At 44.5% G+C, this 121,548-nt stretch overlaps 8 protein-coding genes and 1 long non-coding RNA gene across 26 annotated transcripts in view; 2 read left to right on the forward strand and 7 right to left on the reverse strand.

Moving 5' to 3' along the window:
- Positions 1-7,233, forward strand: part of LOC125718354 (protein shisa-8) — a 26,316-nt gene extending 19,083 nt beyond the window's left edge. The window contains exons 4-5 of the mRNA XM_048992158.1: positions 2,501-2,984; positions 4,338-7,233. Of these exons, the coding sequence (XP_048848115.1) occupies positions 2,501-2,925 (425 nt within the window). The 3' untranslated portion in view covers positions 2,926-2,984; positions 4,338-7,233. The remainder of the gene's footprint in view (positions 1-2,500; positions 2,985-4,337) is intronic.
- Positions 7,234-9,604: 2,371 nt separating this feature from the next.
- LOC125718069 (myocardin-related transcription factor A-like) lies at positions 9,605-27,793 on the reverse strand. 6 transcript variants are annotated; one of them, XM_048991574.1, is made up of 21 exons: positions 27,407-27,782; positions 26,165-26,219; positions 24,383-24,592; positions 23,854-24,053; positions 21,014-21,172; positions 19,077-19,142; positions 16,849-16,904; positions 16,696-16,771; positions 15,965-16,126; positions 15,434-15,597; positions 15,241-15,354; positions 14,880-15,133; positions 13,823-13,985; positions 13,310-13,741; positions 12,312-13,097; positions 12,004-12,210; positions 11,771-11,884; positions 11,361-11,525; positions 11,190-11,285; positions 10,935-10,992; positions 9,605-10,803 (listed from the first exon to the last, which is right to left on the reverse strand). In XM_048991574.1, the coding sequence occupies exons 4-21, from the start codon at positions 24,014-24,016 to the stop codon at positions 10,268-10,270; spliced, it is 3,771 nt and encodes a 1,256-aa protein (XP_048847531.1). In that variant the 5' UTR covers positions 24,017-24,053; positions 24,383-24,592; positions 26,165-26,219; positions 27,407-27,782; the 3' UTR covers positions 9,605-10,267. The 6 variants fall into 6 exon arrangements, with proteins under 6 accessions (XP_048847531.1, XP_048847528.1, XP_048847530.1 ...); XM_048991571.1 differs by lacking the exons at positions 24,383-24,592; positions 26,165-26,219 and having other exon boundaries at positions 27,407-27,564; positions 27,674-27,793; XM_048991573.1 differs by lacking the exon at positions 24,383-24,592.
- A 2,484-nt stretch (positions 27,794-30,277) lies between these two features.
- slc25a17 (solute carrier family 25 member 17) lies at positions 30,278-37,128 on the reverse strand. Its single transcript, XM_048991491.1, has 9 exons — positions 36,707-37,128; positions 36,230-36,290; positions 35,705-35,771; positions 35,410-35,561; positions 35,211-35,327; positions 32,874-33,022; positions 32,682-32,777; positions 32,329-32,414; positions 30,278-32,252 (listed from the first exon to the last, which is right to left on the reverse strand). Exons 1-9 carry the CDS (start codon positions 36,782-36,784, stop codon positions 32,102-32,104), a joined length of 957 nt encoding a protein of 318 aa, XP_048847448.1. The 5' UTR covers positions 36,785-37,128; the 3' UTR covers positions 30,278-32,101.
- A 3,099-nt stretch (positions 37,129-40,227) lies between these two features.
- On the reverse strand, positions 40,228-43,662 carry LOC125718024 (uncharacterized). Its single transcript, XM_048991490.1, has 2 exons — positions 43,541-43,662; positions 40,228-43,346 (listed from the first exon to the last, which is right to left on the reverse strand). The coding sequence occupies exon 2, from the start codon at positions 43,209-43,211 to the stop codon at positions 42,126-42,128; it is 1,086 nt and encodes a 361-aa protein (XP_048847447.1). The 5' UTR covers positions 43,212-43,346; positions 43,541-43,662; the 3' UTR covers positions 40,228-42,125.
- A 6,260-nt stretch (positions 43,663-49,922) lies between these two features.
- On the reverse strand, positions 49,923-53,477 carry LOC125718422 (uncharacterized). Its single transcript, XM_048992275.1, has 4 exons — positions 53,028-53,477; positions 51,901-51,972; positions 51,329-51,633; positions 49,923-50,956 (listed from the first exon to the last, which is right to left on the reverse strand). Exons 1-4 carry the CDS (start codon positions 53,194-53,196, stop codon positions 50,396-50,398), a joined length of 1,107 nt encoding a protein of 368 aa, XP_048848232.1. The 5' UTR covers positions 53,197-53,477; the 3' UTR covers positions 49,923-50,395.
- A 1,338-nt stretch (positions 53,478-54,815) lies between these two features.
- Positions 54,816-111,412, reverse strand: LOC125717362 (nuclear body protein SP140-like protein). 13 transcript variants are annotated; one of them, XM_048990202.1, is made up of 17 exons: positions 111,338-111,412; positions 97,261-97,517; positions 96,945-97,116; positions 94,720-94,923; positions 94,321-94,440; positions 93,996-94,129; positions 93,728-93,781; positions 93,383-93,436; positions 92,200-92,239; positions 76,638-76,808; positions 72,978-73,120; positions 57,544-57,612; positions 56,570-56,697; positions 56,151-56,268; positions 55,925-55,999; positions 55,678-55,821; positions 54,816-55,541 (listed from the first exon to the last, which is right to left on the reverse strand). In XM_048990202.1, exons 2-17 carry the CDS (start codon positions 97,402-97,404, stop codon positions 55,458-55,460), a joined length of 1,854 nt encoding a protein of 617 aa, XP_048846159.1. In that variant the 5' UTR covers positions 97,405-97,517; positions 111,338-111,412; the 3' UTR covers positions 54,816-55,457. The 13 variants fall into 13 exon arrangements, with proteins under 13 accessions (XP_048846159.1, XP_048846166.1, XP_048846161.1 ...); XM_048990209.1 differs by lacking the exons at positions 72,978-73,120; positions 76,638-76,808; positions 92,200-92,239; ... (6 more) ...; positions 97,261-97,517; positions 111,338-111,412 and adding exons at positions 58,980-59,119; positions 62,747-62,917; positions 63,366-63,405; ... (4 more) ...; positions 66,307-66,481; positions 80,549-80,981; XM_048990204.1 differs by lacking the exons at positions 72,978-73,120; positions 76,638-76,808; positions 92,200-92,239; ... (6 more) ...; positions 97,261-97,517; positions 111,338-111,412 and adding exons at positions 58,980-59,119; positions 62,747-62,917; positions 63,366-63,405; ... (4 more) ...; positions 80,220-80,394; positions 80,549-80,980.
- Positions 54,827-100,159, forward strand: LOC125717365 (uncharacterized). The gene is made up of 2 exons (XR_007384506.1): positions 54,827-54,942; positions 99,891-100,159. It is a non-coding gene; the product is annotated as an uncharacterized LOC125717365 (long non-coding RNA).
- On the reverse strand, positions 81,452-111,339 carry LOC125717364 (nuclear body protein SP140-like protein). Its single transcript, XM_048990216.1, has 17 exons — positions 111,083-111,339; positions 110,767-110,938; positions 109,094-109,297; positions 108,700-108,819; positions 108,375-108,508; positions 108,107-108,160; positions 107,802-107,855; positions 106,899-106,938; positions 105,382-105,552; positions 103,360-103,499; positions 102,209-102,277; positions 101,451-101,578; positions 101,026-101,143; positions 100,797-100,871; positions 100,550-100,693; positions 99,673-100,413; positions 81,452-82,886 (listed from the first exon to the last, which is right to left on the reverse strand). The coding sequence occupies exons 1-16, from the start codon at positions 111,224-111,226 to the stop codon at positions 100,333-100,335; spliced, it is 1,848 nt and encodes a 615-aa protein (XP_048846173.1). The 5' UTR covers positions 111,227-111,339; the 3' UTR covers positions 81,452-82,886; positions 99,673-100,332.
- Positions 111,413-114,403: 2,991 nt separating the features above from the next.
- Positions 114,404-120,830, reverse strand: fam20cl (family with sequence similarity 20 member C, like). Its single transcript, XM_048991308.1, has 11 exons — positions 120,109-120,830; positions 119,029-119,406; positions 118,599-118,774; positions 116,753-116,831; positions 116,461-116,553; positions 116,275-116,390; positions 115,720-115,900; positions 115,398-115,507; positions 115,139-115,220; positions 114,976-115,035; positions 114,404-114,867 (listed from the first exon to the last, which is right to left on the reverse strand). Exons 1-11 carry the CDS (start codon positions 120,210-120,212, stop codon positions 114,561-114,563), a joined length of 1,686 nt encoding a protein of 561 aa, XP_048847265.1. The 5' UTR covers positions 120,213-120,830; the 3' UTR covers positions 114,404-114,560.
- Positions 120,831-121,548: the final 718 nt, after the last annotated feature.

Genomic DNA, 121,548 nt, shown 5'->3' on the forward strand with positions numbered 1-121,548 from the left:
CCCCTATGGGCCAGCCGCCACAGGATAGTAGACAGAAATATATTGGTTATTGCTCAAATGTTCCGATGCGGAAATATGGAGATGTAAGCAAAAAAACACATTCATTAATGTACTTACTGTAAGATATAAAACTAATCCCATCAGCTCAATTTTTACTTCACAATTTGTCTTATGCCTGCACTTACAAGTTAGTGCCAGTGCTTGTGGTCAACCATTCAGCAAGTGATAAGCCCCACCAAGTAGTTCCTGGTCAATGAAAAAAGTACCTACTCCAGAGTAGGGATTTAAAGAAGGTTCAGGAACTACCTCAGAGAAACTATAATTTGGCTGACTTCACAATAGGTACGCTGGTGCATGTGTGTGTGTGTGTGTGTGTGTGTGTGTGGGGGGGGTGCATAATCTAAGATAAAATCCTGCAGGAGGCCCTGTACTCTATGTGTTCGCACATTGTATACTGGCAGAGAGGTGTCTGTGAACTTTTAATATCTCCCTGGTGCCTAGTCTGCTAATGACTAATACACAGTCCCCGCCCATCCGTCTCCCCACCCCAATGCAGATTATCAGGACTGCGACAAAAGAGCTTGGGAAGGCAAAAAACAGTGACCACTAAAATTCCCGAGATGAAAAACTAAAGAGGAAAAAAAAACGGAGAAATAAACAAGGTTGTTAGTGTCCAAGGGCTCTGGGCTGACAGCACTGACCTCACTCACAGCTCGCCCACTAATCTGACTCGACAAGCCGCTTTGGTCTATTTTTAAAACTCACACGTATTCTGCAGTTATCATCGCACTTAATGTTCACTGAGGAGGATACATTCCCCCATCTTAAACAGGCTCATCCATGTAACACTGTCACAATCGGTGTCGGCCTGTTCATATGTTTGACCTACCTTTCCTGACAAGGTGTCAAAGGCGGCTCACCGACAGGATATTTCCAGCTGGTCTGTTCTCTTGGCATTTGTTCCAAATGTCTTTAACACGTTCTCAATGTCTTCATTTTCCAAGTACAAGTTCTATATGTATGTATATAAACATGTTTGTGTGTGAAACCAAGACATAGAAACATCTAAGGCATAAAGGTAGAGAAACAACAGCTTAGCACAGAGTAAGACTAAGACTTTGTGCTGAGGAGTAAAAATGTACAAAAAGGAGACATTTTCTGCATTGGTTATTGTTTCTGACAATAACTTCAGCTAAACACATAGAAAACATTCAGGATTGGTCATTTATATTTAAAGTTGGAGAGAATAATGAACCTTCAAAACCCCAAAAAAACACAACGTGGGGTCTTCACAGCCTTTAGAGGGATAAATGGTTAAAAGAAGGATTGATGGATGGATGTAATGTAGGACGTGGTGCCATTCAGTAACTTGCACTGAGGAATTAATCCTGACCTTAACATGTTCTCTATGTTTATCGCAAGGATGTGATTTATATACAGCTCTGGGGAAAAAAATGAAGAGACCACTTTATATATTTCTTTTTAATCTGCATTTTTAAATCCTGGTTTAATCCTGGTTCTGCTAGCAGAAGGCTGCACTGTGCGGCAGGCTGCTCCCAGCCTCCAAGTTTCTAAGACCACAATATACAGGAACAAGGCATACAGGTGAAGAAAGAACAGCTTAACACAGAGTAAGACAGATTTTGTGCTGAGCAGTAAAATGTGTGCAAAAAGGAGGCTTTTGGCATTTTGAACTATTCATTTCTGGGACACATTTTGACAATACAAATATAACTTAAAATTAAAACAAATGGCAACCAAAAATAGTAAGAAACAGCAACACTTGTTTCTGACAATAACAGGAGACAGCGGCAATAACCAAAAACCAGCCAGGCAGAGGGAAGAAGCAACTTTCTAATGCCAGAGATGGTCGGCAGCTTATCCGGCAGTGCTTCATAAATTGACCTCATTGACCTTCAAAAAGAATGGGAAACATTAAGTGGTGTGAAGTGCACTGCTAGGATCAACAGGCTCCTAGAAGCAGGACTGAAGTCCCAAATAACAGAGTAGAAGTCCTAATGAGATGCATTAGGAGGAGTCAGGGCGGGGCCAGGGAGGGGCCAAGGAGGGTAGGGAGGAGTCAGGGAGGAACCGGGGAGGAGTCAGGGAGGGGCCAAGGAGGGGCAGGGAGGAGTCAGGGAGGGGCCAGGGAGGAGTCATGGAGGAGCCAGGGAGGAGTCAGGGAGGGGCCAGGGAGGAGTCAGGGAGGGGCCAGGGAGGAGTCATGGAGGAGCCAGGGAGGAGTCAGGGAGGGGCCAGGGAGGAGTCAGGGAGGGGGCCAGGCTGGAGTTTAAAAAGATGTAAATTTCACACACACACCCATAAATTGAGAATTGAGTCAGACTGACAATTTTGCTGTTGTCTCTTAATTTGTTCCTGAGCTGTATCTCATGACTGGCAATTGTACATGTGTGTGTATCTATGATGGACCGACGCATCCAAGGAGTCCCCCTAATCTGCAGATGGGTGCATGTAACATTTCCTTCCTGTTTCACTTCAGATTCTGCCAGGGATTACTATAAAGGTTACCCCATGGTGGACTATGTCCACCACCAGCCCAAGCCCTCAACATTCCACCCCAAGGAGAAGAGCTACCTGCCGTCGCCTGACATCCATTCCCCACTGCCCATCACCTTTGCGGCCTCTGAGATGCCAATGTCGAAGATATCGAAGACCAATCAGCAGCCCCTCACTTCCAGCTCCGCTTTCAAGGCGTGGGACCCAAGTAGAAGCTACGAGCAGCAGCCGGTGTCGCACCAGGAGCAGCCCTATGACTGCCAGCATGTCTACTCTGGAAAGAGCCCATTCAACACCGAGACTCTGCCCGAGCTCTTCACTCAGCCCCTGGGGTATGGACAACAGATACACCTCTCCCAGAAGCTTAAGGGGGTGCCCACCAACAGCAAGACGGAGGTCACGGTCTGAGCGTTGGACCATGGAGAGTGGGAGAGCGCTTCCACAAAACTGGATGCATGTTAAATGTGGTGAGCAATCAGAGTCATGACTGCCTGCTTGTGATTTTTTCCCCCTCTCTCCCTTCTCTGTCGACCCCCCCCCCACCCCCCTCCCCAAATCCCCGGACTATGCCACCCCTCTACCCAGCACGGTTCGTGCTCCTCCTGTAGACCACATGCGATCTGCATGTCCTATCGGTATGCTTAGGGGGGCATATATAGTCTCGCTCTCTGAAGAAGGTCCACTGGGATACAACATGGCTGCAGGAACAAAGCACCCAGCAGCTCCATACAAGGACAGAAGAGAGGCCCTGTTCCGGGAACCGGAAGAGAAAGGAAACATAAGTCTTTGCCAAGGTGTCTGTCCAGGAGGAACAGAATCAGAGAGAATAGGAGTGCCATCTGCTGCCTGGGCCCCAAGCAAAGCCCAGACTGCAGCAGGTTACCCACACGACTCAAACAGCAAGGATCACATCACACGCTGGTGCTGATGAGGTCAGAGCCCCGTTTGCCCCAGGGGCCCTCTGGCATGGATGCCACAGCCGCTGAAGCAGTGGGGTACTGGGTGTCGGGAAGGTGTGAACTGACTGAACATGGATCATGTAGAGAGTTCTCTGGGACAGCCTGATTCGCTGACGATATTCGGAAGCAATTCTGATTTAGCCACCGCTTAAAGGTCGTCGTACGCTTTCAGCTGCGGCTGAAAGTTATACGGTGAACCGCTAACGTGTGAAAAGTGGAGATCCGTAATGGAGACTCATGACGGCTTTTCTAGAATGACCTAAAAACCAGGAAGGATTCATATCTAGTGCATGCTGATCACATTCATAAATCACAACATTAGCATAGACACTGAACTCTTTGTCAATATCAATGTTTAATACAGACACATTATTACTATGTATATGCAGGATATAGGTTACTGATGAGGCAAGAGATAAGAAGGTGAGGTTATCAGGTACAAATGATGGGCTTAAGTCCTGACAGCATTTACCTAAATCACTTATACCTTTACAGCTTTATTGCTTTATGTCGCTTAGGTCCCACCCACCGCGGACAGTTTGAATAATAGCAGGAGTTCCTTGAGTCGACCCTGAGCGATCACCCAAGCTGTTCACAGGCGTACTGCATGTTTAGTACCGACCTACAGTCTGGTAGCAAGGTGGGAGCGTATTCAGGAATATCTACACCTTAGGGTTGGCAGCTGCCAGGGGGAGAACCATTCCGGTCAGGGTTGGGGGGGGGGGCTATATAGCCTTCAAAACATAGTCACTAGTGGTGCATTACGTCAAGTTCTGACAAATATTCGTAGCTATGTAGAAAAAACATTATAATGCTCTGTTTTTGGAATTGCTGTAATAGATAATGCCATGTTTGCTCTAGGTGTTTGACAGTCTACATCTGTAGTAATGACAATCAGCGATCATGACTCATGCTTCCATGAGGAAGGACACTTAAGAGGACACCTCAGCGTCTACCTCATCGCTGCCTCATGCAGGCCCTGCAGATCTCCGATGCTGGTATCGACTTGGAGTAGGAGTCTCCGGTAGGGGGTGCATACTGGTTTATTATACGCATGTACGGAAAGCACAGCCCCGCCTGTCTCAGTTTGAAAGGAAAACAAACTAGTGTGGTCACGTCTTCCCATCTTCCCAGGCGCAAGGTTCTACAGACCATCCCAGCTGAAAAGCACCACTTAAGAAAGTTCTGCATCTTTGGCGTATGGGTCACTGGGGGAATTAAGCTATATGCAATTTTCTTTAAAGAGCAATAATGCCTACTCTACCAAGGACACCCTGACAGAGTTCATGCCTGGCGCTTAAACTGACTGCACAGCTCGAAAAAGGCAGACATCATGAGACATAGACCTTCTCAGTGTCTCGGCCTTGGATGGGTCCATTATGTTGTGTTTCCAGCAGGAAGGGATGGCTTCTAGTATCCATGGCTGACTTCTCTAACGCAGGGGGCCGGGACCCTCAGTATCAGCTTATAGACTGACCAGGACTTCATCCAACTGCATAACCATAGAAAATATAAATGAAACTCCCTCTTTCCTTTGGCTGTGAGCCAAATAAAAATTAATTTCAGCTACAAAACCATCAGTGCATAAGATAAGGGATATACAGTTCACATTTGGTCACTAAGCACCAAGTTCTGCGCTTCGGCATTATGATGGGGGGGGTCCCAGTTCCACTCAGAAGAACAATAACCAGACTTTGGGAAGGCTTACTGTCAAGGGGACGGATATGTTATATAACAAGATGGAGAAGTGAGGGGCTTCCATTGTGGAGCCAGCTATCTGGGGCAGGGCTGGTTGGTCAAAGGATGGAAGTATGTCCACTATGGAACACTTCTAGGACAAATGGCATTTCTATGAACCCCTGAATGACAGAATATCCCCCAGGCAGCTGAAGCCTGCACCGGGGGTCAGAAACAGCAGAGCTGAGCATGCAATTTTGGTACCAATAAATGTGGGCATCTGTGACCGGCCTAGGAGCAGGGGGACTGAGAGATGCTGACTCAGCTGCATGTGAATGTCCCAGAGCTGATGTCACAACAAAATACCAACTGTGGAAGGAAAATAATGTAATGAAGACGATTAGAAAGGAAATATATATATATGGAAATGCAAAATGAAAATGTATTCTTGTAAAGAATTAACTGCGGTCAAGTGTTTGAGCGGCACATTTAAGACAAAATCGATTACCAACAAATGATGTGGCTAATCCGATGTTCAGATGACATTCACCGTATTTGGTATCTATAAGGGCTTTTGAGAATTGAACTGCTGGTTTTCCTCGCGAAGAAGAACCGCGAATGTTGCGCCGACTTCGTTCAAACTGCAATTTAAATAAATCAAGAAACTGCCTTCCAAACGAAACACAAGTTTATATGCTGACAAATCGAGAAATGAAAAGAGAAAAGAGCAGATGGTGCCTCAAAAACGTGGTAAAACACAGCATGATTTTATCTGAACGCAAATGCCGAAGTCTGCTTTCAAAGGCCAGAACCGAAAACAAGGCAAACGAGCCTGGATAAGGAAAGCAATGCAGGAGAAACACGTGCGTGTGATGTTTAAATGTCAGTTTGGACAGTGGAATGACACCAGCTTTTGGGAAAGGAAGATGGAATTAATGTTAAACGGCAATAATCGTTTCTTGAGTACTAACCATTTAATTTATTTACATCCATGCTTACGACTGCTGTTCTTAATTCTTAGTTCAGGGAAAAATGAGCAAAAAAGCTTAAATATGTATTTGTATGATACACTGTATAAATAAACATTTTAAACACGCACGCACGCATTCTGAAGTGAAACCTAAGCATTAAACTAAGCCAGCAGCTGAAGCGGACCTTTTACCTGGGTCTAAAGCCCCGCCTTGCCTAAACCCCCCCGGCAGTACCGAGCTTCTTCCCCCCGGGTCTGATCTGCGGTCTTCCTGTATCCTCGATCAGTGTAAAAATGAGCCATACGATTTTTTGAGATGTCTGGATTTGGGACAATGTGCACTATTTTTGACGGGACTGACTGTTAAAAACATAGACGGTTATCTAGTCAGATGTATTCAGTTTTTTGTTAAATTGCATCGAAGCGGCTTCTTAGTCTGATATTGTCTCTCTGTTACACGCACACGCACGCCGCGTTTGTATTCATATATTTGTTGGGACCGTCCATTCATTTCTATGAATCCCAGCAATGACAACCTTGACCCCTACCCAGCCGTAATTAACCAAAGTAACCAAACAAAAGACTTCTGACTTTTTTTCCGCAAGTGACAGATTTGTAAAAAATCCCCTTTGAGGACCGAAAATGGTCCCACGATGTCAAAAGGTTTTTTTTAAATCACATTTTGGGGACACTTGGTCCCCACAATTAAACATATACATATACAATAACCCACACACGTGTGCGGGTATATTAACCAGATTAGTTCCCTGAGCTAATCTGGATTTGAATGATGTACTTTAGAGCAGCCTCTGTACCCGGTGCACCGGTCTCTCAGAATCAAAAGGTGACAACGTCCTTCACTGTCCACCTGACACTGAGACCTGGCTGCAGTTGGCCAGGAACCGGGACCCACCGAGCTCTGTTTCAAACGACTGCAGCTCTTATGTTTGGGCAAAAAAAACCGATTTGTTCTATAAGGTGACAGTGCTGAAAACGACCTGATTTTACGTGGCAAGAACACTAATTATTTTTAACGTAAAGACTCGAGGTTGGAACTATTACACAGCTATTAATTGTCCCTTTTTGTGAAAAACGTTACTAACTGTTTTTTGTATAACTTGAAAAAATAAATATAGCATATCACAATATATATATATATATTTTTTAACTGCATAAGCAATTCTGCATGTGTGTCCTGCGTGTGCACGCACATTAAAAGGGAATTTGGTGGATGTTTTCAGTTATGGATTTCCGAGATGCAGTGATCCTGGAGCCTATCCCAGGAAGCGCAGCACGCGAGGCTGAAGACACCCTAGGCAAGATCCAAACGAAAACAAAATGGTGGAAATATAGATGTGTGGAAAGGGAATGGTAAGGGTAGGAAACTGAGATAAACATTACAACCGCTTCTGATGTGAGTACGGATAATCGAGTAATAATGTGATTGATCGTAAAGCGCCGAACACTGAAGGTGGGTACCACGGACAGGCAAGGGGATTTGGGAAGAACGACAGTCTGGCTCTGCCACCAGTGGGCGCATGGGCTGCGGAAGGAGCAGAGACATTCGTCAAACGCCCCCCACTCGGCCCCCCTGCCCTCCACTGCGTGCTTTCAGTGACAGCTCTATCAATCTCTCTTTTCTGCAGTCTGCTCACAGCACCTGTCAGTACACAGGCTGGATGGTTGTGGGCTTCGTGAACAGGTCGAGGGGACAGGGATGGGCAGGAAGACTCCATGCGAGCACACACCAGGTCTGGAGCACACAGGTCTGCAGCCATGCCAGTTCAGAAATTCACAGTCACCACGAGGAATGTTCCGTTTTTAAATGCTTTAGTCGTTAAATCAATTTAAAAAAGCTTCCCGTGGATCTTTTCGTCACTGTCCCATTCCATATAATGTGTCAGCCAGTATCAAAGCGTAAATTAAACTGATAAATGCGGTAAACAACTGGAAATTGATCTTATGGAAATCTATTCACGTAAATTTGCGGTTTCTGGGGTGCTGTCGTAGTTCTTTTGGTCCTGTAGTAAACAGTGGCTGTACGGCGTTTTATGGAAACACACTGCCCCCTGGTGGCTTTGAATAGCAATGCGTGTATAGCCATAATTTCAGCCCCGTTACGAGGATCATGCCATACCTTCCAGTGAGAATATATGATATACAATATGAATCTAAGCCTGAGAGAAAAAAAAACATTTCAAAGGTACAGCTGTAGTGCAAATTCATTGGAGGGTCCAAAAGGTCGGTTCTGGAGAGGGGGCAGTGCCTCCATGACAACATGTGTGGCAATTTGTGTAAGTAATACTTAGAGTACATTAAGGTCAGACACATAACAGAACAACTGGCTCCAGCATGGCCCCCCCACTTGAAATGGTCTACAAACTCCACTGCCCCCCCCACACACACAAACTTCGTCAGAAGTCCAGGTCGTTTAAGAGGATGGGAAAGGAGGAAGAAGACGAGAGTGAATGAACGGGATGGACCTTAAGTCCTTCTGGATTTGAAAATGAACTGCAGAGAGAACACCTGCACTTTAGCTTACTGGAGTGGGGGTGGGGCAGCATAACATCCAAATTAGTTTGGTCAGTTTAGCTTTCAATAAGGGCTGAAAAACACTTTGCGCATTGCTAATTGAGTGTAGGATCATTAAGCACTTTAACGAGTTTAACGGTTAATTATATCAGAATCGATCAGCTGGTCTGGAGTAAGCCTCTTTGATTCATTAGTAGGACTTAAGCTTTTAAACGGGCCCAATGACCTGAACAATTAGTCCAGTGTTTCTCAACCCAGTCCTCAGGTAAGGTAACCCAAAAACACTGGATTAATCGAAGCCTGCAAGTGCTGGACTGGATTATGTCGGGAAGAGGGTGATCCACTCGCTTTACACTTACAAGTATAATTTCAAAGGCACCTGCTTGTTAATATCCACTATTACTTCTATATGACATGTAAATATTTTCAATTGTGTGCACAAAACTGCATGCATTTTTGCAGAGTAATCATAACAGTATTACTGTGCTACTTGCATACACTTTAGATAATGCCAGTCATATTAGTATACTAATTAAAGGTTGTACCGACCTCTCCAGGAACCGGAAAACAATTGCACACAATTGCCATTCTTGACTCCTATCTGGGCTCCTGAATATTGGAGCCTGGGCTCAAGTTGATCTCACACAAGACGGACACATTACTTCACTAACATTAGCATTAAGTCACAAGTGCTTCAGTGTGCCCTGGTCCACAGAGGCAGACAGACAGCTGCAGATGGTCCGGCAGGGGAGGCCGCTCCTTATTTCCCTTATTTTACCCGGCCCCGTGTATCATAAAGCACCCCTACAACAGCATAAGCCAGCTGGATGTGCAGTGACTGTCACCCAGCCGACGTGGCAGCTTTGAGAATGGCTCATACACCCTGTTTGATCTGACTGTGAGATCTGAGGACGCTGCTTGGGATGGCGGTTATGACACAGAAAAGCACTCCAGGTGAAACATAAAGACTTTAATAATTTTTCTTTAAAAAAAACATCCAAATGACTAAAGTCCTCGGTGCAGGTCTGTCTTCAGGTGGAGGGCTGCTGGGCCCAGGTACCAAGCAGCTGCATGATGACAATGGCCCACCAGCCCCTCCCACTCTTGGGGGCAGAGCTGCCCTGGCAGAGACCCTGAAGGTGTGTGTCTGACTGTTCCTTTGCATCCAGCAGCCTCCAGACACAACCCCACTGATCAACACTAGGGGGCGGAGCAGAGGCTGGCAACCTATTGCAGATGTGCTAAGGAGCCAAATTACCCACGTGAGGTATATCCGTCACACAGGTGTCACATATGAAAGATGCATCTGTAGATACACTCAGTCACGGCTGCTCGCCACCGATGTAACGCGGCTAAGCGATGAGACATTTAAAAAAAAAGTGTTAGAGGCAGGGTACTGATACAGTACAGTAAAAGGAGTAAAGTAGGGCAAACAAAATAAAGCTCAAATTTTCAGTGTTTTACTCTAAGAGAGACACTAAGGGTGGTAACAGCCCCTCTCCCCCCCCACAAGCATCTAAACCAGCTGGAACCTGATATTTCTAGATTCAGCTGAATGTGAGTTCTTGTGCGCAGGACAAAGATGGGGGGGGGGGGGGGGGCGGTTACACAGCTACAAGCAAGTGTCCCAGTTAAGCTGCAGGTCAGTACTGTCGAAGAAGTCTGCTGAAAACACACTGGGGGGTGAATGAGATCCTAGGGGGGGCACACCCGAAAGCCCGCTGGCCCCCACTCCCATGGTGATGTCCAGCCAATCCATGCCATCCAGGCCCGGCTCTCCAAAGTGGGGGGTGAAGGAGAGCTCACATGTGTCCATAGGAGAAGGAGGGTGGTCCAAGATGCTGGAAGTGCTCAGCATTTGGCTATGGAGGTCGTCAATCAAAGTCACCGGGCCTCCTGGTTCCACCCCCAGCAATGGCTTTCCAGTGGTGCTCTCCAGGAAGTCCTCCAGACGGCCACTTCCTGTGCCAGCCACTTCCTGTTCTGCAGAAACAGGTGCCTGAGGTTCCCCTTCCAAAGGGTGCTGAGAGACTGGGGGCTCAAGGGGCACAGGTGCTGAGAAATGTAGAGGGGAGTGGCTAGGTGAAGGGGGCAAGGTCCTGGAGTCAAGGCAGGAGAGCCCCGGGTCTTTGAAGCTGGCAGGGATTTCTGGGAAAACGAGATGAAATAAAATAAGATCATGGGTGGAGTCAGGCAGAGGTGAAGGCAGAGGAGTAAAGAATGTACTCAGGGGGAAACCAAACAGGCAACAGGCAGACTAAAAACAGGAAGACTGGTACCTCCACTCTCAATTAGGATGTCAAAAAAGTTAGCCATCTGTTCACTGGAGTTGTTCTCCTTCAGGAGGGAAAAGATAATCAGTATGCAGGTATCCCAAGGCAGAGTCTGCACCTAAACAGGCAAACAGCTTTGCAACCAGGGAGCGGTTAGCATCACGGTCATCCAAATTGCTCGAGGGGGGGGGTTACACGTAATCTGCATGTATGAAGGCAGCTGGCTGACACCCATGCAGGTAGAGAAGCTGTGTCACATACCTTGTCGTGCAGTGGGGGCGTGGGACTCTGCTTCTTAAAAGCCGGGGAGAGGGGTCCGAATAAGGCGTGCCCGTCGAGACCGGAAGACATACCCACCTGGTCCAGAGAGAGACATGAGGTGAAGGAGACAGCAAGCAAGAAGGCACAGGTATCCGAGCTGGTCTCACTTACCATGTGGGAGGGAGGTGAGGGGGCGGGCTCATCAGAGGGGGCGGGATCATCAGAGGGGGCGGGCTCATTACCGAGAAAGAAAGGCTGCAGGTTGGGCGGAGCAGAGAGGGAGCTGTTTGACTCTTGTCGTTGGTTGGTGGACACCTGGAGCTCCACCTTTAGTCCCTAGTCGGAGGACAGACTCTGTCACATTTAACTTCCTCATTAACCAGACAGATACGAAATAAGCTGCCCTTTTTTGTGATGATCTTGCACTTGGTGCCAATCAGTTTGTATGAGATATTAACTGAGATCATCCATTGTAACAAAAAAAATTAACACTCTCTACTAGGCCTGGAATTCCAAGGAACATAGTCTTCACTGACAAGGAATGATATCTGGGAATTATAACAGGTACAAGCACATTGTACCTTTTTCACCAGCTGATGGTTGAGGCCTGGCTGGAACTGTGACTTGGACTGGGCGTTACTGTCAGTCGCGGGAGGCGATTGGCTGGAGGGTTTGGTGGGTGTGGACTGCACTCTCTACAGGACACAGACAACAGAGCAAAGCTGCATGTTTAGAGAATTACCGAGTCCTTGTCCCAACTGGTGCTCAAGGTCACACCTTGGCCTTCATGGCAGGTCAGTTCCCCTGAGGCTACCTGTAGACTGACATTTCCAGGGCCTTTGCTCTGTGACAGCGCCCCCTCCTGGCCGTCTTTACCGCGACTGCCAAGTGCAACCAGGAAGTGGTTGCTGTTGCTATTGTTGAGCAGCGTCGGGGGAGGGCGGGACTTGAGGATGCCCAATGAGATGGAGGGGGCAGGCATAGAGACGGCAGGTTGCTGGCTCCCAAATACAGGGAGCACCTGGCAAATGGATAACAGCTCATTGTTCTGCCCAGTTAACGTACCCATCCATAGTTATTAGAGCCCCTCCCCCCAGTCCCCTCTCCCCCAACTGTCCGTACCTGCTGCACCTCTACCTCCAGAGGTCTCCTCTTCTTCTTCTTCTTCTTCTTGTGCGCCGCACTCGCTGGTCTATCCTGCACCAGCCGCCCCTGAGGTGCCTGCTGCCACTGCTGCCTTTGGTGCTCTAATTCGACTGGCTGCCGCATCTGCGTCGTCTGACGCTGCTGGATCTCCATTGGCTGCTGCGCCTGCGCCGCCTGACGCCGCGGGATTTCCACTGGCCGATGTGTTTGTGGCGCCTGACGCTGCTGCAGTCCCACTGACCGCTGCGCCTGCGGCTCCATCGGCTGCAGCATCTGCGGTACCTTACTCTGCTGGGTTTCCATTGGCTGCTGTGTCAGTGGCAGGACGACCGGCTGGTCGAACGATCCCAGCTGCAGGTCTGCCTGTGGCAGCATGTCATCCAAGTCATCCTCTACCTCCTCCTTAATGGTCACCTGGATGGTGTCATCCTCGCTAAGGTCGGGGACGTACGAGTCGTAGGCACAGCATGTGGTCTCCCCCACACCTTCATCGGGCTCCTGTTTGACTCGCACCTCCTGCAGCTCCGCCCCCACCTGCTTGCCCTGCTCCAGCTGCGAGCGCAGCGTCTCCACGAGCCGTTGCTTCTGCTGCAGCATGCGTGTCAGCTCCTCGATCTGCTTGTCCTTCTCCTGCAGCATCTGGTCCTTGTCCAGGGTGTGAGGACAGCGGGAGAAGCGGCACATTGCTGGGGCCTCGTCCTTGATCACGGTGGGCGGCAGCGGTGAGGAGTGGAGGTTCAACTGCGTCAGGGGGGAGCTGACCTGTTTTAAAGGAGGCAAACCACAGGACAGGAGGAGAGAGAATGTCACCCAAGCTACACGGAGGCTGTAAGCCGGAGGCTCCCGAGAGCTTTGCCCCACAGGCCACAGAGAAGAACTGCAATCCAATATATCCAGTCACTTATTCGGTTTAAAATGTAAATAAATATCGAGTCCTTGTCGAGGTTAAACACTGCCGAGCAGGTGAGACATACCGTATCCCCAAATGTATCTCCATTACTGCTGGTTTCATCTGGACTCATCCCAGCCAGTGAACGGTCAGAGGGGGCGGGAGACTCGGGTGGTGACGAGCTTGTGCTGCCGAACTTCATGATGGGGGGTGGGGGCACCGGTGCGGCTCCGCCTCCTGCGATGGCCGCCACAAACGGGAAAGCAGCCGCCACCACCACTCCTCCTCCTCCCGATTGGTGCAAGACAGTGGCCCCTCCCAGAATGGGGGAGGGCCCGACGGGCTGGGATAGCTGTTGCGGTAGGCTGCATTTTGGTGCACCAACCCCAGTAGTGCCCCCTGAAGGGGCGGGGCCTCCATTCTGCTCCTGGAAGCTCCGCAGTCTCTCAAGGAGGTCGTTCTTCGTACCCGATACTGGCAGGCCCCGGATCTTCAGCTCCTGCTTCAGCTCAGCAACCTGAAAAGATTTGTCCCTCTTTACTGCATGGAAGCCATCATGGTCCAGCAGCCTCTCTTGCTTTCCGCCAGCCTGACTCACCTTGAAGTCATCCAAATTAGGGGGCAATGGTCCCAGCTTAGGCAACACCACGGTGGGGTGGGCCTGACGGAGAGGCCCACTAGATGTCGTCAGTGCAGGGGTGGGTCCACCCCGAGAGGGAGAAGGGCCAGAAGTGGAGGCTGACTGCTGTTCTGCTGGAGGTCTAAAGAGACAGTATATAAGCAAATGTGATGAAGCCTGCAGGGAGAGTGAGCTTTGGAGGGGAAGATGGGTTAGGGTTAGGGAGGGGGTAAGGTGGCATGGTGTGGTACGGGTAGGGAGGAGGTGCTCACTTGGGAGGGGCAAGCAGGACGGTGTGGTGAGGGTAAGGAGGAGGCGCTAACTTGGGGGGGCAGGCAGGATGGTGTGGTAGGGCTAGGGAAGAGGTGCTCACTTGGGAGGGGCAGGCAGGATGGTGTGGTAGGGCTAGGGAGGAAGTGCTCACTTGGGAGGGGCAGGCAGGATGGTGTGGTAGGGCTAGGGAGGAGGTGCTCACTTGGGAGGGGCAGGCAGGATGGTGTGGTAGGGCTAGGGAGGAGGTGCTCACTTGGGAGGGGCAGGCAGGATGGTGTGGTAGGGCTAGGGAGGAGGTGCTCACTTGGGAGGGGCAGGCAGGATGGTGTGGTAGGGCTAGGGAGGAGGTGCTCACTTGGGAGGGGCAGGCAGGATGGTGTGGTAGGGCTAGGGAGGAGGTGCTCACTTGGGAGGGGCAGGCAGGATGGTGTGGTAGGGCTAGGGAGGAGGTGCTCACTTGGGAGGGGCAGGCAGGATGGTGTGGTAGGGCTAGGGAGGAGGTGCTCACTTGGGAGGGGCAGGCAGGATGGTGTGGTAGGGCTAGGGAGGAGGTGCTCACTTTGGAGGGGCAGGCAGGATGGTGTGGTAGGGCTAGGGAGGAGGTGCTCACTTGGGAGGGGCAGGCAGGATGGTGTGGTAGGGCTAGGGAGGAGGTGCTCACTTTGGAGGGGCAGGCAGGATGGTGTGGTAGGGCTAGGGAGGAGGTGCTCACTTGGGAGGGGCAGGCAGGATGGTGTGGTAGGGCTAGGGAGGAGGTGCTCACTTGGGAGGGGCAGGCAGGATGGTGTGGTAGTTGTAGTGCTGCTGCTGCTGGCTGATGATCTGAAGCTGCAAGAAGAGCTGTTGCTGCTGCAGAATCTTGGCATAGGAGGAGTCCAGCTGGGGGGGTGGCTCGCGTTCCACCTTCTGGTCGGGGGGGATGTACTGGTGGTATTTCAGCTTCTTCACTTTGGGCTTGCTGTCCTTGGGTTTCTTAGAGCGCTGAGCGGCCCGGTCAGATCCGGTTTTCCCCTGGGCCTGGGGAGGCACAGTGGTCTTTAACACAAAACCATTGTAGAGCACTAAGAGACCCACACTGGGACATGAGTCGTGGCCCTTGTAGGGGCAGAAGGTGGACAGTTCACCTTGACTGGCAGGGGTGAAGGCCGGGAGGCTGGGGGAGTTGCAGTTCCATTTGTCAGCTTCTGCTGCAATGGGGGCACCGGTGGGGCAGGAGGAGGCTGGGCAGGGAGTGGGGCCTAAGGGTGACATACATAAATATATATTAGGAGATGGTGGTATACAGATGGCCTCAGAGTCCACAGAAAGGTCAGGCACCTGCGTGGGGGAGGGGTCACCAACCCCGAGGCTCAGCGTGTCCGGGGGTGAGGGCTGGGAACCAGAGCCCAGAGGCGAGTCCTGGCTGCCCAGCTGGCTTGGCGAGAAGCCGTCACTGCTGTCGTCGTCAAATGATGAGCTCTCCGTCGCCCCCTTCGGGAAGTCTGAGAAAGCACAAGTGTCCTATTATGCATTATGCTTCTTTAAAGTCCTTCGTCTGGGCAAGTTGATGTTGTGCTACACTGGGGATTTTTGAACAGCTTGTCAACCGCAGTGCCGTGTTTGCTGAACTAAAGGCATTTCCAGTAACAATTCTGGAAATTCTCAAGGTGCCAGGATCGCCCGCCCTAGGTGCAGAGCATGATGGGAGGCACAATACAGAAATGTCGTTTCAAACGAGAGTTTGCTGTACTTTTCTGTAGCTGACTGACAGCTTGAGAGTGTCCTGCATGTTCAGTCACTCTTGATAACCAGGCTGCATGTGGCAGCTGGCCAGGAGCACGTGTCACCAGCGTGTGTGGCGCCCCCTACCGAGCAGGGCCTGCTTGACACTGCTGTGCACGGGCAGGATATTCTTGTGGATTAGCTCCATGGGCCCAGGCCTCTGTGCGATCTTGTCGTTGAGGTCGTCCGCGAGCCGCGCCCTCTTTAGCTGCAGCTGACGGGCCTGCAGGGAGGGCTCAGCCGACGACTCTGCGGGCAAGACACACGGTGGCCAACGTCTTAGCAACCGTGATGCAACTGGGGGAGGCACTAAGTGTGGAGTGGGAGGGGCGTCAAGGACGCGGTCCAATCCCAGGCCAGTCCGTCTGCTGTACCTTGAAGGAGACAAACTGATCTGCTGCATTTACTGTTGGGTGTTATTATTATTATTATTATTATTATTAAAATTCTATTTATTTACTTATTTTTTTAATCAACTGATGAATTTATTTCTTCCCTGGGGGTGACTGGGGAAGAAGGGATTGATGTACAATGCAGTTTGTATTGACTGAACTGCATTTGGTGTGTGTGTGTGTGCACATGTGTGTGTGCACGTGTGTGTGTGTGTGTGTGTGTGTGTGTGCATATTTTTCTGTACTTGATGGAAAAAAGAAAATGTCAATAACGAAAGTGTTCAAAAAAAAGAAGGTGAATTTCTCCAGTAAAATCACCCGTCTACAGCGGTGTTGTCATACTATTGTACTACAGGAGGTTTTTTGTTTAAGCATGACCTGATTCAATGGTCCAAAAGGAAGTCCCTGGCTGCAGAGAACACTCACCTTTCAAGATGTGCATCCTCACCAGCTCTGATCGCTCAGGTCTACTCCGGATCTTCCTCTTCAGGTAGTCTTCAGTCTGGGGGGGGGGCAGGGGAGGGGCGGTCAGCAAGGGACTGATTGGCAGCTGGGCATGAGTAGAAGAGGGACACTCACCCGTGCTCTCTCCAGGCTCCTCCTCTGCTCGTGAAAGGCAGCCGGACTCTTTAGGGCTGGGGGGGGAGATTCAGTAATGCTCTCACTGGTTGTTAGAAGAAAGAAGGAAAGAAAGGCGAGAGCAGCCAGGCAGCCATGCTGGCAGCGAGCTCGTTTCCTTCAGAGCAGCCGCTGTCTCGTGCAAAGGAAACCGCAGGGGGCACAGAGCCACAGAGGTGGAGCGCAGATCCAAAGGTCTATGAAGGGTGCTCTTTACTGCCTCTCACATGGGCCACACGGAACTGCATCACCTTCACTGTTTCAGTCATGGCCAAGAAACGACCTCATAATGGGGTGACAAGTGCCACTTGAAATACACCTGCCTCTCCAGTGAATGACACTGGTCATTCACACCTGCCTCTCACTTGGGTTTTACCACCAGAGCTGGAGAGACAGGAAAATGCACTAGCTACGATTAAGCTGCCATCCAGGGGATATGTCAGGGCCACAGTGCGGTGTACTGAGGCACAAAGGATGTGACACGCGTGACAGATGAGAATCACAGGAAATGAAGTCCGCGTGCACCTGGATCAGGCCACCCAGAGTGCAGGATGAAGGGTCTGAGAGGATGCTGGACCACCTCCAAGGCCTGTGAGTGGGACCATAAAGGAGCCCTGCAGCATGACCTGCTGACCCCGATGGAGAGAGGAATAGAGCAAGAAAGAGGAAACTGCCCAGGTAGCTCTGACACTTCCTGGTGTGCAGAACCTCCCCTTACCAGGTAAAGCAATTGGCACACAGCAAGCAGACGGTGAACACACAGCGAGAACACGGTGAACACACAGCGAGAACACGGTGAACACACAGCGAGCACACGGTGAACACACAGCAAAAACATGAGAAGCACACAGCAAAAACACAGTGAGTACACAACGAGCACACAGTGAACACACAAGCACGCGGCGAGCACACAGCAAACACACAGTGAGCACACAGTGAACACACAAGCACGCGGCGAGCACACAGCAAACACACAGTGAGCACACAGTGAACACACAACAAGCACGCGGCGAGCACACAGCAAACACACAGTGAGCACACAGTGAACACACAGTGAACACACAACAAGCACGCGGCGAGCATTCAGCAAACACAGCATGAGCATACAACGAACGCGGCAAACAAACAGAGAACAGTGAACAGACAGTGAACAGACAGCAAGCACATGATGAACATAGCAAACACACAGTGAATACACAGCGAGCACACAAGGAACACCCAATGAGCATATGGTGAGCATACAGCGAGTACACAGCAAGCAGACAGTGAGCACATAGCGAGCCCATAACAAGCGCACAGCAAACACACAGCAAGCACACAGTGAACACTCAGGAAGCACACGGCAAGCCCGCATCCAGCAGCGACCAGCCTGCTGGTCCACTGCCCAAACGCACCTCCCTAAATGCACTCACACCCGCAAAAATACGCACTCACCCAGGCAAGAGACACACAAAATCGCCACGCCCCCCTAGTGGCTGCATCCTGCTGCATGAAGTACAGGCAGCTGGCTGAGACGTGCAGGGCACGATAATCATCAGCACTGATAACTCACCCACGCGGCCAAGCTCACCATGCAGCTGCTGTAAGCTCACAGGGTGCTTCAGCTCTGCCACAAGTTGAATGTGCAGAGAGCCCTGTCCCAGGCCAAGAGGAGAGCACGCACCCCCACTGTGAGCACCTTTCAGCTGCTTCGAGCACGTACAAACAAGGTGCAGTACAAACTGCCATGACTCAAAGTCCTGTCGACTACTGTCATCTGAAATCCCGCGGTACACCCCCATCCCCCCAGAAACTGCGGGCTGTTCAGCTCACAAACATACACCTGCCATCCGCCCTCCCTTCCTCTCCAAGAGTCGGCCTGCTTTGACGATACAAAAAGCAGCCAGGAGCCAGGAGGAAATGCCCGACACCCGCTGGACCAGCGACCGCCTCACACGGCTGTCTGGGGGCTTTACCGGCCACATCAGAACACCCAAGCCTCACCACACATACCCTCCAGTCAAGAAATAACTCAAACATGATACTAAAAGCATCACAAACAAAGAATCAAACAAACAGACGCCATCGCCAGATGCAGAAGTCGTGGGGAGCATAAGAACGGTCAAGCCAGGCAGGAACAAGACGGGCCGGCTATACCCGACGGGACGGGACCCCGAGGTCGAGGAAGGCGGCGAGGGGGCGGGACTTACGTGGCATAATCCCTTGGCTGACCAGCTCTTCACGAGTCCGTCGCTGCTGAAGCTTCAGCTGAAGGACTGCAGGAGAAAAAAGGGGAGGTGAGCAGGCATGGAGGCCAAACGGGCGGCTGGGGCTACAGCGATGCGGAAGGGCGTACGGCCGTCATGGCTGATCAGCGCGCTGGCGCTCGTCACTCTCACACGCGCGCTCGCTATGTGCAGGAGTTTATCAGGCAGCAAGGGAAACATGGGGGGGGGGGTTACACACTTCCTGTTTCTTCATTTACTTGAAACAGCACTGAGTTGGTGGTTTGTACTTGGCCTCTACCACAAACACAGGCACGCACACACATTCATACACAGAGACACGTACAGGGACACAGAACCACGATGCAGGGCCTCAAAAAAAACCCTAATTTATGTCAGGGGAGCCACACTGCCCCCTCCAGCAGTGAGGAAGTGGAACTCATTACAGGAAGTCAGGAAGTTCAACATTCAAACCGAGTTTCAAACTGCATTTCGGGGGGGGGGGGGGGGGACCAGGGTGTCGATCAATAACTCAAGCGCAAGGATCTCGGTTCCTCATGTGACTTCCTGTTCCAGGGGCTGTTATCCTCCTTTTTAAACCTTCGTCGAGGCATCGGATTCTGCGGGATTATACTCACTGCCAGTGATCAGGAGGTCACTAGTTCAAACCTTATAAATGGCAGAGCGATCCCACTGTCGGGTCCTTTAGCGAGACCTTCAACCCCAGCTGCTCTAGGGAAGCTAGCTGACCCTGCACTCCGAACCTCACTTGTATTTTGCCTTGGACCAAATCATTTGAATAAATGTAATATAAGACCGACCTTATATGCCCCCTGTCTGAAGTAGCCCTTCTCCCAACCACTAGGGGTTGCTTAGCACTGGAATTAGTGACCTGCCTGGGTGAACATTAACAGTATAGCCAGTACTTGGAAAGGAGGCCGGATCAGTTTGCTCATACCAAAGCCACCAGCTGATAACTGTAATTCAGCAGATCCACAACATGGTCCCATGGTCACTTGGAAAAAAGTGAGTCGCAAGAAACTACAAAACTGATTTTCATTGGTCATTACATGTATTACTTTCAGAGATAACTCATGTAACTGGAGGCCCACAGAAACATCCCCAGCTTAAGCATGGCGCCGGGGTTAGGGGCACATGGACGTGCTGGGGGAGAGGTGGGGGCCGGGCACTGTGTTCAGCAAAAGAACCCACCTCTAACCCTTAGAGTGGGTGCAAAGTTTTAGCTGCCCAGATAAACACAGAGAAACACACACAGACACACACACATACATACATACACACACACACACAGACACACACACATACATGCATACACAGACACACACACACACACAGACACACATACATACACACACAGACACACACAGACACACACAGACATACACACACACACACTCTCAACATGCTGGGAAGAACCCAGCCCTCAGTCCAAAGGTCACAGCTGCACAGTGAAATTATACAAAAGCGCACAGGCTCTGAGCATGCTCAGTGCCCCCCCACACCCACCTCCCAGGCCTCTTTTCTATTTCCATCCACACTGTAACAGTGCCTAACCCCAACCCCCCCCCCCCCAGAGCAGTACAGTAAATCAGGCAGATCGACTAGAAGAAGTGTGAACCAAGAAACCCTTGGGGACCTAGAGGGAGGGACCCAGACCCAGCAAGCCTCAGCAACCCCCACTGAGAGCTTCAAAACCTCCAGAGCCCATCTTGACACCAGAACAACACCCCCCCCCCCTCAACTCTTGCAAGGTCTGCAGGCTGGGTGTGACCATGTGACCTTTAATGCATCTGAGAGCAGCGCACAGATGAGTACAGCAGCCGCGATTTGCAAAAATACATCATGGGTGTCCACCTACCCCCCCTCCCCCCTCCCCCCAAACCCTCAATCGCCTCTCCCACCTTCCCTGAGACTCTGACAGGCATGTCTCTCATAATCCAATCGGATGGCCCGCTTCTCAGGGCCGTCTCTGATTGGCCGTGGCACTCCCAATGGGGCGGGGTCAATGCGAAGCAGGGGGTTGGTGTCCAGCATGGTGTCTTGACAGAATAAAAATAATCCTACAGTAAGTAGGAGAAAAAGTCACAAAAAAAAAGCTTAATTCAGTCCAATATGGAGGAAAAGGATGACAAGCCGGGATATTTAAAGAGAGCAGCTCTGTGTCAGAGGGCTGATGAGAATGCAAGCAACTGCACTGTTCCTCTGGGACACGGCACACACACACCCCGGGGAAAACACAGAAATAGACAAGCAGATCAAAGGCAGCCCTGCATGCACCAATATTCAATGTCAGGAAAATATATTCCAGGGTTCAAAAAAAAAACAATGCAACTTGCATACGAATCCTAATATCGTCCGGATACATGGAGTCACCACAAGCAGAGTGGAGCAGTCCTGGAGGGGGGAGGGGCTGATCCGCAGTAAGCTGGCCAGCACGGGCTGGGGGCCGGGCTCGAGGGAGAGGTGCTCAGGGCAGCTAGACGATGTGACGGCTTCTCCAGCCAGCCGCGATTACAGTCAGTCATTCGGTTACGCGCCGCTCTCATCCCACCTACCCCCAGCCCCTCCTCTCAGCTGCCACCTCCCGCAAACACACCCCCAGGGCCAATCGGCCCTAAATGATACAGCAGGCAAACATCTGATCATCCGCGGTGGTGACCTCACCGCCCTCAGACACATGGCCGGGGGGCGGGGGGGGGAGCAGGGGACGCAGTTGTCAAGCTCTGGGCCATAAACTGGGAGTCACTGTATCAGGAGTCACTGTATCAGGAGTCACTGTTTGTACCAGAGGTGCAGTGGGGCTGTGAACTCAACGCTCAGCCTATACCCAACAGGCCCAACAGAAACAAACATAATCTTCATAACCAGACTCGGTGATAAGCAGTGATACATACACACCGAGTACAGGCCAGCAGCTGTACTCGAGCACACGGTTTGCGGTACCCATCCTTAAAACCGGTAAACAAGTCCCAAATTAGCCGCTCGGATCGCCTTTCTTCTCAGAGGCCCTTCCAGAATGCGAGCTCCCACAGACGGGCGCTCTCCCTCGGACTGAAATAGCAAAGGCAGCTGCCCGGAGGGACTATATCCAGATTGCTTCACCTGTGCGGACACAGCTAGGGTTACATGCTAGTATTGCGACCTCAGGCGCCCGCAGAGGTGCGCAGACGCCCTCCCCCCCCACAGCTGCATTCTCATGCTGATCACCATTTACGCCCGAGCAGCCTCACGCATTTCGGCGCAATTCATCGGCGTTCAGACGGAGTTCATTAATGTGTAGTAACCCGCATGCTGTCGAGGGTCAGCCTCGTGTCCTGTGGTTGTCAGGCGGCCAGATAGGCACACACAGTTCTGGGGTGAGAATTGCTGCCTCACACCCCCAGAGATGTGGGTTTGAGTATAACTGTGTGTAGAGTATGCATGATCCTCTTGTGCTCAACTGGATTTGCTCCTATAGCCTGTACTCAACCCACAATGAAGATGCTGCCTCATATCCAGTGCTGGCTGGGAGAAGCATCTGGGGTACCATGAGCTCACACTGCATGGAATACGAATGTATGGTTTTTCTCTTCACCAGAATGACACGGCAGAAATAAGCAACCACCCACCCCCAGCTCTGCCTCCCTCTCTGCAAGACTCGCAGTAACAACAAAGGCATTTAATGCTTTATTTATGTTCTTACTGCTTTGGGAGGTGGGGTAAATGGAAATACACCCAGAGGCACAGAGTCACAATGATGACTGAATGGACTTTGGGGTCCGCGGCTAAGCTGGAGCTTCAGGGTTTCTTCTTTGCAACTCTGACTCCCCCCAACCCCCCAACCCAAACCAGTCCCACCCAACACATATGAATCAATATGAATCAGTATGAATCAAACTGGAGGAGGAATCCTTGACTGGGGCCGGGGGGAGTGGGAAGTGCTCAATATCCCAGAATGCACCTGTGCAGTAACCATCCAATGACTTCTGCGGCAGTTAATATAGCACATGGATGTGGCAGGATTGAGTTGATAAGGCAAGGAAGAGAGGGAGATTCCATCTGTGGAGTGCGCCCCCTGGTGCCAGGCAGGGTCATAACAGCACCCTGAAAACCACCAGAGAAAGATTTTGTATAATTTTGTATAATTTCACTGTGCAGCTGTGACCTTTGGACTGAGGGCTGGGTTCTTCCCAGCATGTTGAGAGTGTGTGTGTGTGTATGTCTGTGTGTGTCTGTGTGTGTGTGTGTGTGTGTGTGTGTGTGTGTGTGTGTCTTAACCAGTGCGGGTATCCTGCCCAGAGGAAACGCAGGAACACAATTCCCACTGGAAAATGGGAAAATACTGGAAAAACACCACTGGAGCTCAGGCAATAGGCAGAAGAAACCCATTAATCCCACTCTCTCCATCTGACTTGGCAGGGGACTGACATGCAAAGCATGCTGGGACAGCTGATCATCCAGGAGTACGTAGAAATGACCCCAACTTGTGTGGAGCTGTTTTCTCCCAGAGTGCTGGCTGGTGTTCTCTCTCTGCGCAGAGTGGATACCCCCCCCACCCCACCATGCCACTTGTCCAGATCCCATCTGCCTCTGCCATCTGCCTGTCACTCTCGCCCCCTGCAGATGGGATCCTGCTATAACCTGCTATCAGAAGACCTAGTGTAGAAAATAGCCTGTGAGATGTACAAAGCAAAGGGGGCAATGCAAGGCTTAAAAAACATTTCCAGTTCCAAACAGAGCAGATACCCCTGCACCCACTCACCGTTCTTCCTCTCCTGCAGTGGAAGCAGACTCAGGCCTGCCTGAAGTGACAGTTCCTGCATCTCATTGGTCACTGCCTCGCTCCGTGGGCTGGGGGCGGAGCCAGCAACTGCACATGACACCCCCTCACTGGGGCTGGCCCCTACGCCCAGCGGGGGGTCCATTGTCGACAGGGCGGGAGGCCGGGGGGTTCTGCCAGTCCTGAGGGGCACAAACAATGTGTTCAAAACAATGGTATAGGGTGTGAAAGCAGAAAGTCAAACGCTTAGTGCTTTTCCCAGCGGCGTGTGTGGAAAAGCACATGTGCCGGCATCAGTCTGAAAAATGAGCTCGGAGTTTAAAAACACTGGAGGCCGAGGGGGTCCCCATAGACACACCAGCGGACCAGGTGCCCTGTTCATACTGATCTCACACAGTTTAATAGACGGGATGAGAGAGAGAGAGCCATTGTGTCAGTGTATGAATCTAATACAGATTCAAGACCCAGAGAGAACGTAAAGAAGCCAGAGTAGGTATCCTGTGCATGATACCTGGGCCTGGGGAGCCTGTGATGCTGCACTGTCACCTTGCAGGGGTGGGCGTAGGACACTCACTCCTCACTGGCAAATCAAGTGTGATTCTCTAAAAAGAAAATCTCTGAAGGAAACCTTCAGAGAACCGCAGCACCCCCTATGAGTCTCTCTGCTCCACAGAGGCCAATCTCACCCAGCAGGGTCGACAGCCAGGCTGCAGGGCGCTTCCTGGTAGGGAGAGTGATAGTAGTCTGAGACGGAGCATGAGATGAAGCAGAGCAGGAAATGAGCTGTGCCCCCCCGTCAGCCACACCCACCCCCACGCAGCCACACCCACCCCCACACAGCCACACCCACCACCACACCCCCTGGGAAGCTGGCGGGAAACGGGAGAGCCAGGCTACAAAATGTTGGGCACTTTAACACATCTCTCTCAGTACTTGCATCCAATTTCCTGTTCTTGGGGAAAACAAAATACCAGAAAACCTAAAGGCGACGTACGACAGTTTTACGGAACAGAACCTGAAACAATTTATGGAAGAAGCTTTATTACCACAAGTACTTCCACAGAAAAATCAGCAAACTATATACAAAGGACATCAAATATCGGTCATGAATTCTTCTATAGACTAGGGCTGCATGATATCACATTGTGATTATATGGCGCATGAGCAAGAATAATCAGGGCTTCAGATGACGGGTGTAAACATTTGTCTGGACGACGGCTTTTCAGTACCATATGGACATTTATTTACAAGCACAATTCGATAAGCAGATTAGCAGCGTGCCTAAAATATTAATGAGAAATGTATTGTGATTCCCAAAACTTTAGTAATCTGTATTAAATAATGTTTAATGAATGTGTTTGTCTTTAAACTGCAAAAAGTTCAGCCACACCATCAATGTCTTTTTACTTTGTTTATCCGGATTATTTCCTCCTTCGAAAAATGTTATGACTGTTGAGTCTTTCTTCACTTCAGTGCGCATCGTTTCCAAGATGTACTAAAACAGTAGTAAGTGATGTGCACCGCTAACCAAACTTAATAAACACAAGGATACGCCGAATTCACACCGATTACTAACTTCTGGTTGTCGCGATACGACTTTCATTAATATTTTAGGCGTGCTACTAACCTACTTACAATATCGTGGGGCGCAAGTAAACGCCCGTGTAGCACTGAAAAGCTGCCGTCCAGACAAATGTTTATGCTCGTCATCCAGAGCCCTAGTGATTCTTGCACGTGCGCCGTGTAATTGCGATTATACTGCAATGTGATATCGTGCAGCCCTGCTACAGACCATACAAATTACGTTTAATTTGTGGCCTGGTTCCCACGATCCCTATGGTAACGGTCACTATGGTAAACTAAGACTGTCCTGGACACCGAACACCAAACTACAAACACCCTAAAGGATAAGAGGCACCCAACAAAAAGCAGGACGTGACCATTTAAGATGACTGCAGAACGCTGTAAACTATAAGCATGAAGGATTTAAAAACACCTCAGACCTCCAGGGTAAGGGGTTCAAATCCTATGCTCTGTCTGGATGGAGCTGTTATGTTCTCCCTGTATAATTTCCTCAGACAGCCCATAGTCATATGGTGTATGGGTGCATCTGAGATGCCCCTACTGTCTGAAAGGATATAAAGCAGCAGAACACTGGTTTACAAAGCCATGGCAGGCGTGCAGTGTTAGGTCACCAGCCAGTGATCACACGCACAAAGCATCTCACAAAAAGTTTGATAAAACCACAAGAGGGGATGGGTGCCAGTTAGACCCAGAAGCAGCCAGAGCGTACCTGATTTATTTCCTCTTTGAGCAAGGGCCAGGAATTTCCATTTCAGCAGAACAACCTTAAGGGAAAAGCCAGACAAATCAAATGTGTCAATCAAGCAAAAAAATACCATTTTGAAAAATGCCAATTCAGAAGGCTGGGTGGATGCAGGTCTGCTGCTTCTAGCAGCTACTGAAATGTCTAGAGTATCAGGTGAGAAATACGGTTATTTCCTTCCATGTAGTTAATTTTTTGCAATTCTCTGCCAGGGTTTGATCATACAGAATGTTGGCCCTCAACTGCCCAAAGCAGCTCTGGTTAGGTGTCTTACATCATAGGGGTCAGTTACCAAGGATAGTCTTTAAAAGCCCAGTGCATCATCTTAACCGCAAAAAGGATGACAGAATCAGCGTGGTTCCCTGCATAACATCTGATCTACTTTAAGGGCTGTATTCACGCTGACGTGACCCATTTCAGCTGCGCACTCATTTATACATCCGCTCTTATCGCCACGGAAAACCTGCGTGTCTCTCTGATATGCCTTGATCTCGATTTTCCGTCTGAACAAAACCATTTTCCTGACGGCAGGAGTTACGACTGCTGCTAATAACGAAATGTTTTTCGGGTTTGTGAACAAAATCTGTAATGCCAGAAGCATATGGCAGTACAGTCTCACTAATAATATAGAACATTTAATCCTAAGGGAAAATCCCCCGTGATACACTACAACGGCTTTCAACCCTGAGATATTAGATTGCCAATCTGATCAATTTTTACATCTCGTTAAAAAGGAAAAAAAAAAACGTTGATTCTATCTATTTTCCGAGACAACAAACACCAGAAAGACAAGCGCTTTTCGGGTGATGGGCATCCGTTTTTCCAGGGAAAATTGTTATGTTATGGTTATGTTAGGCGTATCGTTTACAGAAGTTTAGCTCATAACAAAAAGCGAATCGGTGCAGTAGCTCTGATCTTAGCCCCTTCCAGTAAGTACAGAAAGATGACTGCTATATGCGACATGTGATGAAGAAGATGTGACTGAACTTGTATCGATGAGATTTGGGTGGGAACACAACAGAGAAAGTACAAATCTACAACGCAGCAGGGACCTGGCTGGCGCCCGACGCCGAGCACCATTTAACCCGATATCTGGCGATCATCTCATGAATGCATTTCTCATGTATACTCGAAGCACATGCTTTTGGTCTGGTGCCGTCCTGCACCATCAGCTTCCCACAGTCATCGCCGCGTACCTGATCCACTCACCTTAACGTCAGCACGTCGCCGCTGTTCGCTCGCTCCATTGCATCGTACCGCAGAAACGACCACAAATCACGACCGGCCTTCTGCAGCTACACCTCCAACACAGCTGACAGGCAGCAACAATTGGCTTATCCGGCTGCACTGCGAACTCAACGCTCACCCTGTCGGCACATATACTTAAGGTAATGACATTAAATCTTATGATGTGTATCCGTTGTAGCATACACCTCGCAAAAATATATTTACTCCAATCAGATATATGCTGCTTACATGCATTGATGAATATTATGTTTTATATAAACCATAAACCCCTTTATTAGTATATGAAGTCGTTTCCGATTTACAATAAACTTCTACCGGAAATCTATCCCACTTCCTATCTGCCCCGCCCTCCGCCTCCCAGCACCGCCAATCGAAAGAGGGATTTGAATGACTGATCGCCAACGTGTCAAATCGGAATCGAGAAACAGTGTGCCGCGATCGATTTTTGGATGAGAACGCCGTCCTCGGTGTGACGTTGCGCCAATGAGTTAAACGCTAAGTGCACAGCAGCCGTGATTCCCGTCCAATCGGGGCGCGAGCAGCTCTGTTCCGCTGCACAAGCAAAACTTTGTTGCGACAACTTTTGAGCCACACGCGAAAGCTTGTATTCTCTGTAATACGTAAGCACTACCCAAATATTGTGACTGGCTACATCATCACTTTGGAAACACTCAGTGTATTCAAATAGTTATTTGGTATTTCATGTTTTTTTATAGCACTAGAAAATGTGAATAAAGTGCTACAGTCACAGTTAGCATGAACTGTACGTTTTTTTTTTAATTTAGTGATTAATGACACACCACAACGTGTTCTCTGCATTTAACACATATGTGACAAAATAAGGGGCAGCTTATTCAGCATCCAGAGAGCAGTACCTTGCTCAGGCTACTTCAGTGGTGCCTTGTTGGTGCAGGGATTCAAACCTGCAGTCTTTCGATTACAAAACCATTAAGCCACCACAGCCCACTAAGTGGAAAAGCCCAAGGAACCTCTTGGACCCAGGATCTCCTGTTTATGAAACAGGCACTTTAACCAACTAAGCCACAGCACCACCTTCAAGTTAGCGACACTGAAAATATTACAAACATTTCACTGTTGTAGGGAAATTAAATAAAAGTCAAATCCAATTATTCCTAATCAGTCCAAAAATATTATTATTATTATTATTATTATTATTGACACTGAGTTGAGTAATCCCTTCCCCAAAACACTGCTGAACAAAACACCCGGCTTATGTTCTTTGAATGGATTTGAGTTGGTCCACTTGGTCCCCAGTGGCCTAGGGGGTAAATCTCAAATGGAGGCCTAGTCTGTATATCCCATCCTGTCATAAATGTGCCCCACTACTTGTACATTGTGTTCCACTGCATTACATCAAGGCCCAACTACCAAGTTAGGCAGTGGTTAGGTGTCTGGTCCTGGGGATTTCCTCCCGACCGTCATGCAAAGCGTAATTCAGGCCCACATCCAGGATAGAATTTTAGTGGATTTCCAGAGGTTGAGACAAAATAGGGGGAGGCTAACTAGAGACGAATCCATCAAATCAAATCCACCAAAAAATCATTAGTTAAAGCATTCTTTTCTTAGTCTTTGGGTATGTTTACGGCACAATACCAGTGTTTTGGCAAAACCAGATAACAAAATGTTATAATTTTAGATTTTACACCATGCGTTTTTGTTAGATATACTTGTGCGATTGTGGTTTGATTTTGGCAGTTGGTATTTGCTGATTGTAATTGATTGCTTTTCTGTCAATTTAATGTTTAATTTTACAAATTTAAATTTAAATCTTAAACGAATGATAGCATTTCACTGTAATGCAGATCCAAATATCTGGATATCTGACCACACGCTCCCCTTCACCCCAAAACAATGTTCCACCCAGAAACCAATATATAAGAAACAAATTCAGACACACATTACAATATTATACTAAATACAAACAGTACTGGTTCTGATATAATAAAATCAAGTTCTGATATAATAAAATTAATTTTATGACAAAAATATAGGTTATTAAAACATCAACATTACAAATCTGATACAATATTTATATCGTTGTATGCAGTAGGGCACAAACTACTGCCAGGCATGAATCCCCTCCAGTCAGAGTTGGCCAGACACCAGATATCGTTATCAGGATCGGTATCGATGATACCAGTCTAGGCATTGGATAAAACCAGATCAAAAAACGTCCATCTCTCTGCCCATGCAACACCAGCATATTGCTCCTCATGTTACGCAAGCCATGTAACTTTCTTCTTTGGTATACTGAACTCTCACGGAACTGTACACTGCTGACTCGGTTCCAGCTTCTTCAGTAAGAGTCGAGTTACTGGAAATAGCAGTTACAGAAAGCTCAGTTAATCACTCCTAGTTTATGATCCTTTGTCGACCCACGGAGGCTACCCTCCTTTAACTTCTGAACCCTAAGTTTAACTCAAAAATCTAAATTTTTGAGTACCAATTAATATTGAAAAATGTATTAAGTTTTGGCATATATCCTGCTATTTCAGATATTTGAATTTGACCTACTCTTTCAATTGCTAGTGCACATTTAAATCACTGTATTAAAATGACTGATCAGACAAATTCCAGTGGGAATAAGGCTCCCCCTAGTGGTTGTTATGGCTTTCGCAAAAAAATGTACATTTTTAAGCTGGAATACTTGTTGACATTTCACCAGACCTCCACAGGTATTCAAAATTGACCATATGTTTGATTTATCCTGCAGTGGTTGGTTGATTCCTGCCTCGGCCAATTGCAATGTGAATATTTTGGGGCTGGCAGACCAAGGCGTCAAAGCGGTGGTGAAGAAGAGGGGGCGAGACGTTTCCACACAAAGTTTGCTCTTTGTATCAGTACTTAAAAGGACATAAGCAATCACATGTCCTGCACCATCATGGCACACAAATACAGGTAAAAAAATACATAATGTGACTTACAAGGTCCACGGCCAGCGAACATGCCAGGATATGCAAATCCCACCAACGCTACATTGCCCACATCCCCCCACCCCCACCCCCACCAAAGTGTTCTTAGGTTAAGAAAACAACCTCACCTTGATCCCCTGCAAACATATCTCTTTCATTGTGGCCAAGCAGAGAAGTTAATGACACATTCACACGTCATTGTGACTGCCCCCGACCCCCACCCTGTGAATATGCAGCCATCAGCAGCCTTTCAGACTGTTAGCCAGACAGAACACACTAAGGAATGTGTCTGTTTTATTCAAGCACAGTACAGAACCATATGTTTTTTTATTTTTCATTTTCCACTCTGTCCACCTTTATTCTCCACAATCAACCTTATTACTTTGTTTAGGCCTGTAAGTAGTCTGTTACACACATCTTGGGTCACTCTCCTCTACCAAAATAACTCTATTGCTTGCTGCTTTGTACCTGGCTTGGCCTCCTTGCAGATGAAGTCTTTCATCATGTGCCAAACAAGCTCGATCGGCTTCAAATCATATACCACAGTCCCTCATTGCTTGACAATAAATTTTATTACTTTGTTTAGGCCTGTAATTATTGTATTGCACATATCTTGGGTCCGCCTCATCTCCAAAAGGTGAAGTAAAATACAAAATTCTAATTTCATCAATAAACTGACTAAAAACACATTTTGCTAGTTTTAGGCCATCTTTGCCTCACAAAAGAAAGTTAAAAAAATTTCACAAGCCATTTATTGCAGTGTAGTCACTTTATTAATGAAATTGGAATTTTGTCTAAATATAGTAAAATTACACTTGCTTAGATTTTTATTTTTTGCAGTGGAGTTACAATACCTGATTTCAGGTAAGTCACTTCAGCTTTCGTAATCACTGCTCCCCCTGGTGGATGGATAAATCTTTGCAAGTACTTTACGCACAGAGAGGTAAGGGGCGGATCATGCCGGCCCCCTTGTTCATTACATCATCGTGGAGGATTTCATTATAGTCAAGGTCCCACCCAGGACCCAGCAGGGACCTGTCACGGACCAGCCAAGGCCCCATCATGGAAACAGGGGAAAATTCAAGTGGCTATATCTGTACTATACTAAACTGCGGAATACTATTCAAATGAAGTTAACCACTTCATTTAGCCACCATAGTTGAATTCCCAGTTTAAACCAGTAACTCTGTACTGTTTGTTTTCAAGTAGATTTAAGTAGGATAGCTGAGTTTGTCTACATTGCTGACCCGTGTATGTCTACAAGCACCTGCAGAGCTACTCATCAGAAAAACATTACAGGCGCAGCTGCCCAAACCCTGTATATGAAGTCAAGACAAAATAAAAGACATTTTAAAAACTTATCTAATTATCTACACTCACCACCCTTTACACAGCACCAGTGCTGGGGGGTGGGGTGGTGGTGGTGGTGGAGAAAAAGACAGCATTCCCCAGTAATCAGTAGCAAATACTTAGTACTCGAGTGACCAGCCCCACATTGGCAGAATATACTATATTACACATAACAGGTTTTTATTCCCTCCATAACTGGAGCTCCACATACCGAAGCAACAATCTAGTGAAAACAAGCGTTGAACGCGATGGAGGAGCTGGTACACGAAGGCAAACGGGCTGAGACCCCCAGGTGAGTGGGGTCCGGATGCTGGTCCCATGGAGCGTTGGTGTTTCCGGGGGGGGGGGGGGGGGGGGGGGAGGGGCTTTGAAGTCAGCGTCTGGCTGTGGCTCTTTTCACCCCCATGATGTGGAATGTGCCAGCGGCGATTTTCTCGTACAGGAGAAACATGAGGGCAGCTGTGAGGATGGTCTGTAAGAGCTTGGCTTCCAGGCCCTTGAACAATCCCATGATGCCGTGCTTCCTGAGGGGACAAATGGAGGAGGTTGGAGTGTGTCTGAGTGTCATGGGCCTCTGGCCTTCTCAGTGCACATGCTTACCTGATCCTGCTGGTCAGCAGGTACACAACGCTCTTGAGGCTGCCCAGCAGCCAGGACCTGTCCCGTTGCTGCCTGCGCTGACTGAACTGAACAGGGAACATGTCAGGAGGAGAGTGTCGCCATAGGAACACACTGGATAGTCACACACAGCCCCAGAACCCCCACACTGCAGAGCCACACGGCCGAGATGCGTCTCTTTGCAAACGCCATTTCATAGGAGCAGGGAACCCTTAATGTCAAAACACATTCCTCACAAAACCTACATTGAACCTCATATTAGCAATAATAGGGAAACTGTAGCACAACAACTGAAAAACAAACTATTTTGGTACATCTGTATGTGACGCACTCACCCTCAGGACAGACTGCACCGTCTGCAAGGGGTAGGTGGCAGTGGTGGCAATTGCCTTGGCTACAGCCCCAATCAGGAACACCTCCAAGGAGGACAACTGCAACATGCACACAGAAAGTCACGTGCAGTGCGACTGGCATGTGGACGCGTGTGCACACCATGGCACACACAAACTGGCAGGGTGTGGCTGTACCTCTCTGAAGACCCCCCTCCGCAGCCGTCTCTTCAGACCCTCATAAATCATGAACTGGACCGCTGGGTTCAGCACCAGCAGTAGGGATGGGAAGGTACCATTCCAGAGGGCTGAGACCCCCTCGTGCTGCATGATCTGTACAAAAGCGTCTTAGGGGGACAAAGCAGGGCAGTATTCAACCAGAACCAGTGCAATGTCTGCAATGTCCTTCAAAGCTCTAACATATTATCAGGCACTTTCATACTGCCAGAACTTTTTTTCTGGAACAAGGGACTTTTGTTGTATTCACACCACGGAAACTCGGCCTGATTGTAGTTCCTCTGTGGCAGTTCCAGAACCCTTTTTAGTGCCTACTTCAAACTAGGTACTTTTCGTTTGAACACCAACTACTGAGGAGGCGCTTACAAAGACAGCTTACTGCTCGCTAGACCACAGGCACCGGCGCTAACTTGGAAGGTACGCGGAAGTGTAGAAAAACAGATGTAGAGGAGCAAAAATTGAGCAGATGGAATTATTTTTTGTACCCCGATTACATTTAATACATCAATTAATACATTTTTCGCTTGATTCTTCATACTTCTGGATCAGAAAATTTGATTGCTAACCAATATATTTTTGCCTAATATCGCTGGTGCCGTGCAGTTAAACTTGCCAGTGCTAATTATTGGCATAATGTGACATCGCCTTCTTATTCTGTAGAAAAATAAAGATCAATCTGCTGGCCGGATTTAATAAGGGTCATGAACATGTCGCAGGTCATATAAGTAAAATATAAGAAAAAGACTGTGTCCTGTTTTGATTGTGCTTGTTCCCCGAACAACTAACAAAACGGTTTATTTATTCTCCGTTGTTTTGAAATTATGTGTGAAGTTTAACCTACAAACTTTTTTTGCATCTCCCATGTTTATTTAGCATAAAGGTCCCAGTTCCTGTTCTGCGGTGTGAAAGCGACACAAAAGTGGCCCAGGGCTACACAGGGCCCAGGTTGAGACAGGCCAGGGACTTGTGAACCGGGACCAGGTTCCGGAACTTCAGTGTGAAAGTGCCTATTCTGGACTTGAACCCAATTTAGGGTCATTCATGTCCTATGACCTGTTATTCCAAGAATAAAGTGTTAGGCTTACTGTCACCTGTATATAGTACGTGGTTATGAAAGGTGGGCGGATGGATAGATATAATATTCTTTCAACATGTGACAATGTACAGTAATCGCTACACATCTTGATTATTTGCAAGTTAACTGTAAACAATAAATGGGAATATTTTTGGAGCTTGCCAAAAAATTGCAACTTACAAATGACGCTTAAGCCAAAAACAATACAGGAAATTATTTGCATTACATCCATCCATTTTCCAAACCGCTTATCCTACTGGGTCATGGGGAGTCCGGAGCCTATCCCGGACGCAATGGGCATGAGGCAGGGAACACACACATGTAACCCAGGCGGAGACTCGAACCCGGGTCCCAGAGGTGTGAGGCAACAGTGCTAACCACTGCACCACCATGCCGCCCCTGCAAACTATATCTTTAATTAAAAATGATAATTCCATCCATCCATTTTCCAAACCGCTTATCCTACTGGGTCGCGGGTGGTCCGGAGCCTATCCCGGAAGCAATGGGCACGAGGCTGGGAACAACCCAGGATGGGGGGCCAGCCCATCGCAGGACACACTCACACACCACTCACTCGCACATGCACACCTAAGGGCAATTTAGCAACTCCAATTAGCCTCAGCATGTTTTTTGGACTGTGGGGGGAAACCGGAGTACCCGGAGGAAACCCCACGACGACATGGGGAGAACATGCAAACTCCACACACATGTGACCCAGGCGGAGATTCGAACCCGGGTCCCAGAGGTGTGAGGCAACAGTGCTAACCACTGCACCACCATGCCGCCCCTGCAAACTATATCTTTAATTAAAAATGATAATTAAAAAAAAAAAATCCAAAACATACAGTAGTAACTTTGTAAATAAAAGGTATAATTTAGATTATATATAATATACAAACAAAGGTCTAAATAGGACGACACTATTTTAACATGCAAAGTTTGTGTAGCAATTGGTAATAAATAGAATTTTTATGTTATCGTTCAGGCTAGCAAACCATTATGAGCTGAGATTAAGGGTGCCCAAATATTATCCATGAAATTTCACATTTGCAAGGATTTTCCGCACCTAATCATTGTGAATGTGAAGGGGTTACTGTACTGTACAGTATATTGAGAAGAACAGCTGTAAGCATGCAACACCACCTTTTAGCCAGTAGAGGTCAGTAAGTAGTAGCTAACCCAACTAACCCAAGGTTGTCAGCCAGACAGGGACATTAACTCACCCAGAATGCCCGTATAGTGAGTGGGGTGAATGTCTGTGTCGCGAAACTTAGCCCCCTGCAGTTTGAGCCTGGTGTTGACCACCCAGAGTGGGGTGGTCACCAGGACATTCACTACACCTGCACAAACAAGACAAAAACCGGCCTTAACCTTGGAGTCAGCTGACATCAGGACAGAAAGGAGTCAATGTAAGAGCAGCACCTGCAGCGATGCCGATCACTAGATCTCTGCTTGTGGTCGACCTCTGCCCCTTCAGCCAGGTGGCTTTCAAACTATGGAAGCAATAGAAGTAGACGAAGTTGGAGCAGCACAGGCTGCAGATGACCGGGAACCAGCCTCGGAAGGGAGCCAGACTGTGGGCAGGGAGGAACAAAAGAAGAGTTACACGGATTTTTACAGCCAGCGTGAAAAGGAGAGGTGTTTCAAACGGGTGGGTTTTTTTGCGTCCCCGTTCATAGGAATCCTTTTAACAGTGCACAACGTCTGTCAGACTTACAGCCCCTCTTCCTTGATGATCTCTGCCAGGATTGCTGGTGTGGAGCTGGCTTTCCTATTCTCATCCACTGCAGTGTCAAGAAATGATGGCGCACCAGGCAAAGAGAAACAAAGGCCTTCGGAATGATTACATTAAAAACAAATCTGCAACTACATACAGAATTCGCTGCTACAATTGAAAATGACAAATTATAAATGATTTACCTTGTTGTCATGCCCCGCTCGTCAGCTCCTCCCGTGTGCCACCCCCTCGTTAACCTCGTGTGTAATCCCCATGACATTAGCTGTTTCCAGTTGTTTTCAGTAATCCTATGTAAGTCCACGTCAAAGTATGTTTCCCCAGTCCTGTCACTGAAGTCGCTACCCCGTGTTTCTAGCTGTTTTCCCCAATAAATCCCTTGTTTCCCGATTCTCCATCTTCCTGCTCCCCCGATCCGTGACTTGACACCTGTCTCCACTGATTCATAAAAACACATATTTTCCCACTTTTATGATTGTGTATTATTCAAATAAAGGGTTAAAGTACCTTGAAGGCGGAGTCTAGCCGTGTCCAAAGGGAAAAATACAGTCATCGCGGTTACACTGCCCTGTAGAAAGACAGTACAAAAAAGTTACCCTTTTCCCAAATTTATTAATCAAGATTTAATGCAGTAACACGTACGCTTGCAGCAGTGCATACGGTAACAACGTTAACGGATATAATTCTAATTAATTTAACAAGGACAGAAGCATGGCGATTATTCTAACTTCTAAATTCTAACTTCATATACAGTGGTAATTATAAAGCTGACTTTAACTTCAGCGACTGCGATCCGGCGACTGCCCGGTTCCGCTTTCAAACGCGAAACCACAATAGATAAACATTGCTTTTACATATTTATAATGAAGCAATGCTGCCTACCTAGTACTTTCTGATCGTTATATAGCTCAATCTACAGCAATAGTAACAAATTACTGCATAATAACTATATCAGCAAATATAAAAATGTGTAAGTTAACATACCGTTGCTCCTGCAACAGCATGTACGAGACTTTCATATGAGAAAACTTCAGCAAATCTGAAATACTCTTCGCTACCCATTGTTAAACAATTTTTCCTTCTTTCAGATTTCTACTGCATACAGACTATTTGCTTAGGCCTGCATGATAATACGCGCACACTTCACATTAAGCAATAACAGTGATTTTTATATCCAGGTCATGCCTTTAGCAGCTTGAAAGAAGCGGATTGGTCCCTCGTGTATTTATTCATTGTTCTGCAGTTTAATTGGTCGATTCTGACGTCGGTCAAGTGCTTTTGGCTGCCTACGGTACTGCTACGAGACGAATGGGCTTTATTAGCTCTTTCCCTGTTGTGGGTCCCAGGGACACATACGTAACTACGAGTTAATTCAATTTGAATGTTACGATTTCCAGTGCTACCCCCCCGCCCCCCGAATTTTCCAGGATATCTATACTGACACCCCTGCCAATAACTGACAAATTATTTATTGCAGCTATTATGTTGTATTCGGCTAAGACTGGTTTATCCTGTTTCGACTTAAGTTCATGCCAGTGTTTTCATTTCGCTTCACTCGTTTCATTTCGTACTCCTTCGCGTGTATTTTATATACTGCATAGAAATCTGCAACAAACGATGATATTGCGTGGCAAATATATATTGGTAAGTTGAAACATTTGCTTGGAGAAATATTCAGCATATAAAATATGAACAAAGAAATGATTTAAGCCTATGACTATGTAAATTTGCCCAACTTAGTTTTAGAATTTCACGTTCGTATGAAGACGGTAATTATGTAAACAATGCACTTAATTTGAACCGCACCAAACGTTTTAGTGACCCCCCGTATAAATTACGACCCGATCATCTATTAGTCATTACTGTAAATAATAGTAAATATTAAACTATTCACTACACGGTAATCATAAATATTTATTTAGTGTATCCGATTTTTTTTCTTTTACCTTTGTTTCCAACAGATCTCTGAGTGGTTTGGTAGAATCCGCAAACTGAGGGATAAATTTCGCTACCTATGCGACCATCCCAAAGAAACGTCTAACATCTGCAGAGTTCTTTGGGTAAGGTATGTCTGTGATGCTCTGGTTTTCTCAGGGTCAGGCTCAATACCTGCTGCACTGACTTTATGTCCCACAAACAAAACCTCAGGCTGTGCAAAGGTGCACTTTTCATTCAGCGTTAGTCCCACTTCCTGAAACAGCTGTGAGCCGCTCATCGTGTTCTGCCCTATTCTCTCCGCACACGAGGACATCATCTGCGTGGCATATAGCACCTTTTAGCCTGGCTGGGAGCTGGGACATGCGTCTTTGAAAATGCTCTGGCACTGAGTTAATTCCAAAAGGTAAGACAATGAAACAGAAAAGCCCAAAGGGAGTGATAAACATTGTGAGTTCCCTACTCTCTTGTGCTATAGGTATCTGCCAAAACCCACTGCGTGCATCCAGTTTTGTAAAAGTTTGTGAGCCATTCATCTGTGCTAATGACTGGTCCACTGAGGGCCATACAGTATATGGACTGTATACAGTTCCCTGCACACACCCTCATTAAGTTTGGTGAGGTCTGTGCATATTCTAATTATACCACTGGGTGTCGGAAGCATTGCTATACCTGCGCGCCACTCAGTGGGTTTCTCTGTGTTTGAGATGAACCCCATTTCTTCCGTTCTTTTCAGTTTGTCTTTTACTTTTTCCGTTAAGGGGACCGGCATGTGATGAGGACTAGTCAGAGCACAGGGGGCAGCATTGTCTTTCAGGCGGATGTGATAATTACCATCAAGCCTCCCTAATCCCGTAAACACCTTTGGAAATTTATTTTTGAAGATCTCCCCTGGATCCTCTTTCTCGCCCAGTGTACTAAGTTCCTCCATTCGTGTAATGCTGTGAGCGCTGGTAAGCCCAACAATGGTCTGGCCAGGTTATCAATGACAAATACTGGCTGAGTGGAATTTTTATGCTTGCTTTCAAATCTGCTCCAAATCTGTCTTACCACGGGCGACCTGTAGTTATTGGGGCCATACAGTCTATTTGGGGTGTGCAGTAGAGGGCCGTCTCTGCTGTAACTATACAGTGTGATAGGAATAGCTGTCACTGCTGCCCCTGCATCGAGCTTAAAAGACAGCACTTCCCCATTCATCCTGATATCTGAGTACCAGCCAGTACTGTCTAACGTCACCTCTCCCAGGAAAAGGCTGTGTTGAAAGAGACACGGTCAAATCTTTGCAGGAGTTTCTTGGAATGGAACTTTTACCACCGTTACATCCGTGGAGCTGGAACATTATGTTTCCCCTGTACTCTGCACTCAGGGGAGTTCCATCTAAGGCAGTGGTTGACTGGACTGCGGAGCGCTGTCAGGCGTTCCGTACTGCTAAACAGGCCTTAGTGGACGCTACATTGCTAGCCCACCCCTTTCCGGATGCTCCCATTGCCGTCTCTACAGATGCTTCAGATGTTGTTGTTGCCGCAGTACATGAGCAGCTAGTTAATGGTGAATGGCAACCGCTTTCGACCGTGAGTCCTTTGGTCTGTACTTAGCTGTGTGCCAGCTGTGTGTAGCTGACCAGCCCTCGGACAGTGGCATACGAGGGTTGCGGTTTGCTGACACTGGTGTGCAGTTGCAGGACGTCCTTTTGTGACGCCTCACTGCTTTGCGATGTCTCCACCGTCACTGCGCGGCCTGCAGTGCTGTGTGGCAGGTGGTGTCATGTGTTTGAGGCTGTGCGTGGCCTTTCCCATTCTGGCCGCAAGGCGTCCCAGAAGCTGATTTCGGCTACGTTTGTTTGGCTCGTGCCCATTGTGGTTTGGATACTCCGGTGCCGCTGGGCCAGCTTCCTCGTAGGGGTCGTCCATGCTGTTCGGTCCCGGCACCAGGCCCGGTTGTGCCTGCTCCTGTGGGAGATACTGTGAGCAGGTCCAGGCAAGTGATCAAACCCCTTAAGACATGGGTGCCTAACTCCAGTCCTGGGGGGCCAGAGCCCTGCACATTTTTGGGTTTCCCTTCATTTAACACACCTGATTCAACTCCTTGTGCTAATTACCACACATTTATGGCAGGAACAGGGAAAGAACTAAGCTACACAGGGCTCCAGGACTGGAGGTGGGCACCCCTGCCTTAAGAGGTGGTTTCCTCTGCTCTTGTGAATTCTGGGGGGGTGAGCTGAGTTACTCAGGTTCTGAGTTACTCAGAATTCCAAGGGCAGATGTGCTTTTATTTTTTACGTTTTTATTCTGGCTGGAGTTTTTTAAGCTTTAAAGGCAATCAGATATTCTCCTTTTTCCTTTATTTTTGCTATTAATAAAGTTTTCATTCTATTTCACGAGAACAAGCTGTCTCCTGTATTCTCTCCCCAAGCCACAATATATATTTAAATATATTGAGCACGAATAAGTTTGTGCAGGTTGGCGAAGTCCAAAGACCATTAACAAAAGTACAAACAAATATGCAAGCAGAACACCCAAATGTGTGAACTCCTCCATCTATCTTGGCAAGGAAAGAGGTTCTCCGGTGAGTAAGAACAACAACAACAAATGTATTTTTGTATAGCGCATTATCACAACATTACATGGATGTGGTGGTGGTTGTCCTAGTGAGTTATTATAGGAACACAACAACGTTAACATTACAGCACAGAACAAAATAATGGTTTAATGTTGCCATTACATGACGAAACTAAGATAATAATAATATACACTGCTCAAAAAAAATTAAGGAACACTTTGAAAACACATCAAATCTCAATGGAAAAAAATATCATGCTGGACACCTATGCTTATATGGACTGGGTGATGTGTTACGAACGAAATGTGTTAGGACTCTCTGCATCAGTGTAGGGCCTGACAGTGGGTCCAAGGATTTCATCCCAATACCTAATGGCAGTTAATTTGCCGTAGTCTAACCTGTAGAGGTCTTTGCGTCCCTCCATGGATATGACTCCCCAGACCATCACTGACCCACCACCAAACCAGGCATGCTGAACAATGCTGCAGGCAGCATAACGTTCTCTATAACTTCTCCAGACCCTTTCACGTCTGTCACATGTGCTCAGGGTGAACCTGCTCTCATCTGTGAAAAGCACAGGGTGCCAGTGGCAGACCTGCCCCTTCTGGTATTCTATGGCAAATGCCAATCGAGCTCCATGGTGCTGGGCAGTGAGCACAGGGCCCATTAGAGGACATTGGGCCCTCAAGCCACCCTCATGAAGTCTGTCTCTGACCAAACAATCAGAAACATTCACACCAGTGGTCTGCTGGAGCTCATTTTGTAGGACTCCAGCAGTGTTCATCCTGTTCCTCCTTGCACAAAGGAGCAGATACCGGTCCTGCTGATGGGTTAAAGACCTTCTATGGCCCTGTCCAGCTCTCCTTGAGTATCTGCCTGTCTCCAGGAATCTCCTCCATGCCCTTGAGACTGTGCTGGGAGACACAGCAAACCTTCTGGCAATGGCACGTATTGATCCGCCATCCTGGAGGAGTTGGACTACCTGTGCAACCTCTGTAGGGTCCAGGTATCGCCTCATGCTACCAGTAGTGACACTCACCGTCGCCAAATGCAAAACTAGTAAAAAAAAAAAACAGTTTCATGAACAATTTCATTAACACTAAAGCAGCTGAAATTGATTAACAACCCCCTCTGCTATTTAACTGACCGGATTAGTATCACAGAAGTTTAACTGGCTTGATGCTATACTCTGACTAAAAAGTGTTCCTTAAATTTTTTGAGCAGTGTATAATAATAAACGAGTAAGCAAATGATTTACACTTGTACTTATCCATGAATACACCAAAATATTTTGTCTGTTTCAGAGTCACCCTCAACGTTTGAAAAACCATATAATTTTGGTTTGTGTGGAGGCTCACATCTGCAAATTCTTTCAATTACAGCGCGAACAGTCACATCTAATGACACCCAATTTCTCTTTGTATCTTTTGCTTGCATCTGGTACCTAAAGATGTACCTTTGGACTAACTATGGTTGTGACTGTCGGTGTACTGACAGGCTCCCTGTCCAATCAGTAACAAGCATGTAATGACCAGTAGGTACATACCCTTTCCGTTTTCAGTGTTGCTAATGTTGTAGTGTTTTCACAGTACTACTTCTGTATTTGAATAATAATAATCAATGCTTTATTGATTATTATTGTCTTTTTGCCTCCTGTGCCCAGGGAGCTGGAGGGTTAAGGGTCTTGCTTTAGGACCCACAGATGTGCTGAGGTTGGGTTTGAACTGGCAACCTTCTGATTACAGGAACACAGGCTTAGCCCACTGAGCCACACTGAGCCCATGTTTACTGGCATGTTTTCTTATTTGCTGTTGTGTATTTGTATTTGCTGGTGTGTTTTTCATATTTGCTGGTGTGTTTTGCCCTTCAGGGCTTCCATATTCCCCAGACCAGGAGCCTAAGTTGTCATCTATCCTCCAGACTCTCCATGCTCGTATTGGGCACTGATGCTTAACACCCCAAACATCACGGTGGCAGCTGAGTGGCACAGGCCGTCCACCATCCACCATAGCGAAAATGCCATCACAGCCCCCACTGAAATTCTTACCAGGACAGGGAACGGCCTAAGGGGAAATCCTAAAACGGCAGCCAGAAATACAGCCCCCCCAGCACCCACCAGAGCTCTGTTTAGCATCTGTGGCCACCAGGACCCCACACTAGGAGACACGCAGGGACTCCTTAGCCCTTTCACACCCGCACAGCCTCCCACAGCGAGGAGCCCCAAGGTTTTCAAGACAGCTGGGTCCTGGGTGGACCCTAAAAGGGCCCCCAAAAAGCACCCAATGGTCATGGTCTCAGGGGCCCAGCTCAGCACTACTGTGAAGGCCCCGGCAGCCGCTGAGACAGTCACAAGCGGCACCAGCCTCAGGTGCCCTCCTCTCACCAGGTTCCTCATGGCCACGGCAGACACAACACACATGGCAGCCCCAATTGTGGCCCCTCCTACTACAGCCACCTTCACCCCCACCCAAATGCCCTTTAGCCCACCTCTGGCTGCCTCGCAGAGGGTTTCTTGCCCAACGCATTCAGAAAGCATGTCCAGTCCATTCAGAGCCCCTGCCCCTGCGCCTGTCAACAGCCCCAGCAGGGGCACCTGCCACACCACTGCCACCAGGCCACTGGATGCAGATAAGGCTTCAGCAATCCAAATGACCACCACAGCCCCAGTTCCCACTGCCAGTCCATAGCCACTCCCTACAAGAGTGCTGAGGAAAACTGACTCCCACAAGTCCAAAGGTCTAGGGCTTTCCTCATCGAGCATGGTGCTGCTTTTGCCACGCCTCCCCACGCCTTCCACTCCAACAGCAAACTCTACTAGAAGGAGCAACATGAACGCTGTGAGCACGGACACGGGGAGCTCCTGTCTCCAAGCACAGCTCCATCCCTCATCATCCAGCCTCTTGTCTTCCTCTTGTCCGTCTGTCTCAAATACGATTGATTTTACTCTCCTCACTTGTTCTTCCTTCTCCTGGACCTCCATGGTGTAAAAGGACATTTTTCACCAGTTGAGAAATACAACTAAATAGTCCCTAAGGATTCCTCAATCCTTTAATTCCTTCTATGCCACTGGCGTTTTCTTTGAAATGACACATAATTACTGTCCATAAAAGGTCTTCATACTCTGCTTGAGCTGTTTAGAAAAGCAAATTGAATATGGTGAATTGTGGAAAACGTTTACAGATCCTATAGGTGTTTATGCGTTATGCATACTGGCAATTTAAATTGCGCATTGAGGGACTCAGAGCAAAACATCATATCAAAACAGAAAGCTGAACATGAAATGAAGTTCAGAGAGAATGTGATTAAAAAGCTGAGAGTACTTACTGAGGCTTTTGTGTCGAGGTGACTGCTCTACCGCTCTGTCTGATCATCTGTTCACATGTCCGGTGTTTCAGAGGGAGCCTGTGCAGGGTGTTACCCGTCATACTTCGTACCAGAAATGAAAACCAGTTTCATGCCACACATGTGAGTCATAATCTGTGAGGTATTTACTTTAACCAACGTGTGTTTTTCACGGAGTGAGTCCCACATTAGGGCTGGGCGTTGTTCAAAATCTTTCAACTGCAGTGCCAAAATGACACCTTGATTTCCATACCAGCTTCTGAACAATACTTTTCTGATACCAATACCAATTCTAAATCAATTACAACAACAAAAACAACACACTAAACATCCATCCATTTTCCAAACCGCTTATCCTACTGGGTCACGGGGGGTCCAGAGCCTATCCCCAAAGCAATGGTCACAAGGCAGGGAACAACCCAGGATGGGGGGCCAGCCCATCGCAGGGCACACTCACACACCATTCACTCACACATGCACACCTACGGGCAATTTAGCTTTTGGAGTTATTATATAGCTTATTGTTTTATGAGCGCCTAGTACGTCGTTCACAGTTCAGCTCTACTCAGCGTGAGACACACAAGGTGTGCACAGGACGTGAGAATTGAGACCCCTGGTTTTATTTATACGGTGCCGGCACAGGATTGAAGGAATGTCTGACTTATTTCGACAAGTCGGGCTCATTTAAGTGGGAGTTCCGTTCCATCAGCGTGTCTTAAATGAATCGCCGCTGAGCTACCAAGGTGAACAAATCTATTCCGGGGGGTATTTCATGAAAGTAGCTAAAGAAAGGCAGACTTTCCCGAAAAAGTCATGCTTAAACTAGCGCCATCTCTAAGCTTAGCCCCATGTTGTTCCACTAACGTAGTTCAGTTGTAAATAATCAACTCTCATTCGAGACAGACTGGCATATAGTCTCAGATATTTAAGTCACCGAGTATTCCTTTACATGTGTGAGTAATATGTACACAAATTGCTTGCATCGTTGGTAAATGATAACCTCTGTAACATGGTTGTATTTTAAATTGTATCTTTGCTTGATGCCTGAAAATTATGTCAAACTGATCCACCCATTTTATGTACCTGCGTCTTTTCTCCCTTTGTATGAATGGGTTTGCCCATGTATTTGTGGTAATTATGTTTTTTCATTCGATACATTAAATTAGATTATATTTTCCTATAGACGCCACGACACAGGCCTACCTGTCACACGAAGTGCTTTGGAGTTATTCATCCATCCATCCATGCATCCATTTTCCAAACCGCTTATCCTACTGGGTCGCGGGGGGTCCGGAGCCTATCCCGGAAGCAATGGGCACGAGGCAGGGAACAACCCAGGATGGGGGGCCAGCCCATCGCAGGGCACACTCACAACCAGTCACTCACACATGCACACCTACGGGCAATTTAGCTTTTGGAGTTATTATATAGCTTATTCTTTTATGAGCGCCTAGTACGTCGTTCACAGATCAGCTCTACATTTTGAAACATGGCCGGGATCACAGCCTGATCTGTTCTGGTAGAGTGTGCCTGCACAAATGTATATTCAGATAAAAGGGAGTATTTTACTAATCACGGTATTAACGTCACGCTGGTATTTGTTACGGGCCGCGAGCACAGCTTGCAATTTAATGTGCACAAGTGTAAAACTGCACTTTCATTAAAACATAGCTACAATCAAAATTTTTGTTATATTAAATTATATCTTATTCCATGGATTATTTACGGCGGTGTGATTAATGCTCTCCAAAATAGCATCGAAGTTGACACTTCTTCAGCAGGAGCTCCTGAGTGCCTTGCTGGACTCTGGGTGACATGAACCCATCACCAGCCAGCTTCGGAGTTAAAGTGGAAAACATGCAGATGTCCCCACTGGGGTCGAAAATGAATGGGAGCAATTCGGACTCAAAGGCCGTGTTCCATACACTGACCAACGGCCATAGCAAAGGGAACAAGCTCTCGGGTGACGAGGGCTCTGAGAATGGGACGATTTCAACACGCCCCCGATCCTGAAGGATCTCCAGGCCCTTAAGAAGCCCAAATGAATGAATGAAATATAGATCGATCAATTGAGTCAGAAAGTGCCTAAAACGAGAGTTTTTTTCCGCCGCAGAAGAAACGCTGCTGATGGAGCCGTATGAGGTATATAAACATGTCATCGGCAACACTGTGGCCATAAATACAGTCAGGGAGGCGGCTTGGCAATGAATCGGAAGCAGGCTAAATGTGTAAGTTACGTAAATGTTACAAGTGCCTAGTATGGTGATGCAGTGGTTTATGCTGTTGCCTTACACTGTGAAAGTTCCTGGTTCGATCCCCACAGCCAACGGGGAACCTTCTGGGTGGAGTTCAGACGTTATTCTTACTGTATAATGCTATTTTTCATTCACCATAAAATAATGTTAATCGCATGCATGTGAAATGTTCTGCACAAATAACCGTATCTTGTCTTTGCTTTTTACTAATAAACTGTCGAAGTAGACTGTGACTATTAGCAGTAGTGTAGAAAATATCTGATTTAAGTCGACTTGAAACCACCATAACTGTAATACAACTAGGTCTGGAGCTCTACTAACTTAGATGTGTGTGATCTCTACCGACCCAGTAGCCTAACCCTAACCCTTGCCTTACAAATCCATTCTTCACTGTTACAGCTCAGTAGAAGCAATCTAAGTGGACAGTGACGAACCTGGCAGCAATAAAAATATAAAAATATCGTCAATAATGGCAAGTAGCTCATAAGGAGACATAAATTTGATCACAATAGTTCCAAAAATGTATAAATGCCTTTGTAGCCGCAAAGAAAATGAGTCAGGCCATTACTATTGGTAGGGGGGCCTCCACCTGAGGACCTCACACCAGCAGAGGAGCTGGCACTCAGCTTCAATTGAGGACGGCCTCCGGTGGAAGGAATAGAAGTGGGGATATCGTCAGAGGTCATCCCCCCAAGTCCCAGGGAGAAATATGTAGAAGGTACTGTCTACTTCTTTCCCTCCAGGTGTCAGTCGTGTAATTGTAATAATTATTAGTTCTGCCTTGACCCATGTGTAAGTTTCATGTTTCTCATTTAAAGGATATTCTGTCATGCAGTTCTCTCGCTTCAACAACTGTAGTGTTCATCATTTGGCAATTTGATGGCCCTAGTACATCTGACATGCTGAGCGTAATCTCTAATGTGACATGGTTTGGATATGTTTGCAATCTGAAGAACAGTATTTTATGAACAATAGACCTTGAAGGAGGAAGGAGGAGTGAAGTGAGTAACTACTCATTACTCGCAACATGCTGTACTTGGAGTATTTGTCGAAGTGAACTTGTGTCATCTTTCCATGTACAAGTACACAGAATAGCGACACTCAGGCTAGACAGTTTAATTATGTAATTTGCATTCACACATAATGCACATAGATGTGTAAAGGATCATAAGACAGACAATTCCAACTAAGTGAAGAAAGGCAAATAAGCCGAGAAGCATTTCAAGTAAATGAAGTGATTTGTAACGCATTCTCTGCCTCAGGACATACGTGCCATTTATAAAAGGAAGTTGCTCCTGTCTGTTGAAAGGGAGAAGCTAGACATGAAATAGAAAAGGCTCATAAGGAAAACAAAGATGGAGATACACACTTCAGGATGATGTTCAGAAGTACACACGCCAGGAGCAGAAGAACATGGCCTGAAGAGTTTGATTTTCTGTTCTCTCTACAGCTTCAATCACAGCCTGAAAAAAGAATTTGAATTAAAAAAAGCGTCAGCTGATCACATGCGTTTCGTTTATCCAACACATGTGGGGGGTTTCGGGCTCAATGCTCACCAGTGGTCTTGCATGAAGTAGCTGTTCCTGTAAAAGTCCCTCACAATCTGTCCATCCATTCCTTCTTCAATAACTGGAATGTCCATCCACTGCTCCTCCACCAGCACCGTGAGCAGTCTCTCCCGGCGTATTGTTGTAATATAGTACAGAACGGCACAGGCTCCCACAACGTTGCATGCTCCGTCCGGCCTTACTCTCAGGCTATCCAGGCACTGGAGTCCGTAAGTCAATGTTTACTTGTCTTTTGAGGTGCAACTGCATAATAATTAATGTCGCTACCACTGTCCTTTGTGCATTGGTGTGCAGACCACTTAAAGCAAAAGTAATTTCATTCAAGAGTTTTCTGATCTTCTGTCATTTATGGATAAACTGCTGATTGTATTTCTTGCCCATCAGAACCCATGGTGAACGAGTTTTTATGCATTCTTTTGATCTTATCCAACCAGTATTGGTTCCAACACATCAGAAGGGGCATACAGCAGATCTTGTATTATGGTCTGGTTTCTCTCTCGCCAAATTGAAAGTTGTTCATTCTGGCATTTCTGATCATTTTATGGTTGTGTTTGAATTGTCATTGTCCTGCCCCCATACCACTCCCTCCCAGCCCCATGCACATGTCCCCCTTCTATCTACACTGAACAAAAATATAAACGCAACACTTTTGTTTTTGCTCCCATTTTTCATGAGATGGACTTAAAGATCTACAATTCATTCCAGATACACAATATTACCATTTCTCTCAAACATTTCTCACAAATCAGTCTAAATGTGTGATAGTGAGCACTTCTGCTTTGCTGAGATAATCCATCCCACCTCACAGGTGTGCCACATCAAGATGCTGATCTGACATAATGGGTAGTGCACAGGTGTACCTTATACTGCCCACAATAAAATGCCACCCTGGAATGTGCAGTTTTGTCTCACAGCAAAATGCCACAGATGCCACAAGCATTGAGGGAGTGTGCAATTGGCATGCGGACAGCAGGAATGTCAACCAGATCTGTTGCTCGTGCATTGAATGTTCATTTCTCAACCATAAGCCGTCTCCAAAGGCGTTTCAGAGAATATGGCAGTACATCCAACCGGCCTCACAACCGCAGACCATGTGTAACCACACCAGCCCAGGACCTCCACATCCAGCAGGTTCACCTCCAAGATCGTCTGAGACCAGCCACTCAGACAGATAATGCACGGCCCCATGTTGTAAGGATCTGTACACAGTTCTTGGAAGCTGAAAATGTCCCAGTTCTTGCATGGCCAGCATACTCACCGGACATGTCACCCGTTGAGCATGTTTGGGATGTGCTTGACCGGCGTATACGACAGCGTGTACCAGTTCCCACTAATATCCAACAACTTCGCACAGCCATTGAAGAGGAGTGGACCAACATTCCACAGGCCACAATTGACAATCTGATAAACTCTATGCGAAGAAGATGTGTTGCATTGCATGAGGCAAATGGTGGTCACACCAGATACTGACCGGTTCTGAGTCCCCAGACCCCCAATAAAGCAAAAAACTGCACATTCCAGGGTGGCCTTTTATTGTGGGCAGTATAAGGTACACCTGTGCACTACCCATGATGTCAGATCAGCATCTTGATGTGGCACACCTGTGAGGTGGGATGGATTATCTCAGCAAAGCAGAAGTGCTCACTATCACACATTTAGACTGATTTGTGTGAAATGTTTGAGAGAAATGGTAATATTGTGTATCTGGAATGAATTGTAGATCTTTAAGTCCATCTCATGAAGAATGGGAGCAGAAACAAGAGTGTTGCGTTTATATTTTTGTTCAGTATATAAACTCTACCACAGCAACTCACTTTACTGATATATTTATGCTCACTCACTCACCATATGCACTCTGGATTCTTTAGCTCTTTTAAAACTAAAAATACCCAAGGTAAAGGATGACCCAAGGTTCGATCTTAGGGCCTCTTTTATTCTCTCTATGCTTTTGGCTCTGTCTGAAAAAAATCAGAAAAAAATATATTTTTCTACCATTGTTATGCAAATGACACACATCTTACTTACCAGTTACAGCTGATAGCACCTGCTCTCTGAAAAACCTGCTAAACCGCTTGGATGATATTAAATACTGAATGGCGAGGAACTTCCTTCAATTAAATGAAAACAAAACTGAAGTAATTACATTTGCCCCCTCAAACTGGAAGTGGGCAGTGATGGCTTAATGGCCAGGGAAGTGCACTTGTAATTGAAAGATTGTAGCTTTAACCAGCAAAGTACTACCCCCAAGCACTGCTCCCCAGGGGTGCTGAATTAGCTGCCCCCTGCAATGTCACATTGTCACATATGGGTTAAATGCAGAGGACATATTTTGTTCTTGTGTGCTGTGGTGTGTCAACAATGACCGCTGATCATGAAAAAAAAAAGCTCTGTCTGTAACCTTAGCAGCTCACTTGGCCCCCTCTCTGTATATTTGCATAATGAAGTTAAAAACCTTGGTGTATTTTTGGATACATCACTGAATTTTAACAAACAAGTCCGCAGTGTTGTAAAGGGCAGCTTTTATCATCTCAGAACCATAGCCAAATTAAAGCTGATTTAATCTCCTAAGGACCTGGAAATAGTTATCCATGCTTTTATCATACCATACCTTTCATTAAACAACACGGCATACAAAAGCAAAACACTGACAACAAACAGCATTTAATTCAAACCCAGATAATTCACCCGAACAAAAACAAAACAAATCTGATAACTGCAAAAACATTCAGCTAAAAAAAGTTAACGGTCATCTACCATCAGCAACAGAATGCGGACAATAGGGGCAGAAGTCTGTGGTGAACGGGGTTTGCAGTCAGCTGATATTCACATACCCCGTGCAGCAGAATGACGTAGATCGATTCTCCCTCCACAGAATGAAACCTAATGCAGGAAATGAGACAAGGCTCTTAAGAAGAAGCAGGAGTGCAATCAACACAGGTGCAGTCCAGATGGCCTGTGCCAACCCCCCCACCCCCCTCCAGCAGCCTTCGGCACCCACAGCTGGCCACGCTGCCTCACTGCCTGTCTGCCAGCCTCTGCAGTAAGGCGATGATGGTGTCCTGTTTGGCAGACAGTAGCTCCAGGGCAGTGGCCATCCTCCCCAGGGCCTCCAGCATCTTGTTCTCCCTCCTCTCCCGACGCTTCTCACGGGCTTCTCCCCGGCGCAGCCGCACCTCCTCCTGCCGACTGCGCTCCTCCTGGTTGCTGGCTAGGCTGCGCAGCAGGGAGGCGCACTCCTCAGCCTGGTCCCGTTGACGGGCCGGGGAAGAGATGGGCGCCGGCATGCAACCCGAATCGCGCCGCGGCTTCTGGCGTGCGCGGGGCCGGCCTGTGCTGCGGGGGGGTCCAGGAACCAAGGGAGACAGGTCCAGGTTGGCGGGTGGGAGCGGGGAAGCAGGGACGAGGGTGGGAATCTGGACGCAGGAGGGGGCAAGGCCGCAGGGGGACAGCAGGCCTTGCTTGGTGTCGTTGCCCAGGTTAGCGGAAGCTGTTTCCTTGCCCACGTCCAGCAGGGTTGCTGACGTGCTCCCACCGACCTGAGCACCAATCGTGTCGCCAAGCATGGTATCCATCATCTATAGAGGGAACAGAGCGACAGGCCAGAGACAAGACAGGACAGATAAAGCAGAGTTATTTATCATTTAAAGTGTTTGTGATTTAGGGATTTACTGTCTCTAAAAATCACATGTGATTATGTTTTTGCCCTAGATCTGCCTGCCCAGGCTGTCCCCTGCCTCATGTCTGTGCTTTCTGTCACAGACATCAGCCTTAGCCCAATCTGACTGCATAACTCAGATGGATGTAAACTGTAAAATTAGTGAAGTGATTCTAGTTATAATTATGATTCACAATTTCTGTCAGTAACTCCACTCCAAGGTACAAGACCACCGCAGGTCTCATGTCTTCCAAAAGGTGGAGGCTATTTGCTGCGCCCACCACACCCATACCTCATAGAACTCCCAGGACGTCTTGGCCTGGCCTGTCTCGCGGCTCCTGTCCTTAACGCGCTTGTACGTGACAATGAGGTTGTTCCACTTGCGGCGGATCCTCTCCACAGGCATGCAGTATCCCTGGCCCTCCAGCTCCTGCTGCACGCCCTGGAAGAGCTGGGCGCGTTCCCGCGAGCCATACAGCCTCCAGCGGCGGGCTACAGCCTCAATCAGGAACACGATGGCCTGGTAGCTGAACTCTGGAGCCGCGATTTTCTCTGCACTGCCAGCAGGGGGTGGCTTTGGCATTGTAGGGACTGGTCCTACAGGCAGAAAGCCCTCCTTCAGCCACACTAACCCACCAATTCCCAATTACAAATGTTTTTAGTGCGATTTCTGCTCATACATGCATATTTGTTTGCAGTGCATCAAAAGCCCATCCAGGAATGATATCAGCTTCTAGCTTGACATCTCAATGGATGTGTGCAGGGTCAACAAATAGGGATGTGTGCAGGGATTTAAAATACCATGTCAGCTGGGAGGACAACAACCGAAGAGGCAAGAAGCAATCAGAGCTGAACTTGGCTCACCTGTAGTGATCTTAAAAATGGTTTTGCCATCCGAGGTGGTTGTGGAAATAACCCTTTCGGAGCTCACTGGGTCTGTGTGAGGACATGCAGGGGGGTGAATGTCGAGATGTCATGACATATCTGTAAATTTCTGACTGAATCTAATATATATATATATATATATATATATATATATTTTAACAAATACATACCATGCCTAACATTATTGAATGAGATCTCCTTAATGTGAATATATTTGCAATACCTTTAAATAATCATTTGAATAATGGGCAGAGTAACAAAATTATTACAATTGGTATTTAAGTAATGACGAACATAAAGTTAATCAAGATAGGCATACTTTCGTTTTTGAAACCTTTAAACTTGCAAAACTTCAAAACATTTAGAAATTTTTTAAATAATTGTCCGCAAATTTACTATACCTAGCACAACCAGGAACGGTAGGTCTTTATTAAAAAGTCAGAATATTTCATCATAGACCGCAAGTAATCTTCATGGCGCAGTGAAATAGTCAGTCTAACTTCAAACATCGGCAAAAAATAACCATTTTATCTTAGGGAAATCGTGAAAATGCTACGATATGACAAAACTCTTTATTTGTTCTTAAAATTATGTGTATAAACTTGATATAAAGGACTGAAGTATGTGCAGGTGTTCAAGCATGTGTGTTTAATTTGAAATGAGCTTAAAAAAGCAGGTGGCACAACTGTAATTAATATTACCACTAATCCTGCACGCAAGATACGCGTATAAAATTAACAATGTAGACAATTAAATTGTGATTTGTGAAGGTTTCGATTTCAGAAAAATACTTATATTTTATCATATTTTTTTTGGTTGTGCCACCTGACATTTTCGGTTGGCAAAAATCCCACATCAGGATGAAATTCCTGTTACCCTGTAATTTACATTACTTACATGTGAATTACCATACTTGTACTGGATACTGTCCGACAAGGAACCGCTCAACGGTTTGCTTACATACAAAACCCAGTAAAAATCTCAAGCCGAACCATATCATACAAATTGCACGTGTGGACAACAATTAATCTGGCGTTATTTGAACAACTAGAGTCGATATCAGTGTATTGTTTTGGGACAAGGCGAGGGAAGGCAGCGCGACTCACAGAGGATGATGGGAGCGGCAGCATCGGCCGTCTGCGCTGCCTGTAGCGCATGGGCCGCCTGCGATGCGCTGCCAGGAGTGTCCGTGGATTCAAAGACGTCTTCACCAGTGCGCGACCGCGATAGTTCGCTCCCGCTTAGGAACGAGTCATTGCTCGGGCTGCCGTTCATTCCCGTTCAGTGCAGTACTTATCTCCCTTTTACGTTTAAGAGAGTTGGCACTGCCGTTTTATATGTCATGAAGGTAGCTTTCCTGGTTGGATTTATCTTGTATGTGCAGTAGTGTTCTTTTTACACTCATCCAGCGCATCCGGACTTTTTCCATGCCCCCCGACTCATTGAATTTTAGTTTTTCACTCTGCAAAACACTGCTGTTGAAGTATAGCTGTGTAGTTTACGTAAGCGACCGCCTGGGTTATTCGCGCAGTAATGGCTGCGCTCTTTGGCGAGCGCGTCTGCGCAACAGTGCTGCGCATTTCTGGGCAGGGATTGGCTGATAGCCTGTGCGCTGACGTGATACGCAGGGCCTGCATCAGCGTGGCGCAGACGTTGAAGCAGCGGCGCAGATGGGCTGGCGTTGCCACCTGGCAAACAGCATGCGCGTATTTTTTATATTCTGTTGCATTTTAGTCACCACGGGGTTAAAGCGATTGCATAAAACTATAGCCCTATCCAAATGTCAAAATGATATATAGTCAGGTAACGCAAACCGGCCATTTTGTAAATGAAGGTTGGATTGTTCTGGTTTTTCCATCCCCGCCAATCAGGAAAACCTGTGTAGATCTTCAGATTCAGTCTTTATTGCAACAATGAAGTTACAACCAAGGCTGGACACTCACAAGTGTGTCCAATACTGTTTCACCCCAATTTTTTTATATATTTTCTCATTGTGTAACAATATCTCGTCACTTAAGCATCATCATTCCCTCAACCATTCACCATCATCGTTTTCTTCCTTGATCCACACCCCTAGATAAGTTTGTCAGTCTTCTCTTTTACTGTTTGGTGCCTCAGCTGAAAATAATAGTAGCGTGACCATCTCTACTAAGTTTTTTTTAAATACCCAATCGTGAACTTTTGGTGAACTCAGGAAAATCCCTTCCTTCTGTAGCAAACCCTGGCAGCGTCTGCTTGTTGCACATTGTCTGGCTAGAGGGTTAATAATATATTTGTCCTTCAACATAGTGATAAGCTGCAGCCCTAATAATGTACATCTTCATTCATCAAAGCTAACAAAATAGCTAACAGATACAGAAGCTTCTAAGCCAACACAAGGTTTTTCATTGAACATTGTGCACAGCAGTAATTGGTCTGCATTCTCTAAAGGTTACAAGGTCACTCTCTACACTGTTTACATCAGCTTCTTAAAAGAGTTGTAACGATTACATTCCCTATGCATTACGAAGTGCTAAATAATATTCCATAGGATATCTGAAAAAACGGACACGATTTTTAAATGACGTATTTTACGTTATGCTATGCTTTCTTCCTAAATGCTTGTAATTAGTGGAAAGAGGCCCTGATTGACAGCTACTGCGAATGCAAAGACCTAATAATAATAATAAAGAATGCTTGCCTACACCCTGCATTCAGCGTTGAGCTATCAAGATTAGATCCACATATCTATAACACAGATGAAGTATATGTTGACTGGGAATGCTGATGGCAACAGCGTCATGGCTTGTTTGAAACTTAGCACCTTAAACTTTATCACTTATCTCATTATTTATGAAACAACCATTAAAACATTCTTGTCGTTAAGGGAGGGACAAAAAAATTGAACACAGCAGTTGTGGTTAAATTCAGCTTTAAATTTTAAAGGCATAAGATAATACAAGTATTCTTAGTAAAGTTAGTAAATCTTTTACAGAAAAAGTTGATAGATTTTATAAAAGCAGGCAGTTGATATGTTTGCAGGTCAGCTGACAGATAAAATATGAGTCTTGTCTCATAAAATGAGACAATGTAATGTTGTGATAATGCGCTATATAAAAATAAATTTGTTTGTTTGTTTGTCTTTTACAGACCCTAAGCATAACGATTAAAGTAAAATGCATTTAAAACAACTTTGAATGAGCAAGTAATTAGATACTAAACTTGAAGCCACCTGCATTGTTGTCTTTTTCTCACCTGGCATGTCATTTACAGATTCCAATTTTAAATCTGTAACAGATGTGACAACCACCTTTCTATAAATACTTCCAGCCGATGGTGGAAAAAGTACTCATTTTTCATACTCAAGGTAAAGATACCACACCAAAATGTTACTCAAATAAAAGTCATCCACTGAAATACTACTTAAGAGTAAAAAAATACTTTTTACTGTTACTTTCCAACCCTGCTTCCAAAGTAGTCTGGCCTGTAATACTCAGTCATATTTTCCAAATACTTAATACAATACAGATATACTTAGACACCACAATTATCTGAGGTTAACGGTGTATGAAGAAGACTTTCCTAAATTCCTCATCAAACAAACTGGTGAGTTTGGTTGCCAGCTCCACATAATAATTCCCCTGAGGAAGAAAAGTTACTAAATTTAGAACAACATAAACTTTAAGCATCACCAAACAGAAAAATGGAAGCACAATTTATATTTAGATATTCATCCTTTTACTGTGAACCAGAGTTCAATAAGCTTCTCCATCTTACCTGACTCAAAGATGCACAGTTTCGAAACATCAGCTGGACATCCGAGAAGAACTGCCCCACAGTGGAGTAGGACTTGTTCTGCAGCTTCTCTGCAATCTTGTCGAGCCACATTGGCTCCTTGATGACTTTGGTATAGTTACTTGCCTGCCGTGCACACCAGTACTCTTAAGTGTGAACACACTTTAATCACACCCAGAAAACCCATACAAGCACAGACAAAGGTATGAAAAACGTCCGACACACTCACCAGGTGCTGGGGGTCACCTTTCAAGACCTTTTCCTTGTCCTCCTTGTACAGACACAACAGGAGGTACTGGCAGTCCTAGAAAAGTATCAAGGCCAATTAAAGGTATCACCAAGGAAACCGTGATGGCCTGAACTACGGCAAGGTTGCAGTACGCTGTCAGTGACCTACGTCTGTTGTTTTTCAGTGGTTAGCTTAGCAATGGGGCAGCGAAGCTGTTGGCACTCACCAGCAGGCGAGCCGAAATAGGGCTCTCTAGCGCAACCTGGAGTGTCATTTCACAGGGGTGTCGCCAACCCTGAGTATTCTTCAGCACGCAGTAAGTGCAAATCCACTTGTTGCTGTAACTGGGGAGCAAGACCAGTTACTTACACAGACACACCCCCCCGTTTGTTTCCACCGAGGTGCCTCATCAATGACACCTGATTTTAATGTGCCCGTTACTCATCGTCCGTGCGAGTCATGTGACCACAGTCCCTAAAATTGTGCAGCAATGCCAGTACATATGGATTTAGGGGAAGATCCAAAGAAATCCTATAATAAAACCACCATGGGCCTGTTAAGTTCAGGTACCCAAATATGTTCATTAACTGCTTTGTATTGTCTCCCTGTCATGTAGAACACTTAATGGTGAGTAAGGATTCTCACTCCGCAGCTTCACCAGTCACAGCAGGGAGGTGGCACTCAAAGTGGAAGGCTCGCGGGCACTGATCACAGCACAGCAGGCGGCCTGGCACATCGCAAACGAAGCAGTCATCGTCATTGTCTTGCTCCCTCTGCATGTATTGTGGCATGTGGGGAGAAGTGATAGGGAAAGAAAGAAATAGAAGATAAAAAGCAGATTAAAATTTTTTGTTAAACTTCTTTGACCTTAATTTAACCAGGTTAGTCCCACAAAGTGATATGGAAAAATAAAAATCGTTTCAGACAACGAACGCATAAAAGACTCACATCTGATAATAAGACAGACAGACAGACACTACAAAAACAACAGACAGAGGCTAAGAAGATCAGACTAAGACAACATTTTATATAATAAAGCCAGATTTCAGGCACAGTAAATTATGTTACTGAAACATTTACACTCAAAAGATTTCAATTCCTTGGATCTTGCTGTACCTTTCATTTCTAATTCCTTCAATTTTAGGACATTCCAGGACGGAAGTTTTGGGACAGACATAAGCACGAAATCTTTATCTTAAGATCTTTCTGGGGCATTAAAGCAGTCAAATAACATTTATCTGTAACATTCTAATAAATGAAAACATAAAACTGGAAAATGCAATGTGTAGAAGGCGGGGGCCAGCCAGCAATAAAGTATCATATATAATGATGCATATAACATCTCCAGTCAGTGATGAACCTTAATGCTCCATGATAAACAGTTTCCAATATCTGCAGAAAATGATGTGACCTTAACCTTAACCATAAACAGCAAACATTTAAGGTATACTATGCTGTAACTGCATGTTGCTTTACTCCAGGTGAGCATCTGCACCTCACTTTAACAGGAGTATTAACAGGTTTCACAGCTGAGTGCGAAAAGGCTTTCTGTGCCAGATGACAGAGTACAGGGGTGGTGTCGGCAAGGCAGTGACCTCAGAGGCATAAAAGCTTCTCACCAAAGCCTGATCCTGATTGGTGCACAGGCTGCATTGACACTGGAGTGGGTGAAAGTTCAGGACCCTTTTCTGTAGGCAGGCAGACAGACAGACAGGCAGACAGACAGGCAAGGCCTCTTAGTATCTGGTATGACAGGATAACACTCACCAACTGAACCATGTGATATGACAAAGGAGCAGGAACTGTATTTGGACTCAAAAATGTGAAGGTATGTAAACGTCAGTCAGAATACCTTCATGATGATTAATAATGGTCAGTATAACAATCAAGGATGCTTTGTGCTGTATTATGAAGGTATTTATAATGCATTATAGATGAGACCTTCGTAGAGCATTCATAATGCATAATACACAAGTATAATGTCTTATACCTATAGCCATGTTTAGAATACTTGATGAACGTATTATAAATCATTCAAGGTATGCATAATGAAACATAATGACTGCTTTAAGTGTTACCAATATTTTCTTCCCAGAAGGGTAGTGTTTGGATAACTGTGGAAGTGAAAATGCCCTGTTTTTCATCTGGTGTGAATAATAACAATGTTTTATGGATTATTAGGGGTGCTTTTTGTGGGAGATGTTTAAAATATAACCGGATCGAGTAAGTTCTCTCGACTGCAAAGATATGCATGTTTGTGCATTATACCAATCAAAAGTTAGGAGCCTAAGATTGTGCGAAAATCCACATATTTTGTGTTTGTTGGGTTCTCTGGAATAAGAAACAGATGAATATTAAGCTGCTGTAATTAACACTGAGGCGTTTTGATGAGTGGTCTTGGCTGGTCTTGAAATAAAACCTCGAGTCCTCTCTGTGAAAATAAAGTCGGTTCCGAGATGAGACCAAGCCTCCCAAAAAGTGGTCTCGAGTACTAAAAGACTACCCAATATGATCATTTATCCTGATGTTTTAAGATTAAAACATTGTAGTGCATAATATTCTTTAGACATCGCTCAGCCCTAGCTATCACCACCAGATCTGGCTTAATTGGTTCATCATGTGTAGTGCATCACTCAGAGTATGGTAAGTAGGGAGCGCAGTCCTGTCTTTATATCTACCTGGGTAAACGTTAACTGCACCTATTTCTTGCTCAATTCATGTGCACTGCATGTTTTTCATAAATAGTATTTTTAAAACTGGGTAACAACGGTGTCGTGCAGAAATTATCAGAGTATAAAGACATTATTTGGCTCAGGAACGCATCAAAGTAAAAGCTACAGTTTGAAATACTCAAGTAAAATAAATCTAAATCTACTGAAATACAGTGACGAAGTATTTTGTTACTTTACACCTCTGCATTTATGCCACCCCTAGCTTATAGACAACATCTAAAAGCAACCAAACGAAAAAGCCCGTGAAATATGGGAAGAGCTCAAACAAAAGTTCCTTCACACCAGGCTTCCCTGTTGCACCCGGGGTCATTCTCCTGACGCACCTCGAGGAGGTCGCTGAGGGGCTTTCCGGAACACAGGATCCTGCTCATCCATTTGCTGTTACGTGATGTTGGGTTCTCCTTCAAAAAATCCACTGGTGTCACCCACTTGTCTTCCATCCGAATGCACTTCCCCTGTAACCCTGAGGGGACGGGCAAGGAACTAGCTCACTGAAGGCAGCCTGTCACACTGTCCAGGCAAGTGTGCACTGTAGTCTACGAAAGCTCCCTGAAGATGCATTTAAGTCGTTTCCTTTAAACTTTTTCATGCAAACGCACGCACGCACACACACACACATACCATTCTTATATACCTATCATTGTGGGGACTGTCCAATAATTTCTGTGGTCATAACCCTAATCCTAACTATGACAGCTTCAACCCAAACCCAGCCCTAACCATATCCACAAGTAACCAAACAAAATGCAAGATTTTTGGCATTTTTAGTTTTTGATTGAATTTGCAGATGTCTACAAAACTGCCACTATGGGTGTTGTTTTGTATTAAATAACTACATAAAATATTGCTTATTTTTTATTTCCAAGCAAAGTAAAACTGAATGAGTGAATGAATATTGATTCACAGTTATATGGAGACATACAAATGTTGTTCTGGAAAATAGATGGGTGTGAAAGATGAGAGAGGGCCAGAGGAACTCACTGAATTTGGGTTGATGTTGATTGGCTTAAAAATGAAGGAGGTATTACAATTTACCCAACAGCAATATTGACAGACCGTTATAGGACACATGCTGTACAAGTGGTGTTAAGGTGATTGGCATTGCACTCAGTTTTCCGGCAGTTTCGTGTGAGCAGAAGGATATTCCCGTCTTGCTTTGTATTTTTAATTCATATTGCTGGAGAATGTGGAGCTAACTAAAAGTGTGAAATATTCTCCTCGTTTAACTTTACATGTGGAGCCTGATCTGAAAAGAATTACCGCCATGATCCTGAAGATATTGCAGTTTAGATGTCAGTAAATGTAGCGAATATCGAACATAAAACTAACTTCACCGCGGTTAAAAACCACGAGCCTGTTTTAAAAGGATATTTATTCAAATGTGTATGTAAATGTTAATTGGGGAAATAGCGGCTGTTACACCATATTTTATGACCGTCGTAAAGTAAGACTCCAGCAGCGTTTACACTTTCTGTTCTGTCCTCCTATTTGTATTTCTTACAAATAGGTTTGCTCACAACAATATTTCGGAGTACTCGTTTATATAAACGCTGCTGCCTTGGAAAAGTTAAAATAATTACAGCACGTAAGCTGCACTGACGGCTCGTGCACGTGAACAAGAAGTTGGATAGATATGTATTTTAAATCATCCGAGATCATCTTGGATGAGTTCATGTCAGTGAGACTCATCCGGGATAAGTCGGTTTTTCAAACACAGCTGAGTAGTAGATTAGTCTAGCTGGATCCATCCATCCATCCATTTTCCAAACCTTTCAAAGTGTCCGACAAATTAAATGTGTAAGTAGTTTTCAGTTATTGTATTTATCACTTGAATTACGTTTCATTATTATTTTATTGTCATAATTACAGATCAAATACTAGCACAATCATGCAGAACATGAGAAAGAGTTAAAGTGAAGTAAAAAAATATACTTCAAACTAGTAAACACGACATTTCATTCATATATATGTGAGTGTGAGTATGCGTTTGTTAATTTTATGTATATGAAATTTAGGAAATCTTCAATATTTATCAAACATTCCTTTTGAAGCTAATAACAAGAATTCAGACAAATATTTCAGTCCAAACAGACTTTGCGAATTGCCTGGCAAACTGTACTCTTTGATATATTTTTTACAGTAAAAAAGTGCCGCTTGCAAAAAATCTCAAGGCAATGCACATTGGCTGTGTGGCTGTGAGAGCACGACTTCGTCTAGTTGGACTTCTACTATACAGAGCTAATAAATCATTAGGATATGATATTCCATCTCGGCTGAAGCGGCATCTTTCAAAAAGAATATCATCCGGCAGCAATAAAGGATCTTGCCGATCACGCAAAACCCTCTCAATTTGAATTTCCCTTCTTCTTATTTGTGCACCAATTGCAACTGGTCGCTCATCCATGAATGGCGAGGCCATGACTAAATGGATTTCCACGCACGGACACTGATTAAGTGTGTGAGCTAATCATTGTTTACCGAGCAGGTTTGAGGATTTGAATGTGCTGCTATGACAACACATCCAGCAAGATTTTCGAACAACCGACAGATCCAAGATCATGCCAAATCTTCAACAATTGCATCCGGCTAAACGAGTAATCCACGTACGAAAAATTCCCCCGTTCTCCCCTTATTCATGTTGGTGTGTTTATCGGCTGGTATCAATAAATCATTAAGTATTACATTCTGAATCATATATGTATGATACCGATTACCACCTCTAACGTGCAATATTAAACTAGGACTTTTGAAAGATGTTAAATTACTGTAAGACTTCCTTCCTCAGATATTATGACAGAGCGTGAATCTGACTGTTCTCTCATCGACTAGTCAGTGATCGTCTTCTTCCAAAGCAAACCACAATCACAGGATTCAAAGTGACCAATCAATGAAGTGGAGAGATCTGCACTGTTCCTGCTTAAAAGGTCTCATACCCAAGTCAATACCCAACCTGCTGAGTAAGCGAGTGTTGTGTATAGCGTCAAACCGGGCAAAGGCCGAGCGGAAATCGCGAGAAACCGTGACAGTGCAAGCGAGCGAGCGACCCACAGCGCGAGAGATATCTAAGGAACCCCATAATACTCAAAATGAAATACATAAATATATCTATAAATAAATAAATGGACATCTATTACAACAAATTATTAAATGTATCCTGTTATTTTTAATTATTTAGTAAAAGGTATTATATTTCGTATAATGTTTGTCTTAATTATACCTAAAGTCTTAAAATGACGTTCCAGACCCATCAGCGATAGGTGGAAATCCGCGATATAGAAAGACCATATAAATTATTATAATTTTTTATATAGTTTAAACCTTAAAATACCCCTCCCACACATTTTAAACACACTTTGTAACCACATATGATATGTGGATGTCGGGCTAAGGATGAGTAACATAATAATAATTATTATTTTTAATGTATATGTATGTATGTATACACGTCTCTCTCCCTCTGTATACGTAATGGAAAATGTAAAAATAAAAACATTTTAAGCTCAGTATGGGTTCACAAAACGTTTGCTCACAACAATATTTCGGAGTACAAGCAAGGTATGCGATACACAGAGAACTTTGATGCGTCGAGGAAAAATCCGCGATATAGCGGGGGATCCAACGTATTTCCGAATGACGGTTTTCAGAACCAGTTTTTTTATGTCTTAATGCTTCTTTTCATAATAATAGTGCACTCGGTAAATCAGTTTGGTTTTTAAGTGTGTGAGTTCTGAGAGTAGTGACGGTATGGTATGCCACTGAAACTGGAATGCCAACCTTTTGTTTTGTAATAATTTGAACTACTCCCACAATTACATGGTGAAATTGAAGGAAAACATCTGTATAATTAACTGAAGCGTTTGATGAATCGAAAAGGAAATCTCATTAATAATAAAAAGAGGCGTCGACCTAAAATATTGATCCCAACGCATTTTCATCATGGACATAATTGAATACATCAACTAACATACACCTACTGTGGGAACATGAGAAATGTCCTCACAAGCTAAAAAGTAACAGGTTTTACCATACAGACATTCATACACATAAATACACATATACACATACATACATACACCCACAAAATGCTCACCTGACACAAAGCGATCTTTATGTAGAATCCCTCTGGCTGATCCACAAGTTACCGGAAGACGGTTTCCTGCAAAATGGGACACGTACTCCTCACCATCCCCCCTGTCATGGGCTTCTGCACCCCCTGCTGGTGATTCTCCGGCCTCTTTCCTCTGTCTCTTTGACTTGGACCCTGAAAAGCACCAAAGGGCAGACTTCCATTTACTGTTTTAAACAAAAACAAGCTGATTGGAAAGGACTTGTTAAAAGGTGAATAAAAAGAAGTATTTCCTCAGTGAAATTATCCTAGATCACAAAACAAAAGGTGTAGCTCCTTGGCCACCATTTTTGTTTTCAGTCACATGATCAGCTGCTATCATTCTGATTGGAAGATCTCAAAAAATGCCGACTGAGATCAGAATTGTCTAGATAAAAATTTGTTGCCCATTCTCAAAGGGAAAATGCCTGAGTAACATTGCTCAGCAACGCTGCCAAGCAATGCTGATAAAAAAGTTGCCCCATATATCAAAACCTTAAGGCTATGAATGCCAATGTCCTATACACTAGACACATCATACAGTTTTAAAGCTACAAGCTGACTAAAGGAAACCATAAGATCAAGTGAAGAAAGGAAGACTGACCTGAGGTGGAGACTTCGGCTTGATTTTTTAATTCTGGTCTCTGAAAGGACATAAAGTGGAAAATTTCAACAGCTCACAGAATATTTATATTATTGTTGGCTATAACCTCTCCCAAGTTTCACTGTAGCAATGAGTTAAAGAGGGTTTCAGTTACCTGGTCACTATAGCTCCACTGTAAAGAGGGCTTTGGTTACCCAATCACTGCAGCACCATGCTAAAGAGGGCTTCAGTTACCTGGTCACTATAGCTCCACTGTAAAGAGGGCTTTGATTACAACAAAATCGCATCGCTAGGACAGCATGCTATAGGCCTCAGATACCTATAGGCCTCACTGCAGCTCCATGGTAAAGAGGGCCGCAGTTATCTGGTCACTGGAGTACTATGCAAAAAGGGGCTTGGTTACCTAGTAACTATAGCATCACGCTAAAGAGGGCCTTGGTTACCTAATCACTGCAGCATTATGCTAAAAATGGCCTTGGTTTCATAGTCACTGCAGTATCATGTTAGAGAGGGCCTTGGTTACCTAATCACTGCAGCATCATGCTAAAGAGGGCCTTGGTTACCTAGTCACTGCACCATCAGGCTAGAGAGGGCCTTGGTTACCTAGTAACTGCAGCATCATGCTAAAGAGGGTCTTGGTTAAAAAACTGCTTCTGTGTTTGCTTACCGCAATACTCGGAGAACAGCGTTGCTTAAATTTTCCACATGTCAAATCACCCTTCTGCAAAGACAATAGCAGAGAACATTTGCAGTTCAGCACCACACAGACGGTGACAGTGCAAAGCTGCCATCCACAGGTAACAAGATCTGCCCCAGCATGGTTTGTGAGCTAACTACTACCTTAGTAAATTCAGCTAACCTATGCCTCTTCCCGGTACGTAGCCACACTGATCTTAATGACCTCTATGGCTCATTATGTCGGTGCTGTTCCCCACCTTGATCAGCTTTAGCAGGGTGGTATCCTGATAGCGGATGCTGGTCTTCCAGTTCCGGCTGGACTTTTTCCCTGCATATTCCTCAAACTCAAAGGGGTAAAACCAGCGTTCGTCTGCCTTGATACATTTCTCTCCTGGGATGCATGAAGAGGAGTGAGCACAAACTCGAGATATTAGCTAGGACAATTCAGCTGTGACTTTCAGGACTGGTAGGCTATAGACAGGCCTTTCCATCATTTTGCAAGAAGCAGCGAGGCTCCGTCTCCACCTCCCTCCCACCCCCCAGGCATGGCCCCACCTCTCACTGTTTTCTGCCAACCCTTACCTTTAGCCAGCTTCTCTCTGTAAAGAGACCCCTTCTTGTCTCCGCAGACCACAGGGAGAATGTTTTGCTGTATCCGGATTTCCTCTGTCTTGCTTTTTTTGAAGGGGGACGCTGTAAATTTATACCAACATAAACAATTAAGCATGATGACATCCAGAATGCACCTCTTCAACGGACTTCACTCTCTGCTTATCCACACAGCAATTCTTGACTGCATGGATTGATCTGACTGTATTGTTCACATATCCCAAGCAATCAAATTCAATGCTATTAACACTGTACAATATATTGTAGGGCAAAGAGTTTATAGCGTACAGTCCTGTGAATCTCCATAATGCAGGGAAACAACATAATGAGAGTCATCAACCAGCTCATCATGTGAAAACTCACAGCATCTGGACGTCCCCAATTTCTCCTTCCTCATGGGCGCAGCCTTTGACAAGAGACCAGTCTGCTCCTCTTCAGAGCTCTCTGCGTCCTCCAGGTTCCCTGCCTTATTTCCATCCCCTGTTATCTTTCTTTTGACCCCCTTTCCTCCTTCTGCCTCCATTGTTCCCTTCTTCTCTGGGAGCTTTCCAGAAGAAGTCGAGGACTCTAACATCACAAGAAGGTTATGCTTCAGAGATAGCTCAAAAAGCCCACACATGCTCTTAATTCTCTACCCGTCCTCTGCTGATTTATCCTGGACATGGTTGTGGGGAGATTGGGGACCAGCACAGGGGTAACACCATAAATCGGATGCCGCTTAGGAGACAGACATGCAATATACAGATGTCAGTTAAATTAACTGCATATCTTTGGACTATAGGAAAAACAGACAGGAGCCAACCTGACTGAAGGAGGACATCAGTGTCACCAACTTTGGTCATGAGAGTTTCATTTCGAGACAAGTCTGCAAACAACCTTACATAAGAACATAAGAAATTTACAAACGAGAAGAAGCTGTTTGGGTCATCAAGCTAGTCTGGGGAGAATTTAACTAATAGCTCAGAGTTGTTAAAATCTTATCTAGCTCTGATTTAAAGGAACCCAGGGGTTTAGCTTGCGCTACACTAACAGGAAGACTATTCCATACTGTAACTACATGCTGTGTAAAGAAGTGTTTTCTGAAATTCATTTTAAAATGTTCTCCTGCTAAGTTCCACTTATGGCCATGAGTTCTAGTATTTAATATTAAAATAGCCATTTGGCTGAACAGCATCCAAACCTGTTAGAATCTTATATACCTGGATCATGTCCCCCCTTAGTCTCCTTTGCTCGAGGCTAAACAGATTCAGCTCAGCTAACCTCTCCTCATAAGACATGTATGTAACAGTTTTATTAACATGTCAATAGTCTGTAGAGTTTACAAACCTCCCCAAAATTTTTGATGTAGCTAATTTTAGGTTTATAATGGGATAATACAGATTTGCTGTAAGATTTCTTGCATGAGCATTAAAGTTTGAAACCGTGTTATTTTTGCATAACTGATATCTGGCTTTTATTACTCTTTTTTTCCTTCCAGTTAGGTACTCAGTCAAGGTGCAAAAAGCAGAGTCACCTGCGATTTGAGTTTTGAATAATATGTCGATTTTGACCAATTACTACTAGTTATCCAATTATACTGTTATTTGTATGTCCGTATTTTAGTTGTGTAACCCACGATGGTGGAACCAGTAATTTCAGCGCGCAGCGAACACACCGCTCAGCAGTTTGTCTCGCAGGAGGCGCAGAATCGGGTACTGCTGGAGGATGTGGTCTTTGAAAACACACTTCCAGAAGTGCGAGATGTTTTCGGGACACGTCGTCTCCAGCCATTCCAGTACCTCGTAGACCCCTTTCACCTTTCTCTGCATGCATCTCATCTTCATCAGTTTCTGAGGGGAGGAAAGTCGCCATACATGTATAGCGGCAGACATGCCAACACATTTTAAAGACGAAAATCAGCGCACAATATAAACAGTAAAGGCAAATAATATAAATAATTTAAATAATAATAATAATTTAAAACAATAGAAGAAAAGCGCAAACCTTATATTTATCCTCGGGAATGAGGTTGTGGTCTCTAAGTTGACGAAATAACGTGTCTGGATGTTCGATGCCCGATATGACTGTCTTATTGCAGCGGAAAAATTGGGTTAATTCGTCGTTGGTTTTAAAGTCCAACGGATCCATAGTTTGGGTTTTTGTGGTCAAATCTCGATCATAAAGATTTCAGTAGCATTCACATAGATGTTCACAGGAGGAGCCCGATATAGGCCTTGCTTATATTTATTTGCCCAAATAACCTGCTTGCTCGGTGAATAACGAAAACTAGACGTCCCAAGATGCGACACTAACTGCCGTACCATATGCTTCGATTCCTGAGTTGATAAGACGTTGCGTTTCTTTACGAGGTTTCTTGCAATTTTTTGTTTTAAATGAAAGTTCCCGCCTACATCTCTTGCGGAAGTTAATCTTAACTGTCGTTACATGGAAAATGAAACTGAAACTCCGTCCCAGCTACAGTGAATGGGCGTATCGCAGTCAAATTCGTACCACGCCAGTAGGCCTATGGCTTAAAAATACATATACGCGCTTTTTTCCTCGAGTAAAATTATATATTTTTTATGTTTTTGTAAAATATCAGAAGGGGTGTTCAAATCTCGCACAAGAACATAGGATAGGCTTACATAAGACGTATATTTCACTGGATATGTTATGATTGATCCTTAAGACCACTTCGGACTAGGATGAGTTTTTCCTTAGGAGGTTGAGCATGTAGATTGTAAAGTGATTTGACTGAGCAAACAGCATGCGCGTATTTTTTATATTCTGTTGCATTTTAGTCACCACGGGGTTAAAGCGATTACATAAAACTATAGCCCTATCCAAATGTCAAAATGATATATAGTCAGGTAACGCAAACCGGCCATTTTGTAAATGAAGGTTGAATTGTTCTGGTTTTTCCTTCCCCGCCAATCAGGAGAACTTGTGTAGATCTTCAGATTCAGTCTTTATTGCAACAATGAAGTTACAACCAAGGCTGGACACTCACAAGTGTGTCCAATACTGTTTTACGCCAATTTTTATATATTTTCTTATTGAGTAACAATATAAGATAAGATAAGAAAAAACTTTATTTATCCCGAGGGAAATTCTTTTGTCCTTTACATGCTCAGTGCAACAATAGGAATAAAGGTAAGGTAAAGAAAATAATAGTGCAAAATAACTATGAGTGATACTGTATTGTAACTATATAAATACTCATAAATGCTCATACTCTGTAAAAAGTTAAAAAAAGAAAAAACTATAACTAAGCTATAACAAACATAATAAAATAACATTATTAGTGCATGTGTAATGAAAAGTGACTAAGTGTTTGTGCCTTGAATAATTGCGATAGCAGCATGTGATGGTGGATAAAAGAAACATTCGATAACAAACAGAGGAGTAATATTTCACGATCCAAATGAGTATTAATGACAGATTCTGAAAAGGTCATCTACAGAATGAGGAAGAGTTATACAGTCTTATTGCCACAGGTAAGAAGGATTTCCTGTGGCGTTCGGTTCTGCATTTGGAGGCAATTAGTCTTTTGCTGTGGGAGCTCTGATGACCCATCATGTCTGCGTGCATGGGGTATCTCGTCACTTAAGCATCATCATTCCCTCAACCATTCACCATCATCGTTTTCTTCCTTGATCCACACCCCTAGATAAGTTTGTCAGTCTTCTCTTTTACTGTTTGGTGCCTCAGCTGAACATAATGGTAGCGTGACCATCTCTACTAAGTTTTTTTTAAATACCCAATCGTGAACTTTTGGTGAACTCAGGAAAATCCCTTCCTTCTGTAGCAAACCCTGGCAGCGTCTGCTTGTTGCACATTGTCTGGCTAGAGGGTTAATAATATATTTGTCCTTCAACATAGTGATAAGCTGCAGCACTAATAATGTACATCTTCATTCATCAAAAGCTAACAAAATAGCTAACAGATACAGAAGCTTCTAAGCCAACACAAGGTTTTTCATTGAACATTGTGCACAGCAGTAATTGGTCTGCATTCTCTAAAGGTTACAAGGTCACTCTCTACACTGTTTACATCAGCTTCTTAAAAGAGTTGTAACGATTACATTCCCTATGCATTACGAAGTGCTAAATAATATTCCATAGGATATCTGAAAAAACGGACACGATTTTTAAATGACGTATTTTACGTTATGCTATGCTTTCTTCCTAAATGCTTGTAATTAGTGGAAAGAGGCCCTGATTGACAGCTACTGCGAATGCAAAGACCTAATAATAATAATAAAGAATGCTTGCCTACACCCTGCATTCAGCGTTGAGCTATCAAGATTAGATCCACATATCTATAACACAGATGAAGTATATGTTGACTGTGAATGCTGATGGCAACAGCGTCATGGCTTGTTTGAAACTTAGCACCTTAAACTTTATCACTTATCTCATTATTTATGAAACAACCATTAAAACATTCTTGTCGTTAAGGGAGGGACAAAAAAATTGAACACAGCAGTTGTGGTTAAATTCAGTTTTAAATTTTAAAGGCATAAGATAATACAAGTATTCTTAGTAAAGTTAGTAAATCTTTTACAGAAAAAGTTGATAGATTTTGTAAAAGCAGGCAGTTGATATGTTTGCAGGTTAGCTGACAGATAAAATATGAGTCTTGTCTCATAAAATGAGACAATGTAATGTTGTGATAATGCGCTATATAAAAATAAATTTGTTTGTTTGTTTGTCTTTTACAGACCCTAAGCATAACGATTAAAGTAAAATGCATTTAAAACAACTTTGAATGAGCAAGTAATTAGATACTAAACTTGAAGCCACCTGCATTGTTGTCTTTTTCTCACCTGGCATGTCATTTACAGATTCCAATTTTAAATCTGCAACAGATGTGACAACCACCTTTCTATAAATACTTCCAGCCGATGGTGGAAAAAGTACTCATTTTTCATACTCAAGGTAAAGATACCACACCAAAATGTTACTCAAATAAAAGTCATCCACTGAAATACTACTTAAGAGTAAAAAAATACTTTTTACTGTTACTTTCCAACCCTGCTTCCAAAGTAGTCTGGCCTGTAATACTCGGTCATATTTTCCAAATACTTAATACAATACAGATATACTTAGACACCACAATTATCTGAGGTTAACGGTGTATGAAGAAGACTTTCCTAAATTCCTCTTCAAACAAACTGGTGAGTTTGGTTGCCAGCTTCACATACTTCCCCTGAGGAAGAAAAGTTACTAAATTTAGAACAACATGAACTTTAAGCATCACCAAACAGAAAAATGGAAGCACAATTTATATTTAGATATTCATCCTTTTACTGTGAACCAGAGTTCAATAAGCTTCTCCATCTTACCTGACTCAAAGATGCACAGTTTCGAAACATCAGCTGGACATCCGAGAAGAACTGCCCCACAGTGGAGTAGGACTTGTTCTGCAGCTTCTCTGCAATCTTGTCGAACCACATTGGCTCCTTGATGACTTTGGTATAGTTACTTGCCTGCCGTGCACACCAGTAGTCTTAAGTGTGAACACACTTTAATCCCACCCAGAAAACCCATACAAGCACAGACAAAGGTATGAAAAATGTCCGACACACTCACCAAGTGCTGGGGGTCACCTTTCAAGACCTTTTCCTTATCCTCCTTGTACAGACACAACAGGAGGTACTGGCAGTCCTAGAAAAGTATCAAGGCCAATTAAAGGTATCACCAAGGAAACCGTGATGGTCTACGGCAAGGTTGTTGTTTTTGAGTGGTTAGCTTAGCAATGGGGCAGCGAAGCTGTTGGCACTCACCAGCAGGCGAACTGAAATAGGGCTCTCTAGCGCAACCTGGAGTGTCATTTCACAGGGTTGTCGCCAACACTGAGTATTCTTCAGCATGCAGTAAGTGCAAATCCACTTGTTGCTGTAACTGGGGAGCAAGACCAGTTACTTACACAGACACACCTCCCCCCCCCCCCCCCCCGTTTGTTTCCACCGAGGTGCCTCATCAATGACACCTGATTTTAATGTGCCCGTTACTCATCGTCCGTGCGAGTCATGTGACCACAGTCCCTAAAATTGTGCAGCAATGCCAGTACATATGGATTTAGGGGAAGATCCAAAGAAATGAATCCTATAATAAAACCACCATGGGCCTGTTAGGTTCAGGTACCCAAATATGTGTTCATTAACTGCTTTGTATTGTCTCCCTGTCATGTAGAACACTTAATGGTGAGTAGGGGTTCTCACTCCGCAGCTCCACCAGTCACAGCAGGGACGTGGCACTCAAAGTGGAAGGCTCGCGGGCACTGATCACAGCACAGCAGGCAGCCTGGCACATCGCATATGAAGCAGTCATCGTCATTGTCTTGCTCCCTCTGCATGTATTGTGGCATGTGGGGAGAAGTGACAGGGAAAGACAAAGAAATAGAAGATAAAAAGCAGATTTAAATTTTTTGTTAAACTTCTTTGACCTTAATTTAACCAGGTTAGTCCCACCAAGTGATATGGAAAAATAAAAATCATTTCAGACAACGAACGCATAAAAGACTCACATCTGATAATAAGACAGACAGACACTACAAAAACAACAGAGGCTAAGAAGGTCAGACTAAGACAACAACCAAATTTTATATAATAGATTTCAGGCACAGTAAATTATGTTACTGAAACATTTACACTCAAAAGATTTCAATTCCTTGGATCTTGCTGTACCTTTCATTTCAAATTCCTTCAATTTTAGGACATTCCAGGACGGAAGTTTTGGGACAGACATAAGCACGAAATCTTTATCTTAAGATCTTTCTGGGGCATTAAAGCAGTCAAATAACATTTATCTGTAACATTCTAATAAATGAAAACATAAAACTGGAAAATGCAATGTGTAGAAGGCGGGGGCCAGCCAGCAATAAAGTATCATATATAATGATGCATATAACATCTCCAGTCAGTGATGATCCTTAATGCTCCATGATAAACAGTTTCCAATATCTGCAGACAATTATGTGACCTTAACCTTAACCATAAACAGCAAACATTTAAGGTATACTATGCTGTAACTGCACGTTGCTTTACTCCAGGTGAGCATCTGCATCTCACTTTAACAGGAGTATGAACAGGTTTCACAGCTGAGTGCGAAAAGGCTTTCTATGCCAGATGACAGAGTACAGGGGTGGTGTCGGCAAGGCAGTGACCTCAGAGGCATTAAAGCTTCTCACCAAAGCCTGATCCTGATTGGTGCATAGTCTGCATTGACACTGGGGTGGGTGACAGTCCAGGACCTTTTTCTGTAGGCAGACAGATAGACAGGCAGACAGACAGGCAAGGCCTCAGTATTCGGTATGAGTATGAGGTATAAGTGTTACCAATATTTTCTTCCCAGAAGAGTAGTGTTTGGATCACTGTGGAAGTGAAAATGCCGTTTTTCATCTAATGTGAATAATAACAATGTTTTATGGATTATTAGGGGTGCTTTTTGTGGGAGATGTTTATATAACCGGATCTAAAATATTTAAAATATAACCGGATCGAGTAAGTTCTCTTGATCGCAAAGATATGCATGTTTCTGCATTATACCAATCAAAAGTTAGAAGCCTAAGATTGTGCGAAAATCCACATATTTTGTGTTTGTTGGGTTCTCTGGAATAAGGAACAGATGAATATTAAGCTGCTGTAATTAACACTGAGGCGTTTTGATGAGTGGTCTTGGCTGGTCTTGAAATAAAACCTCGAGTCCTCTCTGTGAAAATAAAGTCGATTCCGAGATGAGACCAAGCCTCCCAAAAAGTGGTCTCGAGTACTAAAAGACTACCCAATATGATCATTTATCCTGATGTTTTAAGATTAAAACATTGTAGTGCATAATATTCTTCAGACATCTCTCAGCCCTAGCTATCACCACCAGATCTGCCTTAATTGGTCCATCATGTGTAGTGCATCACTCAGAGTATGGTAAGTAGGGAGCGCAGTCCTGTCTTTATATCTACCTGGGTAAACGTTAACTGCACCTATTTCTTGCTCAATTCATGTGCACTGCATGTTTTTCATAAATAGTATTTTTAAAACTGGGTAACAACGGTGTCGTGCAGAAATGATTGGAGCACGAAGACATTATCTGGATCAGAAATGCAGCAAAGCTGCAACAGTTTGAAATACTCAAGTAAAATAAATCTAAATCTAGGAAAAACCTACTGAAATACAGTATTTTGTATTTTGTTACTTTACACCTCTGCATTTATGCCACCCCTAGCTTACACCCAACATCTAAAAGCAACCAAACGAAAAAGCCCGTGAAATATGGAAAGAGCACAAACACAAGTTCTTTCACACCAGGTTTCCCTGTTGCACCCGGGGTCATTCTCCTGACGCACCTCGAGGAGGTCGCTGAGGGGCTTTTTTCCGGAACACAGGATCCTGCTCATCCAATCGCTGTCACCGGATGTTGGGTTCTCTTTCGAAAAATCCACTGGTGTCACCCACTTGTCTTCCATCCGTATGCACTTCCCCTGCAACCCTGAGGGGACGGGCAAGGAACTAGCTCACTGAAGGCAGCCTGTCACACTGTCCAGGCAAGTGTGCACCGTTGTCTACGAAAGCTCCCTGAAGATGCAAACCCAAACCCAGCCCTAACCATATCCACAAGTAACCAAACAAAATGCAAGATTTTTGGCATTTTTAGTTTTTGATTGAATTTGCAGATGTCTACAAAACTGCCACTATGGGTGTTGTTTTGTATTAAATAACTACATAAAATATTGCTTATTTTTTATTTCCAAGCAAAGTAAAACTGAATGAGTGAATGAATATTGATACACAGTTATATGGAGACATACAAATGTTGTTCTGGAAAATAGATGGGTGTGAAAGATGAGAGAGGGCCAGAGGAACTCACTGAATTTGGGTTGATGTTGATTGGCTTAAAAATGAAGGAGGTATTACAATTTACCCAACAGCAATATTGACAGACCGTTATAGGACACATGCTGTACAAGTGGTGTTAAGGTGATTGGCATTGCACTCAGTTTTCTGGCAGTTTCGTGTGAGCAGAAGGATATTCCCGTCTTGCTTTGTATTTTTAATTCATATTGCTGGAGAATGTGGAGCTAACTAAAAGTGTGAAATACTCTCCTCGTTTAACTTTACATGTGGAGCCTGATCTGAAAAGAATTACCGCCATGATCCTGAAGATATTGCAGTTTAGATGTCAGTAAATGTAGCGAATATCGAACATAAAACTAACTTCACCGCAGTTAAAAACCACGAGCCTGTTTTAAAAGGATATTTATTCAAATGTGTATGTAAATGTTAATGGGGGAAATACCGGCTGTTACACCATATTTTATGACCGTCGTAAAGTAAGACTCCAGCAGCGTTTACACTTTCTGTTCTGTCCTCCTATTTGTATTTCTTACAAATAGGTTTGCTCACAACAATATTTCGGAGTACTCGTTTATATAAACGCTGCTGCCTTGGAAAAGTTAAAATAATTACAGCACGTAAGCTGCACTGACGGCTCGTGCACGTGAACAAGAAGTTGGATAGATATGTATTTTAAATCATCCGAGATCATCTTGGATGAGTTCATGTCAGTGAGACTCATCCGGGATAAGTCGGTTTTTCAAACACAGCTGAGTATTTGATTAGTCTAGCTGGATCCATCCATCCATCCATCCATTTTCCAAACCTTTCAAAATGTCCGACAAATTAAATGTGTAAGTAGTTTTTAGTTATTGTATTTATCACTTGAATTACGTTTCATTATTATTTTATTGTCATAATTACAGATCAAATACTAGCACAATCATGCAGGACATGAGAAAGAGTTAAAGTGAAGTACAAAAATATACTTCAAACTAGTAAACACGACATTTCATTCATATATATGTGAGTGTGAGTATGCGTTTGTTAATTTTATGTATATGAAATTTAGGAAATCTTTCATATTTATCAAACATTCCTTTTGAAGCTAATAAAAAGAATTCAGACAAATATTTCAGTCCAAAAAGACTTTGCGAATTGCCTGGCAAACTGTACTCTTTGATATATTTTTTACAGTAAAAAAGTGCCGCTTGCAAAATATCTCAAGGCAATGCACATTGGCTGTGTGGCTGTGAGAGCACGACTTCTACTGCACGCAGCTAATAAACCTTTAAGATATGATATTCCATCTCGGCTGAAGCGGCATCTTTCGAAAAGAATATCATCCGGCAGCAATAAAGGATCTTGCCGATCACGCAAAACCCTCTCAATTTGAAATTCCCTTCTTCTTATTTGTGCACCAATTGCAACTGGTCGCTCACCCATGAATGGCGAGGCCATGACTGAATGGATTTCCACGCACGGACACTGAATAAGTGTGTGAGCTAATCATTGTTTACCGAGCAGGTTTGAGGATTTGGATGTGCTGCTATGACAACACATCCAGCAAGATTTTCGAACAACCGACAGATCCAAGATCATGCCAAATCTTCAACAATTGCATCCGGCTAAACGAGTAATCCACGTACGAAAAATACCCCCCGTTCTCCCCTTATTCTTGTTGGTGTGTTTATCGGCTGGTATCAATAAATCATTAAGTATTACATTCTGAATCATATAGGTATGATACTGATTACCACCTCTAACGTGCAATATTAAACTAGGACTTTTGAAAGATGTTAAATTACTGTAAGACTTCCTTCCTCAGATATTATGACAGAGCGTGAATCTGACTGTTCTCTCATTGACTAGTCAATGATCGTCTTCTTCCAAAGCAAACCACAATCACAGGATTCAAAGTGACCAATCAACGAAGTGGAGAGATCTGCACTGTTCCTGCTTAAAAGGTCTCATACCCAAGTCAATACCCAACCTGCTGAGTAAGCGAGGGTTGTGTATAGCGTCAAACCGGGCAAAGGCCGAGCGGAAATCGTGAGAAACCGTGACAGCGCGCGCGAGCGAGCGACCCACAGCGCAAGAGATGTCGGAAGTACGCGAAAGAGGATGAAATCTAAGGAACCCCAAAATACTCAAAATGAAATACATAATCTATAAATAAATAAATGAATGAACATCTATTTCAATAAATTATTAAATGTATCCTGTTATTTTTAATTATTTAGTAAAAGGTATTATATTTCGTATAATGTTTGTCTTAATTATACCTAAAGTCTTAAAATGACGTTCCAGACCCATCAGCGAGAGGTGGAAATCCGCAATATAGAAAGACCATATAAATTATTATAATTTTTTATATAGTTTAAGCCTTAAAATACCCCTCCCAAACGTTTTAAACACACTTTGTAACCACATGTGATATGTGGATGTCGGGCTAAGGATGAGTAACATAATAATAATTATTATTTTTAATGTATATGTATGTATGTATACACGTCTCTCTCCCTCTGTATAAGTAATGGAAAATGTAAAAATAAAAACATTTTAAGCTCAGTATGGGTTCACAAAAAGTTGGCTCACAACAATATTTCGGAGTACAAGCAAGGTATGCGATACACAGAGAACTTTGATGCGTCGAGGAAAAATCCGCGATATAGCGGGGGATCCAACGTATTTCCGAATGACGGTTTTCAGAACCAGTTTTTTATGTCATAATGCTTCTTTTCATAATAATAGTGCACTCGGTAAATCAGTTTGGTTTTTAAGTGTTTGAGTTCTCAGAGTAGTGACGGTATGGTATGCCACTGAAACTTTGCATTGTACAAACCAACCTTTTGTTTTGTAATAATTTGAACTACTCCCACAATTACATGGTGATAATGAAGGAAAACATCTGTATAATTAACTGAAGCGTTTGATGAATCGAAAATCTCATTAATCTCATTAATAATAAAAAGAGGCGTCGACCTAAAATATTGATCCCAACGCATTTTCATCATGGACATAATTGAATACATCAACTAACATACACCTACTGTGGGAACATGAGAAATGTCCTCACAAGATAAAAAGTAACAGGTTTTACCATACAGACATTCATACACATAAATACACATATACACATACATACATACACACACCCACAAAATGCTCACCTGACACAAAGCGATCTTTATGTAGAATCCCTCTGGCTGATCCACAAGTTACCGGAAGACGGTTTCCTGCAAAATGGGACACGTACTTCTCACCATCCCCCCTGTCATGGGCTTCTGCACCCCCTGCTGGTGATTCTCCGGCCTCTTTCCTCTGTCTCTTTGACTTGGACCCTGAAAAGCACCAAAGGGCAGACTTCCATTTACTGTTTTAAACAAAAACAAGCTGATTGGAAAGGACTTGTTAAAAGGTGAATAAAAAGAAGCATTTCCTCAGTGAAATTATCCTAGATCACAAAACAAAAGGTGTAGCTCCTTGGCCACCATTTTTGTTTTCAGTCACATGATCAGCTGCTATCATTCTCATTGGAAGATCTCAAAAAATGCCGACTGAGATCAGAATTGTCTAGATAAAAATTTGTTGCCCATTCTCAAAGGGAAAATGCCTGAGCAACATTGCTCAGCAACGCTGCCAAGCAATGCTGATAAAAAAGTTGCCCCATATATCAAAACCTTATGGCTATGAATGCCAATGTCCTATACACCGGACACATCATACAGTTTTAAAGCTACAAGCTGACTAAAGGAAACCATAAGATCAAGTGAAGAAAGGAAGACTGACCTGAGGTGGAGACTTCGGCTTGATTTTTTAATTCTGGTCTCTGAAAGGACATAAAGTGGACAATTTCAACAGCTCACGGAATATTTATATTATTGTTGGCTATAACCTCTCCCAAGTTTCACTGTAGCAATGAGTTAAAGAGGGTTTCAGTTACCTGGTCACTATAGCTCCACTGTAAAGAGGGCCTTGGTTAACAGGTCACTATAGCACCACTCTAAAGAGGGCTTTGGTTACAACAAAATCGCATCGCTAGGACAGCACACTATAGGCCTCAGATACCTATAGGCCTCACTGCAGCTCCATGGTAAAGAGGACCGCAGTTATCTGGTCACTGGAGTACTATGCTAAAAGGGGCTTGGTTACCTAGTAACTATAGCATTACACTAAAGAGGGCCTTGGTTACCTAATCACTGCAGCATCATGCTAAAAATGGCCTTGGTTTCATAGTCACTGCAGTATCATGCTAGAGAGGGCCTTGGTTACCTAGTCACTGCAGCATAATGCTAGAGAGGGCCTTGGTTACCTAATCACTACAGCATCATGCTAAAGAGGGCCTTGGTTACCTAGTCACTGCACCATCAGGCTAGAGAGGGCCTTGGTTACCTAGTAACTGCAGCATCATGCTAAAGAGGGTCTTGGTTAAAAAACTGCTTCTGTGGTTGCTTACCGCAATACTCGGAGAACAGCATTGCTTAAATTTTCCACATGTCAAATGACCATCCTGCAAAGACAATAGCGGAGAACATTTGCAGTTCAGCACCACACAGAAGGTGACAGTGCAAAGCTGCCATCCACAGGTAACAAGATCTGCCCCAGCATGGTTTGTGAGCTAACTACTACCTTAGTAAATTCAGCTAACCTATGCCTCTTCCCGGTACGTAGCCACACTGATCTGAATGACCTCAATGGCTCATTATGTCGGTGCTGTTCCCCACCTGGATCAGCTTTAGCAGGGTGGTATCCTGATAGCGGATGCTGGTCTTCCAGTTCCGGCTGGACTTTTCCCCTGCATATTCCTCAAAGTCGAAGGGGTAAAACCAGCGTTCGTCTGCCTTGATACATTTCTCTCCTGGGATGCATGAAGAGGAGTGAGCACAAACTCGAGATATTAGCTAGGACAATTCAGCTGTGACTTTCAGGACTGGCAGGCTATAGACAGGCCTTTCCATCATTTTGCAAGAAGCAGCGAGGCTCCGTCTCCACCTCCCTCCCACCCCCCAGGCATGGCCCCACCTCTCACTGTTTTCTGCCAACCCTTACCTTTAGCCAGCTTGTCTCTGTAAAGAGACCCCTTCTTGTCTCCGCAGACCACAGAAAGAATGTTTTGCTGTATTGGGCAGATCCGGATTTCCTCTGTCTTGCTTTTTTTGAAGGAGGACGCTGTAAATTTATACCAACATAAACAATTAAGCATGATGACATCCAGAATGCACCTCTTCAACGGACTTCATTCTCTGCTTATTCACACAGCATTTTTTGGCTGCATGGATTGATCTGACTGTATTGTTCACATATCCCAAGCAATCAAATTCAATGCTATTAACACTATATATTGTAGGGCAAAGAGTTTATAGCGTACAGTCCTGTGAATCTCCATAATGCAGGGAAACAACATAATGAGAGTCATCAACCAGCTCATGATGTGAAAACTCACAGCATCTGGACGTCCCCAATTTCTCCTTCCTCATGGGCGCAGCCTTTGACAAGAGACCAGTCTGCTCCTCTTCAGAGCTCTCTGCGTCCTCCAGGTTCTCTGCCTTATTTCCATCCCCTGTTATCTTTCTTTTGACCCCCTTTCCTCCACCTGCCTCCATTGTTCCCTTCTTCTCTGGGAGCTTTCCAGAAGAAGTCGAGGACTCTAACATCACAAGAAGGTTATGCTTCAGAGATAGCTCAAAAAGCCCACACATGCTCTTAATTCTCTACCCGTCCTCTGCCGATTTATCCTGGACATGGTTGTGGGGAGACTGGGGACCTGCAACCTATTCGCACCAGCACAGGGGTAACACCATAAATGGGATGCCGCTTAGGAGACAGACATGCAATATACAGATGTCAGTTAAATTAACTGCACATCTTTGGACCATAGGAAGAACCCACAGGAGCCAACCTGACTGAAGGAGGACATCAGTGTCACCAACTTTGGTCATGAGAGTTTCATTTCGAGACAAGTCTGCAAACAACCTTACATAAGAACATAATAAATTTACAAACAAGAGGAAGCTGTTTGGGTCATCAAGCTAGTCTGGGGAGAATTTAACTAATAGCTCAGAGTTGTTAAAATCTTATCTAGCTCTGATTTAAAGGAACCCAGGGGTTTAGCTTGCGCTACACTAACAGGAAGACTATTCCATACTGTAACTACATGCTGTGTGAAGAAGTGTTTTCTGAAATTCATTTTAAAATGTTCTCCTGCTAAGTTCCACTTATGGCCATGAGTTCTAGTATTTAATATTAAAATAGCCATTTGGCTGAACAGCATCCAAACCTGTTAGAATCTTATATACCTGGATCATGTCCCCCCTTAGTCTCCTTTGCTCGAGGCTAAACAGATTTAGCTCAGCTAACCTCTCCTCATAAGACATGTATGTAACAGTTTTATTAACATGTCAATAGTCTGTAGAGTTTACAAACTACCCCAAAATTTTTGATGTAGCTAATTTTAGGTTTATAATGGGATAATACAGATTTGCTGTAAGATTTCTTGCATGAGCATTAAAGTTTGAAACCGTGTTATTTTTGCATAACTGATATCTGGCTTTAATTACTCTTTTTTTCCTTCCAGTTAGGTACTCAGTCAAGGTGCCAAAAAGCAGAGTCACCTGCGATTTGAGTTTTGAATAATATGTCGATTTTGACCAATTACTACTAGTTATCCAATTATACTGTTATTTGTATGTCCGTATTTTAGTTGTGTAACCCACGATGGTGGAACCAGTAATTTCAGCGCGCAGCGAACTCACCGCTCAGCAGTTTGTCTCGCAGGAGGCGCAGAATCGGGTACTGCTGGAGGATGTGGTCTTTGAAAACACACTTCCAGAAGTGCGAGATGTTTTCGGGACACGTCGTCTCCAGCCATTCCAGTACCTCGTAGACCCCTTTCACCTTTCTCTGCTTGCATCTCATCTTCATCAGTTTCTGAGGGGAGGAAAGTCGCCATACATGTATAGCGGCAGACATGCCAACACATTTTAAAGACGAAAATCAGCGCACAATATAAACAGTAAAGGCAAATAATATAAATAACTTAAATAATAATAATAATTTAAAACAACAGAAGAAAAGCGCAAACCTTATATTTATCCTCGGGAATGAGGTTGTGGTCTCTAAGTTGACGAAATAACGTGTCTGGATGTTCGATGCCCGATATGACTGTCTTATTGCAGCGGAAAAATTGGGTTAATTCGTCGTTGGTTTTAAAGTCCAACGGATCCATAGTTTGGGTTTTTGTGGTCAAATCTCGATCATAAAGATTTCAGTAGCATTCACATAGATGTTCACAGGAGGAGCCCGATATAGGCCTTGCTTATATTTATTTGCCCAAACAACCTGCTTGCTCGGTGAATAACGAAAACTAGACGTCCCAAGATGCGACACTAACCCTGCCGTACCATATGCTTCGATTCCTGAGTTGATAAGACGTTGCGTTTCTTTACGAAGTTTCTTGCAATTTTTTGTTTTAAATGAAAGTTCCCGCCTACGTCTCTTGCGGAAGTTAATCTTAACTGTCGTTACATGGAAAATGAAACTGAAACTCCGTCCCAGCTACAGTGAATGGGCGTATCGCAGTCAAATTCGTACCACGCCAGTAGGCATTTTTTATGTTTTTGTAAAATATCAGAAGGGGTGTTCAAATCTCGCACAAGAACACAGGATAGGCTTACATAAGACGTATATTTCACTGGATATGTTATGATTGATCCTTAATACCACTTCGGACTGGGATGAGTTTTTCCTTAGGAGGTTGAGCATGTAGATTGTAAAGTGATTTGACTGAGCAAACAGCATGCGCGTATTTTTTATATTCTGTTGCATTTTAGTCACCACGGGGTTAAAGCGATTACATAAAACTATAGCCCTATCCAAATGTCAAAATGATATATAGTCAGGTAACGCAAACCGGCCATTTTGTAAATGAAGGTTGAATTGTTCTGGTTTTTCCTTCCCCGCCAATCAGGAGAGGCTTGTGTAGATCTTCAGATTCAGTCTTTATTGCAACAATGAAGTTACAACCAAGGCTGGACACTCACAAGTGTGTCCAATACTGTTTTATGCCAATTTTTATATATTTTCTTATTGAGTAACAATATAAGATAAGATAAGAAAAAACTTTATTTATCCCGAGGGAAATTCTTTTGTCCTTTACATGCTCAGTGCAACAATAGGAATAAAGGTAAGGTAAAGAAAATAATAGTGCAAAATAACTATGAGTGATACTGTATTGTAACTATATAAATACTCATAAATGCTCATACTCTGTAAAAAGTTAAAAAAGAAAAAACTATAACTAAGCTATAACAAACATAATAAAGTAACATTATTAGTGCATGTGTAATGAAAAGTGACTAAGTGTTTGTGCCTTGAATAATTGCGATAGCAGCATGTGATGGTGGATAAAAGAAACATTCGATAACAAACAGAGGAGTAATATTGCACGATCCAAATGAGTATTAATGACAGATTCTGAAAAGGTCATCTACAGAATGAGGAAGAGTTATACAGTCTTATTGCCACAGGTAAGAAGGATTTCCTGTGGCGTTCGGTTCTGCATTTGGATTAGTCTTTTGCTGTGGGAGCTCTGATGACCCATCATGTCTGCGTGCATGGGGTATCTCGTCACTTAAGCATCATCATTCCCTCAACCATTCACCATCATCATTTTCTTCCTTGATCCACACCCCTAGATAAGTTTGTCAGTCTTCTCTTTTACTGTTTGGTGCCTCAGCTGAACATAATGGTAGCGTGACCATCTCTACTAAGTTTTTTTAAATACCCAATCGTGAACTTTTGGTGAACTCAGGCGAATCCCTTCCTTCTGTAGCAAACCCTGGCAGCGTCTGCTTGTTGCACATTGTCTGGCTAGAGGGTTAATAATATATCTGTCCTTCAACATAGTGATAAGCTGCCGCACTAATAATGTACATCTTCATTCATCAAAAGCTAACAAAATAGCTAACAGATACAGAAGCTTCTAAGCCAACACAAGGTTTTTCATCACATTGTGCACAGCAGTAATTGGTCTGCATTCTCTAAAGGTTACAAGGTCACTCTCTACATGGTTTACATCAGCTTCTTAAAAGAGTTGTAACGATTACATTCTCTATGCATTACGAAGTGCTAAATAATATTCCATAGGATATCTGAAAAAACGGACACGATTTTTAAATGACGTATTTTACGTTATGCTATGCTTTCTTCCTAAATGCTTGTAATGAGTGGAAAGAGGCTCTGATTGACTGAGCTACTGCGAATGCAAAGACCCAATAATAATAAAAAAGAATGCTTGCCTACACCCTGCATTCAGCGTTAAGCTATCAAGATTAGATCCACATATCTATAACACAGATGAAGTATATGTTGACTGGGAATGCTGATGGCGACAGCGTCATGGTTTGTTTGAAACTTATCACCTTAAACTTTCTCACTTATCTCATTATTTATGAAACAACCATTAAAACATTCTTATCGTTAAGGGAGGGACAAAAAAAATTAACAGCAGTTGTGGTGAAATTCAGCTTTAAATTTTAAAGGCATAAGACAATACAAGAATTCTTAGTAAAGTGGCCTGTAATACTCAGTCATAGTCATATTTTCCAAATACTTAATACAATACAGATATACTTTTGGTTACTTGTGGACCACAATTATCTGAGGTTAAGGGTGTATGAAGAAGACTTTCCTAAATTCCTCTTCAAACAAACTGGTGAGTATGGTTGCCAGCTCCACATAATAATTCCCCTGAGGAAGAAAAGTTTCTAAATTTAGAACAACAAACTTTAAGCATCACCAAACAGAAAAATGAAAGCACAATTTATATTTAGATATTCATCCTTTTACTGTGAACCAGAGTTCAATAAGCTTCTCCATCTTACCTGACTCAAAGATGCACAGTTTCGAAACATCAGCTGGACATCCGAGAAGAACTGCCCCACAGTGGAGTAGGACTTGTTCTGCAGCTTCTCTGCAATCTTGTCGAGCCACATTGGCTCCTTGATGACTTTGGTATAGTTACTTGCCTGCCGTGCACACCAGTACTCTTAAGTGTGAACACACTTTAATCCCACCCAGAAAACCCATACAAGCACAGACAAAGGTATGAAAAACGTCCGACACACTCACCAAGTGCTGGGGGCCACCTTTCAAGACCTTTTCCTTGTCCTCCTTGTACAGACACAACAGGAGGTACTGGCAGTCCTAGAAAAGTATCAAGGCCAATTAAACGTATCACCAAGGAAACCGTGATGGTCTGAAGAACTACGGCAAGGTTGCAGTACGCTGTCAGTGATCTACGTCTGTTGTTTTTCAGTGGTTAGCTTAGCAATGGGGCAGCGAAGCTGTTGGCACTCACCAGCAGGCGAGCTGAAATAGGGCTCTCTAGCGCAACCTGGAGTGTCATTTCACAGGGGTGTCGCCAACCCTGAGTATTCTTCAGCACGCAGTAAGTGCAAATCCACTTGTCCCTGTAACTGGGGAGCAAGACCAGTTACTTACACAGACACACCCCCCCGTTTGTTTCCACCGAGGTGCCTCATCAATGACACCTGATTTTAATGTGCCCGTTACTCATTGTCCGTGCGAGTCATGTGACCACAGTCCCTAAAATTGTGCAGCAATGCCAGTACATATGGATTTAGGGGAAGATCCAAAGAAATGAATCCTATAATAAAACCACCATGGGCCTGTTAGGTTCAGGTACTCAAATATGTGTTCATTAACTGCTTTGTATTGTCTCCCTGTCATGTAGAACACTTAATGGTGAGTAGGGGTTCTCACTCCGCAGCTCCACCAGTCATAGCAGGGACGTGGCACTCAAAGTGGAAGGCTCGCGGGCACTGATCACAGCACAGCAGGCAGCCTGGCACATCGCATATGAAGCAGTCATCGTCATTGTCTTGCTCCCTCTGCATGTATTGTGGCATGTGGGGAGAAGTGACAGGGAAAGACAAAGAAATAGAAGATAAAAAGCAGATTTTAATTTTTTGTTAAACTTCTTTGACCTTAATTTAACCAGGTTAGTCCCACAAAGTGATATGGAAAAATAAAAATCGTTTCAGACAACGAATGCATAAAAGACTCACATCTGATAATAAGACAGACAGACATCCATCCATCCATCCATCCATTTTCCAAACCGCTCATCCTATTGGGTCGCGGGGGGTCCGGAGCCTATCCCGGAAGCAATGGGCACGAGGCAGGGAACAACCCAGGATGGGGGGCCAGCCCATCGCAGGGCACACTCACATACCATTCACTCACACATGCACACCTATGGGCAATTTAGCGACGACAGACAGACAGACACTACAAAAACAACAGACAAGGGCTAAGAAGATCAGACTAAGACAACAACCAAATTTTATATAATAAAGCCAGATTTCAGGCACAGTAAATTATGTTACTGAAACATTCACACTCAAAAGATTTCAATTCATTGGATCTTGCTGTACCTTTCATTTCAAATTCCTTCAATTTTAGGACATTCCAGGACGGAAGTTTTGGGACAGACATAAGCACGAAATCTTTATCTTAAGATCTTTCTGGGGCATTAAAGCAGTCAAATAACATTTATCTGTAACATTCTAATAAATGAAAACATAAAACTGGAAAATGCAATGTGTAGAAGGCGGGGGCCAGCCAGCAATAAAGTATCATATATAATGATGCATATAACATCTCCAGTCAGTGATGATCCTTAATGCTCCATGATAAACAGTTTCAAATATCTGCAGACAATTATGTGACCTTAACCTTAACCATAAACAGCAAACATTTAAGGTATACTATGCTGTAACTGCATGTTGCTTTACTCCAGGTGAGCATCTGCACCTCACTTTAACAGGAGTATTAACAGGTTTCACAGCTGAGTGCAAAAAGGCTTTCTGTGCCAGATGGAGTACAGGGGTGGTGTCGGCAAGGCAGTGACCTCAGAGGAATAAAAGCTTCTCACCAAAGCCTGATCCTGATTGGTGCACAGTCCGCATTCACACGGGAGTGGGTGAAAGTTCAGGACCCTTTTCTGTAGGCAGGCAGACAGACAGACAGGCAGACAGACAGGCAAGGCCTCTTAGTATCTGGTATGACAGGAAAACACCCGCCAACTGAACCATGTGATATGACAAAGGAGCAGGAACTGTATTTGGACTCAAAAATGCGAAGGTATGTAAACGTCAGTCAGAATACCTTCATGATGATTAATAATGGTCAGTATAACAACCAAGGATGCTTTGTGCTGTATTATGAAGGTATTTATAATGCATTATAGATGAGACCTTCATAGAGCATTCATAATGCATAATACACAAGTATAATGTCATGCCTATATAGCCATGTTTAGAATACTTGTTGAACGTATTATAAATCATTCAAGGTATGCATAATGAAACATAATGACTGCTTTAAGTGTTACCAATATTTTCTTCCCAGAAGGGTAGTGTTTGGATCATTGCGGAAGTGAAAATGCCCTGTTTTTCATCTAATGTGAATAATAACAATGTTTTATGGATTATTAGGGGTGCTTTTTGTGGGAGATGTTTAAAATATAACCGGATCGAGTAAGTTCTCTTGATCGCAAAGATATGCATGTTTGTGCATTATACCTATCAAAAGTTAGAAGCCTAAGATTAAAGGGTGCGAAAATCCACATATTTTGTGTTTGTTGGGTTCTCTGGAATAAGAAACAGATGAATATTAAGCTGCTGTAATTAACACTGAGGTGTTTTGATGAGTGGTTTTGGCTGGTCTTGAAATAAAACCTCGAGTCCTCTCTGTGAAAATAAAGTCGATTCCGAGATGAGACCAAGCCTCCCAAAAAGTGGTCTCGAGTACTAAAAGACTACCCAATATGATCATTTATCCTGATGTTTTAAGATTAAAACATTGTAGTGCATAATATTCTTTAGACATCGCTCAGCCCTAGCTATCACCACCAGATCTGCCTTAATTGGTCCATCATGTGTAGTGCATCACTCAGAGTATGGTAAGTAGGGAGCGCAGTCCTGTCTTCATATCTACCTGGGTAAACGTTAACTGCACCTATTTCTTGCTCAATTCATGTGCACTGCATGTTTTTCATAAATAGTATTTTTAAAACTGGGTAACAACGGTGTCGTGCAGAAATGATTGGAGCACGAAGACATTATCTGGATCAGAAATGCAGCAAAGCTGCAACAGTTTGAAATACTCAAGTAAAATAAATCTAAATCTAGGAAAAACCTACTGAAATACAGTATTTTGTATTTTGTTACTTTACACCTCTGCATTTATGCCACCCCTAGCTTATAGACAACATCTAAAAGCAACCAAACGAAAAAGCCCGTGAAATATGGGAAGAGCTCAAACAAAAGTTCCTTCACACCAGGCTTCCCTGTTGCACCCGGGTCATTCTCCTGACGCACCTCGAGGAGGTCGCTGAGGGGCTTTCCGGAACACAGGATCCTGCTCATCCATTTGCTGTTACGTGATGTTGGGTTCTCCTTCAAAAAATCCACTGGTGTCACCCACTTGTCTTCCATCCGAATGCACTTCCCCTGCAACCCTGAGAGGACGGGCAAGGAACTAGCTCACTGAAGGCAGCCTGTCACACTGTCCAGGCAAGTGTGCACCGTTGTCTACGAAAGCTCCCTGAAGATGCAAACCCAAACCCAGCCCTAACCATATCCACAAGTAACCAAAAAAAATGCAAGATTTTTGGCATTTTTAGTTTTTGATTGAATTTGCAGATTTCTATAAAACTGCCACTATGGGTGTTGTTTTGTATTAAATAACTACGTAAAATATTGCATATTTTTTACTTCCAAGCAAAGTAAAACTGAATGAGTGAATGAATATTGATACACAGTTATATGGAGACATACAAATGTTGTTCTGGAAAATAGATGGGTGTGAAAGATGAGAGAGGGCCAGAGGAACTCACTGAATTTGGGTTGATGTTGATTGGCTTAAAAATGAAGGAGGTATTACAGTTTACCCAACAGCAATATTGACAGACCGTTATAGGACACATGCTGTACAGGTGGTGTTATGGTGATTGGCATTGCACTCAGTTTTCTGGCAGTTTCGTGTGAGCAGAAGGATATTCCCATCTTGCTTTGTATTTTTAATTCATATTGCTGGAGAATGTGGAGCTAACTAAAAGTGTGAAATAGGTTTGCTCACAACAATATTTCGGAGTACTCTTTATATAAACGCAGCTGCCTTGGAAAAGTTAAAATAATTACGGCATGTAAGCTGCGCTGACGGCTCGTGCACGTGAACAGGAAGATAGACAGATAGATATGTATTTTTCGGACGTCGCTTAAATCATCCGAGATCCGATGCCTCATCTTGGATGAGTTAATGTCAGTGAGACTCATCCGGGATAAGTCGGTTTTCCAAACACAGTAGAGTAGTAGACTAGTCTAGCTGGATCCATCCATCCATCCATCTTCCAAACCTTTCAAACCTTATCCTACTGGGTCGCGGGGGATCCGGAGCCTATCCCGGAAGCAACGGGCACGAGGCAGGGAACAACCCAGGATGGGGGGGCAGCCCATCACAGGGCACACTCACACATCAATCACTCACACATGCACACCTATGGGCAATTTAGTAACTCCAATTAGCAGCTGGATCCATTCATCTGAGATGATTGCGCGCACCCGCGCTGGTTGAAAAGCCAATATAAATCGAGTCTAGAAAACATGATCAGCAAGTCACTTATTGGCTTCCATAAAATGTCAAAAAACAGGGCGCAATTTTTCACACAGTCTGAGCAGGACCTTTTATTAGAGGGGTATGATGAATTCAAAGATTTAATATGTACTAAAGGAAACGCATCAAAAGCGGCCCAAACCAGAAAAGACAGCTGGCAAAAAGTGTCTGACAAATTAAATGCGTAAATAGTTTTTAGTTATTGTATTTATCACTTGAATTATGTTTCATTATTATTTTATTGTCATTATTACAGATCAAGCACAATACTAGCACAATCATGCAGGACATGAGAAAGAGTTAAAGTGAAGTACAAAAATATACTTCAAACTAGTAAACACGACATTTCATTCATATATATGTGTGTCTGTGAGTATGTGTTTGTTAATTTTATGTATATGAAATTTAGGAAATCTTTAATATTTATAAAACATCCCTTTTGAGGCTAATAAGAAGAATTCAGACAAATATTTCAGCCCAAACAGACTTTGCGAATTGCCTGGCAAACTGTACTCTTTGATATATTTTTTACAGTAAAAAAGTGCCGCTTGCAAAATATCTCAAGGCAATGCACATTGGCTGTGTGGCTGTGAGAGCACGACTTCGCCTAGTTGGACTTCTACTATACAGAGCTAATATCATTAGGATATGATATTCCATCTCGGCTGAAGCGGCATCTTTCGAAAAGAATATCATGCGGCAACAATAAAGGATCTTGCCGATCACGCAAAACCCTCTCAATTTGAAATTCCTTTCTTATTACTTGTGCACCAATTGCAACTGGTTGCTCACCCATGAATGGCGAGGCCATGACTGAATGGATTTCCACGCACGGACACTGATTAAGTGTGTGAGCTAATCATTGTTTACCGAGCAGGTTTGTGGATTTGGATGTGCTGCTATGACAACACATCCAGCAAGATTTTCGAACAACCGACAGATCCAAGATCATGCCAAATCTTCAACAATTGCATCCGGCTAAACGAGTAATCCACGTACGAAAAATACCCCCCGTTCTCCCCTTATTCATGTTGGTGTGTTTATCGGCTGGTATCAATAAATCATTAAGTATTACATTCTGAATTATATATGTATGATACCGATTACCACCTCTAACGTGCAATATTAAACTAGGACTTTTGAAAGATGTTAAATTAATGTAAGACTTCCTTCCTCAGATATTATGACAGAGCATGAATCTGGCTGTTCTCTCATCGACTAGTCAGTGATCGTCTTCTTCCAAAGCAAACCACAATCACAGGATTCAAAGTGACCAATCAACGAAGTGGAGAGATCTGCACTGTTCCTGCTTAAAAGGTCTCATACCCAAGTCAATACCCAACCTGCTGAGTAAGCGAGTGTTGTGTATAGCGTCAAACCGGGCAAAGGCCAAGCAGAAATCGCGAGAAACAGTGACAGTGCGCGCGAGCGAGCGACCCACAGCGCGAGAGATGTCGGAAGTACGCGAAAGAGGATGAAATCTAAGGAACCCCATAATACTCAAAATGAAATACATAAAAATATCTATAAATAAATAAATGGACATCTATTACAACAAATTATTAAATGTATCCTGTTATTTTTAATTATTTAGTAAAAGGTATTATATTTCGTATAATGTTTGTCTTAATTATACCTAAAGTCTTAAAATGACGTTCCAGACCCATCAGCGATAGGTGGAAATCCGCGATATAGAAAGACCATATAAATTATTATAATTTTTTATATAGTTTAAGCCTTAAAATACCCCTCCCACACGTTTTAAACACACTTTGTAACCACATATGATATGTGGATGTAGGGCTAAGGATGAGTTGAGTAACATAATAATAATTATTATTTTTAATGTATATGTATGTATGTATACACGTCTCTCTCCCTCTGTATACGTAATGGAATATGTAAAAATAAAAACATTTTAAGCTCAGTATGGGTTCACAAAAAGTTTGCTCACAACAATATTTCGGAGTACAAGCAAGGTATGCGATACACAGAGAACTTTGATGCGTCGAGGAAAAATCCGCGATATAGCGGGGGATCCAACGTATTTCCGAATGACGGTTTTCAGAACCAGTTTTTTATGTCATAATGCTTCTTTTCATAATAATAGTGCACTCGGTAAATCATTTTGGTTTTTAAGTGTTTGAGTTCTGAGAGTAGTGGCGGTATGGTATGCCACCGAAACTTTGCATTGTACAAACCAACCTTTTGTTTTGTAATAATTTGAACTACTCCCACAATTACATGGTGATAATGAAGGAAAACATATGTATAATTAACTGAAGCGTTTGATTAATCGAAAAGGTAATCTCATTAATAGTAAAATGAGGCGTCGACCTAAAATATTGATGCCGACGCATTTTCATCGTGGACATAATTGAATGCATCAACTAATCACGGCAGCCGTACTGTGGGGACATGACAAATGTCCTCACAAGCTAAAAAGTAACAGGTTTTACCATACAGACATTCATACACATATACACATACATACATACACACACCCACAAAATGCTCACCTGACACAAAGCGATCTTTATGTAGAATCCCTCTGGCTGATCCACAAGTTACCGGAAGACGGTTTCCTGCAAAATGGGACACGTACTCCTCACCATCCCCCCTGTCATGGGCTTCTGCACCCCCTGGTGGTGATTCTCCGGCCTCCTTCCTCTGTCTCTTTGACTTGGACCCTGAAAAGCACCAAAGGGCAGACTTCCATTTACTGTTTTACACAAAAACAAACTGATTGGAAAGGACTTGCTAAAAGGTGATGATACATGGGGTAACATTTTGAGCAACGTTGCTTGGCAATTTTTCAGCAACTGGCAAGCAGCAGAGATACAGGACAACTAATCAAGGCAACCTATAGTTGGTAACAAGAAAAAAATTTAATCTTTTGCCAGGGAGACTGATACTATAAAGATGGAACCTTAAGCTTTTACAGCTATCAGTTGTCTTGGCTTGATCATCTAGTTTTCTATTTTTTAAGTATGACATATAGCACCGGATCACCCTCAGAGAAAACCTCATTGCTGACGACCCAAGAGGCTGCACCAGGCCAAGGGGAAGCCCACATAACACCTGGCTGCAGCAGAGGGATGGACATTTCCGGAGGGTAGGACTGGACCACGTATCTGACCGTGTATCAGCATGGATCCCGCTGGTCGGGATTCTGAGGAGTTTTGCTGTGTCGTGGGTGTGGCAATGTGCTGCATCAGCGTCTGCTCCCCAACCAGACATATAGCACAAAACTGAATAGATACTCTGGTCAAAAGATAATCCACCATCAATTTAACATAGTTTTTAAAGGTGCCAAAGAGAGAAAATGAAAATTTGATTTTACCTTGGTATAATTAAATAATCAGAATCAGAACTCACTTTATTGCCATTATGTGCAAACATATCACAATTGTTTGTGTTCCAGTGCCAAAGATTATGCAAAGGACAAAATTACAAGACATATAGGAGAACACTACACAGCACACTAGGTGCAAAAAACAGGAATACAAATACGAGTATGCAAATTAACAGAAGACAGTACAAGATCTTAAGAGAATAATTTAAACATTAAAACCAGTGCAAGAACCATTTCAGTGCAAGCTGAAAGGACACTGCACATATGCTATGTAGGGAAGATGTCCCTATATGATGGACTGAATAAAGAGAAGTATTTCCACAGTGAAATTATCCCAGATCACAAAACAAAAGGTGTAGCTCCTTGGCCACCATTTTTGTTTTCAGTCACATGATCAGCTGCTATCATTCTGATTGGAAGATCTCAAAAAATGCCGACCGAGATCAGAATTGTCCAGATAAAAATTTGTTGCCCATTATCAAAGGGAAAATGTCTGAACAACATTGCTCAGCAATGCTGCCAAGCAATGCTGATAAAAAAGTTGCCCCATATATCAAAACCTTATGGCTATGAATGCCAATGTCCTATACACCGGACACATAGGCTCCTCATCATACAGTTTTAAAGCTACAAGCTGACTAAAGGAAACCATAAGATCAAGTGAAGAAAGGAAGACTGACCTGAGGTGGAGACTTCGGCTTGATTTTTTAATTCTGGTCTCTGAAAGGACATAAAGTGGACAATTTCAACAGCTCACAGAATATTTATATTATTGTTGGCTATAACCTCTCCCAAGTTTCACTGTAGCAATGAGTTAAAGAGGGTTTCAGTTACCTGGTCACTATAGCTCCACTGTAAAGAGGGCTTTGGTTACCCAATCACTGCAGCACCATGCTAAAGAGGGCCTCAGTTACCTGGTAACTGCCACCCCAAGTTTTGCTAAAACAGTTTTTCTCCGTCATATTAAAAAATAGCAAAGCGAGCTAAGGTTAATTATTATTCCTTTTACAGATTTAGATATATACGTTCAAAATATCTTTTTAAAGTTCACCTCCGCTGCTTTTGCATGAGTGTTGCATGCGTTCTCTGAGACAATCATAACCATTTTCATCCTTGTTGTTTAAATCAGTCCTAGACAGGTTTGAGAAATTTATAAATTACTTTTTGCTCTATAAATACCCCAATATTATTTACAACAAAATCACATCGCTAGAACAGCACACTATAGGCCTTGGATACCTGGATCACTGTAGCTCCACGGTAAAGAGGGCCTCAGTTATCTGGTCACTGGAGTACTATGCTAAAATGGGCTTGGTTACCTGTTAACTATAGAATCATGCTAAAGAGGGCCTCAATTATGTGGTTACTGCAGCATCATGCTAAAGAGGGCCTCAATTATGTGGTTACTGCAGCATCATGCTAAAGAGGGCCTCAATTATGTGGTTACTGCAGCATCATGCTAAAGAGGGCCTCAATTATGTGGTTACTGCAGCATCATGCTAAAGAGGGCCTCAGTTACCTGGTTACTGCAGCATTATGCTAGAGAGGGCCTTGGTTACCTAGTCACTGCAGCATCATGCTAAAGAGGGCCTCAATTACCTGGTTACTGATGCATCATGCTAAAGAGGGCCTCAGTTACCTGGTTACTGCAGCATCATGCTAAATAGGGCCTTGGTTACATAGTCACTGCAGCATCATGCTAAAGAGGGCCTCAGTTACCTGGTTACTGCAGCATCATGCTAAATAGGGCCTTGGTTACATAGTCACTGCAGCATCATGCTAAAGAGGGCCTTGGGTACCTAGTCACTGCAGCATCACGCTAAAGAGGGTCTTGGTTAAATAACTGCTTCTGTGGTTGCTTACCTCAATACTCTGAGAACGGCATTGCTTAAATTTTCCACATGTCAAATGACCCTTCTGCAAAGACAATAGCGGAGAACATTTGCAGTTCAGCACCACACAGAAGGTGACAGTGCAAAGCTGCCATCCACAGGTAAGTACTATGCTAAAAGGGGCTTAGTTACCTGGTAAGAATAGCATCACGCTAAAGAGGGCCTCAGTTACCTAGTTACTGCAGCATCATGCTAAAGAGGGCCTCAGTTACCTGGTTACTGCAGCATCATGTTAAAGAGGGCCTTGGTTACCTAGTCACTGCAGCATCATGCTAAAGAGGGTCGTAGTTAAATAACTGCTTCTGTGGTTGCTTACCTCAATACTCTGAGAACGGCGTGGCTTAAATTTTCCACATGTCAAATCACCCTTCTGCAAAGACAATAGCGGAGAACATTTGCAGTTCAGCACCACACAGACGGTGACAGTGCAAAGCTGCCATCCACAGGTAACAAGATCTGCCCCAGCATGGCTTGTGAGCTAACTACTACCTTAGTAAATTCAGCTAACCTATGCCTCTTCCCGGTACGTAGCCACACTGATCTTAATGACCTCTATGGCTCATTATATTGGTGCTGTTCCCCACCTTGATCAGCTTTAGCAGGGTGGTATCCTGATAGCGGATGCTGGTCTTCCAGTTCCGGCTGGACTTTTTCCCTGCATATTCCTCAAACTCAAAGGGGTAAAACCAGCGTTCGTCTGCCTTGATACATTTCTCTCCTGGGATGCATGAAGAGGAGTGAGCACAAACTCGAGATATTAGCTAGGACAATTCAGCTGTGACTTTCAGGACTGGCAGGCTATAGACAGGCCTTTCCATCATTTTGCAAGAAGCAGCGAGGCTCCGTCTCCACCTCCCTCCCACCCCCCAGGCATGGCCCCACCTCTCACTGTTTTCTGCCAACCCTTACCTTTAGCCAGCTTGTCTCTGTAAAGAGACCCCTTCTTATCTCCGCAGACCACAGGGAGAATGTTTTGCTGTTTTGGGCAGATCCGGATTTCCTCTGTCTTGCTTTTTTTGAAGGGGGACGCTGTAAATTTATACCAACATAAACAATTAAGCATGATGACATCCAGAATGCACCTCTTTAACGGACTTCACTCTCTTCTTATCCACACAGCATTTTTTGACTGCATGGATTGATCTGACTGTATTGTTCACATATCCCAAGCAATCAAATTCAATGCAATTAACACTGTACAGTATATTGTAGGGCAAAGAGTTTATAGCGTACAGCCCTGTGAATCTCCATAATGCAGGGAAACAACATAATGAGAGTCATCAACCAGCTCATGATGTGAAAACTCACAGCATCTGGATGTCCCCAATTTCTCCTTCCTCATGGGCGCAGCCTTTGACAAGAGACCAGTCTGCTCCTCTTCAGAGCTCTCTGCGTCCTCCAGGTTCTCTGCCTTATTTCCATCCCCTGTTATCTTTCTTTTGACCCCCTTTCCTCCTTCTGCCTCCATTGTTCCCTTCTTCTCTGGGAGCTTTCCAGAAGAAGTCGAGGACTCTAACATCACAAGAAGGTTATGCTTCAGAGATAGCTCAAAAAGCCCACACATGCTCTTAATTCTCTACCCGTCTTCTGCCGATTTATCCTGGACATGGTCGTGGGGAGATTGGGGACCTGCAACCTATTCGCACCAGCACAGGGGTAACACCATAAATGGGATGCCGCTTAGGAGACAGACATGCAATATACAGATGTCAGTTAAACTAACTGCACATCTTTGGACCATAGGAAGAACCCACAGGAGCCAACCTGACCGAAGGAGGACATCAGTGTCACCATCTTTGGTCATGAGAGTTTCAGTTCGAGACAAGTCTGCAAACAACCTTATATAAGAACATAAGAAATTTACAAACGAGAGGAAGCTGTTTGGGTCATCAAGCTAGTTTGGGGAGAATTTAATTAATAGCTCAGAGTTGTTAAAATCTTATCTAGCTCTGATTTAAAGGAACCCAGGGGTTTAGCTTGCGCTACACTAACAGGAAGACTATTCCATACTCTAACTACATGGTGGGTAAAGAAGTGTTTTCTCAAATTCATTTTAAAATGTTCTCCTGCTGGGGGTGGCATGGTGGTGCAGTGGTTAGCACTGTTGCCTCACAGCTCTGGGACCCGGGTTCAAGTCTCCGCCTGGGTTACATGTGTGTGGAGTTTGCATGTTCTCCCTATGTCATTGTGGGGTTTCCTCCGGGTACTCCAGCTTCCCCCCACAGTCCAAAGACATGCTGAGGCTAATTGGAGTTGCTAAATTGTGCATGTGCATGTGTGAGTGAATGGTGTGTGAGTGTGCCCTGTGATGGGCTGGCCCCTTGTGGAATTAAAATTGGACATCGGTAGGCATAGGCATAGGTTGGCATATTGGGTCTGTGTGTGTCTTTAGGCCTTAGGCAAGAAGAGATTGTTTTGAATATTGTGTGACCTCGCTTCGAGATAGCTGCCTGCAGTAAGTTCCGCAGACCCTGAGGAAAGCTCGGGCCTTGGAGAGGCAGACAGCGGAACAAAGGGGGGGGGAGAAATCACCTGCAGGAAGAGATTCGAAGCTGCCCCAACTGGTGCACAGCGAGTTATAGCTTTATAGAATAGTTGTGGCAGACAATATATAGCATGCTATGTGGTAGTGCAAATGTATAAGTAATTGTTAATCATACTAATCATATGTTAACCATGTATTGGCAGTGATTCAATGACAATACGTCAATATGTTAATCATTTGTCAAAGGACAACCAAGTATTTACAGTGATTCAATGTCATGTAATCAATATCTATATTCATATCTCCAGTAGGAGCCTAGCAGTCGAGACATGTTCTGGTAAACTGAGCAGAATGGGTGGACTTTACCTTGCCACCAAGGTGAACCAATACAATTCGAGAATTGTGTTTGTTATACGTTTGAGCTCGGTTCATTGGTGTTTTGTGACCAATCAGGATTTAGACACCCTTACTGTGGAGTGGGAGTTATGGTTTATCAACTGGTTGCTGAGTGTGATGAGAGCGCTTTGCTGAGTTGCTAGAATAAAAAAGATTTCCTTTACCTCATCAAACTGAGAGGTCCGACTTTTATTCTAAGTGTAATATTCAAAATTTTTCTACCACACCCTCATCCTGGGTTGTTCCCTGCCTCATGCTCATCGTTTCCGGGATAGGTTCCGGACCCCCCGTGACCCAGTAGGATAAGTGGTTTGGAAAATGGATGGATGGATGGATAATGGGATAATACAGATTTGCTGTAAGATTTCTTGCATGAGCATTAAAGTTTGAAACCGTGTTATTTTTGCATAACTGATATCTGGCTTTTAATAAAAGCCAGATAAAAAAGTTTTATTACTCTTTTTTTCCTTCCAGTTAGGTACTCAGTCAAGGTGCCAAAAAGCAGAGTCACCTGTGATTTGAGTTTTGAATAATATGTCGATTTTGACCAATTACTACTAGTTATCCAATTATACTGTTATTTGTATGTCCGTATTTTAGTTGTGTAACCCACGATGGTGGAACCAGTAATTTCAGCGCGCAGCGAACTCACCGCCCAGCAGTTTGTCTCGCAGGAGGCGCAGAGTCGGGTACTGCTGGAGGATGTGGTCTTTGAAAACACACTTCCAGAAGTGCGAGATGTTTTCGGGCCGCGTCGTCTCCAGCCATTCCAGTACCTCGTAGACCCCTTTCTTTTTCTGCTTGCCCTTCATCTTAATCAGTTTCTGAGGGGAGGAAAGTCGCCATACATGTATAGCGGCAGACATGCCAACACATTTTAAAGACGGAAATCAGCGCACAATATAAACAGTAAAGGCAAATAATATTCAATGCAGATTGATTTAAAATAATAGAAGAAAAGCGCAAACCTTATATTTATCCTCGGGAATGAGGTTGTGGTCTCTAAGTTGACGAAGGAACGTGTTCGGAAGTTCCATGCTCGACATGACAGTCTTATTGCAGCGGAAAAATCGGGTTAATTCGTCGATGGTTTTAAAGTCCAACGGATCCATAGTTTGAGTTTTTGTGGTCAAATCTCGATCATAAAGATTTCAGTAGCATTCACATAGATGTTCACAGGATGAGCCCGATACAGACCTTGCTTATATTTATTTGCCCAAATAACCTGCTTGCTCAGCGAATAACGAAAACTAGACGTCCCAAGATGCGACACTACCCCTGCCGTACCATATGCTTCGATTGCTGAGTTGATAAGACGTTGCGTTTCTTTACGAGGTTTCTTGCAATTTTTTGTTTTAAATGAAAGTTCCCGCCTACATCTCTTGCGGAAGTTAATCTTAACTGTTGTTACATGGAAAATGAAACTGAAACTCCGTCCCAGCTACAGTGAATGGGCGTATCGCAGTCAAATTCGTACCACGCCAGTAGGCCTATGGCTTAAAAATACATATACGCGCTTTTTTCCTCGAGTAAAATGATTTTTAAAATTTTTTTTTTTTTTTATGTTTTTGTAAAATATCAGAAGGGGTGTTCAAATCTCGCACAAGAACATAGGATAGGCTTACATAAGACGTATATTTCACTGGATATGTTATGATTGATCCTTAAGACCACTTCGGACTGGGATGAGTTTTTCCTTAGGAGGTTGAGCATGTAGATTGTAAAGTGATTTGACTGAGCAAACAGCATGCGCGTATTTTTTATATTCTGTTGCATTTTTAGTCACCACGGGGTTAAAGCGATTACATAAAACTATAGCCCTATCCAAATGTCAAAATGATATATAGTCAGGTAACGCAAACCGGCCATTTTGTAAATGAAGGTTGAATTGTTCTGGTTTTTCCTTCCCCGCCAATCAGGAGAGGCTTGTGTAGATCTTCAGATTCAGTCTTTATTGCAACAATGAAGTTACAACCAAGGCTGGACACTCACAAGTGTGCCCAATACTGTTTTACGCCAATTTTTATATATTTTCTTATTGAGTAACAATATAAGATAAGATAAGAAAAAACTTTATTTATCCCGAGGGAAATTCTTTTGTCCTTTACATGCTCAGTGCAACAATAGGAATAAAGGTAAGGTAAAGAAAATAATAGTGCAAAATAACTATGAGTGATACTGTATTGTAACTATATAAATACTCATAAATGCTCATACTCTGTAAAAAGTTAAAAAAGAAAAAACTATAACTAAGCTATAACAAACTTAATAAAATAACATTATTAGTGCATGTGTAATGAAAAGTGACTAAGTGTTTGTGCCTTGAATAATTGCGATAGCAGCATGTGATGGTGGATAAAAGAAACATTCGATAACAAACAGAGGAGTAATATTGCATGATCCAAATGAGTATTAATGACAGATTCTGAAAAGGTCATCTACAGAATGAGGAAGAGTTATACAGTCTTATTGCCACAGGTAAGAAGGATTTCCTGTGGCGTTCGGTTCTGCATTTGGAGGCAATTAGTCTTTTGCTGTGGGAGCTCTGATGACCCATCATGTCTGCGTGCATGGGGTATCTCGTCACTTAAGCATCATCATTCCCTCAACCATTCACCATCATCGTTTTCTTCCTTGATCCACACCCCTAGATAAGTTTGTCAGTCTTCTCTTTTACTGTTTGGTGCCTCAGCTGAACATAATGGTAGCGTGACCATCTCTACTAAGTTTTTTTTAAATACCCAATCGTGAACTTTTGGTGAACTCAAGCGAATCCCTTCCTTCTGTTGCAAACCCTGTCAGCATCTGCTTGTTGCACATTGTCTGGCTAGAGGGTTAATAATATATTTGTCCTTCAACATAGTGATAAGCTGCAGCACTAATAATGTACATCTTCATTCATCAAAAGCTAACAAAATAGCTAACAGATACAGAAGCTTCTAAGCCAACACAAGGTTTTTCATTGAACATTGTGCACAGCAGTAATTGGTCTGCATTCTCTAAAGGTTACAAGGTCACTCTCTACACGGTTTACATCAGCTTCTTAAAAGAGTTGTAACGATTACATTCCCTATGCATTACGAAGTGCTAAATAATATTCCATAGGATATCTGAAAAAACGGACACGATTTTTAAATGACGTATTTTACGTTATGCTATGCTTTCTTCCTAAATGCTTGTAATGAATGGAAAGAGGCCCTGATTGACTGAGCTACTGCGAATGCAAAGACCTAATAATAATAAAAAAGAATGCTTGCCTACACCCTGCATTCAGCGTTGAGCTATCAAGATTAGATCCACATATCTATAACACAGATGAAGTATATGTTGACTGGGAATGCTGATGGCGACAGCGTCCTGGGTTGTTTGAAACTTATCACCTTAAACTTTATCACTTATCTCATTATTTATGAAACAACCATTAAAACATTCTTGTCGTTAAGGGAGGGACAAAAAAATTGAACACAGCAGTTGTGGTTAAATTCAGCTTTAAATATTATAGGCATAAGATAATACAAGTACTCTTAGAAAAGTTAGTAAATCTTTTACAGCAAAAGTTGATAGATTTTATAAAAGCAGGCAGTTGATATATTTGCAGGTTAGCTGACAGATAAAAAATGAGTCTTTTACAGACCCTAAGCATAACGATTAAAGTAAAATGCATTTAAAACAACTTTGAATGAGCAAGTAACTAGATACTAAACTTGAAGCCACCTGCATTGTTGTCTTTTTCTCACTTGGCATATCATTTGCAGATTCCAATTTTAAATCTGCAACAGATGTGACAACCACCCTTCTATAAATACTTCCAGCCGATGGTGGAAAAAGTACTCATTTTTCATACTCAAGGTAAAGATACCACAACCAAAATGTTACTCAAGTAAAAGTCATCCACTGAAATACTACTTAAGAGTAAAAAAATACTTTTTACTGTTACTTTCCAACCCTGCTTCCAAAGTAGTCTGGCCTGTAATACTCGGTCATATTTTCCAAATACTTAATACAATACAGATATACTTAGACACCACAATTATCTGAGGTTAACGGTGTATGAAGAAGACTTTCCTAAATTCCTCATCAAACAAACTGGTGAGTTTGGTTGCCAGCTTCACATACTTCCCCTGAGGAAGAAAAGTTACTAAATTTAGAACAACATAAACTTTAAGCATCACCAAACAGAAAAATGAAAGCACAATTTATATTTAGATATTCATCCTTTTACTGTGAACCAGAGTTCAATAAGCTTCTCCATCTTACCTGACTCAAAGATGCACAGTTTCGAAACATCAGCTGGACATCCGAGAAGAACTGCCCCACAGTGGAGTAGGACTTGTTCTGCAGCTTCTCTGCAATCTTGTCGAACCACATTGGCTCCTTGATGACTTTGGTATAGTTACTTGCCTGCCGTGCACACCAGTACTCTTAAGTGTGAACACACTTTAATCCCACCCAGAAAACCCATACAAGCACAGACAAAGGTATGAAAAACGTCCGACACACTCACCAAGTGCTGGGGGTCACCTTTCAAGACCTTTTCCTTGTCCTCCTTGTACAGACACAACAGGAGGTACTGGCAGTCCTAGAAAAGTATCAAGGCCAATTAAACGTATCACCAAGGAAACCGTGATGGTCTGAAGAACTACGGCAAGGTTGCAGTACGCTGTCAGTGATCTACGTCTGTTGTTTTTCAGTGGTTAGCTTAGCAATGGGGCAGCGAAGCTGTTGGCACTCACCAGCAGGCGAGCTGAAATAGGGCTCTCCAGCGCAGCCTGGAGTGTCATTTCACAGGGGTGTCGCCAACCCTGAGTATTCTTCAGCACGCAGTAAGTGCAAATCCACTTGACCCTGTAACTGGGGGGCAAGACCAGTTACTTACACAGACACACCCTCCCGTTTGTTTCCACCGAGGTGCCTCATCAATGACACCTGATTTTAATGTGCCCGTTACTCATCGTCCGTGCGAGTCATGTGACCACAGTCCCTAAAATTGTGCAGCAATGCCAGTACACATGGATTTAGGAGAAGATCCAAAGAAATGAATCCTATAATAAAACCACCATGGGCCTGTTAGGTTCAGGTACTCAAATATGTGTTCATTAACTGCTTTGTATTGTCTCCCTGTCATGTAGAACACTTAATGGTGAGTAGGGGTTCTCACTCCGCAGCTCCACCAGTCATAGCAGGGACGTGGCACTCAAAGTGGAAGGCTCGCGGGCACTGATCACAGCACAGCAGGCAGCCTGGCACATCGCATATGAAGCAGTCATCGTCATTGTCTTGCTCCCTCTGCATGTATTGTGGCATGTGGGGAGAAGTGACAGGGAAAGACAAAGAAATAGAAGATAAAAAGCAGATTTTAATTTTTTGTTAAACTTCTTTGACCTTAATTTAACCAGGTTAGTCCCACAAAGTGATATGGAAAAATAAAAATCGTTTCAGACAACGAACGCATAAAAGACTCACATCTGATAATAAGACAGACAGACAGACACTACAAAAACAACAGACAGAGGCTAAGAAGATCAGACTAAGACAACAGCCAAATTTTATATAATAAAGCAAGATTTCAGGCACAGTAAATTATGTTACTGAAACATTTACACTCAAAAGATTTCAAATCATATATAATGATGCATATAACATCTCCACTGATGATCCTTAATGCTCCATGATAAACAGTTTCCAATATCTGCAGACAATTATGTGACCTTAACCTTAACCATAAACAGCAAACATTTAAGGTATACTATGCTGTAACTGCATGTTGCTTTACTCCAGGTGAGCATCTGCATCTCACTTTAACAGGAGTATTAACAGGTTTCACAGCTGAGTGCGAAAAGGCTTTCTGTGCCAGATGACAGAGTACAGGGGTGGTGTCGGCAAGGCAGTGACCTCAGAGGAATAAAAGCTTCTCACCAAAGCCTGATCCTGATTGGTGCATAGTCTGCATTGACACTGGGGTGGGTGACAGTCCAGGACCTTTTTCTGTAGGCAGACAGATAGACAGGCAGACAGACAGGCAAGGCCTCAGTATTCGGTATGAGTATGAGGTATAAGTGTTACCAATATTTTCTTCCCAGAAGAGTAGTGTTTGGATCACTGTGGAAGTGAAAATGCCGTTTTTCATCTAATGTGAATAATAACAATGTTTTATGGATTATTAGGGGTGCTTTTTGTGGGAGATGTTTATATAACCGGATCTAAAATATTTAAAATATAACCGGATCGAGTAAGTTCTCTTGATCGCAAAGATATGCATGTTTGTGCATTATACCAATCAAAAGTTAGAAGCCTAAGATTGTGCGAAAATCCACATATTTTGTGTTTGTTGGGTTCTCTGGAATAAGGAACAGATGAATATTAAGCTGCTGTAATTAACACTGAGGCGTTTTGATGAGTGGTTTTGGCTGGTCTTGAAATAAAACCTCGAGTCCTCTCTGTGAAAATAAAGTCGGTTCCGAGATGAGACCAAGCCTCCCAAAAAGTGGTCTCGAGTACTAAAAGACTACCCAATATGATCATTTATCCTGATGTTTTAAGATTAAAACATTGTAGTGCATAATATTCTTTAGACATCTCTCAGCCCTAGCTATCACCACCAGATCTGCCTTAATTGGTTCATCATGTGTAGTGCATCACTCAGAGTATGGTAAGTAGGGAGCGCAGTCCTGTCTTTATATCTACCTGGGTAAACGTTAACTGCACCTATTTCTTGCTCAATTCATGTGCACTGTATGTTTTTCATAAATAGTATTTTTAAAACTGGGTAACAACGGTGTCGTGCAGAAATGATTGGAGCACAAAGACATTATTTGGATCAGAAATGCAGCAAAGCTGCAACAGTTTGAAATACTCAAGTAAAATAAATCTAAATCTAGTAAAAACCTACTGAAATACAGTATTTTGTATTTTGTTACTTTACACCTCTGCATTTATGCCACCCCTAGCTTATAGACAACATCTAAAAGCAACCAAACGAAAAAGCCCGTGAAATATGGGAAGAGCTCAAACAAAAGTTCCTTCACACCAGGCTTCCCTGTTGTACCCGGGTCATTCTCCTGACGCACCTCGAGGAGGTCGCTGAGGGGCTTTCCGGAACATAGGATCCTGCTCATCCAATCGCTGTCACCGGATGTTGGGTTCTCCTTCGAAAAATCCACTGGTGTCACCCACTTGTCTTCCATCCGAATGCACTTCCCCTGCGACCCTGAGGGGACGGGCAAGGAACTAGCTCACTGAAGGCAGCCTGTCACACTGTCCAGGCAAGTGTGCACCGTTGTCTACGAAAGCTCCCTGAAGATGCAAACCCAAACCCAGCCCTAACCATATCCACAAGTAACCAAACAAACTTAAAGATTTTTTGGCATTTTTAGTTTTTGATTGCATTTGCAGGTTTCTATAAAACTGAGGTTTATACTGTGGGGTAGGGCTGCCACAAATGTCTGTTTTTGTATTGATTAAGCTATTGAATTGGTCGGTTAATCTGAACAATTAATTTTCCTCCAGAAAATCAAATTCACAGTTTCACTGAAGTTTTATTTTGACAACAACAAACTGTATGTCATTGGAGGGGTTTAGGTAACAAACGCTGGCTCTTTGGCACTATACAGACATTAACTAATGCCCACAATTAGATATGCAGATTAGCAGTGCGTCTAAAATATTCATGATATTCAAGCACACAAGTTAGTGATGCCCACAAGTTAGTGATGCGCATAAATTCGCGAATCCACATGCCTATTAAATTAAGGGAGCGCGCCACATGCTACTGTTTTGGTGTATCATGGAAGTGATAGGCACTGAAGTGGCTGTGAAGAAAGGAACACCTCAGCAGTCACAGCATGTTTTAAAGGAGGAAATATGGAGGTTATTTATAATTAGGTGTAAAGACGTTGGTGGTCTGGCGGTACTGCAGGTTTAAATTACATTTTTATTTCAGTTCATTACTTTTTCCTTTAAAAGTGTCCATTTTCTTCCATTTCAGTTAATGATAACACTGGTCACAACAAGCCCAAAGTGCATGAACATACCGGCACCATCAATTAATTATAATAATAATGCATAATAAGGACAGATTTTAGCCTAAATATTTTCGCACTTATTCAATGGAGACTCTAAGAAACAGGCAGACGACTGTAAGGCTTTAATGATGAGTGTATTTAGCAGCTACAAGGACAAAAGATGCTAGAAAGCTGTCTGTACTAATGCTAATTTAATAAACATGAGTAAAGAAGACTTACAGCGGTTTTACTTACACTGACAGTCCATCATCTAGAATAGCACCTGTGTGTTTTCTGTTCAGGTGCTCGTTTATCTCAAAACTCGCACATATAAAAACCACGAGCCTATTTCAAAAGGATATTTATTAAAATTTGTGTGTAAATGTTAATGGAAAAAAATAGTGGGTGTTACACCATATTTTATGACCGTCGTTGTCTTAATTATACCTAAAGTCTTAAAATGACGTTCCAGACCCATCAGCGAGAGGTGGAAATCCGCGGTATAGAAAGACCATAAAAATTATATTATATAGAGTTTAAGCCTTAAAATACCTCTCCCACATGTTTAAACACATGTAAAACACACTTTGTAACCACATATGTGGATGTCGGGCTAAGGATGAGTAACACAATAATAATTATTATTTTTAATGTATAGGAGTACAAGCAAGGTATGCGATACACAGAGAACTTTGATGCGTCGAGGAAAAATCCGCGATATAGCGGGGGATCCAACGTATTTCCGAATGACGGTTTTCAGAACCAGTTTTTTTTAACCAGTAATAATTTGAACTACTCCCATAATTACATGGTGATAATGAAGGAAAACATCTGTATAATTAACTGAAGCGTTTGATGAATCGAAAAGGAAATCTCATTAATAATAAAATGAGGTGTCGACCTAAAATATTGATCTCGACCCATTTTCATCATGGACATAATTGAATACATCAACTAACATACACCTACTGTGGGAACATGAGAAATGTCCTCACAAGCTAAAAAGTAACAGGTTTTACCATACAGACATTCATACACATAAATACACATATACACATACATACATACACACACCCACAAAATGCTCACCTGACACAAAGCGATCTTTATGTAGAATCCCTCTGGCTGATCCACAAGTTACCGGAAGACGGTTTCCTGCAAAATGGGACACGTACTTCTCACCATCCCCCCTGTCATGGGCTTCTGCACCCCCTGCTGGTGATTCTCCGGCCTCCTTCCTCTGTCTCTTTGACTTGGACCCTGAAAAGCACCAAAGGGCAGACTTCCATTTACTGTTTCAAACAAAAACAAGCTGATTGGAAAGGACTTGCTAAAAGGTGATGATACATGGGGTAACATTTTGAGCAACGTTGCTTGGCAATTTTTCAGCAACTGGCAAGCAGCAGAGATACAGGACAACTAATCAAGGCAACCTATAGTTGGTAACAAGAAAAAAATTGTAATCTTTTGCCAGGGAGACTGATACTATAAAGATGGAACCTTAAGCTTTTACAGCTATCAGTTGTCTTGGCTTGACCATCTAGTTTTGTATTTTTTAAGTATGACATATAGCACCGGATCACCCTCAGAGAAAACCTCATTGCTGACGACCCAAGAGGCTGCACCAGGCCAAGGGGAAGCCCACATAACACCTGGCTGCAGCAGAGGGATGGACATTTCCGGAGGGTAGGACTGGACCACGTATCTGACCGTGTATCAGCATGGATCCCGCTGGTCGGGATTCTGAGGAGTTTTGCTGTGTCATGGGTGTGGCAATGTGCTGCATCAGCGTCTGCTCCCCAACCAGACCGGACATATAGCACAAAACTGAATAGGTACTCTGGTCAAAAGATAATCTACCATCAATTTAACATAGTTTTTAAAGGTGCCAAAGAGAAAAAATGAAAATTTGATTTTACCTTGGTATAATTCAATAATCAGAATCAGAACTCACTTTATTGCCATTATGTGCAAACATACCACAATTGTTTGTGTTCCAGTGCCAAACATGAAGTAAAGGACAAAATTACAAGACATACAGGAGAACACTACACAGCACACTAAGTGCAAAAAACAGGAATACAAATACGAGTATGCAAATTAACAGAAGACAAGATCTTAAGAGAATAACTTAAACATTAAAACCAGTGCAAGAACCATTTTAGTGCAAGCTGAAAGGACACTGCACATATGCTATGTAGGGAAGATGTCCCTATATGATGGACTGAATAAAGAGAAGTATTTCCACAGTGAAATTATCCCAGATCACAAAACAAAAGTTGTAGCTCCTTGGCCACCATTTTTGTTTTCAGTCACATGATCAGCTGCTATCATTCTGATTGGAAGATCTCAAAAAATGTTGACTGAGATCAGAATTGTCCAGATAAAAATTTGTTGCCCATTCTCAAAGGGAAAATGTCTGACCAACATTGCTCAGCAATGCTGCCTAGCAATGCTGATAAAAAAGTTGCCCCATATATCAAAACCTTAAGGCTATGAATGCCAATGTCCTATACACCGGACACATAGGCTCCTCATCATACAGTTTTAAAGCTACAGACTGACTAAAGGAAACCATAAGATCAAGTGAAGAAAGAAAGACTGACCTGAGGTGGAGACTTCGGCTTGATTTTTTAATTCTGGTCTCTGAAAGGACATAAAGTGGACAATTTCAACAGCTCACAGAATATTTATATTATTGTTGGCTATAACCTCTCCCAAGTTTCACTGTAGCAATGAGTTAAAGAGGGTTTCAGTTACCTGGTCACTATAGCACCACTGTAAAGAGGGCTTTGGTTTCCCAATCACTGCAGCACCATGCTAAAGAGGGCTTCAGTTACCTGGTAACTGCCACCCCAAGTTTTGCTAAAACAGTTTTTCTCCGTCATATTAAAAAATAGCAAAGCGAGCTAAGGTTAATTATTATTCCTTTTACAGATTTAGATATATACGTTCAAAATATCTTTTTAAAGTTCACCTCCGCTGCTTTTGCATGAGTGTTGCATGCGTTCTCTGAGACAATCATAACCATTTTCATCCTTGTTGTTTAAATCAGTCCTAGACAGGTTTGAGAAATTTATAAATTACTTTTTGCTCTATAAATACCCCAATATTATTTACAACAAAATCACATCGCTAGAACAGCACGCTATAGGCCTTGGATACCTGGATCACTGTAGCTCCACGGTAAAGAGGGCCTCAGTTATCTGGTCACTGGAGTACTATGCTAAAATGGGCTTGGTTACCTGTTAACTATAGAATCATGCTAAAGAGGGCCTCAATTATGTGGTTACTGCAGCATCATGCTAGAGACGACCTTGGTTACCTAGTAACTGCAGCATCATGCTAGAGAGGGCCTTGGTTACCTAGTCACTGCAGCATCATGCTAAAGAGGGCCTCAATTACCTGGTTACTGCAGCATCATGCTAAAGAGGGCCTCAGTTACCTAGTCACTGCAGCATCATGCTAAAGAGGGTCTTGGTTAAATAACTGCTTCTGTGGTTGCTTACCTCAATACTCTGAGAACGGCGACGCTTAAATTTTCCACATGTCAAATGACCATCCTGCAAAGACAATAGCGGAGAACATTTGCAGTTCAGCACCACACAGAAGGTGACAGTGCAAAGCTGCCATCCACAGGTAAGTACTATGCTAAAAGGGGCTTAATTACCTGGTAACTATAGCATCACGCTAAAGAGGGCCTCAATTACCTGGTTACTGCAGCATCATGCTAAAGATGGCCTCAGTTACCTAGTCACTGCAGCATCATGCTAAAGAGGGTCTTGGTTAAATAACTGCTTCTGTGGTTGCTTACCTCAATACTCTGAGAACGGCGTGGCTTAAATTTTCCACATGTCAAATCACCATCCTGCAAAGAGAATAGCAGAGAACATTTGCAGTTCAGCACCACACAGAAGGTGACAGTGCAAAGCTGCCATCCACAGGTAACAAGATCTGCCCCAGCATGGTTTGTGAGCTAACTACTACCTTAGTAAATTCAGCTAACCTATGCCTCTTCCCGGTACGTAGCCACACTGATCTTAATGACCTCTATGGCTCATTATGTCGGTGCTGTTCCCCACCTTGATCAGCTTTAGCAGGGTGGTATCCTGATAGCGGATGCTGGTCTTCCAGTTCCGGCTGGACTTTTTCCCTGCATATTCCTCAAACTCGAAGGGGTAAAACCAGCGTTCGTCTGCCTTGATACATTTCTCTCCTGGGATGCATGAAGAGGAGTGCGCACAAACTCGAGATATTAGCTAGGACAATTCAGCTGTGACTTTCAGGACTGGCAGGCTATAGACAGGCCTTTCCATCATTTTGCAAGAAGCAGCGAGGCTCCGTCTCCACCTCCCTCCCACCCCCCAGGCATGGCCCCACCTCTCACTGTTTTCTGCCAACCCTTACCTTTAGCCAGCTTGTCTCTGTAAAGAGACCCCTTCTTGTCTCCGCAGACCACAGAGATAATGTTTTGCTGTTTTGGGCAGATCCGGATTTCCTCTGTCTTGCTTTTTTTGAAGGAGGACGCTGTAAATTTATACCAACATAAACAATTAAGCATGATGACATCCAGAATGCACCTCTTCAATGGACTTCACTCTCTGCTTATTCACACAGCATTTTTTGACTGCATGGATTGATCTGACTGTATTGTTCACATATCCCAAGCAATCAAATTCAATGCTATTAACACTATATATTGTAGGGCAAAGAGTTTATAGCGTACAGTCCTGTGAATCTCCATAATGCAGGGAAACAACATAATGAGAGTCATCAACCAGCTCATCATGTGAAAACTCACAGCATCTGGATGTCCCCAATTTCTCCTTCCTCATGGGCGCAGCCTTTGACAAGAGACCAGACTGCTCCTCTTCAGAGCTCTCTGCGTCCTCCAGGTTCTCTGCCTTATTTCCATCCCCTGTTATCTTTCTTTTGACCCCCTTTCCTCCACCTGCCTCCATTGTTCCCTTCTTCTCTGGGCGCTTTCCAGAAGAAGTCGAGGACTCTAACATCACAAGAAGGTTATGCTTCAGAGATAGCTCAAAAAGCCCACACATGCTCTTAATTCTCTACCCGTCCTCTACCGATTTATCCTGGACATGGTTGTGGGGAGATTGGGGACCTGCAACCTATTCGCACCAGCACAGGGGTAACACCATAAATGGGATGCCACTTAGGAGACAGACATGCAATATACAGATGTCAGTTAAACTAACTGCACATCTTTGGACCATAGGAAGAACCCACAGGAGCCAACCTGACTGAAGGAGGACATCAGTGTCACCAACTTTGGTCATGAGAGTTTCAATTCGATTCAATTCAAGTCTGCAAACAACCTTACATAAGAACATAAGAAATTTACAAACGAGAGGAAGCTGTTTGGGTCATCAAGCTAGTTTGGGGAGAATTTAACTAATAGCTCAGAGTTGTTAAAATCTTATCTAGCTCTGATTTAAAGGAACCCAGGGGTTTAGCTTGCGTTACACTAACAGGAAGACTATTCCATACTCTAACTACATGCTGTGTAAAGAAGTGTTTTCTTAGATTCATTTTAAAATGTTCTCCTGCTGGGGGTGGCATGGTGGTGCAGTGGTTAGCACTGTTGCCTCACAGCTCTGGGACCCGGGTTCAAGTCTCCGCCTGGGTTACATGTGTGTGGAGTTTGCATGTTCTCCCCATGTCGTTGTGGGGTTTCCTCCGGGTACTCTGGCTTCCCCGCACAGTCCAAAGACATGCTGAGGCTAACTGGAGTTGCTAAATTGCCCATAGGTGTGCATGTGTGAGTGGATGGTGTGTGAGTGTGCCCTGCGATGGGCTGGCCCCTCATCCTGGGTTGTTCCCTGCCTCGTGCTCATTGTTTCTGGGATAGGCTCCGGACCCCCTGCGACCCAGTAAGATAAGCGGTTTGGAAAATGGATGGATGTTCTCCTGCTAAGTTCCACTTATGGCCATGAGTTCTAGTATTTAATATTAAAATTGCCATTTGGCTGAACAGCATCCAAACCTGTTAGAATCTTATATACCTGGATCATGTCCCCCCTTAGTCTCCTTTGCTCGAGGCTAAACAGATTCAGCTCAGCTAACCTCTCCTCATAAGACATGTATGTAACAATTTTATTAACATGTCAATAGTCTGTAGAGTTTACAAACTACCCCAAAACTTTTGATGTAGCTAATTTTAGGTTTATAATGGGATAATTTAATGGGAAGATTTCTTGCATGAGCATTAAAGTTTGAAACCGTGTTATTTTTGCATAACTGATATCTGGCTTTTATTGCTCTTTTTTTCCTTCCAGTTAGGTACTCAGTCAAGGTGCCAAAAAGCAGAGTCACCTGCGATTTGAGTTTTGAATAATATGTCGATTTTGACCAATTACTACTAGTTATCCAATTATACTGTTATTTGTATGTCCGTATTTCAGTTGTGTAACCCACGATGGTGGAACCAGTAATTTCAGCGCGCAGCGAACTCACCGCCCAGCAGTTTGTCTCGCAGGAGGCGCAGAGTCGGGTACTGCTGGAGGATGTGGTCTTTGAAAACACACTTCCAGAAGTGCGAGATGTTTTCGGGCCGCGTCGTCTCCAGCCATTCCAGTACCTCGTAGACCCCATTCTTTTTCTGCTTGCCCTTCATCTTAATCAGTTTCTGAGGGGAGTAAAGTCGCCATACGTGTATAGCGGCAGAGATGCCAACACATTTTAAAGACGGAAATCAGCGCACAATATAAACAGTAAACGCGAATAATATTCAATGCAGATTGATTTAAAATAATAGAAGAAAAGCGCAAACCTTATATTTATCCTCGGGAATGAGGTTGTGGTCTCTAAGTTGACGAAGGAACGTGTTCGGAAGTTCCATGCTCGACATGACAGTCTTATTGCAGCGGAAAAATCGGGTTAATTCGTCGATGGTTTTAAAGTCCAACGGATCCATAGTTTGAGTTTTTGTGGTCAAATCTCGATCATAAAGATTTCAGTAGCATTCACATAGATGTTCACAGGATGAGCCCGACAGGCCTTGCTTATATTTATTTGCCCAAATAACCTGCTTGCTCGGCGAATAACGAAAACTAGACGTCCCAAGATGCGACACTACCCCTGCCGTACCATATGCTTCGATTACTGAGTTGATAAGACGCTGCGTTTCTTTACGCAATTTTTTGTTTTAAATGAAAGTTCCCGCCGACGTCTCTTGCGGAAGTTAATCTTAACTGTCGTTACATGGAAAATGAAACTGAAACCCGTCCCAGCTACAGTGAATGGGCGTATCGCCGTCAAATTCGTACCACGCCAGTAGGTTTGTAGTCTGATGGCAGCCGGCAACACCCAGTAGTGTTTTAGCACATTGTGGTGGAATGAGCCAGTAGCTAAATGTACTCCATTATAACTGCCCCCTGAAGTGGATGGGCAGTATTGCTCATATTGTATAATTGTTACTAACATCCTCTTCTGTGTTTCTGCCTCCAGGGGTCAGTACAGTAATGGAGCTGCCCTTCCTGATGAGTTTCTTAAGGGTCAGTGCTGTGGTGGAGCTGGCCGTCCTGGGGAGTTTTTTTCTGGGTCAGTGCTGTGGTGGAGCTGCCCTTCCTGGTGGGTTTGTTCAGGGTCAGTGCTATGGTGGAGCTGGCCGTCCTGGGGAGTTTGTTCAGGGTAAGTGCTGTGGTGAAGCTGGCCGTCCTGGGGAGTTTGTTCAGGGTAAGTGCTGTGGTGAAGCTGGCTGTCCTGGTGAGTTTGTTCAGGGTCAGTGCTGTGGTGGAACTGGCTGTCCTGGTGAGTTTGTTCAGGGTCAGTGCTGTGGTGGAGATGGCGGTCCTGGTGAGTTTGTTCAGGGTCAGTGCTGTGGTGGAGCTGGCCGTCCTGGTGAGTTTGTCAGGGTCAGTGCTGTGGTGGACCTGGCCGTCCTGGTGAGTTTGTTCAGGGTCAGTGCTGTGGTGGACCTGGCGGTCCTGGTGAGTTTGTTCAGGGTCAGTGCTGTGGTGGACCTGGCCGTCCTGGTGAGTTTGTTCAGGGTCAGTGCTGTGGTGGAGCTGGCTGTCCTGGTGAGTTTGTTCAGGGTCAGTGCTGTGGTGGAGATGGCGGTCCTGGTGAGTTTGTTCAGGGTCAGTGCTGTGGTGGAGCTGGCCGTCCTGGTGAGTTTGTCAGGGTCAGTGCTGTGGTGGACCTGGCCGTCCTGGTGAGTTTGTTCAGGGTCAGTGCTGTGGTGGACCTGGCGGTCCTGGTGAGTTTGTTCAGGGTCAGTGCTGTGGTGGACCTGGCCGTCCTGGTGAGTTTGTTCAGGGTCAGTGCTGTGGTGGACCTGGCCGTCCTGGTGAGTTTGTTCAGGGTCAGTGCTGTGGTGGACCTGGCCGTCCTGGTGAGTTTGTTCAGGGTCAGTGCTGTGGTGGACCTGGCCGTCCTGGTGAGTTTGTTCAGGGTCAGTGCTGCGGTGGAGCTGGCCGTCCTGGTGAGTTTGTTCAGGGTCAGTGCTGTGGTGGAGCTGGCCGTCCTGGTGAGTTTATTCAGGGTCAGTGCTGTGGTGGAGCTGGCCGTCCTGGTGAGTTTGTTCAGGGTCAGTGCTGTGGTGGACCTGGCCGTCCTGGTGAGTTTGTTCAGGGTCAGTGCTGTGGTGGACCTGGCGGTCCTGGTGAGTTTGTTCAGGGTCAGTGCTGTGGTGGACCTGGCGGTCCTGGTGAGTTTGTTCAGGGTCAGTGCTGTGGTGGACCTGGCCGTCCTGGTGAGTTTGTTCAGGGTCAGTGCTGCGGTGGAGCTGGCCGTCCTGGTGAGTTTGTTCAGGGTCAGTGCTGTGGTGGAACTGGCTGTCCTGATGAGTTTGTTCAGGGTCAGTGCTGCAGTGGAGCTGGCTTCCTTGATGAGTTTTTTTAGGCTCAGGCTTGTGGTGGACCTGCCCATCCTGAGATGTTTGCTCAGGAGTTTGGTATTACTTCACCTGATGGCACTTCCCCATAAGCCACAGAACAGAAAACCACGATGGACACTATGGACTGATAATACACACACAGCAGCTTTCTACATGCATCAAACGACCTCAGCCTCCTCAGAAAATATAGTCTGCCCTGGCCTTTCTTGTACAGCATGCTATTTTGTCCACCCAGTCCAGTCTGCCGTACACATGGACCCCCAGGTACTTGCAGTCCTACACCACCTTCACTTCCTCCCCCTGGATAGTGACTGATCAGGGGCTCCATGTCCTGTGCCGGAAGTGAACACCCAGGTCCCTGGTCTTGCTGACCTTGAGCTCCAGGTTGTTCTTCCTGCAGCACATGACAAAGTCCTCTACTAGTCCTCTGTACTCATCTTAAGGTGCGTGATATGTCTGTGTATAAAAGACCTGCTGAGAGGTATGGTAAATTTGAACAATTTGTGGTTTCGTACATCGATAGTCATTTGATACTTTGCTGCCTTTGAGATGGATCCCCCAGGGAAGCGCGATTTCTCCTGTTCACTATCTTCACCATCCATATCTTTATAAAGTAGCAATGGGGGTTTTCAGTACCCCAGCCTTATCTGTGCCATGTGAAAAAGAAGTTGCCTAAGTCCAAATGCAGTCCGGAAGCTGTCGTTTAAGATAAATGAAGTCGTCCTTCAAAATGATTTCCTCTTTCACAAGCATTCCCACGATTACGTTTTAGCACATAGATACTAGCCCATCTTCCATCTAGAGTTAAAACTGGCATAACATGACAAAAGGCATGATATATATATGCACATTTAATACATGAACTTTAAGGTGACTCTGTTAACAGTCATGTTAATTATTATATATGAAGATATGCTGCTCAGACAGTTCATACAGTTGTTTTCTTTATTTATGTATATCTTTGACAGCAGTTAGTTCCAAGGCCTGGTGCCGCATACCTGAGTGAACTTGGCTTTTAACATTTTTCTGAATTCTAAAATCTGCCCAGCAGATGGCGCAGTATTTGGGAGAAGCAACAGGAAGTGAACTTTTTCTACAAGCTCATTGCCAGAATGATTCAGTGCTGTTTCCACCTTACAAAAAGAGGCGTTTCTTGACAAATGCAACCTTATGACCCTGATCACAATTCAGACAGGAGCACTATTAGTAAAGGAGATCTGTTTTCACAGAAATACAAAAGGTTCTTGACTGTAATAATTACAAACATACCAAATTTGAATTGGATTAAAATGATGGCTTTTATCTGTAATTGCCTCAGTTACATTACATGCCCATGTTAACTGAATCCTGTCTGAATAGGGCTTTAGAGTAAGTATCCAGAATTTAGCGGTAACCTCTGGAATGATGTCTCTCATGAGCGCCAAGGCTCTTGATCATTTGAAGTATTTTTTTGCAGCCCGGATGCAAAACTGTTAGCGAAGTGAGAATCCAGGTCGTCGAAGATGACCGCCTCTGCTGTGCTGGGTTGCTGCTGACACTGCTGCAATACCCGCAGAACGGTGGACAGGCGTCGGTCCAGGGCGATGAGGTGGGGCTCCGTTAGGAGGGGGGCCACTGAGGCCAGGGGATCCTGGGCGAGGGATTCTCGCATGACATCGCTGAGTCGGAATTGTGGCAGTGACAGGAGACGCAGACGCAGGAACGTGGAGCGACGGATCCTAAAGCCGGGGGGTGGGATGCGGGGGGGGGGTCAGAAGATCACAAGTGCCCCAGCCCCACAGATATGGTTCCTTTGGGCAGAGCGCTACCCTGCAGATCTCTTTTACCTGCAGCACTGCCGAAGGGGAGCCAGTATGGAGGGCTCATCCCGGGAATGGCGTCCGAACCTGTAAGGGGCCAGGTGACAGTGACTCTGTAACACAGCCCAGGATGGCAGCGAAAAGCAACCAGCATGGTTTACTGGGAGGATTAAAGATGAGGTCAGCTCACGCCCGTCCGTTGTCGAGGTGCAGAATGAAGGTGTCATTCCCAAACTTCTCGAAGGTCTCGTAGTGATGCCTGTCCATGTTACCTGTCACATAAGAGTAGGAATATGTGACCATGAGCAAGAAGAGCTCATGCCTTCTTCTGATTCTACTGTCCCTTAAATACATCCGTCCCTCACTGAAGCCATTCACTGCCAATAAGTAGGCTGCACATCCAAATCTGGCTGATCTAATGATATCTGTAGCTGAGTATAAATACCCACTCATTAAAAAATCCAGTATTGTCATGTCAATCAGGTCCACCAGTCTTGTGCCCTTGTTGTACGGCGGAGTCTTTCTCACAGTGCCACAGAAGTCTGGATCCTTCTCCCACCTGCAGACAAAAAAAACATAAAACACTGGATGGTTATGACATAACTGCACAAAACCAAAATTTCCCTGACAGTGATCGTTAGAGACTGGGGTTCTTGAATTATAAGAGCCCAATATTTGATGTGTACGTCACCCAAATATAATTTTTTTTGGCCCCTCCCCTCCCCTCCCCACCCCTCCCCTCCCCACAGGCTTCCTCTGAGAGGGTCTCACTGTGCTAGCTTGCTGCGGCTGTATGAACGCCTCCAGGGGTTTCTCCAGGATCGCCGGGGAGCCAGAGAGAGGTCGGGCAGCATGGCAGCCAGTGAGGCCTCCAGGGCAGTGGGGCAGCCGCAAACAGCATGCTCCGGGGAGCAGTAGTAAGAGCACTGGCCGTAGAAGCACACGTTACCCACTAGGAGGCGTAGGAGAGGAGAGACAGCTAGGGTTATGCTCAGTAGACCAGAGGCACTCAGCTCCCTATATGATCTTTGTCATTCCCAGATAATTACTTACACATCAAACCCCCCCACCCCCTTCTCAAGATTCCCTCAGTGTATCTCCACCTTATTCTCATGTTTCCACAGCAATGATGTCACCATCACTGAGCGTTTACTGCACATGCTTACACTAATGGTACAGACCCTTCCATACGAGCAATTCCTCCTAAACGTATTTCCAAACCATGTTCATTGGCAGCTCTACCCTCAGGGGCCATCTGCTGGTCCTGCAGAAGCAATGCAAGACTCCCGCAAGCAGAGACTGCAGGGTGACTGCGAGGAGACAAACCGGGGGAGGTGTAGAAGGTCCTGGCCAACTTGCGGTCAGTGGTAACATGCTTGATCTCCTTGGTGATATTGATCAGCCTCCCGACCACCGGGGGAATCCTCCGAAAACCCAGCACCCTAAAAATGACAAAGGATAAGCAGATAGCCAGAAGGCAGTACAACATGGATAAGTCTTTACTTATCTTACCTGTCCAGGTGGAAGGCGGCAATCTCAGCGTTGTGTCTCTCAAAGTCAGAAAAGTAGAAGAGGTTGGGGTTCGTCTCCTCATTCCGGTCCTGCCTGGGGTCAGACCAGCATCAGTGGTGGTCAGGCTGAGGTCTCTACTGAGGCCATGGCACCAGAAGGTGTGTCCCTTTGTGGGCCTCTAGCCAGGCCAAAGTCCTTTGCATTTTCCATTTAGGGAAGCAGAAAAGCGGCACGTTGTTGTTATGACGACAATACTGGATTAGTGCGATTAAGCAGGACTACAGAAGCTCACTTCATGGGTTTGAAGAGCGCCTGGCCGTAATTGGGGAAGGACATAACCAGCTTCAGTTGCGTGCCTCCTGGCTTCTGCACTGAAACACAGATAAATCACATGTTGCTACCGGGCTCCCTGAACACCAAAAACACACATAAACGTGAATCTGGGAGTTAAATGCAAAAACAACTCGGCACTTCCAGAACAACGGTATCTTCAGTTGTGAAGTTTTCTTCTTTGGAAATTCTCCCTCACCATATTTGCGTTTCACTAAAGTGACTTGTTATTTTGTACACTAGGGGGCAGCACAATCCAGGGAATTCTGCACTAATGTACTTTGTAACAGAGTCACATTGGCAGCAGACCTGTGGTAACGCAATTCATACTGTGTTTTGTGTCAAACGTGAGGGAGACGTATGTGAGTGTGCAGGACCAATGAGGGTTAACAGAACTGCTGACCAAAACAGCAAATATGATTAACACAAGTACCCTAAGGGACTGCTGTAGGTGGGCAACTAAGAGAGACAACTCCCCTAACTGGCCATTTCAGGATAGGAGGGTTTAAATGGAAATATAGTAAGCGCATGTGAAACTCAAATGAATGAATGTGTGAATAAATGATATGCATGTAGATATTGCAGAATAACTCAAGTATGAAGCTGCCTCATTTGAAATGAAGCACATTGTTAACCATGCAGATGTCATGCGTAAGTGTAACATCATAAGGGAGCCAGCGATGTGTGAACAGGCCATCGATGAGAAAATCACCAATGACGCAGGTAAGCCCAGTGCACATGGCAGGGGTGGGGGTCGGAAATGGGGGGGGGGCTGGCAGGCACGTAAGCTGCGATGTTGCGTAATGCTCATTCTGCATGCACTGTTAAGTGTCCATTTGTACTGGGGCAGAATCACAGATGGATTAAACAGCTGGACCCCCCCCCAGATCATGTAATCGGGGGTGGGGGGGCGCACTGAGGGGCCTTTCACTTGCTTCTGCCCATTCTGCTTTTGTTCCCTTTCATTGTCTGGAATATCCTTTGATGTACAGTTGACATGATTTAGTCTTACTCTGCCCAGTGTATGTCAGCCAAACTAGGATGAATAATTCAGTTCGATCGATTTTATATAGTAACCTTTCCAACAAAGCAAAGACATTTATGGAGTGTCAACAGTTTACATTGAATCTAATTATGATCGTCATGGACAGACATGCAGTGCATGCAGTGGCTCCAGGAGGTTATTATGTTGCTTATTTAGCAGATACTTTTATCGAAAGTGACATACGGTTAAGAAAGCAGGGTAGGATGGTCAATCGAGCAGTTGGAGTTGAGATCACACTGCAGACCGCAGGATCTGAAGCAGTGACCGTCTGATCACTGGCACTGAGTCCTAACCTGCAGAGGCTCACACCCAGTAATTATAGAAGAAGGATTGATGGGTCGCAGACAGATAGAATGGTGGTTAAGATTCAGAGAGGAAAGATACGAAAGACCTCAAAGGAGTGGAATCAGAAGTTGGGTTGTGTGTGTGTGTGAGGTTTTCATGCCTTCTCCAGTTTCCTGTCGTAGTCCCAAAAGGAAATTAAGTGTGTGAGCGAGTGTGTCCTGCGATGTACTGGCACGCAGGCCAGGGTGTCCAGGGTGTCATAGGACAGGATGTAGACCTTCCAGAGTAAGAATTGCAACCAGCGACAGCGTGATGTGCGACTTTCCGGACTTTTCTGTGTTTTTATATAAACGAAAATATGAAGTGCTTGGGTACATGTGTTGGGAAAGGCGCTATAAAACGAATCGAATGGATTGGAACCCATGTCCTTCTCAGGCTACGTTCCCCCCCTTTCCCCAACCGCCAGCTCGCCCCCTACCTGCGCTGACGATGCGGTGCGCGGCCAGCTGCCCCATGAGGGCGGGCAGGGCGGGGTCCCGCCCGTCATACAGCTCCCAGCGGGAGATGCCCAAGTGGAAGCGCAGCCATGGCGGGTGGGAGTTCACGCTGTCATTCCAGTGGGTAGCATCATAGCCATCCTCGCTGTCGCTCACCCTGGAAACAGGGGCGGGTCGTTACTGGGACAGACTGTCGCTGTTAACTTCGCCTGGATCTTATGCCCTATGTGGTTATAATTCCAGCTTCTATTTTGGATATGAGCAGATGCTCATCTGTAGGGTGTCGGTGTGTCAGGAACTTTGATTCATCTTCCCTGTAATGGATGATGCTACAGCCTCTGGACGCTCCCTCTCTGACCGCCCATTGGTGGCTTTGCCCTGGTCGAGCCGTGGCCCATGCGGGCGACTTACCACTCCTGTGAGCTGTCCACCTCACTGGCCTGCAGCCGTGCCTTCACTTGCAGCAGCCGGTCGTCCTCCTGCAGTGCAGGCCGAGGCAGAGTGTACAGGGGGTGCTCAAAGAGGGCGGCTAGTTTGGAGTGGCCCAGCCCAGAAGAAGTTAGAGGGCCTGAGAAGACTCCAGCTGGATTTGCCAGCCCAGCCCGTGGGGTGGTGAGACCAGCATCAGGCAAAATCCTGGGAGCTTTGGGGGTGAGAGCAGGGAGGGGGTCACAGGTCAACTGGAGGACCGACAAGGAGATGACAACCAGGAGAAGGTGTAGGGCCAGGGACAGGCAGGCCAGGAGCAGGCAGGCGGGCCGGGAGAAGCGCCGCATGGTGTGCCTCATCCTACCAGGAGAGGGGGAGACAAGGAGAAAGGGAGTAGGGGAGATAGAGAGAGGGAGGCAGGGAGAGGAAGTGGGTGAAGACAGTTGGGGAGGGGGAGACAGGGAGAAGGAGCAAGAGAGGGAGATGGTCAGATAAGGAGGGGGAGAGGGAGACAAGGATAGGGGTAGAGAGAAAGACAGGGAAAGAGGGAGACAGGGAGAGGGTGAGACAGAGACGGATGTAGGAAGAGAAGGAGAGGGTTTGAGAGAGGTAGAGGTGGAGACAGGGAGAGATGGACACAGGGAAAGGGGGAGAGGGAGAGATGTAGAGAGGGAGAGAGAGACAGGGAGAGGGGGACAGGGAGAGATGTGGGAGGGAGAGAGAGACAGGGAGAGATGTGGGAGGGAGCTCATTACTGAATGGGATAAACAGGGTAATAAACTAAGATAAAAGCACAGTGACACAGTTACAGAGGCACACATGCATTCCTTTGCAGACGCACTGCGATTTCCCCGGGACACAGTAAGCACATGCCGCGATTCTGCTCAAAATTTCGGAGTCTGCTACCAGTAGGTTGGTCTATCTTCGGCTGAAAGGAAACTCCCTTTATCAGACTCACAGGAATAAATACCCCCCCTCCCACTCTCCCCAGTTAAAAGACAATTAAGTGAATTCACTGCAGCACAGGCATGGGCAGGAAGCACGGGCTGGTGGCTGACTCACCTCAGAGCCGGGAAGCGACGCTTAGAGAGCTTTTGCTGCGCTCCTGCACCCATGGGCAGAAGTCCTATCTGACACTTGTTCAGTCTGCGCTCCGCTGTGCTCATGACGAATGACCTGTTATTGTGCTGTACAAATATCAGGCAGTGTGGCTGCCAGGTCAGAGTGACCCAAAAGTTTGGGCATTACTGCATGTTTACTCACTGGCTCATTGCGGGGAGACACTTTGTTACAGGATCATCATTCATTCATGTTCATTTGTTCTGCTCATAGTTTTTACCTCAGAATATTTTCAGTCAGCAGCTTCTTCATCGCTGTGCCTCTCACCTCCAAAATTAACAACAGGCTCAGCATGAATGTGATGCGCTGTCACGTGACAGACAGCATTCTGGTGTATGTAAATTCAGACAGGATTAACTGGGCAGGTGTCAGAGTGAAGCAGCAGACAGACCACAACACCGTGGTCAGCACCCCCCCCCCCCCCTCCAGGCAGATGGACGGACGTGGGGAAAGGGCACAGCGGTCACATGACACTGACATGTCAGCATGCTGTGAGCGTGCTGGTCCATATGACATGATGACTATACAGTAGGGAGGAATAAATAGAATGATCCTGAAATACATTCAAAAATATTTAAAAAATGAAAATTTGAAAAGAATTCTGGTTGTCACTTTCACAGCAAGGGTTTATTCAGGAGGCCTGACTGTCAGTTAACTCTGCATCCATGCCGGGACCCTGACCCTGGTGGGCTGCTGCCCTGGGACCCCTAGGCTGCAGCCCAGACCATGTACAGCGGAGCAGTGGAGCGTTCGCTCCATTAGCCCCCCCATGACAGGGGCCCACAGCACAGACGGGATAAAAAATTCATGCCCGCCCCCAGCATCTCTTGGTTTACGTCATCCCCTGTTCCCTGCCCGGCCCCCCCACAGAGTTTGCCTTCCAGCAAATTCTCTGCCTCCCTCTGCTCCCCTCCAGTCCAGCAGAAAGGAGGACTCAGAGAGGTGGGACACCTGTCTCCTTTTTACTTTCTCCTTTTGAAAACAGAAACATGACATCCTCTTTTAGCGGTTCGGAGGAAAGCCCTGCGCCGCCTGTCTTGCTGGCAGCATCACACCACGGTGCTTTGGCTGCAGAGGGCATCTGTGGGGCTTGAGGGGTATTTCAGGCCCCTGCTCCCGTTCAGGTGCCCCAGGTGCACCGTGTGCCCTGCCGTCCGCACGGAGGCAGCCTGGGACAGGACAGCGTGTGCGACACGCCATGGCGAGCGGCCAATCCCCTTGGCAGGGACCTGACTGGCCTTCGTTTCCTTCATGAGGTCACACGGTACTGTCAGCATAACGGCAGCCAGCCCCCGGGAGAATGCCATGTTTCCACCTTGAGATTAAATTCAATTACAAACAGTGTCAGCATGCTTTTTTTGGTCACGCTGCCAGGGAGGGTCA

The sequence above is a fragment of the Brienomyrus brachyistius genome, chromosome 22, assembly GCF_023856365.1.
Source record: "Brienomyrus brachyistius isolate T26 chromosome 22, BBRACH_0.4, whole genome shotgun sequence".
Taxonomy (NCBI): domain Eukaryota; kingdom Metazoa; phylum Chordata; class Actinopteri; order Osteoglossiformes; family Mormyridae; genus Brienomyrus; species Brienomyrus brachyistius.

Bases quoted from the DNA above. Each gene is read 5' to 3' on its own strand.
- LOC125718069 (XM_048991571.1), bottom strand. From the start codon at position 27,444: ATGGAGCGAGCGAACAGCGGCGACGTGCTGACGTTAAG. The intron at 21,173-23,853 runs GTGAGTGGGTGC...TACTTACTGTAG, and splicing joins ACTGCAGGAGAGGAAGAACG to GATTATTTTTATTCTGTCAA. The intron at 19,143-21,013 runs GTGGGAGAGGCG...TTTCTCCTGCAG, and splicing joins CTGTCAGAGTCTCAGGGAAG to TCCTTCAGCTGAAGCTTCAG.
- slc25a17 (XM_048991491.1), bottom strand. From the start codon at position 36,784: ATGGGTAGCGAAGAGTATTTCAGATTTGCTGAAGTTTTCTCATATGAA. The intron at 35,328-35,409 runs GTGCTGCTCTTA...TTGTTTGTGCAG, and splicing joins AGTGATCGGCATCGCTGCAG to GTGTAGTGAATGTCCTGGTG. The intron at 32,415-32,681 runs GTGAGTGCGTCA...TTCCCTGTTCAG, and splicing joins CGGTGCAGTCTGTCCTGAGG to TTCAGTCAGCGCAGGCAGCA.
- LOC125718024 (XM_048991490.1), bottom strand. From the start codon at position 43,211: ATGTCCTTTTACACCATGGAGGTCCAGGAGAAGGAAGAACAAGTGAGG.
- LOC125718422 (XM_048992275.1), bottom strand. From the start codon at position 53,196: ATGAACGGCAGCCCGAGCAATGACTCGTTCCTAAGCGGGAGCGAACTA. The intron at 51,973-53,027 runs GTGAGTCGCGCT...GTCCTCACACAG, and splicing joins TGCCGCTCCCATCATCCTCT to ACCCAGTGAGCTCCGAAAGG. The intron at 50,957-51,328 runs GTATGGGTGTGG...TTCCCTCTATAG, and splicing joins CGTCCTGGGAGTTCTATGAG to ATGATGGATACCATGCTTGG.
- LOC125717362 (XM_048990202.1), bottom strand. From the start codon at position 97,404: ATGGATCCGTTGGACTTTAAAACCATCGACGAATTAACCCGATTTTTC. The intron at 94,924-96,944 runs GTGAGTTCGCTG...TTGTGATGTTAG, and splicing joins GCGAGACAAACTGCTGGGCG to AGTCCTCGACTTCTTCTGGA. The intron at 93,437-93,727 runs GTAAGCAACCAC...TTGTCTTTGCAG, and splicing joins GCCGTTCTCAGAGTATTGAG to AAGGGTCATTTGACATGTGG.
- LOC125717364 (XM_048990216.1), bottom strand. From the start codon at position 111,226: ATGGATCCGTTGGACTTTAAAACCATCGACGAATTAACCCGATTTTTC. The intron at 109,298-110,766 runs GTGAGTTCGCTG...TTGTGATGTTAG, and splicing joins GCGAGACAAACTGCTGGGCG to AGTCCTCGACTTCTTCTGGA. The intron at 105,553-106,898 runs GTCAGTCTTTCT...GGTGCTTTTCAG, and splicing joins AGCCGAAGTCTCCACCTCAG to GGTCCAAGTCAAAGAGACAG.
- fam20cl (XM_048991308.1), bottom strand. From the start codon at position 120,212: ATGAGCACAGCGGAGCGCAGACTGAACAAGTGTCAGATAGGACTTCTG. The intron at 116,391-116,460 runs GTAAGATAAGTA...TGTCATTTTTAG, and splicing joins GCCGCCTTCCACCTGGACAG to GGTGCTGGGTTTTCGGAGGA. The intron at 115,901-116,274 runs GTTTGTCTCCTC...TACGCCTCCTAG, and splicing joins GACCTTCTACACCTCCCCCG to TGGGTAACGTGTGCTTCTAC.